The 144,179-nt window shown below is 35.2% G+C and overlaps 5 protein-coding genes, 3 long non-coding RNA genes and 1 pseudogene across 8 annotated transcripts; 3 read left to right on the top strand and 6 right to left on the bottom strand.

Annotated features, from left to right (window-relative positions):
• Window positions 1-31,024: 31,024 nt before the first annotated feature.
• On the bottom strand, window positions 31,025-32,323 carry LOC145794814 (thymidine kinase a-like). Its single transcript, XM_082877171.1, has 3 exons — window positions 32,196-32,323; window positions 31,770-31,914; window positions 31,025-31,317 (listed from the first exon to the last, which is right to left on the bottom strand). The coding sequence occupies exons 1-3, from the start codon at window positions 32,255-32,257 to the stop codon at window positions 31,153-31,155; spliced, it is 372 nt and encodes a 123-aa protein (XP_082733297.1). The 5' UTR covers window positions 32,258-32,323; the 3' UTR covers window positions 31,025-31,152.
• Window positions 32,324-32,431: 108 nt separating this feature from the next.
• LOC145794813 (homeobox-leucine zipper protein ATHB-13-like) lies at window positions 32,432-41,629 on the bottom strand. The gene is made up of 7 exons (XM_082877170.1): window positions 41,545-41,629; window positions 41,379-41,456; window positions 41,178-41,234; window positions 40,868-40,926; window positions 40,272-40,659; window positions 38,277-38,293; window positions 32,432-32,862 (listed from the first exon to the last, which is right to left on the bottom strand). Exons 1-7 carry the CDS (start codon window positions 41,559-41,561, stop codon window positions 32,480-32,482), a joined length of 999 nt encoding a protein of 332 aa, XP_082733296.1. The 5' UTR covers window positions 41,562-41,629; the 3' UTR covers window positions 32,432-32,479.
• A 12,193-nt stretch (window positions 41,630-53,822) lies between these two features.
• LOC145794812 (uncharacterized) lies at window positions 53,823-54,576 on the bottom strand. The gene is made up of 2 exons (XR_014334751.1): window positions 54,404-54,576; window positions 53,823-54,308 (listed from the first exon to the last, which is right to left on the bottom strand). It is a non-coding gene; the product is annotated as an uncharacterized LOC145794812 (long non-coding RNA).
• A 3,886-nt stretch (window positions 54,577-58,462) lies between these two features.
• On the bottom strand, window positions 58,463-59,854 carry LOC145794811 (uncharacterized). Its single transcript, XR_014334750.1, has 3 exons — window positions 59,550-59,854; window positions 59,062-59,146; window positions 58,463-58,555 (listed from the first exon to the last, which is right to left on the bottom strand). It is a non-coding gene; the product is annotated as an uncharacterized LOC145794811 (long non-coding RNA).
• Window positions 59,855-65,517: 5,663 nt separating this feature from the next.
• On the top strand, window positions 65,518-66,342 carry LOC145796180 (receptor-like protein 7 pseudogene; annotated as a pseudogene).
• A 133-nt stretch (window positions 66,343-66,475) lies between these two features.
• LOC145796179 (receptor-like protein 7) lies at window positions 66,476-67,942 on the top strand. The gene has a single exon (XM_082881212.1). It carries the CDS (start codon window positions 66,476-66,478, stop codon window positions 67,940-67,942), a length of 1,467 nt encoding a protein of 488 aa, XP_082737338.1.
• A 6,345-nt stretch (window positions 67,943-74,287) lies between these two features.
• Window positions 74,288-77,960, bottom strand: LOC114264909 (uncharacterized). The gene is made up of 3 exons (XR_014336175.1): window positions 77,444-77,960; window positions 75,809-76,196; window positions 74,288-74,591 (listed from the first exon to the last, which is right to left on the bottom strand). It is a non-coding gene; the product is annotated as an uncharacterized LOC114264909 (long non-coding RNA).
• Window positions 77,961-102,262: 24,302 nt separating this feature from the next.
• Window positions 102,263-105,106, top strand: LOC114293242 (receptor-like protein 7). Its single transcript, XM_028237281.2, has one exon. It carries the CDS (start codon window positions 102,263-102,265, stop codon window positions 105,104-105,106), a length of 2,844 nt encoding a protein of 947 aa, XP_028093082.2.
• A 10,449-nt stretch (window positions 105,107-115,555) lies between these two features.
• LOC145796178 (F-box/kelch-repeat protein At3g06240-like) lies at window positions 115,556-119,709 on the bottom strand. Its single transcript, XM_082881211.1, has 4 exons — window positions 119,542-119,709; window positions 119,326-119,430; window positions 116,469-116,486; window positions 115,556-116,383 (listed from the first exon to the last, which is right to left on the bottom strand). Exons 1-4 carry the CDS (start codon window positions 119,707-119,709, stop codon window positions 115,556-115,558), a joined length of 1,119 nt encoding a protein of 372 aa, XP_082737337.1.
• Window positions 119,710-144,179: the final 24,470 nt, after the last annotated feature.

Here is a 144,179-nt window from a genome sequence, read left to right as displayed (position 1 = left end):
AATTTAATTTCTTGTCATCTAAATCAATAAAATAAGGGAGATTTATTTATAAGTCCTTTTTCAGATACTTATGGTAGGCTAAGTCCTGTGTAATTTCTTATAGAGTCTCAAGTCCTATTTAGATAAGAATGTATTCCACAAGATCCTACATAAACGTAACGTGACGTGACACTTACATAAACGTAACGTAACGTGACACCTATATAAACGTAACGTAACGTGACACCTACATAAACGTAACGTGACGCCTACATAAACGTAACGTAACGTGTCACGTTACGCTTCGCAAACTTAATGAGTTTTTATTTTTTTAAATTGAATGTGAAAATATTGTTGGTTTATGTTGGTGTCACGTTACGTTTCATATAAATATGATCTATGGCAACATTCAATGTTGCCATAGATCATAGGTGTCACGTTACGTATATGTAGATATGATCTATGTCAACATTCAATTTCCTATATATAGGAAATTGAATGTTGACATAGATCATAGGTGTCACATTATGTTTATATGGGTGTCACGTTACGTTACGTTACGTTTATGTATATATGAGGAAATTGATGTTACCATAGATCATAGGTGTCATGTTACGTATAGGTATCACGTTACGTTACATTTATATAGTTATGATCTATGGTAACATTCAATTTCCTATATATGGTTTTACTATTATTTATGATATTAACAACTAATATTGAGAATAAATATGTCAACAAACTTCCCACAGGACTTATAGGAACATAAATTTTTTAGTAGGACCATATATAGCATAAGTCTCCCTAATAGGACTTATAATAATTTTCCCATAAAATAATAATAATAATAATAATAATAATAATAATAATAATAATAATAATAATAATTAAGTTTCTCTCCAATCCCCTAAAGTAAAGTGGATCGTACAATTCTAGTTTGTGGGCTCATCGCGGGTCTCACTCTGATGATCCAATCCATTCATCTTTAGGCTTTTATTGCAGATTATTCATAAAAACTCATATTGCTTCAATAATCGTAGACACATGATTTCATTAAATTTGTCTTGAAAAAAAAAAAGAACAAAAAAAAAACATGACGAGTATAAGCTTTTTATATTTCTTAACACAAATATAATTAAATTATGTAATTATAATTATTAGATTTCTTTTTTTAAATGATGTAGTTGCAAATTGAAGAATGATGGTAGAAGTCAGGCACAAATAAGTTGAAAGAAAGGCTGCTATGTATATACTAAAAGGATGTGTACATTAAAAGGTGTATATCATAAAAACACTATAAAAAATTATATATTTTTTTTACTACCAAATGGTATTACTTTTTCCTTACCACGACTATTACAACTGAAAGTGGGGTCAAAATAAAATTTTAGTAAAAATATGTGAATTTTAAGTGAAATAACCCTTTTTAAAAGAGAAATTTGGCTATAAACCTTCTTTACCTACCTTTCATTGTTGAAAGGACTAAGAAAAAAATTATCCTTTCTATACCACTTCACACTTATAAAGTCTTGCATAAATGATAAAATTTATTATTTAAATATTTTATCAGACTATTATATCATCAACTAAATCTTTCCACCTTCTTCACCCACTCTCTCCCCACATTCTCCGTCTCTCTCCCCCCTCTCTAAACACAGCTTCTCTTCATAGCCATGTTAGAGGCCACCCGTCGATCTTGCCCCTTGTCGCCGCCGTCCGTCGGTCTCACTTCCTCCATCTTCACAATCTCCGGCGACGAGATCTGGTCGCGCAGTGAATAGATCTAGTCCCGCCACTGCTCTGCTCTTCCTCCGTCGTTGATGGCGCTGAACAATCGTCACACAAGATAAATACATACATACACATAGACATACAGATCTGGCTCTCTTTCTCTATTCTCTCTTCTTTCTCATTTTCATCTTCTTCTCCGATCTGTCATCGACCACTGCTCAGTTAGTTAACGATCCTAACACCACTGTTACTGTAGATAAAGAGGCCGAAGATCGCGAATGCCATGCTCGTGACCTCAAAGTTGGTCTCGACGGTCAGAGATCTGGTCAAGGTTATGTTCGCCAAGGATCGAGGCTTAAGGTTCAAGGAATTGACATATATATATATATATAGTCACATATCAATCTCTTACCTGATTGATTATGCACATAAATATATAGAAATCTAAATAGATTTTGAACCAGAGGTAGTGGTGTTGTTGAATCGTTGGTCTCTCTCTTTAGAGGCTTTTATTGAAAGTAATAGAAGAAACAAACGTAAAATGCCTCAAATATTCACCATTAAAATTATCTATGTTTTGTGGAGATGTATTTCGAGATTAAATTTTTTTTTTTTTTTTTTTATACTGAGAAATGGGTTGTGAAAATTTAAACATTGAATCATAGTAAAAAATTATTTTTTTTTCAAAGTAAAATTTTACTTAAAATTATAGTAAACTTTACTCTAATTCAAAGTAAAACTGTACTTTCAGAGTAAAATTTTACTCTGAATCAGAGTAAAATTTTACTTCAACTCAAAAAAAAATTGTACTTTCAGAGTAAAGTTTTACTCTGATTTAGAGTAAAATTTTACTTTGGTTAAAAACATGTTGATTTGCTTAACAATGTAAAATATTACTCTGAATTAGAGTAAAGTTTACTATAATTCAAAATAAAATTTTACTTTGAAATATATTGTGAAGATGACTAGAGTTGATAGATATGAGGGTAATATAGTAAAAGAAACAAGTTTTAAAATATTAGGAAATTTTGAAAGTATCAACAATGATAGAGACCACTAATTTTGGAGCTCTAAAAAAACCACTAATGACATGGCACTCAATAAAAAAAGAAAAAAAATACGACACCAAGGCTAAAACATCAAATCATTCTTGGTGGGGTCCACTGTCACATCATTAGTGATAGCACTAATTAGTGCTCTCACTCATTTTCCCTCTTTAAAATGTAGGGGTCTTGAGTGGTACAAAACTAGTAGACAATTAGGGGTGTTTCGGGACCAAATTGGTGATATTTCACGGTAGATTACCAAATGGTATAAAAATAATTGGAATCAAAACCAAATTGTTGAAACTACACAACCAAACTAAAACCAAAATCAAAACCAAAACCAAATAATAATAATCAATTTGTTTCTATGATTTTAGGCTATTTTATTTATTTAAAAAAATTATAATTATTAATCAACAAAGGATCAATTAATTCCAATAGATCATAGCAACAACTTAAATTGTTTCCACTTTTCAAAAAATATTTTTCAGAAAATTCTACTTTCTTATTTTTCGTGTTTTTTTTGTTTTTACTGAATTTTTTTAATATTTTAAGCAATTTTTTACTTTTTAGACACACCTAACATAAACACACCTAAAAAGTAAAAAAATTGTAAAAAAAATCTTTTAAAAATTCACTAAATACCAAAATTACAAAAAAAATACAAGAATTTAGTACATTTTTTTGTATTTTTATGTATTTATATTTTTTCACAAATTTTTTTACTTTTTAGATACATCTAAGTAAGGTGCATCTAAAAAAGTAAAAAAAAAATGTTTAAAATTTAAAAAACATTCACTAAAAACAAAAAAACACAAAAATCAAAAAAGTCAATTTTTAAATAATTTAATCCAGAAAACTCAAACCACTACACAAATATTGGTTATATATATATATATATATATGTAGGATAACATTACTTATTTACATACGTGTATGTGTTTGTACAGAAATATTGATTATATAAATTTATTAGTGTGACAATCTCAATAAATTTGGAACAAATCGATTAACTAATGCATGTGAGGCTAATTGAAAACTCTGAGATTTGATCTCTTCTTTCAAGATCTTAAAAAAATAGGTAACAAATCGGTCCGGTTGAATATATTCTTTAATCAATGGTAAATTTTCATATTATCTGTATTAATTTAGATTCATTTAGTCTTATTAAAAAGAAAGATATATTATATTTTTTTTTAAATATCAAAGTCAGTGTTTATCAAAAAAAAAAAAAAATGACATATAATTGGTACAATAAATTCTATTTTCAATGTACTGTACGTAATGATAACATATAATGTATACTATATATTAAGTTAAAGAGGGTTTTTAACCTCCAAGGCCTGTGGGAGTTTCAATATCTCAATCTGAATTTTCTAAATTTTTTATTAAAAAAAAAAAAACTCAGCATTTATTGATTTGGTCAAAATCTCCTAATCAACATTTATTAATTTTTTTTCAATCCACATGTCTTTTCACATGCCTGCATTTATTAATTTGGTCAAAATTCTCTTATCAACATATAAAATCCCTTTATACAAATAATTATAGATACAATCTGTGTATAGTTAATGCAGTACCATTTTCAACTTCTCTCATACATTATGGTTAGTGATAAGATTGTTAAATTATTTTTATAAAAAATCTTTAAAAACATAATTTATATATTAAAAAAAATTTAAAATAAATATAAATATTTATAATTATCCCGCACGGGTGATAGGCTAGTTTAATATAATTTTAATCGGCCTAACAATTGACTTGTATCTCAAATCACACGCCGAGTTCTTTTCTAATGGTGGAAAGACTGCCTTCTTGCCCAATCAATGGCAATGGGAAAGCTTCTGGAAAGAGTATTGCTATTATGGCTTAAAAATTAGATTTACTTTTTAAATTTAGTAATGATTAAAAAGATAATTTGTTGATAATTATAGAATATTTAATTATCAATTAATTATCTCTAAAATGTATACTTGTAAAAATAAAGTCTATTTAGTTTGATTTTTTAAAAAATATTTTTAGATGAATTTTCGTTTCTTTTTGATGAATTTTTTTAATAAATATTTTAGTCATTTTTATTTTTACTTTTTAGATATACCTAATTTAGATGAATTTTAAAACTAAAATAAATTGACTAAAATATAATATAAAAAAAATTTACTAAACACAATCGAAAATCCAAATTTGTTTTTAGTGAACTTTTCATATTGTAATCTTTTTTATTCTATTTTATTTTTAATCTTTTTAGATACATCTATTCTTGATGTATCTAAAAAACATTACAAATATTAAAATAAAATAAAATAAAAGAATCACTAAAATAAATGAAAACCCATTGAAAAATTGTTTTTTAAAAATCAAACCAAACAAATTCCATTATAAATTTTACAATATTCATCTTTAATGCTATATTTGAATTATAGATTTGGATAAAAATCTAAAAAAGAAAAAAGAAATAAAGAAAAAAATTTAACTTACATTTCATTCACAATCCTCACATTTTCCAATTTCCTTCCCCTTTACGCAACCTAAAAACACAATTGAAATTTCCAATTTCAATTGTTAGATATGAAAAAACTAATATGAATAAACCCACCACAATAAATCATAATCAACATTGCTTTGAAAATAACCAAACATCATAATAAAACATAACCAAGTTATATATGAGAATTTACTGTCTCACTACCCCAATAATCTATAATAATTAAATGATTTTGTTAGCTATATATTTTGTAAAAGCCAGTTACAATCCGACACGTGGCAGAATAAGGGTATTATTGGAAAATAATTTAAGTCTTCAATCCTGATCGTACACGTGGTGATGATAATTGGTTCTCACATGGTCTGAGCAACATTGGATCAGTAAAGAAACGCAAGGTGACGTGGCTTCAACGGTTACTCATATTCAAATTCAAATACAGGAGGGAAGCCTAACTGCAAATGGTGGCATAATGGAGCTACTTCTAAGGCAACATGATCAGAGATCATGGAGAAGCAGTTCGACGGTTCGAAGTGCAGTTCGAAGGTCATCCTTGACAAGTATAAATAGCAGAGAGACCCCCAGGAAGAGGGGACTCAGATCATACATACCAGTCTTTACTTCATATTTTACTTTCCAGTTTTACATTCCTGTACTTTCAATACCTGCACTTTACATATCTGCACTGCACTTCAATTCATAGGAGTAGTCTCAAGTAGATTCAAGTAGACTGTTGCTGTAAACCTCTTCGAGGCTGAGTTTGGACTATTGTAAGTTTTTCATTTTTATGAAATACTTCCATTATTCTTCATATTAATTGTTATTTCTCTTAATTTCTCCTAAGTCAAGCCACCAATAAAAGTCCTCTTCATTGAGGCTGAAAGAACTAAAACACAATCGCCTGGTAATTGGTTGGCAATCATAATTTCTGTAAGGACTGATTGATCCTTGCTGGCACGCTCACATTTACAAAAATACCCTTCGAAAAGCCAAAAAGCCAACATATATTTTTGGCACGCCCGGTGAGACTATTAAAATATGGCTAGACGAAGACGACAAGGAGAAAATGAACGCTTGGAGGAAGGCGTAGAAGGAGAGGTAGAAATACCTAATCCAGAGGATAATGTGGTAGCACATCCTGTGGAAACTCCCTTGTTATCAGAACCTTTGGTCGAACAGACCAGTATTTCTGAACAAGAACCATATGCTCGTAGTATTGGACGAAACCAAGGAATTGGACCATCCACCATTCCATCTACTCGGCCAACAAATCCATGGGATGGCTTAGTAGATGCTATGGGACAACAACTAATGAACACAATGGAAAAATGGGCAACATCCTTCTTGGATCGAATGAATAATCACCAACCAACAAACACAAGACACACGGAGGAGGTTTTAAATGTCCCTCAGCAAAGAGTGGCTAGAGATAAACAGCCTATGCAAGTTAATGGACATTCTAATGGTCAAACTAGTACCCAAAACTTTGAAAGACCATCACCTCAGTCTTGGTATGAACCTGTTTCGAGGCCTGCAGCGGGCCAAAATGACTCAGTACTCAACAATGAAGCCACACAAATTGGTGGACCTGGCCAAATACAAGAAACTGGCATAAGAACGGTTACAAATCCCATGTTCGAAGCCATACCTGGTACTAGGGGGTATAATAATCCTTTATTCGAATTCATACCCGGGGGGTTGGAAGGTTTTCCCACAAATGGAAGGGATACAACATCTGTTCCAACACCTTTTGCAGGTCTTTTCACAGGACAGGCTCAAAGGGGTTACCCACACCCCCAACAGCAACCTGCACCACAGGGGCACCCAGTCCCAAATATGCAACCTTATGGACCAAGAGGACAACAGGCACAAGTTTGCCCACCAAACCCTATGTTTGTCCCTCCAGTAGTGGTTCAGCAAGCACAAAATTTGGTTCCTAGAGACCAGATTGCTGATATTGTTAGGGAGATATGTGGACCAATGGCTCGGGGGGTCCAGACTCCTATATACAGAAAACCATACCCAGAATGGGTAGATAGGGTACATGAATACCCAAGAGGATTCAGAATACCAGATTTTACTCTATTTTATGGAACTGGAAATCAGTCAACTGTAGAGCATATTGCTAGATTTGCTGCTCAATGCGGTGAATTCACTAATCATGATTATATGAAACTGAGATTATTTCCAAATTCCCTGACTGGAGGAGCATTCGTATGGTACATCAACCTTACACCTGGGTCCATTCAAAATTGGCAACAGATGGAAGAGGCATTCCATGCCCAATTCTTTCAATCAGAGCCAGAAGTTTCCATGGCAGATTTGGCTAGATTGAGTCAAAGGCCTGATGAAAAGGCTACTCAGTTTATTGCCAGATTTAAAAGGGCTCGGAATAAATGTAGAGTCATTCTCCCAGAGCCAGAGTTTGTAAGATTGGCTCAAAACGGTTTAGAGTTCAGGCTTCGAAAGAAGTTTGATTCAACTGAGTTCAGGGATTTGGTCGAATTAACCTATAAGGTGTCTAGATATGAAGCATTATTAGAAGAAGAACAAGATCGGAATAATGCCTCGTATAAGACATATTATAGAGATCCCAATTATGAAATCGATGCAGCAGAGATTGTGGGCAAAGAACCTGTAATTTGTGAAGCATTGATTCATAAAGACACCACCATCGACCAGCAGTTTAAAAAGAACGATTTCCACAGAAAGTATTCTTTCGATCTGGCAAAAGCAGATGACATTTTTGACCATCTGCTTGCAGCCAGTTTCCTTAAGTTACCAAAGGGAGTAAAACTGCCATCTCCAGATGAACTTAAAGGAAAAATATATTGTAAATGGCATAACTCTTGGTCTCACTCGACTAAAAACTGCATTGTTTTTCGAGACAGGATCCAGGAGCAGATTCGGAAAGGAAGTCTGAAATTCCCAACCAAAACAGAAAAGATCATGGGGATTGACAGTAACCCGTTTCCAGAAGTTGGAGAAGGCACAGCTAATGTGGTTGTACCAAACTTCCAGAATCTATCTCTGCAGGAGTTGAAAGAGGTCAACGTGCAAATGCATACTGCCAACCAGACAACTGCTAAGAAGGAGACTAGAAACCCACCAGCTATTGGACAAGGTTTCTCACATCAGAAGGAGCAATCTGACGAAGAAGCACTAGATGACAATTCCTTGGAAGCAACTGTAATGCAGAGGATGTGTCCCAGGTGCAGACTGAGTCATAAATGGTTGAGGGGACTTCTGATTGATGGAAAGCAATACTACAGAGATGTTCAAAGACATTCTAAGCCAACCAATGCTTACAACAAAAGGCCGTATCCGGGTAGTGATAGGCAGCGACCATCAATGGTTGAACCTGCAGTGGACAGAATGCATGCTAAAGGCAAGAGGTCCTTGTATGAGTCTAGACCACCTAACTACTACAGAGTAGAAAGCAACCATTCTGAAAGAAGATTGAGGAAGAGTTCAGGTTACGGGATTAAAGCCAGGGATTGGCCTCCTAGACTAACCTCACGCAGAACTGAAAGTGACCACTTTCATCAAAGGCCAGAAAAAGACTCGAGACATGAAGTCAGGAACAAGCATCTACCTTCACAGCCAGTTTCGAAGGCGGTTTCGAAGGTAGAAAGAAACAGTTCCACATCTGGATCAATAGGTTCGTGGGTGCCTGGAGTCCCGGACTGGTTTGTAATGCAAAACAAACCTAGGGAAGTGCTTGCTTATGGAGATGTTGTAAACCAAGGCAGGATGATCAAGCCTCCTATGGTGGCTCCGAATAACTGGGTGCTGCTTAAACACCCAAAGACGAGGGAACCAGACATGGTCCCAGTCATCTCAAGATCACAGAGGAGAAAAATTCAGCGCAGGTACACCCAGTACCAGAAAGATCTGAAGGAAAGTGGAGAAAATTCTTCACCAGTCAAAACGGAAGGAAGGAAGAACCCAAAGTCAGACCATGCTCCAAAGCCGGTTCCACAGAGCAAAGTGGTCTGCAGCCGAGAACAATTGGCTAAGGTTCATTCTGAACTAAAGGCCAGAGAGAAGGAAAGTCTAACAGGGTTGGAGAAAGCTTTGATGGAGAGTGGTAGCGAAACGGAAGAAGATGTTGACGTAAGCCAGAAGAAAGAAATGGTGGAAGAAGAAATGTTCGAGGCCTTCATGGCTGAGCAAACATTTCTGGTTGAAAAGCCAGTTGAGGAAAATCATTCGAAGGGACCCGTTAGCAATGAAATACCAGAATGCATCATGCAGGATGTTTCTGAGGAAGTCGACCAAAGTGACCAAGAGGGGAAACAGGTGCAGCCAACCATCCAGTTTGGTTCGTTTCCCCCAGTGTCAGTGAACATGGTACACATACTACCACAGGAATTCCAAGCTGGAGATGAGATTCAGGAGGGGCAGGAAGCTGATCCAATTCAGGTCTCTAGTGAAGATTCACAAGCAAGTATGGTGCAAGATAATTTCGAAATGGTTACCCCGATGGAAGCTGAATATGAAAGAGAGGAAGTGGTAAGCATTAACCTCTCGTATCCATTTGAATATCCCTCGAATTCCATGACACAACATGTTAAGCCTTTGTACATTAAGGCCTTCTTCGATGGAGTTCAGTTAAACCGAGTTTTGGTGGATAATGGAGCGGCGGTGAACTTATTACCGAAATCTTCCTTGAAGAAATTAGGGAAAAGGAATCCCAGGTTGATCCCAACTAGTACAACCATCGCTGGTTTTGCTGGAGACAAGCAGATGGCTCAGGGGATTCTACCCATTAATTTGAGTGTGGGAACCAGGGATTGCATGACAGCATTCTTCGTAATCGACAGTAATGCTAAATATAATGCTTTACTTGGAAGGGATTGGATCCACACTAACAAATGTGTGCCTTCTTCTTTGCATCAGAAAATCATGATGGCTTTAGGCAATGGAGAGACAGAGGAAATCGATGCAGATCCTCAACCCTTCATAGCCTGTGCAGACTTTGCGGAGGCTAAATTGTATATTGAGGGAGTGACACCGCTCAGTATACTGATGAAAGATGACGGTTCAGCCGAAGTGACGGCTGATGAGGAAGTGACACACTTGAAGCACTTAGTCCAAGAAAGTGCTGATGAAGAGGTCGTTCTAAAGGATGACAATGATGCCTGGTTATAGGCAAAGAAGTGAAAAGCAAGAAGCCACATCCTTGGCTCTGATTAAATTCTCAACATTGGATGTAGAAGCTATAGTCCAGAGAGTACAGGAGCAAGAAAGAGAGGCCATGATACTCGGCTGCAAGCAGAAACAGCAACAGGTCAGAATTTTGACCCTTGGGAAATATTGTGCATTGGACATTGAGACAAAAGTCTAGGAGATACAGGAGGAGGATGCCTTATGGACAGATTTTGTCTATGAGGAGGAGGGCAAGGATGTTGAACTAAAGAACCTAGGAGCAGAACAAAGCAAGAAGGCTACTTCGAAGGTTGAAGAAATCAAGGAAGAAGCTTTGGTAAGTCCTCAGGCACAAGACCCTTTAGAAGAAGTAAATCTAGGGGAAGGTTCTGTACAACAGCCCACTTATATAAGTGCTTGTTTGAATGCTCTGGACAGAAACCAGCTATTGGTTGTTCTGAAGAAATACAAAGATTGCTTTGCATGGTCTTATAATGAACTACCAGGATTGGATAGGTCATTAGTGGAACATAGGCTCCCCATGAAGCCTAATTTCAAGCCTTACAAGCAGAAACCAAGGAGGATGAGTCCAGAAGTAATTCAGAAGGTCAATGAAGAGATCCTTAAACTCCTCAAGGCAGGTTTTATTAGAACAGCCAGGTATGCCGAGTGGCTATCTAATATTGTGCCTGTAGTCAAGAAGAATGGCAAAATGAGGGTATGTATCGATTTCAGAAACTTAAATCTGGCAACTCCCAAAGATGAGTACCCTATGCCTATAGTGGACTTGCTGGTAGATAGTTCAGCAGGTCACCAAGTCTTGTCAATGATGGATGGGCATTCCGGCTATAGTCAAATCTGCATTGCAGAGGAAGATATCCACAAGACAGCATTCAGATGTCCTGGGAATATTGGCACCTTTGAATGGGTTAAAATGCCATTTGGTCTAAAGAATGCTGGAGCTACATGTCAAAGAGCCATGAACACTATCTTTCATGACCTCATTGGAGGGTATTTGGAATGTTATATTGATGACATTGTGGTTAAATCCAAATCCATGGAAGAGCACCTGTTTCACTTAGAAGCAGCCTTCGAAAGAATGAGAAGGTTCAAATTAAAGCTCAACCCTCTTAAATGTGCCTTTGGCGTATCATCTGGAAACTTCTTGGGTTATGTGGTACACAAGAAAGGAATACAGATTGACCAGAACAAAGCCAAAGCCATCATTGCAGCCATGCCTCCATCAAGTAAGAAAGAATTGCAGAAGTTCCTTGGGCAGGTTAACTTTCTTCGAAGGTTTATTTCTAACACTGCAGGAAAAACTAAAGTATTTTCTTCCTTGTTAAGGTTGAAAGTTGAAGAAGAATTCGTGTGGTCAGCAGAGCATCAAATTGCTTTCGAAGGTATCAAAGCCTACTTGGCTAACCCTCCAGTGCTGATGCCACCAAAGGGGAACAAGCCCTTGAAGTTGTACATAGCTGCAGCAGAGGATTCATTGGGAGCGTTCTTAGCCCAAGACAACGAAGAAGGCAAGGAGCAAGCTATTTATTACCTTAGTAGGTTTTTAAATTCTTGTGAATGTAAATATTCAGCTGTTGAAAAGCTGTGTCTTGCTTTGTATTTTGCTGGAATAAAATTAAGATATTATCTTTTGCCTACAACTGTCTTGGTAATTGCAACCACAGATTTGGTTAAATATATGTTATCTAGACCAATGTTGAGGGAAAGAATTGGCAAGTGGATACTTGCCTTATCAGAATTTCATCTAGAATATGTCCCTCAAAGGGCAGTAAAAGGGCAGGTTTTAGCCAATTTCTTGGCAGATCATCCATCTCAAACAGAGAGCCAGGAGATAATGGAGCTTGGTATGGCTAATGTTGAGCCATGGAAGATGTGGTTTGATGGGTCAAAAGCCAATGGCTTAATTGGAATTGGTGTTGTAATAAGATCTCCACAAGGGGTAGAAACCACACATGGTTTCAGAGTAGATGAAGCCACTTGTTCTAATAATCAGGCTGAGTATGAAGCTTTAATAGTAGGATTAGAAATCCTTATTGGGCTACAAGTACATGCAGTTGACATATTTGGAGACTCTCAATTGGTGGTTAATCAAGTGAAAGGGATTTTCAAGTGTCAAAGCATAAGTATTTTGCCATATTATGTTGCTGCATTACATTTGCTTTCTCAGTTTCAAATAGCAAATGTGACCCATGTTCCAAGATTCTTGAACATTAGAGCTAATGATGTGGCTCAAAAGGCCTCGAACTTCAAGAGAAAGGATAATTCTCAAAGGGACATAAGTCAGACAACATACCAGAAATTAATACAACCTTTGAATAAAAGGAATATGGTCTTGGAAGCCAACCATAACGACTTACAAGAACAAGATTGGAGGCATCCAATAATGCAATATTTAGCTGGTCCATCTTCGAAGGCCAGCAGGAAGGTCAAATTGCAGTCCATGCAATATATGATATATGGTAATGCTCTTTACAAAAGAGGGGGAGATGGCTTATTGCTGGAGTGTTTGGGCCCAAAAGAAGCATTAACAGCCATGGCTGAGGTTCATGAAGGCATCTGTGGCGCTCATCAGCCTGGTGTAAAGATGAGATGGTTGCTTCGAAGGCATTCCTATTATTGGCCAACCATTCTTAAGGACTGCATCGAATATGCAAAAGGTTGCCAGGCATGCCAAAGACATGGCGCAATAAGGCATGTGCCCATAACTGACTTACATGCAGTAGTGAAGCCTTGGCCATTCAGAGGATGGGCCATGGATATGATTGGTAAAATACACCCACCTTCTTCGAAACATCATTGTTTCATTCTGGTGGCCACTGATTACTTCACTAAGTGGGTTGAAGCCAAGCCATATAAGGTTGTAGATCAAGCAGAGGTCATTGGGTTCATTAAAGACTTGATCCATAGATTTGGCATCCCACAAACCATAACTATAGACAATGGGACTGTGTTTGATGGGAGGATGGTGAGATCTTTTGTGGCAGAATTTGGAATTAGTCTTGTTAATTCCACACCTTATTATGCACAAGCCAATGGTCAAGCTGAATCATCTAATAAATCCTTGAAAAAAGGTATACAAAAGGTTGTGGAAGATAATCCTAGGGATTGGCACAACCTTCTGTTGGATGTTTTGTGGGCTTACAGAACTTCCCCAAGATCAAGCACAGGAATTACTCCTTATGCCTTAGTATATGGGCATGATGCAGTGTTACCTATGGAAATTAATATTAAATCTTTGAGGGTAAAATGCCAAGATCAGTTAGATCTCGAGCAATACCATCAAAGCATGTGCCTGGAGTTAGAAGGCATAGATGAAGCCAGAATCCTGGCTTTGAATAGCATTATTTTACAGAAGAAGAAAGCAGCCAAGAATTACAACAAGAAAGTTAAACACATTGGCTTTGATGAAGGTGATTTAGTATGGAAAACAATACTCCCAATAGGAATTAAAAGCCATAAGTTTGGCAAATGGTCACCTAACTGGGAAGGGCCATATCAAATTCATAGAGTTTTGCCTTTTGGAGCATATCATTTAAGAAATTTAAATGGTTATGTACATCCTAAAAAGATTAATGGCAGGTATCTGAAACCTTATTTTCCAACCATTTGGGAAACACAAGGAATAGGATAATACAAAAACACAAGGCTATTCGAATGATGCACAAGATTTGTTCTTTTATAAAGAATTAAATACGTTGTGCCACAGATTGGCCCAGAAATCATTACAATGTCTTAATTGTTTTTGTACAGTAGACTTTCTATTGCTAAGTAACGGAAATAATTGGATAGCTGCAGCCATGTCTCCTTTTCGATCAGTCAACTCTTGATTGGTGATGTGCAATTTGGTATCGGTTCGAACCAAGGCCCGGTTTACTGCAGCTAGCTCCTCTTCGAGTTGGGCTTTCTTCTCCAGCAGCTAAATTCGAAATTGAGAAGCAGAAGAGTGCTGTTCCTTGAGATCTGATACTTCAGTATGCACTCGAGAAACAAAACTCTGATCCTTAGCCAGTTTCTCGTCTGCAGCCTTAGCAGCATGACAAATGTTGAGATAGAAGTCAACAGTAGCTGCTGCCTGAGATAGATAACTTGAAACTTTCATGCCGGACTGCTCAGCGATTTTGCAACATTGAAGGAACCCATCTCTGATTATTGGCCTTTGCAGAGCCTCGAAGGGAATTCTTGAGAAAGAAATTAGCAGTTCTAGGCATGTGCCCATATCTATCAAAGGTGCAAAAAGCTTGTTGCTAGAGGAAGAACTCTCAAAAATTTCCAGCAAGGAGTCAGCCAAGACTAATGGCTCAGCTTCGGCATTAAATGATGGAGAGGTAGAGGGTGTGTCGAAGAAACTAGCCAGTTTGGCTTCGAAAATGTCTACCTCATCCATAGACATGAGGGGTGCAGAAAGTGTTGTGGTGAAAAGCTCAGAGGACTGCATAGGAACAGGAGAAATAGGTGAAGCATTTCTGGCAGCCTCTATGGTCTTAACCACCAATGAATAAAGTGAAGAGGGACTGGAAGTGGGTAAAAATGATGAACCAGGAGTTGGGGAACTATCAGCACCCCCTGAAGGAGAATCAACTGCCATGTGAGATGAAGTAGCAGTAGGAGGAAGAGCGAGGATCGAAGAAGCAAACTGAGGCAGATCAAGAGTCAAGAAAGGGAGGTATGGCTCTAAACCAAGGAAAATAGATGCAGGGATACATGGGCTCGGAAAAGATGTATTGAATATAGGCTTAGGAAGTGGGAGCATGATCTGAATGGTTTTCACGTGTTGCATCTGGTCAACTTCAACTGAAATTGGGGAAGGTCTCGCTGGAAAGATGAATGCAGTGGTCGTTGTTGCAAAAAGAAGAAAATGTGAGGTAATGTCAAGTCTCAGTCTTGAAGATTCGACAAGAAAAGAATAAAGGCATGAAGAAAATTACTTGTTCCAGGATATAGTTCAATAGTCTGTTGTTCTATTGCCATTTCCTTTGGTAATGCATCAACGGCAACGACCTTCTCTCTTAGAAATTGTTGCTGCTGCCTCCCCTCAGCCCTTTCAAGGACAACTATGGCTTTGGAATATTCTTGTTCTACAGCCTTATGGATGGGGTCTTCAAACGAGCCGGTAGCTAAAGCATTAACCTTCCTCCTCTTTTCTATTACTTGAGCAATCGTCTCGGAATCAGAATCTTCAGTAAAATCGGAAGGAGAAACAGTAATTTTTCTTCTCTTTTTCCTTTGAATTGGTATCATTCGCTCCTCCATTGTCTTCTCGACCTCTTTAGGTTGGGGTCCAGACTCTTCAAAAATGAGCTCCTCCTCTGCCTTCCTAGCGGCCGTCTCCTCTTGAGCCAATTGAGGTACTCTTTTGTTTCTTTTCAAGGGAGACTCCTGTTCTTGATCTCCTTCTTCTTCTTCTGTCTCTGGAAGCTCAGTTTTTTCCTTTTCTAGCTCAAGGAGTCTCTTCTTCTTTTGTTGTTGACCACCTTCATAGAAGAAGGATTAGAGATAAGATAGCAAGCATTATGTGGAGAGGTTAGATAAAAGGAAAAAAGAGGTACATACTTCGGGTGACTCTGGGAGGAATTGAAGCAGCAGAAGTAAACTGAGTTGTAGCAGGTATTGTAATTGAAACAGTGGAAGAAATGACAGTCTCAGCTCCCTTGGGCTTGGGCACATCCAGCACCTCCAATAGGTTCTGAGGGGGGATAGCCAAATAAACCTCCATGTTGCTCACCCACCAATTTTGATATCTCTTCAATTCAGTACCTTGAGGAGAGAAAGGGGTGAACTCAAAACTGGCCAAATCATCCATAAACTTGAAGGTTGCCTCTTCTAATCTTGATTTTCGAACCTTCAAATCCCTCTTAGTAAGGCTCAGATTGGTGTTGCTACAGAGAGGGATTGGGACCCCTTGTGTGAGACCAAATTGTCTAGCAAATTGGGCAGGACAATAGGGCTCAGCTATACATTTATAAGCTCTAGGATTGGTGGTCCCGATGAATAGCTCTCGAGGAATTAGAAGAGAAGCCCATATCTCCTTATGAACAGGTAAGGTGCAGAGCTTGTCACTTAGGAAATTATTCAACCAAGTTGGGCCAATATTGGATTCGAAGGGACGGAAGTAATGAGGAGGAGGGGTGGCTGGTAGCTGATGAAAGAAAGAAAAATAAAAGGAAAAAGTAGAGGGATAGAGTGAAGCATTGGCCAATCTTATGCCATGGGTAAGAGAAAACGGCCCAGAAAATTTGAGGCATTTGGATTGCAAGTCAGTGAAGTAGGCGAAAAGCCAAAGCTGAAGGATCCAGAATGGCCCCCCTTGGTTAGCATCTAAGGGTTTTTCACAAAAGAGAGAGCAAGCTCTATATATATGGCCTAAGATATATGGGGCCAAGGCTACTCATTTCCGCAAGATGAAGGCTTTGGCAAGAGGAGCAAATTCTGACATTATTCTTTGGGAAGAAGTACAGAAGAGAAATTTGCAAAGCCAGTATAACAAGAAGGAAAAGAGTTCCCTATCAGTTACCGGGCCCTCTTTTTTATTCTCAGCTCTAACAAAATCACTATAAGAGGAAGTAAAAGAAGGGAGAAGGAAAGGGACCGTTAAATCAGGGAAATCTGGGGTAATGGGAGTACCAATAGGGGATACTCTTAAAAGATGGCAAATGTCAAGGACAGTGGGAGCCATCATCCCACACCTAAAATGAAAGAAATTGAAAATAGGGTTCCAAAAACATAAAGCAGCAGGAATTAGAAAAGGGTCTTCTGAGATAGTTACCCTAGATAGTCGAAGAGCATAGAGAAGGCGGAGTTCTTGAAGGTCCAGTGTCCTAGCAGGGACAACCCGGTCGTACCATTCTTGCCACTCTGGTCTCATCGTGGGCCAGCATCGGTGAGGACGATTGACTTTCCAACCTTTCCAGTCGAGACCACCCTCATACAGAAGACATTGATTCTCCAAACGAGGATATAGGGCGGTAAGCTCAGAAGAGATCTCCTTGAAAATGGGCCTAAGCACGTACTCTCGCTGCACATGGCGACAAGGGATAAAGATACGCCCATCGATGACACTTTTCTCATCACCCTTGTATTTCTCACATTCAGCATCAATAAGCCGTTTCAAAGCCACAGATGAGCTTACGCGCTCTATGGTCGGAACTTTTGACGAGGAAGAAGCCATTGATAGTGAGTTTTTTCGGAAAATATAGAAGGGAGTAGAGAGAAATGGAAATCTAAAGGGGGTTTGAATGCGTAAGCAATTCCGGGGCACAGAGTAAAAAGGTTTTAAATAACTTTTGTGTTCGGGAATATATGTCGTAAGTCGTTAAGTACTAAAACGTGCGAATACAAGGAATCTCTTTCAACATCGATAATTTCTGGAGGGAAAAGCACATTGATGCCAGCTTCGAAGCCAAATTTTGGCGCTAAAATTTCAAACAACAACGGCTTCGAAATGCAGAAGCCGACTCCGAAGCATACTACATGCTTAAAAAAATGCTTGAATGCTCAAAGTATTGGTCTACTTTAAAAAGTCCAAAGACCTGTTTGACGGTTATCAGTCAAGGTGACAACATTCGAAGCAAACCCTAGGACTCTTTAAGGAAGAGGGGCACTGTTCGAAACATCCAAAACCAATCATTGGTTTCTATATGTGCAAGAAGGAATTGCCATAGGTTGCCCTTCGAAGCCAAAGAGATCAGTTTAAAATTGATTGGCTATATCAACCATGACCATATATTGGTTACAGTTAGTGTTGAAGAGTAAAGTTGTTGGAATCGAAGCACTAAGATAATATCTGCCAGAATTGTCAATTTTACTCCATGAATTGGAAAAAGACATGATTGGTTTCTTCTAGTGTTTCATTATTATCATTAAAAGAATGATTGAATATATAATTCGAAGGATGAAGTTGTCCAATTCGAAGCTCTAAATTAGTTTTAAAATATAAAAGGAAGCAGAGTCGAACAATGGCGAGTGTAAAAGAACTTTGTTTGTATTAAAGATAAAGAGATTACATTGAATAACTCCATTTGGGTACAAACTCAAGTTCATAAAAATAAGGAATAGAATAGATAACAAGATCATGAAATTTAGTCCAACAATGGTCAATGAATTTCTGTTCTTTCTTTATTATATCTTCTATTTCTTCAAGAGTTGGCTGCATGAGTTGATATGCTCTCACTTCATAATAGAGCTCTTCAGCCTTTATTTCAAAAGCCTCCTCCCTCACTCTTTGTTCCAATTCATCTACGATCAAATCATCCCAATATGCAGAATCTTTATTCTTGAAGTCGTCGAATTCTTCGGTGAAGTTTTCTGCTTCATACTGGGCCTGAATTCGCAGAGACGAAAGTTGGTCTAAAGATTGCATAGTGACCATGGAATTTCGATGCCAATAAAGGAGCACTGGAAGTTGGTCCAAAAACAAATGAAGCTCTGCTTGGGCAAGAGGGTTGAGGACATAACCCCTAGTCAGGACATCACAAGCCCATCGAAAGTTCTTAAGAGGAATGTCATCCTCAAGAACATTAAAGGGCAGGTGGGAGAAAGCCGCGAGCAAAAGTTGAGCTTGCTTTCGATCGGCTGGAGAAGGGGGTGACGGAGGTCGGTAAGGTGGAAAAACTTTGTCCATTGGAAGGGCAAGCCTCAGTTTCTCCGTCCAGGGCAAAGTAGGAGGAGGAGACGGAGTGGATGGTTCTGCTTCAAACAGTGAAGAAGAAGATGTAGATGCTTTAGCTTCAAAGGATGGAAAAGAAGGTGTGGATGCTTCCATTATAGGAGATGGCGCGGGAGCGGAAGGAACAAAGGCATTAATATAAGCAAGCCAGTCAGAAGAGCAGATCTTCGCCTTCTTGGCTAAGAATGATGGGTTGTACCCTTGTGCTTCTTCTGAGCGCCGGATAGCAGGCATTATCTTCGTAGGTATAGAAGATGTATACCAAGCCGCAAGCAAGTTCTCCTCCAAGCTACGTCGTTGGTCAATGGGCACATAAGGATAGACCACTGTACTTCGAGCGTAGGAAGGAAATTCCAAAGGGTCAGTGAATTCAACGAAATGGTGATTGATTCGCTCCCTCAAATCATAAGTCTCAGGTGTTGACCAGTTGGTCCAGCCAGAGGCCCCAGGAGATGAAGAAGTTGTAGCCTCATCCCATGCAGAATTTTTTCCTAAATCCATGGCTGCAAATTGCTGAATCGAGGGATCGAAAGCAGTTTGTTCGAAATACAAGGAAGAATCAGAGGAAGAACTTCTTGTATCTATGGCTGTAGTTTGTCGAATCGAAGTCTTAAGGGCAATATATTCGTGGTCCAAAGGATGATAATTTGCAAAGGCATCCATAACCTGGATATAGAAAGGTGGATAAAGGTGGCTAATGAATGCGTGGAGGTTCTTTCGAGGGGGATCGGCATTACCCAATGACTCTTCGTATGCTTGATCAGTAGAAAGGGGAGTTGGTTTAGCCATGGTCTGGTCTGTTCGAATACTAAGGTGTTGAGATATCCAACAGAATCAAAAGGGAGTTAATGCAAATAATCATCAAATAGGTGACGGTTATGTTTCCTGGAGATGAATTCCATACACGATCCAAAAGCACGGGAAAAGCTTCTTGGTCCACTAATATCACCAAGTATTGGGTATATTAGTGCGGGGGGTAATGTTAGCTATATATTTTGTAAAAGCCAGTTACAATCCGACACGTGGCAGAATAAGGGTATTATTGGAAAATAATTTAAGTCTTCAATCCTGATCGTACACGTGGTGATGATAATTGGTTCTCACATGGTCTGAGCAACATTGGATCAGTAAAGAAACGCAAGGTGACGTGGCTTCAACGGTTACTCATATTCAAATTCAAATACAGGAGGGAAGCCTAACTGCAAATGGTGGCATAATGGAGCTACTTCTAAGGCAACATGATCAGAGATCATGGAGAAGCAGTTCGACGGTTCGAAGTGCAGTTCGAAGGTCATCCTTGACAAGTATAAATAGCAGAGAGACCCCCAGGAAGAGGGGACTCAGATCATACATACCAGTCTTTACTTCATATTTTACTTTCCAGTTTTACATTCCTGTACTTTCAATACCTGCACTTTACATATCTGCACTGCACTTCAATTCATAGGAGTAGTCTCAAGTAGATTCAAGTAAACTGTTGCTGTAAACCTCTTCGAGGCTGAGTTTGGACTATTGTAAGTTTTTCATTTTTATGAAATACTTCCATTATTCTTCATATTAATTGTTATTTCTCTTAATTTCTCCTAAGTCAAGCCACCAGTAAAAGTCCTCTTCATTGAGGCTGAAAGAACTAAAACACAATCGCCTGGTAATTGGTTGGCAATCATAATTTCTGTAAGGGCTGATTGATCCTTGCTGGTACGCTCACATTTACAAAAATACCCTTCGAAAAGCCAAAAAGCCAACAGATTTATAATTATATGTAGCATATAGTCTATTTTAAAAAGATGGTTAAAAATTATTTTGACTTTTTTTAAAAAATATATGTAAAAATTATAAAAAAAATAATATAACTCAAAATAAATTAAAAACAAAAAAAATAATTTTTAATCACTTTTCCAAAATACGCTATGCGTCATGAATATTAAGGGATTGTTTGGGATGACCTAAATAAGTGCACTTTTTGTCATTTTACAAAAAAATATACAGAAAAGTAGAGAGGTGATGTGATGGAAAAAAGATAAAAAGATGAATTATTTGGAACTTCCCTAACTTGGCCTAAATGACCTATTGCATTCCACTAGCCATGTTTCTCCACCCACCCCACCCAGCACTAGTGAGTGAAGTCAAGCTGGTAAAAAGTAAAATCACTCCACTTCCATCCATCCAATTTTTTAAACCAAGACCACTCGCTCTATGTTTTAATTATGAATTTGAATAAAAATTTTAAAGGAAAAAAAGGGTAAGAGAATGAAAAAAAAAAAAAAATTATATTTCATTCATCTTTTCCTTGTCTTTTTTTTTTCCCCTTTCTTTTCTTTCTAAATTTCTATTCAAATTCATAATCCAAATACACTCTTAACTAACTTGGTATGAATATAGATAATTGAAAAAGCAAATCTAGATTGCACTTGACTCATTCAAAGCTCTACAAATCCCATATCCCATATGATAAGATTAGCCAGGACCCAAATCCCATTTCCAAAGTTAAAAGAATAGCCAAGACCCAAAACAGTTAAGTCTAATACTAGCACAACCAGAACCAAGCAAGTATGAAACCCCACCACCACCCCAGCCAAGACCCTAAACATTTAAGCTAAAACCAGCATAACCACAACCCATGTAATCAGGAGAAATTATTCAGTTCTAGGAACAAATCTATCTGGTGCTCCAATTTCCACAATAATTACTTTACATAATAAGGTCCATCACTTTTGTGTGAATATTTTAAAAGACAACATAAGATACGTTAATTAATAAATAGTATGGAGCATTGTTTCAGGAGTACCAAATAAAAATTTTTTTTGTAGCCAGTAGTGGTGAGCCTTGACGCACAGCATTTTGTGGAGAACATGCAACATCATTCTATGATTATAGCACATCCAACACTCAAATCATGTCTATAAAAACTCCTGATTAAGCATTGTCTAGCTCATCCAAAACTGCTTAGAGAAATCTAGTGAACAAAATATGGGTTCCTCTTTGCATCTCTTTCTGTTTATGAATTTACTCTTCTTATCACTCTCTTGCTTTCATCTTATAATAATAATGGCTAACTCTTTGTCTGCTGAGCAGCCACTATGCCATGCAGATGAGAACTCCACCCTGTTGCAATTCAAACAAAGCTTTTCAATTGACAAATCCACTTCTAGTGATCCTTTTGCTTATCCGAAGGTTGCATCATGGAAGCTCGAAGGAGATAGTGGTGATTGCTGCTCATGGGATGGCGTCGAATGCGGTCAGGAGAAGGGGCATGTGATTGGCCTTGACCTCAGCAGCAGTTTCCTCCACGGTTCTATCAATTCAAGCAGCAGCCTCTTCAGCCTAGTTCACCTTCGGCGACTTAACCTTGCTTATAATGACTTCGATTACTCTTGCATTCCATCAGAAATTGGCCATCTCTCAGGGCTAACAAGTCTCAACTTTTCCTCCTCCGCATTTTCCGGTCAAATCCCTTCGGAAATCTCAAAATTGTCCAAATTGGTTTCCATTGATCTTTCTTTCAATGTTGACTCATCATTTTCAGGACTACTGAAACTTGAAAAGCTTGGTCTGAGAAGCCTACTTCAAAACTTGACTAACCTCAAAACTTGAAAAGCCTGGTCTGGAGTACCGGATACCTTGGCCAACTTAACTTCCTTGACAACTCTCGGGGAAGCTACCGGATTCGATTGAAAATCTTAATTTCTTGACTCAATTAGATTTCTCTGGCTGCTATTTCTCAGGGTCCCTTCCAGCTTCACTCGGTAATTTGACCCAACTCAATTACATGTCGCTTTCATCCAACAAATTTAATGTAGGGACCCTACAATTGCCTGATAAGCTAACTGAACTCACTGACTTGGACCTTAGTGACCTCAATCTATGCGGTTCGATCCCATCAGTTCTTTCAAACCTAACTCAACTTACTCATTTAGACCTGAACTCCAATCACTTAAGTGGTGAAATAACATCCCATATAACGAACCTAACCCATCTAATTTCGCTAGATCTTTCAATTAATCAATAGCAAAGCCCAATCCCAAGGTCATTCTTTGAGATAAAGAATCTTGAATTTCTATATCTTTCCTTCAATAACCTCGGCGTCTTGGAACTTGAAATTTTTCTGATGCTCAAAAATCTTGCTTATCTCGATTTGTCTGGTAACAAATTAATAGTTCTAACCAAAAAAACCTCAAATAACACTCTTAACAAATTAAAGTTGTTAGAGTTGAATTCGTGCAACTTAAGGGAATTCCCAAATTTCTTGCGCTTCCAAGACAAACTGTGTGTTCTATCCCTTGCTAAAAACAAAATTCATGGCGAAATTCTGGCATGGACGTTGAACACAAGTGTAGAAACGCTAGCGTGGTTAAGTCTTCGGAATAACTTTCTAACAGGCTTTGAGCAACATCCAGATATCCTTCCGTGGGATAATTTAGGCGAATTAGACCTCTCTTATAACAGGCTACAAGGACCACTGCCAATTCCACCATTATCCACCCGCTCTTGTAGTGTCTCATACAATGGATTGACAGGAGAACTTCCACCATTGATCTGTCGATTGAGTTCTCTTTATGTTCTTGATTTGTCTAATAACAACTTGACTGGAACTATTCTTCCATATTTGAGTAACTTCGGTGATTCTTTGAAAGTTCCAAATCTCGAAGGCAACAACTTTCAGGGTCCCATTCCTCACTCACACAATAGAGGAAACAAATTGAAGATGATTGACTTCAGCGGTAATAAATTACAGGGGAAGGTGCCAAGATCATTGGCACACTGTACTGAGCTTGAGATTCTTGATCTCTCAAATGATCTGATTGACGATACATTCCCCTTATGGTTAGGAGATCTTACAAAGTTACAGATTCTCATCTTGCGATCCAACAAATTCTATGGTGCAATAGGGAATCCCAAAAATTAAGTTACCAAATTTGCACATCATTGACCTCTCTCATAATGGTTTTACAGGTGATTTGCCATCAAAATACTTTCAAATTGGAATGCAATGAAATTTTTTGATGTCAACAAGATGAAATATATGAACAAAATCATTGAAGTTCGCAGGAACAATGACAGTTGGGGTGATGGCTATTGGTACACAACGAACATTACAAACAAAGGTGTAAATACAGAATATCAGGAGATCCCGAATATCTTCACTGCCATTGATCTCTCAAGCAACAAATTTGAAGGGGAGATTCCAGAATTTATTGGAAACCTTAAGGGGCTTCAGTTGCTCAACCTTTCCAACAATGACCTTAATGGTGGAATCCCATCATGCTTGGGGAACCTAACAAACCTTGAATCTTTGGACCTTTCTCAAAACAAGCTCTCGGGAGAAATCCCTCAGCAACTAGCACTTCTCACTTTCCTTGAATTTTTAAATGTCTCAAATAACCGTCTCACTAGACCCATTCCACATGGGAAGCAATTCAACACATTCAAGAACAATTCCTACGAGGGGAATTCAGGATTGTGAGGAGACCCTTTATCAAGGAAATGTGGAAAGTTAGAGGCACCACCACCATTGAACTCGGAACAAGATAATGATTCAGCATTCCCAAGTAAATATACACGGGATATGTGAGTGGCATAGTAGTTGGGATGGTTATTGGGCACACAATAACCACAAGGTATCACGATTGGTTCATCGAGAATTTTGGAAGGAAACAGCACAAGTTGAGAAGGGAGAAAAGGAAGGGACACGGAAATCGAAGTTGATTAGGCATTGCTTCACAAGCTGTTTCCTTTGGGGTACGTTTCTAAATTTATTGAATTATTTATGTATAATGCTTTCATGATATATTTTTAGACGAATTGTGTACTCTAGCTTCTCCTTATAGAATCGCATAGATCATCTTACCCAAAATTTCCATTCCCATGTATTAAAAGCAGTCGCAATCACATAATGGTGTCTTGAGTTTTCTATATTTTGAGATTCTTGACGCATCATATGATTGATTGTTCATTAAGTATAGGGATCATGAGATTTTGAATATAGAGAATCTCTAACTTTATGGCAATACTACTATATGTATTTCGTTTCACAAAGACAACGAACAATGTTGGATGGGTTGATGGTATGCACCAAACCACCCCCCTCCCCTCCAAAAAAAAAAAGAAAAAGAAAGTATGCCATCGTTTAAAACATTACATGAATCATGTGAAGAAAATTCTAACAAGCATTATGTACTTTTTTAGGATGAATTATACTAATAGTTCCTGTAATTTGGGGTAATTTGAGACTTGTGTTGCTTTGGTCCCTCATCTTTCAATTATGATATATTGACTCTTAGTTTTGAATCTCATTTCAAATAAGGGCAATTGAAGATATTGTTTCCTTTGCAAACAAAAAATGCTTAATTTCAAGGGTAAATTCATCAATTTGATAAAATATAAATTAATTTGACAAAAATAAATGTCAAAAAGTTATTTTTGAATTTTTAAAAATTATTTCCACGCACAAAAGATAAAATTATATAAAATAATAAAATCTTTTACATTTTTATATTTTTATTTTTTTACCAAATTAATTTTTAGTATGTATTTGGATGATGATCATGCAATGGATGATTGTTTTTGTTGATGTTTTTGGATAATTATCATGTAATAAATGGTTGTTTTTGTTGTTAACAAATATTTTTGGATAGTCATAATGTAATGGATGGTTATTAGCCTTTTAATGTATAATCGATGTTTAATATATGAAAGGCTTTTAGTTTTGGATTTTTTGATTTAATGGATTGATTTAATAATGACATCTAAGTTGTTGTCATGTTTGACTTTTGAAAAAATAGAAACTAATTGAACAAAAATAAATATAAAAAAATTAAATTTAAAAAATTATTTCTACTCTCCCAAAAGATAAAATTATACAATAATGATGTGCTTTTAATTTTTTTCACCAATTTAATTTTTAGTTATTAGAAAAATTTTCTTAAAATAGATTTTGAAAACTAAACTAAACAGAATTTTATAACCAAGAAAGGGCCAACATTATTCATTAAAAAAATGCCATTACATTTCAAACAACATACAAGTTAATCATCACAAATATGCCGACTTTATCCTCAAAATAGATCGTTTGCAAAGAAACATATTTGATTATCCTTATTTGTAATAAGATTCAAAATTTAAGATCAAATATATCACAATTGAAAAGTTAGGAACTAAAGCGACATAAATTCCATACTACAAGAATTGTTAGTATAAATCTTCTATTTTTTTAAAAAAAAACATTGTTCTTTCTTTTTCTTTTTCATATTCGGAGAGAGACAAAACATATGACTTGGAGGCTTTTTTGGGACTGACTTAAGCCCTTACAAATCCCCATGCCTATGTTCAAGGGGTGGACACTGACCTGGACAAAATTTAATAAGACCTTTTCCTTTTATTTTATTTGTATTTCCCCTATGTTTTTTTTTTATGTTACTTGTGTTGTATGAGTGAGGATTGAGTGGTGAGCCCCTTTACCCTTTCTCCTTTTAGTGATTTTTTTTTTTTGTAAAGAAATATTCTTTAATTTTTTTATTCTCTATCATGTTCGTGAATTTCTTTGTATGTTTTCTATAGGTGTTATTGTGAGACTGTCGAAGAAAGACAACTTTTGTGCATGTCGGAATTTCATAGAGTTGGAATGTTCTTTGTACTGTGATTAGTTTTCTTATTGTTTCAAGGTTGTGAAAGTAGAACTTTTTGGACAATATGATGCTTTTGTAATTTGGATTTGAACTTTTAGATAATGTGATGTCTTAAGTAGTAATCAGCTTATATGGTTTGATTTTTCAGATACACTTCTTAGAAAATTAATTTTTTATTATTTTTTGTGTTTTTTTTATTTTATTTTCACTGAATTTTTTTAATATTCTAAGCAATTTTTTTTAATTTTTAGATACACCTAACATAATTACATTTAAAAAGTATAATATTTGTAAAAAAATCTGTAGAAAATTCACTAAATACCAAAAATATAAAATTAATTTTTTTTTTGAGAATTCAGTTTATTTTTCATATTTTTGTGTATTTATTGATTTTTTAAAATATTTTTTTTTACAAATATTTTACTTTTTAGATACATCTAAATAAGATGCATCTAAAAAAGTAAAAAAAAATCGTTTAAAATTTTAAAATATTGGGCAAATTACAAACACCAGCTCGAGGTTTGGTAAAAATATAGATTTTCCCCTGATGTTTGAGAAATTACAAATTGCCCCCTGAAGGTCAAATTTGCACAACAAATTATGAAGAAATCTGTATGAAAATAAAAACCTCAGGGAACAATTTGTTATGAAAATATAAACCTCAAGAGGCGGGATGTAATTTTTCAAACCTCAAGGGAGAATCTGTATTTTTACCAAATCTCGAGGGGGTGTTTGTAATTTATCCTAAAATATTCACTAAAAATAAAAAAAAAATATAAAAAATAAAAAACTCGATTTTCAAAAAATTAAAACCAAACACGGTGAATAGTATTTTGAACTTCCAACCCTTAATAATTTGAATATTTGTTTTTTAATTTGTTTTTGGAATACTATACGCTAGTCATTTGAGTTGTGCAATTTTTTTTTTCCCCTAATCAATATTATATGTTGTGTAATTAAAACAAAACTTTGAAGAATGTGACTCCAATAAGGCTTGTCATATTACAAATAATTCGACTGTAGCAAGATTTGTTCAAAGGTACAAATTACAGCCCATACATATTAGTACAGTGGGCTGGTCTGGGATTTTAGGGTTAGATTTGGGATAATCAAATTAATGCAGGGCCACGTTTTACTAACCGACTCTTTCGAATAGGCACCACAAATTTCCTCAAATCAACAAATTGGGAAGAAAATTAGGAAGTTGGGCCACCAGTTGGGCCACCAAGTTTTTAACAAACTTCTATCCTTGGAAAGTCTCCAACTCCAAATTAAGAATAGGGCAAATTACAAACACCCCCTTCAGGTTTGGTAAAAATACAGATTCTCCCCCCTGAGGTTTGAGAAATTACATCCCGCCTCCTGAGGTTTATATTTTCATAATAAATTGTCCCTTGAGGTTTTTATTTTCATACAGATTCCCCCCTAATTTCTCCTAATTTGTTATAAAAATTTGACCCTCAGGGGGCAATTTGTAACTTCTCAAACCTCAGGGGGGAATTTGTATTTTCACTAAATCTCGAGGGGGTATTTGTAATTTGCCCTTAAGAATATCAAAATCCATACGGGGAAGAAAAGAAAAGAAACTGCTAAGAATCTTCTTAAGGGTGTAATTCGAGTGGGTTGAGAGGTTGTTCGAGTTGTACTGAGAGCTGGTTAGACTCGCCTAAACCCAAATTGTAACAAGAGATTATCTATCCAAGCCCGACTCGAATCAAACCCAAATTACCCGAGTTATCCAAATTATGCATAAATTCCTTTTTTTTTCTTTTTCTTTTTGTGTAGCTAAGTTAATTAATTTGTTCAAATTAGACTTTATTCACATTTTTCTTATAAAATCATTAATAATATCAAAATAAATAATTTACATAATATAAAAGAGATGCCATTATGGTAGTTTTTTATAATTTATGAGTGAGAAAAAAAAAAGATTTTGTGTTGTGTTATTTGTATATATAATATTTATTCAATACGACCTAACAATCAAAATTACTTTAATATCATTCAATGGCTATAATTCATATGGATATTCATATATATATATATATATAATTTGAGTTTCGGGTTGCTGGGATTGTTTGATGTATTTCTCTAAGTCCGTTCAAATTTAATTCGGGCTAATAAATTTTTGCCCAAACTCATACAAAATTTCAAAATATTTGCCCAAGTCCTAAAAAAAATTAAACCAAACTCGGATTGCTCAAGTTGAGTCCACCCAATTTGCACCCCTAGATCCACTCACAACATAAGAAGACCAGGTAGAGGTCTAACTTAGAGTTAAAAGAATTCAGGTAAGGCTTTGGTCAATAAACGGGTTGGGGTCTACCATGAGAATTCAACTATTGAAGTACTTGCGCATCCAATTTAGACTATACGTAGTTTGTCTTCTTGAAACAAAAGCTAGGGAAAATAAAGTTGAAGAAACTAGAGGAGTGTAGAACCATGATCAACAGTTCTTGGTTATTTTAAAATCGGAAACAACCCATCTTCTAAAAAAACCAAACCAAATCCTATCATTCGAACCAGTCCAGACCAATTTACCATTTCCTACAAAAAAAAAAATTGGTGCCAACAAGTTCCAAACTTTCGCAGGTAAGTTTTTCGACAAAGTTGATTTTAATGAGTTGACATATGTATCTTAATTCAAGATAATAAATTCATGCCAAATACTCCCTAATTAAGTGTCATTGGTTTATTAAAAAATAAAATCCCACAAATTGTGACCAAAAAAAAAAAGTTGTTGCACCTTCACTCCCACATCCCATCTTAGTAATGCAGTAATGACTAAAATTTTATTTAAATAAATTGTGTAGTGGTATAATGTATGTTATCTACGCCACATGCTCGAAATTATAGTAAGATAAGGACAAACTTGTACACTTTGCACTCTAAGAATTTAATATGTTTTTAGTCAAGAGAATTTTTTTAACAATTAAACATCAAATAAAATATAAGTTTTTTTCCAAATTAATCATATGGCAACACATTTTAACTCATTTTTTACGTTTTGTTATGTTAAAATTACACTCACCTTAGATTTTATCTTATTATTTTTTTTTTACTCCTAAAAAACCCTTAAGGGAATATATTATAACAAACTTTTGAGATACGTTGGATTGTCAAATTTATTGTTTTGAAACAAAAATATACTAAGCTTCGGAACATGTATTCCAAGACGTAATTGGCTACGGTAACAACATTTTCTAGTAATACTAGACATAATAAATGTCATTGTGATTTAGAATGTAATTTTTAATGTAAAATTTGGTCATCTTGTCATTACTATTCAACACAAATCACACGTTACCTTCCTTACTTCCTAATGGTATAAAGATTTCCTCCTTACCCAAGAGAGACCAATGAAAGCTTCCACACACCATTGTGCAAGTGATTCTCACTAGCGTATGCCCGTGCCTACAGGCACAGTGCAAATAATGTTGTGATCAAAATACAATTATAATTCATACGTATCATATTAAAATTTATAGAGTCTGTAATATGTTTTGACAAAAATATTGAAAAAATATGAAGAAATACTATTCTTTTTAAAAAACTTAAAACAATTTTATTTATACCACACGTTTTACAAAACTTGAATAAAATAACAATGAAATTACCCAGAACTCTAGTGATGCAGCCCACGAAAAAGCACCGAAATACTTCCACTGCCAGTAAACAAATAATTATTTTGTTGTTTAAAAATTTCAATAAAAACTAACAATTATTCCAGTTGATATATATAATACTATCAAATAAATAATTATTATGTTGTTTAAGAATTTCAATTTAATAGTTTGTCCAACAAACAATAAAAGCTAAATAAATTAAGATTCTAAAAATAAAAATAATAATAAATACAGTATTGTGATTTTCCAGAAGTTGTGAAATTTTCGGACCCCCTTCCCGGGTTGGTGGTGGGTCACCCAAAGCTTCCTCTTTTTTTTAATAATAAATACAGTATCGCTTTTCTTGCTTGCTTTTTCCATCTAGCCAATCACATTCCGCCCGCATATCCTTGGCAACAATTATAATTTATCTAGCAATAGATTTTAACACCTTAAAACTACTGATTTATGGGCTGATAAATAGTACAAATCTAATTTATGGTGAGTTTGATAAGTATAAAATTTTGATTTATCGTAAAGTATGGGTTTCTAATCAGGTAAGTCCCCAGGGTTGGTTTGGAGGTTTAAAAATGTATCACCCATAAAAATTAAAAAATGTATCACCCATGAAAGTAATGTGTCACCCTAGTGTATACCCGTGTCTAAAAGAAATAATATAATTAATTATAAGATTAAAATATAATTTAATTTAAAAGTATTGATTTAAAATGTAATTTATCAAATTTATTGACTTTAACATGAATTTTGTGTATGCCTAGGCACGGGCATACGAAAAATATTTATATTATCAAGCAAAAACACCACAACAAAGGCCCGTCACAAATTTGCATCAAGGAAAAGAAAAAAAAAATGAATTAATCTGTAAGAAAAACCTCAAGTAGTCCCCATCTAGCCCAGCAACTATTACAGTTTTCCCATCATGGTCAGCAACCTTGCAGCAAAAATCATAAAGGTCGCCAAAAAATTGAGCTTCATCAATGCCAATCACATCCAGCTGCCAACATGTAACCAGCATTTAGAAGATAATAGAAAAAGCATTATTAAAAATAAAAAAAAAAAAAAAAAACTCCAAACTTAAATATAGGACTGCAATGGTGTTACTCATGAATAGCATTTGGTTTCACATTTTAAAAAATAAATAAAAAAGAGAGCCTAAACAGTTAAGATTACTTGTCTACCAGTTAAATTAGCTCACATATGGTTTACCAACACCAATAATTAGAAAAGTAACTTGTACAATGTCAAGCCACAAGAAACAATCAAATTCTTCTTACATAAAACCATGAAGATGATAGTAACATCACTTCAATATCACTTACAATATAAACACATCCAACTTATGAAGCTACCAAGCCCATAGAACAACTGGGACACCATAGACTGAACCAAAAAAAAAAATTTATAAAACAAAAAAAACACAAATCAAATGGTTCAAGTTTGAAATACCTTGGCATTAGCCTCATCTCCAAATTTTTGCCTAAATGACAACAGATCCGGCAACGCCCAACAGGGAAACTTTGTCCCATCATGTGTCACCACCGAGTCAACCGCATATCTCGTATCCTTGCTTGACTTTATTATTGCAACATTTCTACATTTACATGGTTGGCCCCAAAATAATAGTTAAAATAAAATAAAATTCTTTATGCATCCAACATAAACTTAACACATTGTTATCATCTACAATTAATTAACATTCCGAATTTCTTAACTACATAACACCATAAAAGTGTTGAGAATAAATTGCACAAATTAAATTACAAATCAGAACCCCCAACTTTACAAATCTGGGTAAAGCTTATATCTGTAGCTACTTCTCAGAATATCCGAATTAAACTCAAATTCAGGAAATTAACAAAGTCAACAAAGTACCTGCCATTGTTGCCCTCAAATTTGACTCGACGAAGGAGAGCTGTTGTTTTTCCAGCGAACATTGGCCCAACAATGACGTGAATCTCGCAAAAATTCAAAACCTTCTTCTCATATTATATAGATTTCTTATCGTATTTTCTCATCTCTAAACACAGTAATTGGGTCTCAAGTGAGAATCAAGTGAGAAAATAAGATAACAAATGAGATTACACGTAACATTACTTTTTTTTTCTGAATATATAGCATTGCTGATTCTAATACAGCCAAGGGGGGGGGGTTTCAATTCAATTGAAGTGTTGTTGTTCCAACCATGGCCAAAACCCAGATTGATCATCAATGGCACAAAACATGTTGGAAAAGCTTTCTTCTTTGACAGCATTTTGATGATCAATGATCTTGTGGTCAGGTTGTCTTGATGAAGAAGAAGAGTTTGGGAAGAGGTGGGCCACGGCAGCAGAAGTGGGCCTGGTGATGATGGAGGGTGGAAAGAGGGGTCTGCTGCTGCTTGTTGGAATAATTGGATGGCCATGATGATGGTTTGATAAAGGGCTGTCCATGGCTGGTGGGGTCCTTGTTGAGACGTCTAACTTGATCTCTGAGCTGTTTTCACTTCTGTTGCTGCTTGAACCCTCTGTCTCTTGGTTTAGGTTTATTGATTCTGTTGGCTCTGTTTTTAAGTGTTATTATCTGCATTCATTCGATTCAAAATCAGGAAGTTCGTTTTTTAGATAGGAAAAATCAAGAAGTTTTGAATACATAAAAACTGATTATAGCATCGGACATAAAATATATATGGAATAAAATGCAATGGTTCATGAAAATTTATCTTGAATATTATTCTAAAAGTGAGAGTGTGATGTGTTAGGTTTTATTCTTGGCAACCCCGTTTGACAAAACTCCTTTCAGTTGTATTTATTTTCGCACTTTTATTTCAGTGAGGCTATGAGTGTTTAGATGCGAATCCAACCCGAATTGTGCTTTTCAGAGAAGGTACTACCTATGTTGTCAAATCCGGAGACAAAACAGTGTGTTGATTCAAATGTAATTTTTTGTGTTTTTGTTCTGTCCGCTCGAGCAGAGCCTTGTGAGCTCGAGCGTAGATTAGTAGGTCTCAGTATTTTGTCAGGGCAAGCAAAAATTATAGCGACCCCGGTCTTTTTCCCATTTGATTATTGTATTCGGACTTAGGTTCCGTAGATTCTGTCATTGTATAATTGTTGTTGTTGTCCCTTATTTTCTCATTTGGAGTTACAGGGTGTGTTGGGCAGGTTTGTTTCAGGTTGGTTGGGTTTAGAAACCAAGTGTTGCTGTCCAGAATTTTGGATCTTCGCTCGAGCGAGTAGTTGGTCGCTCGAGCGAGCTGTTGTTTTTGGTTCTTCGCTCGATCCAGGGTTTGATCGCTCGAGCGAGAGTTTGCGTCTGGTATGGACCTGTAGCTTTGCATTCTTGGCTCGAGCGAGCTTTTCTTTGCTCGAGCGAGTATTTCTTGTGTCTGGTCGCTCGAGCGACCAATTCTTCGCTCGAGCGAGCCTGTCCAGTTTAATTAGACAGCAGCGGGATTTGATCAGTTTTTCATCCTCTTTTTAGATTCCAAACCCTAAGGTCCGACTTCTCTCTCACCCTACTCACCTTCTCTCTTAGATTTGATCCACTTAGGGTGTGTTTCTACCCTAGATCCTTCATTAAAAAGAGTGTGTGAGTCAAGGGCTTCGTTTTAATCTGAATTGTTGGTAGTTTGGAGCATTTTGAAGTTTGGGTCTTCATCTCCATCTTCTCTTTTGGGGTTATTTCTTCGAGGTAGGGATTTCCTACTCCATTCTATAAGTTTTGTTCTAAGTTTTGGTATTTTGATATGTTGGGGATACTTTGGTAATTTTGGGAAAAACCCTAGTGGTATTAATAAGTTAATTTGTATAATTAATTAAAGGAAATTGGGGAAATATGGTTAAATTCATGGAATTGAGGAATTCATTGATTAAGAGGTGTAGTTGGATAATTTAAATCACTCACCCATTGAATTGTTGATATATTTATTTTCAGTCTAGAAATAACTGTTTTGGGCTATCGGTGGAGGATAGCTGTGATTGTTGTAGACACTGCATGTGGATTAGGGATAACTGAAACTAATCATTGATTAAGTCATCAATTTTGACTGTTGAATTAATACAGACATTATGTGTATTGATTGTGTGTTGTATGTGTTATGTGTTTACATACATTGTTTGTGTGGGAGGAGATAGGGGATGTACTCCACGGTTTAGGGGAAGATAGGGGATGGACTCCATTAGCATCACGATTATGTGTGCTTATTTATATAGAAGTGTTTTTATTGATACAGCACTAAAATGTGTATCAATCTGGAAGTATGAAGTGTTTTGATTTGAGCTTGAGTCTCATTTGTTTGTTGACATTGGAAGAATGTGAATGTGATATATATAATTCACTGTTGTAAGTTTGGCCAGGTTCTGAGTCATATTGATAAAGTTGGAAAGTAAAACGTGTCTTAGACAATAGTGTCATGAGATTGTAAAAGGAAGTAATTGATTATCTTGGTTAACCATCTGTTGAATGCTAGTGCTTTATTCATTGCTTATATGTGGTTTAGTATATTTCTATTGGGCTGTGGCTCACCCTTTATGGGAACATCATTTTCAGGTTCAGGTGATAAGCTACCTCCAAGGACTTAGCTTGGAAGGACTTGGATTCTGAAGACTATTTTCAGTTGTTTGCTTTTATTTGTTAGTACATGTAAACACTCAAGCCTAGGGCTTTATTTGTAATTGAGTTAGAACTCATACTTTTGTGTCCAAGTGTTGGCTTGGAAAGATGTATGCCTGTAGGGCATTTAATTTGATGTTACATGTAATGCTTTTATTTAGTAAGACTCTGATGAATATTATAATGAATTATTAAAGTGTTTTCTTTAAATAATGCATGTCAATGTTATATATAATGGGTTAATTTCTAGGGCGTTACAAAAATACGGGTGGGTGTGATTTTACGCTCGAGCGGATTATCCTACGCTTGAGTGCATCTCAGTTTGTTCGCACGCAGTTTTTGGTCAGTCCGCTCGAGCGGGCTGTGTTGAGCTCGAGCGGACCGCGCGATCCCAGATTTCCAGATTTGATTAAAGAGCTGGTTTTCTTCTGAAATTAGGATTGCTTTGGTTCTCTATAAATACTTGGTTTTCTCCCAAAACTAAGTGATGATTATTGGACTTCTCCAGATCTTATTTTTGGATCTTAAGGTTTATATCTGGAGAGATTTTGCTAGTTTTCTTTGATGTTTTTATTGAGTTTTCAACTCATGATTTAAAAAGAGTACATCAAAGGTTTGTTTGTTATACACAAAAGAGAGAGTTGTTCTTCAGTTGTGGATTCTGAAGAATTCGAGCCTGAAGCTTTGGTAGAATCCGGAGTGGCTCATCAGAAAGACAATTTCGTGGTGAAGATGGGGTTGGAAGAGACACATAGAGGTTGGTTCAATTAGGCGTTGTGGATTCGCTAGGTAATTGAGAGTATACCTGTGTAATTCCTTTTATTCTTCTTAGTGGATTGTCTTGTGGCTATTGCCCGTGGTTTTTTTATCACAGTTGGAGGTGTCCAATTGTGGTTTTTTCCACGTAAAATCGTTGTGTCTCTTTTTCTTGATTGTTTGATTGGGATTGTTTTATTCTGCTTAAATTTGATACATAATCACAAATCAACATCTAGGGGATTTCTAGTGATTTTTCATTTGGTATCAGAGCAGGTCGTTCTATTTTTTTTTTTTTTTTAAAAAAAATTCCTTCAAAACGAGATCTTGTTTGATTTATGATAATGGATTCAAAGAGGTCTGTTGAGAATACCACTAATGATCAATCCTCGGAGAGTGATAATGAAGAGCTTGAGCAAGCTTATGAAAAGTTATATAAGGAGTCTCTTAAGTTATTCAAATTGAATGACAAACTCACAAAGAAACTCAAAGCATGTGAATGTGAGAATGTCAAACTTAAGGAGGAGATTTCCGAGGCCAGAATTAATGCCATCAAGGTAGCTGATGATCGACAAGTTCTTTGTGCAAAACTGTTGACTTGTGAGACAGAGAGGAATGAGCTACTGCAAACCCATGCCATGTATGAAGAAAAGATTGAATCTCTCGAGATGTCACAAGTTGCTTTGGAAGAACTAATGATCAAGAAAGAGGAAGAGCTCAAGTGTGCTATGGCTACCATTGGTCTTTGGAACAAAGGATCAAAGACCTTGGAGGATATCATTGGGTCTCAACAAACGAGTTGTGACAAGAGTGGCATTGGCTTTGGTGGTAAGAAAGAGCAAAAACAGAGTGCTTCAACATCTCATGATACAAGAACTCAAGGAAAGGGGGGACAAAAGATTCAACAAGAGGAAAGACTTCTCAAACTCCCTAGAGTTGGTAAGGTAAAAGAAAAGAAGGTACACTCTGGACACCCTGTTTTTGTTTGTCATCATTGTGGTATGCATGGTCATATTCGCCCTTATTGTTATAAGTTGCATGGGAAAGTGTCTCAAAAGGGTAGAAATTCGAATACTTTTTGGGTTAGGAGACAGCCTTACATGTCTAAGCGGAATACCAAGATTCATGAGGGTGTTCACAACACCGCGACATTTACCAAGACCACTAGACTTAATTTTGTTAAGATCAAAAAGATTTGGGTGAGAAAACTTGACTTGTGTTAATTTGTTTATTTGTTTTAGCTTTTGGGTTTTTTGTGTGTTGTTTTTAATTAAAAAAAAAAATGTGTGCTTGTTCATTTTTTTTTTGTCTTGCTTTATTTTTTAAAAAAAAAAAAAAAATATCCCAAAAAGATTTTCTTAGTATGGTTTTGCAAGCTTAAAATTTTTGAGTGGTCCTTGGTGCATATTGGATTTAATGAGAATATCCATTACATGTTAATATGTGTGTGCTTTCTGTGGTCATTACTCATTTTGGAATGTGTGTTTTTTGATTAGTATGTCTCATTCTGTACACACTCTTGGATTAGCAAATTTTGGAGTCTTCCGCCTTAGTGATTATTTTTTTATGGACTTCTGTCATTGATCTTTTGCGTTTCTAGAGGAATTGACCTATACTAGCATATCATGGGTGATGTTGAGTCTCTTAACCACCTACCATCCTTTTGCATCTCCATGGCTTTCCCCTTAATTCTTTGCAGTCTAGCCATGAGGAAAAGGCTACCTCAGAGTCACCAACCAGGCCATCCTTATTTTATCCATGCTTCTCTGGTTCGGCTTCCATACTCTTGAGCGTGTCAGCCACCAATGATTGTGCAAAGGAAAAAAAAAAAAAAAAAAGAAAGAGAAGAAGAAAAAAATGAAAAATCACTAGAAATCCCCTAGATGTTGATTTGTGATTATGTATCAAATTTAAGCAGAATAAAACAATCCCAATCAAACAATCAAGAAAAAGAGACACAACGATTTTACGTAGAAAAAACCACAATTGGACACCTCCAACTGTGATAAAAAAAACCACGGGCAATAGCCACAAGACAATGCACTAAGAAGAATAAAAGGAATTACACAGGTATACTCTCAATTACCTAGCGAATCCACAACGCCTAATTGAACCAACCTCTATGTGTCTCTTCCAACCCCATCTTCACCACGGAATTGTCTTTCTGATGAGCCACTCCGGATTCCACCAAAGCTTCAGGCTCGAATTCTTCAGAATCCACAACTGAAGAACAACTCTCTCTTTTGTGTATAACAAACAAACCTTTGATGTACTCTTTTTAAATCATGAGTTGAAAACTCAATAAAAACATCAAAGAAAACTAGCAAAATCTCTCCAGATATAAACCTTAAGATCCAAAAATAAGATTTGGAGAAGTTCAATAATCATCACTTAGTTTTGGGAGAAAACCAAGTATTTATAGAGAACCAAAGCAATCCTAATTTCAGAAGAAAACCAACTCTTTAATCAAATCTGGAAATCTGGGATCGCGCGGTCCGCTCGAGCTCAACACAGCCCGCTCGAGCGGACTGACCAAAAACTGCGTGCGAACAAACTGAGATGCGCTCGAGCGTAGGATAATCCGCTCGAGCGTAAAATCACACCCACCAGTATTTTTGCTTGCCCTGACAAAATACTGAGACCTACTAATCTACGCTCGAGCTCACAAGGCTCCGCTCGAGCGGACAGAACAAAAACACAAAAAATTACATTTGAATCAACACACTGTTTTGTCTCCGGATTTGACAACATAGGTAGTACCTTCTCTGAAAAGCACAATTCGGGTTGGATTCGCATCTAAACACTCATAGCCTCACTGAAATAAAAGTGCGAAAATAAATACAACTGAAAGGAGTTTTGTCAAACGGGGTTGCCAAGAATAAAACCTAACAATCTCCCCCTTTGGCAATGCCGTGACAAAACACACCTAACAAATAAAATCCTAAACACCCCAACCCATTACAGCCAACTAAAGCCAACTTCTTTCTCAAAGTCATGATCTGCAAAACAGTTATTAGTGCCACAATCTCCAAAACAACTATTAGTCCCACAAAAAAAACAATAGACATATGACACGATTATCTTGAAACATGAGATGGAAAATATGAATAGATGAAAAACTAAGACTCATGAAAAACACCTCTCAAACAACAAAAGCAAGATCATAGACCACACAAGCAATGATATGACGATGTAAGTACTAGGAACATACAAGAAGGGCAAACAGTGCATAGCAACATGCAAAACATACAGCCAAATCCCCTTACCAAACATATCAATGTGTCCATGCTAAACAACTCTTGCAATGAGAAACCAAACTCCCCCTCACTAAAAGCAACCACAGACACTGAAACAGTGAACAAGAAGAAAACGATAAAAATAATATGGTGGAGCAAGCAAGGAATTTCAGATTAGTACCTTAAAACACACAAGACTATCCAAGAAGCACCATTACGAGAAAACACAATGTGCATGGTCTGTAGAAAATTCCTCATGAAGAAAGTGATGCATTATGTGAAAAGCATAGATCCCATGAGAAAAGTGTGTGTGTGACTCTTGGAGTTCGACAAAGACTAGATTCAATCCTAGTAGTGATACGAAAGCCGGACCTCCGACAAGAGAATCTTAAGCACGCCAAAAGGAAAGTCAAACCACTAGGAATCAAGGGGTATTTGGTGAGTAAATGTAAATTTAAAGTTGATGGAATGTAGATCACACACACTCAAAATAGATGTAGACTATTGATTTTTTTTTTTTTTCTATGTGATTTTCTAAAGTAAATCTTCTGGATTTGTAGCATTACTATATATGAAAGACATTTTTTTTTTAAAGTGGGCCTCATCAGCGAATTTTATAAAATTTTATTTCATTAATGCATGTTTTATGCTCTTTTCTGTGTTTGCAACAGAATGGAATGAAAATCAACAACTATATGGGTGAGTTTAGTATAGTCTTTTACTTTGGAAAACAAAAAATAGAAGTTGACTCAGAAAATTTGCTTGCCAACTGTTTTTGAAAATTGAAGTTTTTTGAAAAAAGCTTATTTGAATTGTTTTTTAAAAAGTTACTTCCACAAAAAAATGAAAGCAATTGGTGTTTTTGAACTACTCATTGTTTTTGTTTCTGAAAACTTGAAAAATAGAAACAACACCCAAAATGACGACCATAATTATGGCTATCTAAAGTGATTCAAATTGATTTTTTTTTTCTTCTTCTTAATCAATCCACCCAAAAAAAAAAAAACAAAAACAAAAACAAAAACAAAAACAAAAACAAAAGAAAACAAAAGTTGCTTACTCAATTGGCAATAAAGAGGGGAATTTTGTCCAAACTAAAATCTAACAGTTATCAACACATGCATCTTCCCAAAGCATCAAAATAATTTTGGAATTAATTCCCTTTGGTTTTGTTTTCAAATTTTGTTTTAAAAAAAATGATCTGAAAACTTTGTTTGGCAATTTCTAAAAACACCTGTCTTTTAGAAAAACACTTTCAAAAACTTTTCCAAATTTTCAACAACTGTTTTCAAACAAAAACGAAAACGATGAGTGTTTCTGAACTCCTCATTATTTTTGTTTTTGAAAAAACAAAATTTTCGAAAACCATACCTCAGCTTGAAGTTTCTGGTTCTGAGATTGGAGAGCATCATTATCAGCCTTGATATCATTAAATTGTCTCTTAAGAACATCATAGTCATTCTCTAATTGCTTTGTCTTCCACCTAGCCCTCCTGTTCTGAAACCATATAGCTATTTGTCTTGGTTGCAGCCCAAGAGCCCTTGCCAACTGTATTTTCCTCTCAGTTTCAAGCTTGTTTCCCAACTCAAAGTTCTTCTCAAGTGTTTTCACTTGCTCCAAGTTCAGTCTTCTCTTCTTCTCGCCAGCTTGTGACCCATCATCTGATAAGTCATCTTCAACCCCATTGGTTTCATGATCACACACTTCAATGGCTGAAAATGACATAGATCTCTTCCTCAGAAGTGATGCAACACCTGCAAATTGCCACCACCATTCAAAAATTCAAATCCTATATATATCAACTGTATTGGGATACATATCAGTATTTATCAGCTCATATGTATCAACTAATATATCGATGAGTAACATTTTTGGAAGTTCAAAATCTCAAATATTCATTCCTCCCCCAGTTGGTTGAGTGTTTTTATTCCCCTTGGCCTTATTGGAAAGTTGAGGGTTCACCTCCTAACATCCTTGTGAATACGGCAGGCATGCCGGAGAACAGCTTTTCCAGATCCACCCTGCCATGAAGAAATCATTCTACATGAATAAATTTTGCCCATGGTTCTTACTGGAAAATAAATTCAGGCGATCATCATGGCCCAATTTGTGTATCATTGGATGTAAGAAAAAATATAAAAATAAATAATTCATTTCGTTAGACAGCGGTTTGTGGTTTTTAATACAAAGAATCATTTTATACTATATTCTATAGAGATTGTTCCGGCAATGTTGACAAAACTAAACAGCCAATAAGTCCTTAGAGAAATACCTGTATGGTCCATCTCCAATAAAAGCAATTCGTGCCTCCGGTATCTGGTCCATGACACTGTTCAATCACACATCCCAAATGTCAATGGTTACAACTTATAATAATTATGAAAAAAGCATTATTCCGTCAATATTTTGCAAGTAATATTTCCTAAATTGCAAAAGCAGAAAATACTTATCATTTGAAATAAAAGAGCAGTACCTTTTGAGTAAATCCAAACTCTTCTCAACTCCTAGTCGTCCAACATGGACTATCAATGGTCTCTCGGGCTCCCCATTACTGATTAAAAAAAGAACAATATATTAACATTTGGAGGAAACTCATATTACATGGCAATGAAATTTTAAGGATTGAAAGAAAGCCATACCTTAGTCTTATTCGCATTTCTTGAGCGTGATGTTTGGGATGGAAGCTTTCGGAATCAACACCCTTATTCCAGAGACGAATCTTGTTACCTGAAAATAAACAAAGAATTAATATGGATATGAGCTGCTATTTTCAGAGAAACATTTGAAAAAAATAAAATAAAAATTCAAGCAGAAGCATAAATGCCAAATTCTGTTACGTGATCAATGTGAAATTTCAGAGAGTTATCTATTGGGCGATGTTCATTTACCTGTTGTTACCCTAGCTGCTTCAAGCTCCTTTGCAAGGGAAGCTGACGGAACCAGTGTAAGATCAGCAGCCCTATGAAGAAACTCTATTAAGAAAAGAACAAAACTTTCATTTATCAGTTCACAAACACGAAAAGTCAGAATCCATGTGAAATTGATAAAAGTTCACATACTTATGACCCACCACATAGGTTTGACCAGCCAACTAAAGGTGTATCTTGGTATGTATCTGCAAGTCAAAACAGGAATTGGGCTCAACCCTTGTGGGGTGGCAAGCACACTGTGCAATTCCCAAAGATGATATGAAAAAAATTTATTGATACAAAGAAACTTTGTTTGATAAAATTTGATATGTATCAGCAGATTTTATTTTATAACAAATCAAATATTGATCAGAAATAAAAACTACATAGAGATTAAAAAGTGAACTTCGAAAGATGACTAATTTTACAAACATAGTGTACATGAATTTACAGAGATACTGTGTTACTTCGCATCACAATCAAGATCAATATTCCCATAGAGAAAGCTCAAGCAATTCATTAGAAACCGTCAAAACCACAAACAATTAACTAAATTTTCAACAATTAAAGCAACAATAGGATGATCCACTTGACTGACTTTAATTGGATTCAATTATAAATGCACACATGCCTCACATGCAATGGAGAATTCAAAAATGTTGAGTCCCATAAATAACCACCTAGATTTTTCAGAACGGGCAACGTTTATCTTCATTCTAACAACACGGATGCAAAAGAAAATGCATGCATAGATATATACACACACACAGGGGAATTTATCTGAGCGAGGAAAGAAGCGAATTGGGGTGTGGGGATAAGAGAAAAGCAAATCTGTGTAACTTGTTCTGGATCTCTCCCAACTTTGTCTCAAACTCTCTCTCTCTCTCTCTCCCTCTCCCTCCCTTCTTAGAATGGCAATGGGTCTGTCCTTCACTCCAAACCTCAACTCAACAGACAACAACGGTGGAGGAAAAATGCGTGTTTCGTTGTATTATTTAAGTTGTTCAAGTTCTTACCTAACTTTTTTATTTCATCAAATTGAGCTTCTACAGTTACTGATTTGTGTAATCATTTTCAATTGGACCACATCAACTGAAATCAAAACCTTCAGGAACTAAATACATGAAAATGATAGTTTAGGGATGAAAAAAATAAATAAATAAACAAAAATTGGTGATAAAAGTTTGAAATTAGCCCTTTGGGAAAAGTAAAGAACTGTAGTAGGTTTTTCAGAAATCAAAATAGTGCATTGTTCATAGCCAGTGAGCTGTGTGCATTATATAATAGTATAAAAGTATAGATATATAATATATGTATATGTATCAACAAACTGAAAGCTGACCTAGGGTTTTCACAGCTGTAATTCCATTAAACGCCTACAATGAACCAAAAAAAAATTCAGAAAAAACTCCAAATTCAGAAAAATCGTACCTTGCCAAGTGATTCAATACGCATACACCAACACCAAGTGATAAAATCGTACCTCGCATTTTTCGTACAACAAAAAATTTATTAGTGACCCTCTTTGCCTCCAAATTTAGAAAAATCGAAATCAGAAAAATTCAGAAAAATCGAAATCAGAAAAATTCGAAATCGAAATCGAAATTTAACGTTTATAAAATCGTACCTCACAATTTAGTAGTAACCCTCTTTACCTCCAAATTCAGAAAAATCGAAATCAAAACAAACAAAAATCGTACCTTGCCAAGCATCGGTAGCAAAGAGGCAAAGAGGGTTTTGGCGAGATCTGTTGCGAGGAGGAGAGGACTGAAGTGGTCAAGATGAGGAAGAGGCTGTTGTGATGGTGGTGGTCAAGGGATCTGTTGAAGAAGGAGAAACAGATAGGGTCCTACGAGGGAGAAGAGAGGTGGTCGCGATGGCGGTGATCGAGAGGGTTCTGTCGAAGAATAAACAGAGAGGGAGAGAGGGAGAGAGAGATAAAGAAGGAAAGAAGAGACGTGGGTGAGAGCAGAGAGGGGGAGAGAGACGTGGGTAGGTGAGAAGGTTAAGGAAGAGAAGTGTTTGGGCGGGAAATAAATAATTCAGAGCCGTTGATATATACTGAAGATTGATCTCAGCCGTCCAAATTAAATATATCTCCCTAAACACCTCAATTTGATGGTTTGGCAAAGATATCTCCCTAAACACCTCGTCAACTATATCAAATGCCAAAATACAAACACAATCCTTTCTTAGATTAAATGCAACCCAATGAGCAGCCCCATTCACAAATGCGGGCAAGGAATCAAAACCAAGAAGTTCATAACATAAATCACCAATACAAACGGATCTCCAAGAACATGTGCTAAGCGCAAAAAGCTCCACCCTATGCACAACATAGAAGCGATGATCATCAAAGGCACATGCAATTTCACGTTATAGTCATTACTCATGCGGTTGAATCCAAATCCAAAATCAAACCAAAGCAAGCAACAATCCTCGATTACAGAAGAACCAAATGCAGGAAGTGTCATGAATCTCCTAATTGAAGGGTTCCATAGAACAGCATAGTCTAAGCCATAATAATCCGATAAGCACAACAACCCGTCACATGCACCAACAATCTTGAAAAATTCATTGTAGTTTTGAAATGGGTATTCAAAATTCACAAACTCATCACCAAATGTCTTGTCATCGGTAAATGACAAGCAGTGATCTCGATTCTCAGATTTGAACTTGATGAGTAGTTTGTTAGTGTGGTTTGATTTAGTTCGATTGAGGTATGTGGTGATGAAACTTGGGTTGGTGATTAAGGAGTACCAAGATTTGCAGATTGACCTGAATTGAAGTAAAGACTTCACAGGTAGTCTTGCAAGGATTTCGATCAAGACTTCCTCAAGTATGCAAGCGTTCAAAATTGATTTCTTCGTCATTGTCGACATATTTCTTTTGTTGCTTCTAAACTTCTTTGGCATTTGGGGAAAAAGACGATTGAGACTAGAGAAAGACCTATGAATGGATGTAAATTTCAACCACAAACTAGAACATAAAACCCAAAACCTATAAAGAATATAAAACCAAAACCCTAAAACTACACAATATCTCTTGGGTTAAAACCCAAATCCTCGATCTTAACTTCTTGTACCAACATAACAGATCAAAATCGAAACCCTAGATCCAACTTTCGTACAGATTAGAACACAAAGGATCGATTACCAGCAATGAGACAGAGAGATATAAAGATTGAGAGAGAAACAGAGAGAGAGAGAGAGAGAGAGAGATACCAAGCATTGTATCAAAGCCTAAATTGCGAATCTTGTTGAAATTAAAGGAGGGCAATTTCTATCCCGATAAAGAAAAGATAAACGAGTGAAATAGCTATTCCATAATTTTTGAAACAGAATACTCATTCAGTCCTATTAGTGGATGGTTATTCCATTTGGAATGCCTATTCCATATTTTTTAAGGTAACCAAACAACGGAATGGTTATTCCAATGGAATGATCATATTCCATTCCAACCTTCATTACCATGAACTAAATATAGCCTAAGAGGAAACAACTTTTATTTTCCCATTCCTCACTCATACAATAAAGAAAACAAATTTAAGATGATTGACTTTAGTAGTAGTCAATTTCAAGGGAAAGTGCCAAGATTAAAATTCTTGATATCTCAAATAATTTTATTGAAGATACATTCCCCTTTTGGTTGGGAACTCTTACAGAGGGTCCGTTTGGTTTGGTTTTCAGAATCAATTTTGAAAGATAATTTTGTGAAAAGAGTTTTCAAATTTTGAAAATTTGTTTAGTTTTACATTCTGAATATATTTTTAGAAAATTGAAAATCCAAAACTCATTTGGTTTAGTGATTCTGAAATAATTGTTAAAACTCTATTTGGTTATAGAGTTTTCAAAAATAACTTTTAAATTTCAATCTGTCTTCCATTGTTTATGTGAACTTTTTAAATATTTTAATCAATGATTTTGAATTTTTAGATCTACTCAATCTAAACACACTTAAAATGAAAAGAATCTTTAAAAAAATCATTAAATGCTAACAAACATACCAAAACAAATATACAATTTTTTTTTTTTTTCAGTTTTTAGATCTGCTCAATCTAAATACACTTAAAACGTAGAAATAAAGTTGATCAACTTGAAAATATGCTGTACCGCATACTTCAACATATATATCGATTCAATTAATGTAGCTTTGGTAATAGAAATAAATTTGATTTCAAATAGTCTTGGGAATAGAGATAAATTTGGAATAGATTTGAAATAATTTTGGTAATAGAGATAAATTTGATTTGAAATAGTCTTGGGAATAATGATAATTTTGGAATAGATTTGAAATAGTTTTGGGAATAGAGATAAATTTAAAATAGTTTGGGAAATAGAGATAAACAAATGAGCTTTCAATTTTGGGCTCTCAAAAACCCATTTGGAAATCCAAACCAAACGGGGTCGTAGATTCTCATCCTGCGATCCAATAAATTCTATGGTGCAGTAGAGAGTCCTAAAACTAAGTTAGTGTTACTAAATTTGCGCATCATTGACCTCTCTCATAATGGTTTTATAGGGGAATTGCCAACAAAATATTTTAAAATTGGAATGCAATGAAATTTTTTGATGAGGACCAGATGATATATATGAAGGCCACCATAAGGGAAGATCATGTGTTAGCAGAAAGCTATTTCTACTAAATGACCATTACAAACAAAGGTGTAAATACAATGTACAATGAGATCCTGGATATCTTCACTACCATTGATCTGTCAAGCAACAAATTTAAAGGGGAGATTCCAGAATCTATTAAAAACCTTAAGGGGCTCCAGCTATTCAACCTTTCGAACAATGATATAAGTGGTCAAATCCCAACATGCTTGGGGAACCTAACAAACCTTGAATCTTTGGACCTTTCTCAAAACAAGCTCTCAGTAGAAATCCCTTAACGACTAGCACTTCTTACTTTCCTTACTTTCTTAAATGTTTCAAATGACCATCTCACTGGACTTATTCCACAACGGAAGCAATTAACATTTGCAAACCATTCCTTTGAGTGGAATCCAGGATTGTGCGGAGATCCTTTGTCAAGGAAATGTGAAATGTCAGAGGCGCTACCATCATCACCACCATTGAACGCAAAACAAGATAATGATTCAGCGTTCAAAAGTATAGTTGATTGGATTGTCATATGCATGGGATATGTGAGTGGAATAGTGATCTGTTAGGGAAAATCGATGTGATTCCCCACAAGTAAATCAATCAATGGGAATAAAATCTAATGCGGAAAAATTAAATCAAAGGCAACACAAGAATTTTTACGTGGTTCCCTCAATGTGAGGTACGTCCACGGGATTGAAATCCGATTCCACTATCAACCAAATAAGTTCCAAACGATTACAAACGAGACACTAATGGTCTCACAAAACCACCCTTAGGTGAATTCCAAATAATCACAAATAAACAAAGAGGAAAGACCTCACCAAATAGATGAACCAAAATCTTCTGAACCAGAGTTGAAGAAGACCCAAAATAACGAACCAAATCAACTTCCACACAAAGAAAACCAAAGCTTGAACAAATCAAGCACTCTTGATTTGCCTTTCCCAATTGTCAAATTCCCAGGCACTATTACCGAGGCAATATGTTTCAGGTAGCAGCCGCCGTTCACTTTTGTGTGTTAAAAACAAAATAATATATATATTGGATATATATATTATTAAATCTTGGGTTTTGGAATCAAACCCTAATTGTATCCAAATTGAATTGGGTCTCCTCAAATATAATATATAAAAATATATTATACTAAACCAAGCCAAATTAAAACTCTTTTAATAAACCAATTGGGTCCCACACTCCAATAAGGAGGTATACCCAACAATTCTCCCCCTACCGACTTAGGTGGAGACATCAACCATACCCGCCAAAGTTCGACACTTTAAATGTTTGTCCCTAGACAGAGTCTTCGTCAACATATCTGAAATATTATCATCTGTGTGAACCTTTTCGAGTTGTAACAATTTCGAATCTAACATATCACGAATCCAATGGTATCTCACATCAATGTGTTTCAATCTCGAATGAAAAGTAGAATTTTTACTCAAGTGAATAGCACTTTGACTATCACAATAAAGCACATACTTTTCTTGCTTCAAACCTAACTCTTGCAAAAATTTCTTCAACCATAACTCTTCTTTGCAAGCTTCTGTAATAGCAATAAATTCAGCTTCGGTAGTTGAGAGAGCAACACATTTTTGTAATTTAGATTGCCATGCCACAGCTCCCCCTGCAAAAGTCATCAAATACCCCGAAGTAGATTTCCTAGAATCAACATCACCAGCCATGTCAGAATCTGTGAACCCATCAAGCATCGGTTTACCATTCCCAAAACACAAACATACCTTCGAAGTCCCTCGAAGATACCTTAGAATCCATTTAACCGCTGCCCAATGTTCTTTACCTGGATTAGAGAGAAAACGACTCACCACACCAACGGCGTGAGCAATATCCGGCCTTGTACAAACCATGGCATACATCAAAGAACCAACTGCTGAAGCATAAGGAACTTTTAGCATATCTTCCTTATCTTTCTCACTTGTAGGACATTGATTCGAACTAAGTTTGAAGTGACCCGCAAGTGGACAACCAACCGGCTTTGCTTTATCCATGTTGAACCTCTCAAGAACTTTCTCAATGTAGCTTTCTTGAGACAACCAAATCAGCCCCTCTTTGCGATCACGAACAATTTTCATACCAAGAATTTGCTTTGCCGGTCCCAAATCTTTCATAGCAAAAGACTTGCTCAACTCCAATTTCAACCTGTTTATCATGGTAGAATCTTGACCCACAATTAACATGTCATCAACATAAAGTAAAAGAATAATAAATTTACCATCCGAAAATTTTTTCACAAACACACAATGGTCCGAAGTGGTTTTAGAAAAACCATTATTTATCATGAAAGAGTCAAATTTTTTGTACCATTGCCGCGGGGCTTGCTTGAGACCATATAAACTTTTCTTCAATTTGCAAACAAATTTCTCTTTCCCTTTCTCCACAAAACCTTCCGGTTGCTCCATGTAAATTTCTTCTTCAAGATCACCATGCAGAAATGCGGTCTTCACATCAAGTTGCTCAACTTCAAGGTTCATACTTGCAGCCATGCCAAGTACAACCCGAATAGAAGACATCTTTACAACAGGTGAGAAAATCTCGTCAAAGTCAATGCCTTTCTTTTGCCCAAAGCCTTTCACAACAAGACGTGCCTTGTACCTCAGATTTTTGCCATCATTCTTCAATTTGAAGACCCACTTATTTTTCAGAATTTTCCTCCCTTTAGGCAATTTCACTAAATCATAAGTCTGGTTTTCAAGCAAGGAATTCATCTCCTCTTCCATGGCCTTTTTCCAATCACCTTTCTTTGCATGCTCAATTGCTTCTTGGTAGCTCTCAGGCTCCCCTTGATCAGAAATCAACACAAATTCATTGGGAGGATACTTTCTTGAAGGTTGTCGGTCCCTTGTAGATTTTCTTAACTCAAGTTGTGGTGGCGGTTCGTGAGTTGGATGCTCTTCCTCAATTTCTGGCTCAACTTCATTAGAATTAGCATCATCCTCTATATCTTCAATATGTGGCTGCACATCTCCCCCATTTTCATCATCAACTGAAGATGAAGGAGATGGATCCATGTCAATGAGATCACTAGTTTTTGGTTCCGGTTGATCACCTTTGTCAAAGTCTTCAATTGTTTGGTCTTCAAGAAACACAACATCACGGCTTCGAATAACTTTCTTGTCGACCGGATCCCACAATCTATACCCAAATTCATCACGCCCATAGCCAAGAAAAATACATTGTCTTGACTTGCTATCAAGCTTGGACCTCTCATCTTTTGGAATGTGAACAAAAGCTCGGCAACCAAACACTCTCAAGTGCGCATAAGATACATCTTTACCAGTCCAAACTCTTTCTGGAACATCACCATTCAAAGGATAGGAAGGAGACAAATTGATCACGTCAACCGCTGTCTTCAATGCCTCACCCCAAAAGGATCTTGGCAATTTAGCTTGTGAAAGCAAACACCTTGTTCTTTCCACAATGGTGCGGTTCATCCTCTCGGCAACTCCATTTTGTTGAGGAGTCTTCTTAACTGTCTTTTGGTGCCGAATACCTTGGCTGCGACAATACTCATCAAATGGCCCAATGTATTCACCACCATTGTCTGATCGGATGCACTTCAATTTCTGCCCTGTTTCTCTTTCAACCATGGCCTGAAAATGCTTACATACTTCTAGAACTTGATCTTTAGCTTTTAGTAGAAAAGCCCAAACTTTCCTTGAATAATCATCAATGAAAGTAACAAAATAAAGTGCACCACTATGTGTTCTAACTTTTAAAGGACCACAAACATCAGAATGAATCAACTCCAAAACATTTTCTTTTCTAGAAACAACATTTTTATGAAAAGAAACTCTATGTTGTTTACCCGCCAAACAATGAACACAAGTTTTAAGATGTGTACCTTTCAAACCGGGTAGAAGCTCTTTCTTGAACAATACTTGCAGCCCCTTTTCACTCATATGGCCAAGCCGCTTGTGCCATAATTCAGTAGAAGTATCTTCTTCAAGTGCATTGACAACACCTTTACAAATTTTTCCTTGCATCGAATAAAGTGTATGAGTCTTCTTGCACTTAGCCACCACCAAAGAACCCTTCGTGAGCTTCCATATTCCATCACCAAATTTGTTGTTGAAGCCTTCATCATCTAGCTTCCCAGTAGAGATCAAATTGAGGCGAATGTCGGGAACATGCCTCACATCTTTAAGCAACAACTTGCAGCCCAAATTTGTTTCCAAGCAAACATCACCCATACCAATAATCTTGGACAAACCTTCATTACCCATTCGAACAGAACCATAATCTCCTTCGGTGTAGGTAGTGAAAAAATCAACTCGAGAAGTCACATGAAAAGAAGCACCAGAATCAATCACCCAATTGCTCTCTTGGCCCACAAAATTGATACAATCATCTTCACAAACAACCATGAGATCAGCATTGGTAGTAACTGCCGTTGTGTCTTCTTACTTCTTGTCCACACTTTTGTCACGCCTTTTCTCCTTATTCTTGAGCTTTCGGCATTCCCGCTTCATGTGCCCTTTCTCATGGCAATAATAGCACTCAACGTCTTTCTTTGAAAAAGAGCCATCTCTTGACTTGTCACGGCTTTGATCACGACCATGAGGAGTCTTACTCCTCCCCCTTGTTTTGCTTCGGCCTCTCACAACGAATGCTTCCGAATGAGAGGAACCCGCTGATTTTCTTCTAGTTTCTTCATTCAACAGGCTACTAGTGACTTGGCCCATTGTGACAACTCCATCGGGCGCTGAATTACTAACTGTCACAACCAAAGTCTCCCAACTTTCGGGCAAAGAACTAAGTAGCATCAAAGCCTGCAACTCATCATCAAAAATAATTTTCATAGAAGCAAGTTGGTTAACAATACTCTTTATTTCATTCAGATGTTCCGGAATAGGGCTGCCCTCTTTATATTTTAAATTAACCAACTTACGAAACAGAAAAGCTTTATTTGTGGCTGATTTCCTATCATAAAGGCCCTCTAATTTTTTCCATAAATCATGTGCTGAAGTTTCAGTAGCAACATGATGAAACACACTGTCATCAATCCATTGACGGATAACACCAACGGCTTTTCGATTAAGCCTATTCCATTCATCATCTTTCATACCCTCGGGTTTGCCAGAATCACCCTCAATGGGTCCATATAAATCTTTACAAAATAATAGGTCCTCCATTTTAGTTTTCCAAGTTACCCAATTACTTCCATTGAAGCTAGACATACGACCCACATTCCCCTCCATTGATTTACACAAATAACTAAACCCAAATAAATCGTAAGCTCTGATACCAGTTGTTAGGGAAAATCGATGTGATTCCCCACAAGTAAATCAATCAATGGGAATAAAATCTAATGCGGAAAAATTAAATCAAAGGCAACACAAGAATTTTTACGTGGTTCCCTCAATGTGAGGTACGTCCACGGGATTGAAATCCGATTCCACTATCAACCAAATAAGTTCCAAACGATTACAAACGAGACACTAATGGTCTCACAAAACCACCCTTAGGTGAATTCCAAATAATCACAAATAAACAAAGAGGAAAGACCTCACCAAATAGATGAACCAAAATCTTCTGAACCAGAGTTGAAGAAGACCCAAAATAACGAACCAAATCAACTTCCACACAAAGAAAACCAAAGCTTGAACAAATCAAGCACTCTTGATTTGTCTTTCCCAATTGTCAAATTCCCAGGCACTATTACCGAGGCAATATGTTTCAGGTAGCAGCCGCCGTTCACTTTTGTGTGTTAAAAACAAAATAATATATATATTGGATATATATATTATTAAATCTTGGGTTTTGGAATCAAACCCTAATTGTATCCAAATTGAATTGGGTCTCCTCAAATATAATATATAAAAATATATTATACTAAACCAAGCCAAATTAAAACTCTTTTAATAAACCAATTGGGTCCCACACTCCAATAAGGAGGTATACCCAACATGATCGGGATGGTTATGTATTGGGCACACATTGACCACAAGGTAATATGAATGGTTCATAAAGACTTTTGCAAAGAAACTACAGAAATAGAGAATGAAGAAAAGGAGGGGACGAGGAAACTGAAGTCGATTAGGCAATATATCACAATAAGGTTTGTATTGTTAGGTAAGTTTTTAGCATTATTGAACTGTATATACAATGCTTTTGTGATCTATTTTAGATTAAGTAATGTAACTAGCTTGTATTTATGGAAAAGACAAACAAAACATTACCCGAATAATGCACGTCAAGGTAGTTTTGCAAACAAAAAAGAAAAAAAAAAATCCAACAAGTCATGTAACTTGCAAAGACATTGTTATTAATTTTTCTTCATCGAATGACTGTAGGTATTCTTTGGACTAACTTAAACCCTAACAAGACCCTAAGTATGTCTCCATCATCCCTAACAAAATCTATCAAAAAACGTCCACTTTATTTTCTTTGTGTTTATTTTATTGTCATTGCATTCCCCTATCTCCCTTACCTTTGTTGTATCAATGAGGAAAGAGGAGTTGATGCGTGTAAGAAAGGAGTTGGATGAGGAAGGAATCAAATTTATTTTGGAACCTAGGATTTTTAGGAATTAATATGGTATTAGGTTATGATGCTTTCCTAATAAAGTTGCTTTTATTTATTCCAAAACAAAAAAAGTATTAAGTTATTATTAAAGATTTTATTAATATTTGGTTTCCTATCTATCAATATATATTATATATTTTCCTATATTTGATTACGTCTCTGTCTTATAAATCAAGAGTGAGGCCACTTTCTCCTTATCCTTTCCGTGTAGTTAAATGAATAGATCTGTTAGTTTGTTTCTTGACTAACTTTTTTTTTTTTTTTTTTTTATTGGCACCGGGGTGTTCGGATCAAAGACCGACTAATCCCCAAGGATGCATAAGCCCTCGGCAATAAGTTCCCCGCAAGTGCACCACAGTTAATTCAAGAATTTTCCCCAGTCCGATGACCCCAAGGAATTATTAGCGCCTAAGAGGTTTTGATCCCTAAACTTTGGAGGGAGCACACTCCCAACACACATGGCCTTGCCACCAGGCCAACCCTTGGGGTTTAGTTTGTTTCTGAACTACTTGTTAAGACAATATTTCCTTGTATGTTTTCTATAGGGGTTATTATGAAATTGAAAGGTTGTTGAACGAAGACGAGTTTTGTGCATGTTAGCATGTCATGCAGTTTCTTTGAGCAATGATTAGTTTTCATATGGCTTCAAGGTTGTGTAGTTTGAACATTTTGGGTATATATTTGTAGAAACATGTTTTGAAATTATGATTGTACGCTTCGTAATCTTTGACCTTCATCAAATTTACTGAGTCACTATAAATCACCCAAGTTATTTTCCAAACAGTAGAATTATCCAGGATTACAAAACACACTTTAGTAGAAAATAATGGCACAGCAGTAGAGAATGACAAACATATATGCATATAATTTAATCCTTCATCCTGTTTTCCAATCAACATATACTATCCTTATACACGCATACATCAGAAGAAAGCGGTACAACGTTCAATCCAATAGCAGTACATTCAATCCAACAGTAGAAAATGGAGTCAGAGAAAGTGTGAAGATTTGCCTAATTGATGTGTTCCATAGAACCAAATTGACTTGGCATACAAATAAAATAAAAAAAAGATTCCATTAAGCACAACAAGCCATTACATGAACCCACAATGTCCAATGATTTTAGAAAGTCGTGAAATGGGGATTGAAGAAGCTCCATATACTTATCATCGCCAAAGGTTTCGTCATCAAAACATGAAATGTAGTGCTCTTGATTCTGAGATTCGTACTTGATGACCAAATGGCGAAGATTGTGGTGATGAAACTTGGGTTGGTAATTAAGTAATACCAACAATCTTGAACGAACAACCCATCACATGAACCAACAATCTTGAACAATTCGTCCTAGTTTGTGAGTGTGGTTTAATTTAGTCCGATTGAGGTGTGTGGTGCTGAAGCTTGGGTTGGTAATTAAGTAATACCAAGATTTGGAGACTGACCTGAATCGAAGCAGAGACTTCACTGGTAGTGTTGCAAGCAAGGATCTCCATCAAGACTTCATCAGGTATGTAATCCGACACTGTTTTCTTCTTTTTCTCTCCTCAGCTTCTTGCACACTTCAGAGAAGATTTCTCCTTTTCTTTTTTTTTTGTTTTCCCTTTTTCTAACAGACAGTTGAGAGAAGATTCAGACCTAAATGTTTTGTTTAAAATTTTCAGAAATTGTTTTCAGAATTAATTTTTGGGATAACTAAAAAAAATTTGAAGGTTTTAGTTTTGAAACAAAATAAATTTTTAATTTTATCATAAATCATCTCTTGATTTGTTTTTAATTTAAATTATTAGTTTATTTTTGTTAAGTAAAATTAATGAAAAAATAATAATTTGGTTATTAAACTCAATATAATTATACATAAAATGTTTAAATATTCTTCTTGTTGAGTTTAATAACAAAAACAGCAGTGCTACGTCGCTTGAATTTCTGCCTCCCCGAATCTCCCGAACCAAAAATGACGTCGTTTCGTCGTTTTTGGATTTTTTTTTTTTTTTTTTTGTTCAATCAGAGAAGCAGATGAAGACGAAGAAAGAAGGGGGGAAGAAAGAAGGGAAAAAGAAGGGAAGAAGAAGCAGAGGCAGACGACGGCGGCGGCGGAGCCAGATAGCGGAGGAGCTGCGACGATCGGCGATCTGCGACGATAGGCCGAGCTGCGACGATCGGCGGAGCTGCGACGATCGGACGATCGGCCGGAATGCAAGGGGCTCTGTGTGTGTGTCTCCCTCTCTTTCCCTCTCTCCTCTCCTCTCTCCCTCTCCCTCTTCCCCCTGTGTGTTGTTTGAGCTCGAAAATGGTCGAAAATGGAAGAAAAAAAAGAAAAAAAAAAGCCTAATGCCCAAAACGACGTCGTTTTGGGCATTAGGGGGATTAGGGAGGGCAAATTTTCGAGCTCTTAAACATTATTCTAACAAAAATACTCGTTTTTTCATCAATTTTAGGTACATAATATAGGTAAATGTTTAGATTAAAAACAAATCAAATATTTAGGAATTAAATTGTTAAAATTAAAAATTAAAATTTATTTTGTTATATGGCTCAAATTTTAGATTTTTTTTAATAATTTTTTATATTTTCCATACCTTTATAGTATTGATGACATATATCATTTAGGTTTCGTTTGGGGATTACATATTTTAGTTAAGAAGTTAAAAAGTCACTATAAGTTATCGCATCACTCTCTTTAATTTTCTGCACATATTTTCGAAAAAAATTAAAAAGTTACTAAGGGTTCGTTTGGGAAGTGGGTTGGCTTTTTAGCTTTTTAACTTTTTTAGCCTGGGGCTAAAAAGTCTCTTTTGAGATAAATTTTTTAACTTTTTTAACTTTTTATAAGAGAAAGAATATACTGATTATGGATTGAATGTGAAGTAATGTTTTATTTTATTAAATTAAAAAACCTATTTTATATTTTTATGATTAATATAACCGCTAACCTAACCCAACCTTTCTTCCCAAATGTGTTCCAAATAACGTGTTTCCAAGGTCTTGGTAGGCAACTTTTCTTTTTCTTTTTCTTTTTTTTTTTCTTTTTTTTCCCTCTCTCGGTGGCTTGGCAACCACCTAAATAAACAACTTATTTGCTTACTATAAATAGTCACATGACCTTTTATTTTTCTATATATATATTTTTTTTTATAAAAGGTCAAAAAATCAACAAATCCCAAATCACTATGGTTATTTACATGAACATCTCTTAAACTATTGAAAAATATTATTTTAACCCTTTAAAGTATAAAAATGTACAAATTAACTTGTCAAATTATTAAGAAATATCACTTTATCCCATAAAATATAAAATCGTACAGATTAGACCCCTAACAAAAAGAGTCAAAGTGAAACGCGCTAATAATTTAAGGAATCTATTTCTACGCTTTTATAATTTAAGAATAAAATAATATTTTTCAATAATTTTAAGAAGTCAATTTGTACATTTTTATAATTTAAAAAGTTAAAAGTAATATTTTTTAATAATTTAAGAGGTATTTATATAAATAATACTAATATTAATTTGATCGTCTTAGCATTATTCTCCAACACAAGTCACATGCCAGGTTCTTTTCTTTCCAGTGGTATGAAGAGTTTATTACCTTATCCATGTGGCTATGGGAAACTGGGAAATCACCTGGAGAGGACAACAATGAAAACTTGCACTTGCAGACACCACCCCGCACTAACGCTAAACAAATCCCGGGTCGGACTGGATTGAAGCCGAATTTACATTTAAGAGAATATGTCATTTGATTTGATTTATATTGGGTCTAATCTATTCATCTCAAGTTTGATTTAAAAAAAAAAAAAAACAATTAAATCTTTTGTCCGGCCACTAAACCAAATAAATATAAGCTATTACTTTTTAAATTTTTTTTCCCATTTTGAATGGATATTGAATTATTTATATTCTTTTGTTTATTATTTGGATTAAAATGTTAACAAAATTCAATGGTAAAATAAATATAATTTTTTACAAATATTTCAATTTAAACCCTATAATGAAAAAGTATATACATATATTTTGCCTATATTTTTTCTACTTTATTTTATAAATGGGTGAGCCAGGTTGGGTTGGGCTAAAAATTTTAGTCCAATCCAACCCTATGGGTAAAATAATTTTTTCAAACTCTAAGGGTGTGTTTGTTTGGACGGACTGGATAAAAGGGAATTGGAATCCACCGGACTGTTAGTTTTGAGATACATTGTTCCCGGACTGTTTGGTTAGACTGGATTTATATCTCATATTTGTTTAGTTATGGGATTAAATGTTAGGAAAAGTCTATTTAGTTGGATAGGATATGAATTCTATGTTTGTTTGGGATATTATGGAGAATGATAAATGTTCAAGTGACTATTTTACCATTTTCAATTATTTACTAAGTAATAGTAATATTAAACATATCTTTAATATTTTAATTATTTTTAGCTAGATTAAATAAAAATTTATTTTATTTTATTTTTTACACAATTAAATAAATTTATTTTTTTAAAATTAAATAAATAAAATATCAATAAAAATATATGTTATTTTTTAATTAAAATTTTAAATAAATTTATTTAAAAAAAATAATAATAATAAAATAATAAAATTAAATAAAAAATCTATTAAAATTTAAATAATGAAATTAAATAAATTATAAACAAAATTTTAAAACAAAATAACAATAAAATATCTATAAAAAATTATTTTAAAAAATTAAATAAATAAAACATCAATAAAAATTAATAAAAATATTTTATTTTTAAATTAAGACATTTAAATTTTATTGAATTTTACTAAATATAATACATAATTACATAGTAGAGGGTCAAAATGATCATTTCATCACCTAATCTCATATCCACCCTTATTCCCCCATTTGTGTCACACCCCCCCATGGGACACAATAGTCCAATAGTTATGGGACTAATAGTGCGATGTAAAAATTTTAAACTAAATAACGGATTATTAATCTGGAAAGACTAAGTCCAATCTCATTTCTTGATCCCTCGAAACAAACACTACCTAAGAATATTGGACTGAGCTAGACAAGTTAGGTGCACTAACCGGTCAATGGTCACCCCTAGGGGTGAGCATGGACCGGATTGGTCCGGATTGGGAGAAAACCAGAACCAATCCGCTATCTACGGTTTTTGAAAAATTGGAACCAATCCAATCCGTTTAAATTGTGGAACCAATCCGAACCAATCCGTTGAAACACGGATTGGATCAGTTTAGGACCACGGATTTAAATAATTAAATAACAAAAAAAATATAGACATTACATTTTCATTCTAATTGCTATAGCTATCGAATGTTATCATTTCCAACACAGTGATAACATTTCCAACAGCTATAGGTGTCTCAAATGTTATCACTGTGTTTTGTACTTTACTTGACATGAAAAGATCAATTTAATTATTTTTACCTCTCAATTTCACCAATACTGATTAATTTGTTTGAAATACAAAATAAAATAATAATGCAGGTATTTCAAATAAAAGATCGTATATTATTCCAAAGTTACAGCCATACCTTCATTCCAGGCATTTGGACCCACTCTACAGCGGTTCCAGTGACGTTTGAAAGAAACTTTGTTAAAGTCTCTTCTGCAATGGACAAAAGCCTGGAATAAAAACACACAAGCATACAAATTAATAAAAACACACAAGCATACAAATTAATAAAAACAACAAGAAGTTCACATGAAACAATGAGTCAAGAACATATGAACTTGGCCAATGCTAACCATCTATTCATTAGTCCAGATTTCTGAACAAAGAGCCAAGTTTATTGGGTTGAAACAGATATTATCCAAATTGAATTACATTCTAACAAAAATACACAAACTGGGATGCAATAAAGGTAATCAATACTCGTATCATTAATCTCTAAATGTAAAGAGAGTATAAAATCAAATCCTATCAATTAAACACTAAATAAGTCTTAGAATTAGCAATAATATATAATTAAAAAAAAGAGTAAATTTTAAATAGAATTTATACAATGAATAAAAGTAGGTATAACATTATTATAAAAGGATATGAAAAAATAATAATAATAAACTAAATAAAGAACCCAATTGACCTTGTTTCATACAGATCTTTCGAAAAGAAGTGGCTTAGAACTTACATTTCATTCTGCTGTTGAAGCTTCCAAAATATAATAGAATTATGTATTCTAAAATTTGAAAATACTTCAAAACCTTGACCTTTAACTGCAAAATATATAACAAAAGCAACAGGGAATCAGAGAACTAAAGAAATGAAATTTAGAAGATCCAAATGACAGTCTTAAGAATTCATTCAAGCAAACAATATCTAAGTAACAAAAGAACAAAAAGAAGAACCAACAAAACCCAGATCCAAACTACACAATTTAACCTACTCTAAAGCCCCAACTTTAATACAGATCCAATAATGCAAATCAAGAACATGAAAAACTCAGTAATACATCCAGATCCAATAATCTCTCACTGAGCACCATCATAAAAGCTCAAAGTTATTTTTATTTTTTATTTTTTAAATCCCACATGCAGATATACACAATTGAATAAAACAAAACCACATCAGATTCATAAAAATAAAAAAATAAAATAAAAACAAGAACAAGAAATGTACCTGAGCAGCAACAATACCACTGATATGAGCCATATCACAAAGCAACAAATTAATAAAAACACACAAGCATACAAATGAACAAAAATAGTCATCGATCCGAGAGAGAGTGAGAGAGAGATGAGAGATGAGAACACCGAGAGAGAGAGAGAGAGAGAGAGAGAGAGAGGCGAGCAGTAGCACACCGATCTGAACTGAGATGGATGAGAGTGTGAGAGTCTGAGAGAGAACTCAGTCTGAGATGGGAAAGAGAAGAGAAAGAGACACCATCGATATAGAGACCTGAGATGAGAGTGAGAGGTATGAATGAGAATGAGTGAGGCCCCTGGATTAGGTTTAGGTCACATTTTAGTTTTTATATCATATAAGAAATTATATGGTGTGGGAAGGCATATAGTATAAAAATATAGGTTATTTCTAGATGGTCCGGATCGGTTCCAATCCGGAACCGTGAGGTTCAATCCGGAACCGATCCGTGGTCTACGGATTTTGAAATTTTCAATCCGGAACCGAACCACGGATTCAAAAAATCAATCCAAACCTATCGGATTGGACTGGACCGGATCGGATTACGGATTTTACGGATTCCTTGCTCAGCCCTAGTCACCCCTACCGCACAACACACTCTCAAAATATATTAATATATATATATATATATATATATATATCATATGCACTTTCATCGGGCCAACTATGACATTTTGAGACTCAAAATGAACTCTCAATAAGAAACCTTTCATACATTTAAAAAAAAAAAATTAGGTATTCAATTTTTTATTTTATTTTATTTTTTTTACAATGCTTACAAAAAGGTTACTTTCATATACATAATTATTAGATTTTGCTTAAATATATATATATCAAAATTAAGAAAAATGATCAAAATAATCTGAACTCAATAAAAGGTGAACAAACAAAATATCACTTAAAAATCACTATTCTTACATTTTTAATTGCAAAATTACTAATCAAACTTACATGGTCCAACTTATCAACAAAATCATTTTTAAAGGATAAAATTGCTAATTTAGTTAATCTTTCTTATGACATAGTTGATTGAATGTTATATCCATCAACTTTAAATTCGAAAATAATTTTTTTAGAAACAACTATAACTAGTATAATTGATCGTAATCTATTCATAGTTCATGTATTTGAAAAACAATCCACTATTAATTTTAAATAATTCATCATATTGATTGGCTTTTTATTTTTTTAGGTAAGAAAAATTATTCATTAGTTTTAAATAATTTATCACATCAACTATATATTAATTTTGAATATTCACCAAATTTTGCCAGGGCCTTTCAAATTTAGGTATTTTCTCTATGAACTAATATAATAATTATTAAAAAAAATTGGATCCCTTTTTTTTTTGATAATTTTTTGGTGGCCAAAGAAGGCCTGACTTTCATTAATAAATCTGAATTATTAATTAATAATATTTGGTGATAATCAAAGTCATTACAATGGATTATAATCAATTCTATTTTAGAACACAACCCAACACCCACAGTTCATTAATCAACAACAATTTAAACTATAATTTGCATATTATAAAGATTGTGTATTGCATGTAACATGACCATATAATTGACATGGAATTCCACTAGTCATGTTTCTCACAAAATAAAGCTTCTGTTGCAGAAAATTGACCCAGAATTGTATAGTGTGATTGGAATTTAATAGATGTTTTGTAGGATTCATGTAAAAAATAAATTTGAATCATATTAAATAAAAATTCAAATAGAAATTTCATTTGCATAGTATTATTGTATTTCTTACCCACCTACCCCAACGTATGTTACCCGTGTGTGTGAAGTCAATATGAAGTCAATGTGAAGTCAAGCTCATGAAAAATGAAATCAACAAAGCAGCCCTGGGCGTTTTTTAAGAGCTTTTGAAAATTAATTCTACTCTTATATTTGAATGCTATGTTTGGTTTGATTTTTTAAATCATGATTTCAAATCAATTTTAAAATATATTTTTGAAAACATATTTGGTAAAGCAGACAATTTTTGAATTTATGATCTATCTGGTCGTCTGCCCAGACATCCTCCTGGTCATCCGGTCAGTTGACCGGAACAGTACATTTTTTTTTTTATTATTTATTATTATTATTATTATTATTTTTTGCAATTGCCAATTGCACTGTTATTTGGGGGGGGAAAATTTATATTTGTTTTTAATATTTTTCAAATATATAAATTATTTTTTAGGAGCAAAATGACAAATTATTTTTTTGAATAAAATTTTAAAAAGAGTTTGGTTATGAGTTTTGAATAGAATTTTTAATAGAGTTTTGAGTTTTGAGTTGTGTGTTTTGTTATGAGTTATAAGTTTTTTAATTAAGTTTTGAAAACGCTTTTCAAAACGCATGACCAAACAATTTTTCTTATTTCATATGTCCCATCAAAAATTCAAAACTCTTTTCAAAATTCATAACCAAACAAATTTATTCTCAAATCATAATTCTAAAACTCTACCAAACAATATAGCAACATTTGGTAGAGTTTTAGAAATATGATTTGAGAATAGAATTGTATTTTGAGTTTGTGAATTTTGAAATTATTATTTGAGTGTAGAAAATTTGTTTGGTTACGAGTTTTGAATTGAGTTTTGAGTTGAGTGTTGAATTGGGTTTTGAATGTTTGATGTGACATGTGAAATAAGAAAATGGAGTTTTCTTAAGTGTGCAAGTGCACACCATGTGCCACTTACACAAAAAGTGTAAGTGTAAGGTGTAAGTATAAGTATAAGGTGTAAGTGTAAGGTGTAAGGTGTAAGTGGGTTGCACATGGTGTGCAACCTCAAAAAAGGTGTAAGTGTAAGGTTTAATTTTTTACAAAAGGTGTAAGTGTAAGGTGTAAGTATAAGGTATAAGGTGTAAGGTGTAAGTTGCACACCATAACCAAACCCTAAGAAAATTTATTTGGTTATGAGTTTTGTTATCAGAATCTTACGATTCGCAATTTGATTCGCAAATTTTGCAGAATCATAATCGATTCACGATTCGATTCACTTTTTGCGATTCATGCAATTTTTAAAATTAGTGTATCCGACATATTTTTGACTAATTTTTTCTCAATCTTTTTAGTAAAAATGACATTATACAATTTTTAATAGTGTTTAATACCAAAATAACCAACATATAAACATGATTTATTATTATTTTAGTGATCATGAAATTTTTAATATGATTCAATCAGATTCAGTCAGACTCAACATATTTTTAACTTTTCTTGTTGTTTTTTTTTTCCCTTTAAAAAATCATAGTATATCTTCTAAAGATGTTTAAGATTAAAGTTATCCTATGAATTATCTATTGATATTTTATTAAATTGAATATAATTGAATATTACATGTGTGAGGTCAATTATACCTTTTAAAATATTTTAAGTTTTAAAATAAAAGATTCTAAATAATTCTTTCTTATTATTTACTCACTATTACTTAGAAAAGTACGTATGCTTATTGTCCAAATATCAATATCATTATTAATTATTGTTACTTTGAAAATTGATAATTTGTCTATTTGATTATTATTTTTATTAAGAATGATTGATTAAGAAATAGCTATAAAAGAAAAAAAAGGTAAGATGGTGATCTTACATAGAAACCTTTGTTAACTTCTTACCTATTAAACTATGTGATTATCCTTCAAAATAAGATTTTCATTAATTTAAGTCTAAATATTTCATATTCATTAGATATATTTAACATCTAAATGTGTAGATACATGTTTTTATAATTCATAAAAAGTATCCAAATTTTTACGATTCACGATTCGCGATTCGGTACGAGACTATTTCAATTCACGATACAAATCACGATTTGACAACTATGGTTATGAGTTTTGAAAATTTGAAAAAAAAATTCAAAACTTAATTTAAAAAGTTTTAACTCATAACCAAACACACAACTCAAAATTCTATTAAAAATTCTATTCAACACTCATAACCAAACTCTTTTTAACATTCAAATTAAAAAAATGTCATGTTGGCGTAAAAAAAAATTTATATTTAAAAAATATCAAAAACAAATATAATTTTTTTTTCCCAAATAACAAGTGGCGATTGGCGATTGGCAATTGGCAAAAAAAAAAAATGCACGGTTTCCGTCAACCGGTCAGACGTTCGGGAGGATGACTGGGTAGACTCAAAATTCAAAAATCTTATGTTTTTCAGAATGCTTTTTAGAATGGAGAACACAAAAGAGAGAGAGAGTAGCCAAACGTGAAGGAGAATTACATTTTGAAATGTGTGGTGGAATTACATTGTGAAAACTCCAATCAAACATAAAATGCAAATGGAGGGATGGAATTATATTTACAGAACATAACCAAACAAAGCCTATAATTTTTTCTTCTTCCAAATAACAGGTGGCGATTCGCAATTGCAAATAAATAAATAAGTAAATAAAAAATAAAAATTGCACTACTACGGTCAACCAGCTGGACATCCGAGAGGATGTTCGAGTATACCAAAAATTCAAAAATTGTTTACCTCACCAAACATGTTTTCAAAATGTATTTTGAAATTAATTTGAAGTCATAATTTAAAAACTCAAACCAAATATAGCATTCAAATATAAGGGTGAATTTAATTTTCGAAAGCTCTATCAAACACAGTTTTTGCTAAACAAGTCAAAAATAATAAATTATTTATTATCAGCTATAAAAGTCAAATGACACATTAATTTTTTTTATTTATAATTTTTTAATTTTTTAAATATTTTAATTTGAAAATATTACGATTTTAATTTTTTAAATTTTAAAATATTTTATAAAAATCAATTCAAACTCTATTTTATAAAAATATTTTTAAATATTTTAATTTTTTTTGTTATGTATTTGGTTATGATTTGAATGTAGAGTTATGAAAGTAGTATGGAGTTTCGAGTTATGTGTTTGGTTATGAGTTTTAAAAATAATTTCTTAATTGATTTTTGTTTTATGTGTTTGGTTACGATTTGAGTGTAGAGTCATTTTTAAATTTAAAATATTAACATTTTAAATTTTTTAAATTTTTTAAATATTTAAATTAATTAAGTTTTTACGATTTAAATTTTTTTAATATTTATTTTAATTTTTTACTTATTAAATTTTTTAGATTATTTAAATTATTTAAATATTTATGATTTAAATTTTTTGAATATTTATTTTGAAAAAAAATTATTTCCTTTGTAGTATTTTCAATTAAAAAATTGATTAATGTTATTTTCTGTTAATAATAAATTTTTTTAATTGAATTTTAAAAAGGGTTTGGTTATGAGTGTTGATCAGAATTTTCAATAGTGTGAAAGTAGTGTGTTTTGTTATGAGTTACAACAATTTGAATGAAGTTTTGAAAACTCTTTTCAAAACTCATAACCAAACAAATTTTCATACTTCACATGTCAAATCAAACTTTCAAAACTCAATTCTACACTCAATTCAAAACTCAATTCAGCACTCTATTCAAAAACCATAACCAAACAAATTTTCTACACTCAAATCATAATTCCACAACTCATAAACTTAAAATACAACTCATACTCTCAAATCATATTTACAAAACTCTACCAAACGTAATCATAATTTTTTTAGTAACTTTTCAAACACATTAAATTTTTTTTTTTAAAACTTTTAAAAATACTAAAAAAACCACAAAAAATCAAGTAATCTAAAACATGCACAACAAGGAGGAAGTATGAATTGCCTCACATCATTATTTTTTTTTTAACCCCCTAGTTTACGTTGTAGAACAGAATAGGAATTGTCTAATCTCTTTTATAGACAAAGATCTCTGGCATATCCAATCCAACACTCAAAATCTTGTCTATAAAAAGCTCCATGTTAGCATTGTCTTTCTTTCATCCAAGAGGTGCTTAGAGAAATCAAGTTAACTAAATATGGATTCCTCTTTGCATCTCTTTCTGTTCATGCATTTACTCTTCTTATCACTCTCTTGCTGTCATCTTAAAATAATAATGGCTAACTCTTTGTCTGCTGAGCAGCCACTATGCCATGCGGACGAGAGCTCCACCCTGTTGCAATTCAAGCAAACCTTTTCAATTGACAAATCTGCTTCTAGTGATCCTTCTTCTTATCCGAAGGTTGCATCATGGAAGCTCCAAGGAGATAGTGGTGATTGCTGCTCATGGGATGGCGTCGATTGCGATGAGGATACGGGTCATGTGATTGGCCTTGACCTCAGCAGCAGTTTCCTCCACGGTTCTATCAATTCAAGCAGCAGCCTCTTCAGCGTAGTTCACCTTCAGCGACTTAACCTTGCTTATAATGATTTCGATTACTCTCACCTTCCATCAGAAATTAGCCATCTCTCGGAACTAATAAGTCTCAACCTTTCCTCCTCTGTATTTTCCGGTCAAATCCCTTTGGAAATCTCAAAATTATCCAAATTGGTTTCCATTGATCTTTCTTACAATGTTGACTCATCAATTTCAGGACTACTGAAAGTTGAAAAGTTTGGTCTCAGAAGCCCACTTCAAAACTTGACTAACCTCAAAGTGCTTATTCTCAATTACGTGAGCATATCTTCTGAAGTACTTGATACATTGGCCAACTTAACTTCCTTGACAACTCTCGTTCTTGAAAATTGTGGGTTGCGTGGTGAGTTTCCAATAAGCATATTTTATCTGCCAAACCTTCAAGTTCTTGATGTAAGTTCCAATAGATATCTCACTGGCCATTTGCCCGAATTTCACCCAAGTAGCCCCCTTCAGCAGTTGATGCTTTCTGCTACCAGCTTTTCGGGAAGATACTGGATTCGATTGGAAATCTTAATCTCTTGAATCATTTAGATTTCTCTGGCTGCTATTTCTCAGGGTCCCTTCCAGCTTCACTTGGTAATTTGACCCAACTAAATTACGTGTCGCTTTCATCCAACAAATTACCCTACAATTGCTTGGTAAGCTAACTGAACTCATGGACTTGGACCTTAGTGACCTCAATCTATACGGTTCGATCCCATCAGTTCTTTCAAACCTGACTCAACTTACTTATTTAGGCCTGTCCTCCAATCACCTGAGTGGTGAAATACCATCTCATATAACCAACCTAACCCATCTAATTTGGCTAGATCTTTCAATTAATCAATTGCGAAGCCCAACCCCAAGGTCATTCTCTGAGCTAAAGAATCTTGAAATTCTAGATCGTTCTTCCAATAACCTCGGTGGCTTGGAACTTGAAATTTTTCTGATGCTCAAAAATCTTACCGATCTCTATTTGTCTGGTAACAAATTAACAGTTCTAACCAAAAAAACTTCAAAGAACAGTCTTTACAAATTAAAGGTGTTAGAGTTAAATTCATGCAACTTGAGGGAATTCCCAAATTTCTTGCGCTTCCAAGACAAACTAGAAGTTTTATCTCTTGCTGAAAACAAAATTCATGGCGAAATTCCAGCATGGATGTTGAATATAAGTGTAGAAACTCTATCGTTGATACGTCTTCAGAATAACTATCTAACAGGCTTTGAGCAACATCCAGATATCCTTCCATGGTATAATTTACTCGACTTAGACCTTTCTTATAACATGCTACAAGGACCACTGCCAATTCCACCATTATCCACTGGCTCTTATGGAGTCGCATATAACGGATTGACCGGAGAACTTCCACCATTGATCTGTCGATTGAGTTCTCTTCATTTTCTTGATTTGTCTAACAACAACTTGACTGGAACGATTCTTCCATGTTTGAGTAACTTCAGTGATTCTTTGAAAGTTCTAAATCTCAAAGGCAACAACTTTCAGGGTCCCATTCCTCACTCATACAATAAAAGAAACAAATTGAAGATGATTGACTTCAGTGGTAATAAATTACAGGGGAAGGTGCCAAGATCATTGGCAAGTTGTACCGAGCTTGAGATTCTTGATCTCTCAAATAATCTGATTGACGATACATTCCCCTTATGGTTAGGAGATCTTACAAAGTTACACGTTCTCATCTTGCGATCCAACAAATTCTATGGTGCAATAGGGAATCCCAAAATTAAGTTAGAGTTACCAAATTTGCACATCATTGACCTCTCTCATAATGGTTTTACCGGTGATTTGCCATCAAAATACTTTCAAAATTGGAATGCAATGAAATTTTTTGATGTCTACAAGATGAAATATATGTTCACATTCATTGAAGTTTGCAGGAACAATGACGTCGATTGGGCTAATAGTTATTTGTACACACTGAACATTACAAATAAAGGTGTAAATACAGAATATCAGAAGATCCTGAATATCTTCACTGCCATTGATCTCTCAAGCAACAAATTTGAAGGGAAGATTCCAAAATTTATTGGAAACCTTAAGGGGCTTCAATTGCTCAACCTTTCCAACAATGACCTTAATTGTGATACCCTTGTTCCGTGGTATGCTAATTGGTCATTAATTTGAGTATGATTATGTGATTAATATGATTTTGTGTGCCATTATATAAATATATGCGGTTTTGAATTTCTATCTGTTCACCGTAGGAATATCTGTTTGATTATCTGCTTTGGAAATTTAATTGAAGGCCTTATCGGCCATAGAATCCGAAATTGATTGCGTCATTGTGATCGGCATAATTTTAGAGCCTACGGTGAAATTTAATTGAAAAATTAATTCGGACCAGATTAAATTGATTAAACTAATGAATTAGAGCCAATTATTTATTATTATTAAATAAATGTTAGTGGGGCTTGTTGTATGAAGGCACTACACTCTCCTTTAACTCTTTTGAACTCAAAAATCTGAGTTATAGAATTGTGAGAGAGAGAGGGCCGGCCATAGTGAGAGAAAGGGAGAGAGATTGTGCAATTTTGGCTCAAAGCTTGGAAACCTTGAAGATTTTCCAAGAATTTGTTATAGATTGTGAGAATCAAGACTCCTAGGTGAGTATCTCATGGATTTTGTTTGGAATTTGTAGATTCAAGTTTGATTAATGGCCAAAAACATGAATTAGTTTGATTATAAGGAAATTGAGTTGAATTTGTTGAATTTGAAGTCATAGAACACATGCATGTAAAGAGTTGCTATGGATTTCCATGTTTGAGCCTAATTTGTGTAATCAATGTTGAAATTTGATTGAAATCCATGTGTATGACCATTTCTTCACCAAATAAGTTGTGAATAATGTGTATTTCTCACATGCAAGAATAGATCATGAAAGTGTAAGCTTTGCATGTTTGAATTTGATGTGTTGGTGATGAATTTGGATTAATTTGAGACATGCATGTAGGTAATATAAGAAATTGAGCTCCATGATGATGTGTTTTGGTGTTTATATCATGTTAGTACAAGTATATATGAAATTGGAGCCATAAAATGCGAGAAATGTTGGTTTGAATGTTGGGAGGGAGCTCAAGAACGTATTCTGGATTTTCCAAAATTTTGAGGTCCGCTCGAGCGGGAGAACCTCCGCTCGAGCGTAAATTACGTGCTTCCAGTACTTTTGCAGACTTGGTGTCCGCTCGAGCGGGGTATTTCACGCTCGAGCGGGGAGCTTTGTAGACAGGACTTCCGCTCGAGCGCCCTATTTCACGCTCGAGCTTATTTTTCATGCAACCAGTACTTTTGCAGGCCTTAAGGGTCCGCTCGAGCAAGGACCCTGTTTTCTGAAATTTTGTTTTCGCATTCTGTATTTCGTTTTCCGTTCTCTTTCACTTGCAAGCACTCTTAGGCATGTGTTAAATATTATAAATGAGTTAAAGAGATAAGAATAAAGCCTAAAGAGGAAAATGTGAATTTAGAACGGATTGAATTGTTAATGACTCTTTTGTGTTCATGGAATGTGTAGGGTCGAGCTCCAGGGCAAATCCACAAGCCGATCACTGTGAGTAATATTGATGTTTGAAACTTATCAGTTGTCCAATTGCTTATTTCCTTATCAGCCTTGTGAGTTTGCCAGTTTGAATTATGGACAAATGTTTGATACGAATGAACAAATGGGCCGAAGGCCGTTTTGACGAGAATGAATGGGCCAAAAGCCGTTTTGACATGAACGAATGGGCTGAAGGCCGTTTTGACATGAATGAATGGGCCAAAGACCGTTTTGATATGAATGAATGGGCCAAAGGCCGTTTTGACATGAATAAATGGGCCCAAGGCCGTTCTGACATGAATGACTGGGCTGAAGGCCGTTTTGACATAAATGTATGGGCCGAAGGCCGTTTTGACATGGATGGATGGGCCAGAGGCCGTTTTGACATAAATGAGTGGGCCAGAGGCCGTTTTGATAGGAACGAAGAATAAATGTTAAATAACAATGTGAATTGGGCCCAAGGCCGTTCAGAGTATGTTGTTCTACATATCGTTTGTGTCTTCTTATTTGATATTATTCACTGGGCTATCGCTCATGCTCATTTATGTGTTTGTAGGTGAGCCAAGAGAGGTCCAGACCTAGCCCCAATGAACTCCGTGTGGAACAACCGAGTTTTGGAGAGTCAGCCCATGTGTCTCACGCATGAGACTCGCCTTCGCCTTTTGTCATTTTGTTTTATGTTGTCATATTGGCGAAGTCTTTGTAAATGTTGTATATAGTTTTCATGGGTTGACTTAGTTTTTGAATGATCCTGTTTGTGCAGAACCTATGCTACTGCATTTCTATTGTGAGTTATTAATGTATATGTGTTTGGTTGTATGGATGTGTCACGTAAGCACAGCTCTATGGACAAAGTTTTGAACTGCTTCCATTTGGGCCCCAATATCTCTGTTTAAAAATACATTTGTGTTGTTTTGAGGCTGTAGGTAATCTCATGATTACTGGCCGGTTATGTCCTTAACCCACGGGGGTGGGTTCGGGTCATGACATTAATGGTGGAATCCCATCATGCTTAGGGAACCTAACAAACCTTGAATCTTTGGACCTTTCTCAAAACAAGCTCTCGGGAGAAATCCCTCAGCAACTAGCACTTCTTACTTTCCTTGAATTTTTAATGTCTCAAATAACCATCTCACTGGACCCATTCCACATGGACAGCAATTCAACACATTCGAGAACAATTCCTATGAGGGGAATTCAGAATTGTGCGGAGACCCTTTATCAAGGAAATGTGAAAAGTTAGAGGTACCACCACCATCGAACTCGGAACAAGATAATGATTTAGCTTTCCCAAGTAAATTTGATTGGATTTTCATATGCATGGGATATGTGAGTGGGATAGTAGTCGGGATGGTTATTGGGCACATAATAACCACAAGGTATCACGAATGGTTCATCGAGAATTTTGGAAGGAAACAGCACAAGCTAAGAATGGAGAAAAGGAAGGGACACAGAAATCGAAGTTGATTAGGCATTGCTTCACAAGTTATTTCTTTTGGGGTACGTTTCTAAATTTATTGAATTATTTATGTATAATGCTTTCATGACATATTTTTAGATGAGTTGTGTACTCTAGCTTCTACTTATAGAATGGCATAGATCTCTTACCCAAAATTTCCATTCCCATGTATTAAAAGCACTCTCAATTGCATAATTGTGTCTCGACTTTTTTTATATTTTGAGATTTTTGACTTATCATATGATTGATTGTTCATTAAGTATAGGGATCATGAGATTTTGGGTATAGAGAATCTCTAACTTTATGGCAATACTACTATATATATGTATTTTGTTTCACAAAAAGACCACAAACAATGTTTTCTAGCAAGCATTATGTATTTTTTAGGGTGAATTATACTAATGGTTCCTGTAATTTGGGATTTGTGTTACTTTGGTCCCTAATCTTTCAAATATAATATATTTGATTCTTAGTTTTAAATCTTGTTCCAAATAAGAACAATTGAAGACACCGTTTCCTTTGCAAACAAAAAATGTATCATTTCAAGGGCAAATTCATCAATTTGATAAAATATAAACTTTTGACAACAATAAATGTCAAAAAGTTATTTTTGATTTTTTAAAAATTATTTCTATGTACCAAAGATAAAATTATATAAAAATAATAATTCTTTTACATTTTTATATTTTCATTTTTTTACCAAATTAATTTTTAGTATGCATTTGAATGATGATTATGTAATGAGTGATTGATTTTGTTGATATTTTTAGATAGTTATCATGTAATAGATGGTTGTTTTTGTTGTTAACAACTATTTTTGGATGGTCATAATGTAATCGATGTGTTTAATATATGAAAAGTTTTTAGTTTTGGATTTTTTTGATTTAATGGATTGGTTTAATAATGACATCTAAGTTGTTGCCATGTTTGACTTTTAAAAAAAATAGAAACTTATTTAACGAAAATATATATATAAAAAAATTTAAATCTAAAAAATTATTTCTACCCTTCAAAAAAAAAAAAAAGTTATATAAAAATGATGTGCTTTTAATTTTTTTTTACCAATATAATTTTTAGTTCTTAGAAAAATTTTCTTAAAATAGATTCTGAAAACTAAACTGGACAGAACTTTATAACTAAGAAAGTGGCAACATTATTCATTAAAAAAAGGCCATTACATTTCAAACAATATACAAGTTAACCAACACAAAATAAGTTGTATGTCGACTTTATCCTTAAAATAGACCGTTTGCAAATAAACATCTTTGGTTATTCTTATTTGGAACAAGATTCAAAATTTAAGATAAAATATATCATAATTGAAAAGTTCGGAATTAAAGTGGCATATGTTCCAAACTACAAGAATTGTTAGTATAATTCTTCTATTTTTTTTAAAACATTGTTATTGCTTTTTCTTTTTCGTATTCGGAGAGAGATAAAACATATGACTTGTTAGTATAATTCTTCTATTTTTTTTTAAAAACACGTGTGTTTGGTTTCAGTTTTCTAAATTTAGTTTTTTGAAAATTGAATTTTTTGTTTTTCGTGTTTTTTTTGTTTTTAGTGAATATTTTTAAAATTTTAAGCATTTTTTTTTTACTTTTTTAGATACACCTTACTTAGATGTATCTGAAAAGTAAAATATTTGTGAAAAAATATTTAAAAAATTAATAAATACACAAAAATACCAAAAATATAATGAATTTTCAGATATATACATATATATATTTGTATTTTTGGTATTTAGTCAATTTTTTAAAGATTTTTTTCACGAAAATTATACTTTTTAAGTATATTTATGTTAGGTGTGCCTAAAAATTAAAAAAAAAAAATTGCTTAAAATATTAAAAGAAATTAGTAAAAGTAAAAAATACGGAAAATAATAAAGTAGAATTTTCTAAAAAGTGTTTTCAAAAAACTGGAAACAAACATGGTTGTAATTTATAGTTTTCAAAAGGAAAGATAAAAAAAAAATTCATATCTTTCCAACCTAATCCTCTTCCATTGATTTTTATTTTCTTAAAAAAAAAAATTAAAACTTGTTTCAGACTATATTACTATATTATTCATACCATATATAACTATTCTAAAATCTTTCAAATTCATGATAAAAATTAAGAATCTTCAAAATATTTTGATTTAATTATGCACATTTACTTTCTTTGGTACACTTTTTCTTTTTCTTTTTTCTTTTTCTTTTTTGATTTGTTTTGTACACTCATATATTCTAATATTTATGCCTAAATTATAAATTTTTAATACATGTGATAGTTGTGAAAAGAAATTGAGTGTATATGATTATAAGCACCCTTCCTATTAGCCTCTTTAATTGATTTTGTTTTTAAAAAACAAAAAAATTCTACAACTCATCAATTTAATTCTTTAGTTAATGGATTTTCACACTACTAATGTAACGACCCTGATTAAGGCCCGATCTTATATACTTTTGCTAACGGGTTTGTGTCTATTTTAGGATTTGTATTGCCTTATTCCTTGGATTTGTTGTCTCCGGGAACTCTGTTTTGTACGTAGCATGTTGGCAGACTTTTCCTTCTTGCTTGCAGGTTGTGCCCACGCCAGGCCGCGATGAAAACACACCTTCAAGTCCTGGTATTGAAAAATTGCGTGGGTCACGAGGGGCCACGAATATAGGCCGCGATGTGAGAGATCGCACCCGCGGTATGCCCAGTCACGCCCGCGACTATGTCATGCGCGGCCGCGATGCGTTGTTCACGCCCGCGATGAGCCTTTCTATATATACCTCCAAGAGTGGAAAATATATATTTTTCTTGTGCTCATCTTCTCCTATTCTCTCCAGATTGCCATTTCCAAACTTTTTGAGCTTTTAGCCTTGGTTTTCATCTACACTACAAAAAAATTGATTTTTTGCGACGGTAAAATACCGTCGCTAATACTCCTCATGCCGTCGCTAATACTTTTTGCGACGGCAAAATGACTTTTTGCGACGGCAAGAGGGGGGTCGCAACTGCAGGGGTTGCAAAAAGTTTTTGCGACGGTAAGTGCCGTCGCTAATGTTTTGCGACGGCATTTTTTGTCTGTTTGCGACGGTACCATACAGTCGCTAATAACTTTGAAATTTCTTGACTTTTTTGCGACGGCCCTATTTTACCGTCGCTAAAAATGTTATTTGAGACGGCAAAAAACACCGTCGCCAATAGTCTTTTTTTTAAAAAAAACACTATTTTTTGCGACAGTGTGGTGCCGTCGCAGAAAGTATAAAAATATAAAATTTTCTATTTTTGGCGACAGTGTAACGCCGTCGCAAAAAATATTAAAAAATAATAAAATTTCTCTTTTAAATAATAAAATTTCTATTTTTTGCGACAGTATATTGTCGTCGCAAAAAGTAAAACCTGTAACAAAATTAATAAAAATATTAAAATTTTCTATTTTTTCCGACGGTGGTGCCGTCTCTCTCTAAGAGCTGATTATTTACATTCCATTCACAAAAACATCATAACAGAAAATAAAAATAAAAATTGATCAAACCATCAAATTCAATATTTTACAAAAAACAATTAAACTGTACATGTTCATAAAAACATATTTAAATTATAAAATTCACCCAAATCCTAAAAAAAATAATAATAATAAAATAAAATCTAAAATTCACCAATCAACACATTGGATATTTAAATGCTCTTACAAAAATTAAAAAATTTCCAACAAGATCTCAATTTTGAGCCTATTTCAAAAATCAAGCTGCAAATTCCTTACTTCTAGAATCAGATCTTCCCCTCGGCAAAATTTATCCTTTTGACCTACAAATAAATAGATAACAGTTGCAAATTATAATCTTTTGGAGAAACCAACTATTTAAACACCAGTAAAAAATTGTGAGAAGAATACTAATATGTGATTACAATTAACTCTATATATGGTAGTTAATTAGGTGTAACGAAAAAAATTTTACGAAAAAATAAAAAAAACAGGGTGTCCACTAAAAATTAATTTTTTTTGTATTTTTTGTATTTTTTGTGCAATAATTTATGATCTATGGTTGTTAGGAAAGATGAGAGGGAGACGATATAAATGCTTTAGAGCTCTAATATTGGAGTTCTAATAGCTCTAATGGAAAGTGGGTTCTACTCTGATATAATATTTTAGTCTTATTTTTTTTATCAATAATATTTGAGAGCTCTAATACAACTCTAATGATGTGGAGAGTACTCATGTGAAGGTGGGGCTCACACTCCTCTCTTTATTTCTCTCTACTCTATTTTTTCCACCTCACTAGAGCTCCATTTAGAAATTGAAGTTTATTACACTATTTTGGACTACATTGAATTCATAAATGGATGCTTGAAAAATGACTTACATTAAATCATAATAAATTTAGGAAAAATTTCATTTAAGTGGATGCTTGAAAAAATATTTTTAAATTAATGATAAATTTTACAAAAATTAAAAATTAAAATTATAAATTTTTTCAAGATTTGGTAATTAATTTTTCAAAAATTCACTGATATGTGATTTTTCCATAAATTTATTTAAAAACTTAGAGGGAAATAAATTTATAGTCATTATACAAAAACAAAAATAAAATTTATTATACATATATGTAAATTGCATATAATAATTAAGAATCGTGAAATGAAATTTTATGACAAATTTCTCATACTTAAAATGAACCAATTGAGTCCATTTTTTAGCTTATTCTATGAAAATATTCATTACAAAAATGAGTAAACTATAGAGAAAATGTTAAGTTATGAATTTAAAGTCTAACCAATTAACACCAAATTTTCATAGTTTCAGCTTAGCCAACTCAACTTGTTTTGAAATTGTTAACTTAATACAATATTCTGTCATCTATTATAAGGAAAAATTAAATTGACATATTAAGGCTAAATATTAATCTTAAAAAGCTTCATTTTGCAAGACCTAACTTAAAATGAAAATATTCTACTTAATCAAAGAAAGCAAAATGGTGCATTTTGCACAATATAAACATAGATGTGTGCCAATTAAACTTTACCTAGTGCAAATCCAATCACCGGATTTCCATCCAGAGCGATTGTTGCCACTGCCGCCACTGCCACCTCCGCCAAACCCATAACCTCTTGCACGGGACAAATCACCATCGAAGCCACCTGACGATTCCTCCTTAAACATGCCGCATTTGAAGCAGCTCGAGCGACTGGCAAAGTTATGGGCACCACAGTTGCCAACAGCACAATACCAATCACCCGGCCTCACATCAGGGCCAGTAAATCCAAATGGTGAACCACCTCTCCCACCAAAACTTCCATAGTCACCTCTCTCTCCATGTTTCGGCTCCCCACATCGGTGACATGAATCTCTCCTCTGGAAGTTTAGGTGATGGCATGACCTACAGTTCCAATCTCCTGGCCTGCTCATCTTTCCTGTCTCAAGAATACCACACACACAAAGAGAAATCACAAAGAAGCACTTCTATTTGCAAAACCTAGTATTCTACATTGGTAAGAGATAATAGAACTTATGTATCTCTTGTTAGTCAACTAATACTAGTGAATGAACCAGCAAGTAAACATACCAAACTAGCTAGTGGTGTTAATATACCAAACCTATAACATGTAAGAAAAATGCTACTATAATGTTAAAAATATATGAACTTGTTTTGGAGAGAGAATGGCCAAACATGAGCTGTAGAACCAAGAGTAATTTAATAAAAACAATGACATGGACTCACCTTGAGAAAACAAAGAGAGGGTATGCACCGAATGCTAGAAGTTGAAGAAGAAGAATAGATTACAAAGAAGGTTGGGTGGTGATTTTGGTTGAGGGATGGTGTGGTTTATATACTTGCTTAGGCCTCGAGAGTCGAGCAGATTGAGGCAGCCAGTGGAGGGCTATGGGGTGTTCCTTTTTATATTCTTGTTCTTCACTCTTCTTTTTTTTTTCTTTTTTTGCTTTGTTCTTCACTTAGCATCCTTGAACAATGGAATCACATAATTAAACTAAAATATAAAAATGAAAAAGATCAGAGGAAAAAAAAATTTATGTAGGATACTAAAGAGAGAAAATATTGTAAAATTTGATAAAGCTTTTTCTACTGGTTTCAAGGCTTGTGGAGGTGGGAAGTGTACAAGTCATAGGGAGCTTTTAGGGGAGCTTCTAAATACATCCATTGTATTTCTCATTACACCAACATTCTCTCTATATTGGTACATGAATTTCTCCACTAGATATACAAGGGCTACATTGCTTGAGGTGGATGTAAAAAGAAATTTAGTTTTTTTAATTGGCACACATCCACTATTTTAATTTTTTAATTGTAAATAATTTTGTTCAAATGTTTCTATAATTTAAAATATATATATATATATATATATATCTTTATATAAAATAATTTAATCAGGATAGGCCATAGAGTTACTATTTTTGCTTACTTTCTAATTTGTACTTCAAAATCAAACTATTTTATTAGTCAATTATTAATTTATGAATAAAAACCCTGATCTAGAATTGATTTTTTTTCGGACCATTCATGTTCATACAAACATAATCTTCAAACCCAGTCTGACATCCATTCATGTTCATACAAACCCAGTCTGACATCCATCACCATTCATGTTCATACAAACATAATCTTCACTAAGGAGAGATCAAAAGAAGCAGGGTTACATACCTGAGAAGAGTTCAGATCATTCTTCTTGCACATAAAACTCAAAGCACGACCGATGCTGCTCCGACGACGACACTGCTCCTCCTCCGCTGCTCCGACGCTACTCCTCCGCCGCTCACCGTGGGGTAGGGATTGAGATTGGGGATTTGTGGGTTTGTGGGTTTGACATTGGGGATTTTGGGGGGGAGGGGGGTAGTGATTTTTGGGTTTGAGATTGGGAATTTGTGGGTTTGAGATTAGGGATTTGGGGGGGCGGAGGCGGGATTTTTGGGTTTGGGGTTTGAGATTGGAGATTTTGGGGGGGGGCGGGAATGGAAACAAAAGGGGCGGTAAGGGAGGAGGATCGACCGGAGGGAGGATCGGCGGTGACGGATGATCGGCGCCGTCGTTGTGTGAAAGAGAGAGAGGAAGGCGAAACCCTAGATGGAGAGAGAGAGAGAGAGCGAGCAGGAGGAGAGGGACGGCCTGTTGTGTTTGGGTTGTGTTTGTGTTTGTGTTTGTGTTGTGTGTGTTCTCAAACAAAACCCTACACACACCCACACACCCACAAATGTTATAGTTAATGAATTTTTTATTAAAATAAAAAATTATTAAAATAATTTTTATAGTTGATAATTTTTTTTTTCATTTGATAAAGTTAAAAATTTATTTGTTTTATATTTATTTTATATTTATTTTAATGAATAAAAAATAATTATTTTTTTTTATTTGGTAAAAATAGGAATAATATTTTCCATTAAAATAAAGTTAATTTTTGTGGTCAATGAAAAAGAGAGAAGATAGATGAGAGAAGAGATAACTGAATGAGAGACACAGAGAGAGAGAGAGTCAAATAGACAGAGAGAGAGAGAAGAGTGATGAATAAGAGAGAGCAAGAAAAGAGAGAGAAGAAGATGAAAAAATGGGTGAAAAGATATAGACAAAGAGAGAGACAGAGAGAGAGAAAAAAAAAAAAGAGCGAAAATAGATAAATAAGAGAGAGAGAGAGACAGACAGAAAGAGATGAGCGAGAGAGCGAGAGAGAAAAAAATAAGAGAGAGAGAAGGGAGACAGAGAGAGAAGATATATGAAAGAGATAGAGAGAAGAGAGATAGACGAGAAACATAGAGAAAAAGAGAGAGATAGACAGACAGATAGAGAAGAGTGATGAGTCAGAGTGAGAAAAAGAAGAGAGACAGAAACAGAGAGAAAAAGAGAGATGGACAGAAAGAGAAGAGTGATGAGAGAGAGAGAGAGAAAAGAGACAGAGACACATAGAGAAAGGGAGAGAGAGACAAACAGAGAATAGTGATGAATAAGAGAGAGAAAGAGAAGAGAGACAGAGAGATAGGAAGATGAAAAAATTGGTGAAAAGAGAAATGTTCAAAAGAGTAAGACGACATCGTTAGTAGTAGATCGATAAATCGAGAAGGAGCTCGATAAATAGAGAAGATGAGAGTAATAAAGTGAGTAAGGCGAACATAGTGAGGGAGAGATAGACAAACAGACAAGTAGACAGAGAGAGAGAGAAAGAGAAGAGTGATGAGTGAGAGAGAGACAGTGAAAGAGAGAGATAGACAGAAAAAGAGATAGGGAGAGAGATGGAGAGAGGGAGAGATAGAAAAAAAGAGAGAAACAAGAGATGAACGAGAGATAGACAAAAAAAAGAGAGAAATAGAGCGAAAAGAGATGAGCGAGAGAGAGACACACAGAAAAAGAAAGAGACAGAGAGAGAAGAGAAATGAGCGACAGAGAGAGAAGATTTTTTTTTTTTTTTTTTGCAACGGAAGAATTGTTAAAAAAATAATTTTTTATTAAAATAATTTTTTTTTTATAGTTGATGAATTTTATTTTTTTTTTTACATTTAGTAAGGTTGAGACGGTAAGAGAAAGAGAAGAGAGAAAGGAAGATGAAAAAATGGATGAAAAGATATAGACAAAGAGAGAAAGAGCGAAAAGAGATAAATGAGAAAGAGACAGAGAGAGATGAGCGAGAGAGATAAAGAGAAGAGAGATGAGTGAGAGAGACAGAGACAGACAGACAGACAAACAAAGAAGAGTGATGAGTTAGAGAGAGAGAGAGACAAAGAGAGAAAAAGATAGAGAGTGAGAGACAGAAAAAGAGACAGAGAGAGAAGATATATGAAAGAGATAGAGAGAAGAGAGATAGACGAGAAACATAGAGAAAAAGAGAGAGATAGACAGACAGATAGAGAAGAGTGATGAGTCAGAGTGAGAAAAAGAAGAGAGACAGAAACAGAGAGAAAAAGAGAGATGGACAGAAAGAGAAGAGTGATGAGAGAGAGAGAGAGAAAAGAGACAGAGACACATAGAGAAAGGGAGAGAGAGACAAACAGAGAATAGTGATGAATAAAAGAGAGAAAGAGAAGAGAGACAGAGAGATAGGAAGATGAAAACATGGGTGAAAAGAGAAATGTTCAAAAGAGTAAGACGACATCGTTAGTAGTATATCGATAAATCGAGAAGGAGCTCGATAAATAGAGAAGATGAGAGTAATAAAGTGAGTAAGGCGAACATAGTGAGGGAGAGATAGACAAACAGACAAGTAGACAGAGAGAGAGAGAAAGAGAAGAGTGATGAGTGAGAGAGAGACAGTGAAAGAGAGAGATAGACAGAAAAAGAGATAGGGAGAGAGATGGAGAGAGGGAGAGATAGAAAAAAAGAGAGAAACAAGAGATGAACGAGAGATAGACAAAAAAAAGAGAGAAATAGAGCGAAAAGAGATGAGCGAGAGAGAGAGACACAGAAAAAGAGAGAGACAGATAGAGAAGAGAAATGAGCGACAGAGAGAGAAGATTTTTTTTTTTTTTGCAACGGAAGAATTGTTAAAAAAATAATTTTTTATTAAAATAAATTTTTTTTTATAGTTGATGAATTTTATTTTTTTTTTACATTTAGTAAGGTTGAGACGGTAAGAGAAAGAGAAGAGAGAAAGGAAGATGAAAAAATGGATGAAAAGATATAGACAAAGAGAGAAAGAGCGAAAAGAGATAAATGAGAAAGAGACAGAGAGAGATGAGCGAGAGAGATAAAGAGAAGAGAGATGAGTGAGAGAGACAGAGACAGACAGACAGACAAACAGAGAAGAGTGATGAGTTAGAGAGAGAGAGAGACAAAGAGAGAAAAAGATAGAGAGTGAGAGACAGAAAAAGAGACAGAGAGAGAAAACAGATGAACGAGAGAGATAGAGAGAAGAGAGATGAACGAAAGAGACAGAGAGAGAAAAGAGATGAGACAAAAGATAGATAAATCGAAGAGAAGCTCGATAAATAGAGAATATGAGATGGAGAGAGTGAGCAAGACGAATATAATGAGGGAGAAATACACAAATGGACAAGCATACGGAGAGAGAGATGAGTGATGAGTGAGAGAGAGTGAGAGTGAGAGAGAGACAGAGAGAGAGAGATAAACAGAAAAAGAGACAGAGAGAGAGAGAGAGAATGAGAGATAGAAAAGGAGAGAGAAACAAGAGATGAGCGAAAGATAGACAAAAAGAGAGAAATAGAGCGAAAAGAGATGAGCGAGAGAGAGACACAGAAAAAAAGAGATGGGCGAGAGAGATAGAGAGAGATATAAATAAGAGAGAGAGAGAAAAAAATAAATAAATGAGAGAGATAGAGAGAAGAAAGATGAGCGAGAGAGATAAAGAGAGAAGACATAAGAGATAGAGAGAAGAAAGATATGCGAGAGACACAGAGAGAAAATGAGAGAGATACACAGACAGACAGAGAAAGAAGAGTGATGAGTGAAAGAGATAAAGAGAATAGAGAGAGATAAATACAGAGAGACAGGAAGATGAAAAAATGAATGAAAAGAAATGTTATATTAAAAGAGTAAGACGACATCGTTTTTTTTATTTTTTTTGTGACAGAAAAATACCATTGAATTTATTCAAACTATTTTGTGACTGTATATATATGAAGCTGTCTCAAAACCACAATCACTATGTTAGGTTAGAGTTTTCCAAAAACTCTTTTGAGAAAATTATACTTTCTTGTTTTCCGTGTTATATTATTTTTACTGAATTTTTTTAATATTTAATTTTTTTAATTTTTAGACACACCTAACATAAATACACCTAAAAAGTAAAAAAATCTTTTAAAAATTCACTATATACCAAAAATACAAAAGAAATACAATAATTCAATACATTTTTTTTTATATATTTGTATGTATTTATTAATTTTTAAAAATATTTTTTCATAATTTTTTTTTTTAGATACATTTAAGTAAAGTGCATCTAAAAAAAATATTTAAAAATTTAAAAATATTCACTTAAAAAAAAAAACCACAAAAGTGACTTTTTGCGACGGTAAAAAATACCGTCTCAAAAAACAGAGTATTTGCGACGGTAAAAAATACCGTCTCAAAAAACAGAAATACTCTCCTTTTTTGCGACGGTATTTTTCTACCGTCGCAAATACTCTGTTTTTTGAGACGGTATTTTTTACCGTCGCAAATACTCTGTTTTTTGAGACGGTATTTTTTACCGTCGCAAAAAGTCACCTTTTGCGACGGCAAGTGTACCGTCGCAAATAGTTCCGTCTTTTAAGCCCCATTTTCTTGTAGTGCTAGTTCCTCATACTTCCTACCCCCTAGTGCTTGAAGCTTTAAGATAGAGCAAGTTAGGGACGTTTTAATATGAAAATTTCAAGTTTTCGGCATCGTTGGTTTTCAGGGGTTGTTCATCTTTTCCTTGGGCTTTGAGGTAGGAATTTCTTTAATGACCTGCATGTTATTTAACTTTGTTATGTGCTAGTTGGGTGAGTTAGCACTTTGGGAGCTTTGATTTTGATTAAAGTATCTTTTAAGGCATAAAAGAGAGGGTTTTCTTAACGTTTTCATCAAAGCTCTATTGAGTATTTATAAAGGTTTATGTTAGGGAGGAATTGTTGTGTTATGGAGCATATTTGACTAATAATGGAAAAAGGGTGAAAATATCACATTGTGATGATGCGCTTGAACTGGTGAGTTATGCTCTTGTTATGTATATTGTCCATTTTGGAATATATTAAATAAAGATAACTATTTTGGTTATTGATTGACGATAGTATTAGTTGTTGTAGAATTTGCATAAGATCCAAGTTGATTGAAACCAATTAACTCATGCATTGCATTTATTCAAATGATTTATACTCATATATTGAAAAGGTTTATTTTGAGAAAAATGAGTGAATACCGTGGTGAATATGGTTAATGGGTGTGTGTAGACACCCCATTTTTGACCGACCTTGAGACTCAGACGTCACCAGTTGAGCACTTGGTGATATTGCATAATGTGCTCGTTCAGAAGTTTCAGAGTCGCGGCCGTAAGCCCTGCCTCCGGACTTCCGAACCCTTTTCTGTGCCTTGTCTCGGTTTGCGAACCAGACTCGGTTTTCTCTGTTTCTTTTCTTGAGGGGAAGGAGAGGTCCCGTAGACCATCTCTCAATGTCCGTAGGCTACATTTGGTGGCCGTAGGCCATTTTGCCCATTTCGGAGTCCGGTTCCCGGTTCTCAGAGCCGTCAGGCCGTGTGCCTCGATTCGGGACCGCTTAACCATCTCCTATTGTTCTGATTTTTGGCATACATCTTATTTCATCCATTTTGAGGGACACTGGGAGCTGAGAAACCCACTTCGAGGTCGAATACAATTTTCGGTGCTTAACAGCCCATTTCCGGGACCCCGAACTGCGTGTTTTGGCTCCGGAACATTCGTTTTGCAACGGTTTTCGCTCATTTTTGGCAGGTACCTCTGTTTTATCCCAAAGAAGGTCACTGAAGGGTGGGAGGCCAACAATTGTTGCAGCAACCAGTTATCTCTCCTCCCGAGCCTCCCGGCGCCCGTTTTTCGCACTTCCGGGCTAATGTTGAATACCTTAGAGCTAGCGTTGCCAACTTTCAACCACATATCTGTGATGTACACATCTGGGAGGCCCCTAAAAGTTCATGGCCGGCCATTAAGGTCACCTGACCCTTTTGACCCCTTTCTTCCGGGCTAATGTTGAACCTCTTGGACCTTTTTTCTTGAACTTTGAACCACATATCTGTGATGTACACACCTGAGAGGCCCCTAAAAGTTCATGGCCGGCCAGTAAGTCAACTTGACCCTTTTGACCCCCTCTTTCCGAGCCATTGTTGAACCCCTTGGGCCCACTTTCTTGGAATTTCAATTACATGGTTGTGTTGTACACACATAGGGCTACCTCCCCAATACCTGGCCGGCCAGAAAATCTGGTTGACCCTTTTGACCCCTAGCCGGCCGGCTAGGGGGTGTGGCCGGCCGGCCACCTCCAGCCAAAGTGAGCGGCCGGCCGTGCTCTCCTCACTGTACCCTTTCCAGCTGTGGGGCAATATCCCCCAGATATTTTCTGTATCCGGGGGATATTTTGGGAGAGAGTTTTCCTCTCCATTTGACCCCCCTTTTACACCCCTTTCTTGACCATATAACCAGCTGAGGGTCTTCTTCATGAGGGTTAGAAAAACTCTCCTTCAAAGCTCCATAGCCAACTCCATCTTCTTCCATCTCAATTCTTCAAAAAACCCTAACTCCCTAACCATCATTCCTTCTACACCACCAAGCTCTACCACCACCATCTCATTTCCAGCAACAAGGAAGGATTCTTGAAGGTTAAAGAAGCTGCAAATCCATCCAAGAAGCAACAAAAGCTTGAATCTTCAAGGGTAAGTAACACTTTTACCCTTTTGACCCTTTTTCTTGATCTATTTCTAAGCCCCACTTCTTTTGGGTTTCAAGCTCCGGCCCTAACTGAAAAGGGCCATATTTTGAGCTCATCTTCACTTCTCATTAAGGGCTCAACCCTGTTTGAGCCCTCCATAATACACTTGCTTCATTGATCATCTTGTATGTCATGATTTTGCATGCTATTTTTGGCCCATGAGAAATTTATTTTCGAGCATGTTGTAAACTGATATAAGGCTTATTTTGAGCCCCTCTTCAACATTGGAGAAGGGCTCAACATTGTTTGGTGTCTCTATGTGTCACTTGTAGTTATATCCCTTATTTGGCCCCATTTTTGCATAAATTAGTAGCCCTCTTTGCTTCTGTTTTTGGACCTTGGTCCGAACTGAAAGTGGCCTTGTTTTGGCCTATACTTCATGTTTCATTCACACTTTTTTTATGTTTGGTGATTATTTTGTATACTTCATGTTTTAGCACCTTTTGAGCCTCATTTTGCATCATATTTTTAGCATGTTTGTATACTGATTTTGAGGCTGCCATATACTGTAAATGTTCATATTTTTGGTCCATCTTCAGTGTTGTAGAAGGAAATTTTTCAGTTTGGGTTTTTCTTATACCACTTGCTTCATTACCCCTCTTTTGGCCCCTATTCTTGCATGCTATTTTTCCCCTACCTATGCTTGCTGTTTGGCCATGTTTATAACTGTAAAAGTGCGTCTTTTGGGACTGTCTAGCTTCTGTATTTGCATTGCATATCCATATTGTGCATGTTTGGCATAGCTATAGGTCATTTCGGGTGCCTAATGTTGCATTTCGGGACATTTCCTTGCATTTCATGTCATTTCGCCTCATTTCGGGACTGTTTTCCCCCATATTCTAGTGCTGAGATTCCATTGGCATGCTTGCATATCATTTTTGCCACATTTCATCACATTTCATCATTGCCTCGGTTTGCGTGCCCGTGTGCACGTATTTCGAGGCACCTCATTTTTTGCCATCGGCATCTCATGTGAGTGCGGCTGAGGCTCTCTCATGTTGGTATAAGCCCATTTGTCATTTTCCATGTCATTTGCATTGCGTATGCATTGCCTCGGTTTGCGTGCCCGTGTGCACGCATTTCGAGGCACCTCATTTTTTGCCACCGGCATCTTATGTGAGTGTGGCCGAGGCTCTCTCATGTTAGTATAAGTCCATGTTGCATTTTCCATGTCATTCGCATCGCTTTTGCATCGCCTCGGTTTGCGTGCCCGTGTGCACGCATTTCGAGGCACTTCATTTTCTGCCATCGGCATCTTATGTGAGTGTGGCTGAGGCTCTCTCATGTTAGTATAAGTCCATGTTGCATTTTCCATGTCATTCGCATCGCTTTTGCATCGCCTCGGTTTGCGTGCCCGCGTGCACGCATTTCGAGGCACTTCATTTTTATCCGATCGGCATCCCATGTGAGTGTGGCTGAGGCTCACTCATGTTGGTATAAGCCCATTTGTCATTTCCATATCATTTCATCATATTCTGTCATTGTCTCGGTTTGCGTGCTCGTGTGCACGTATTTCGAGACACATAGCATTGTCTCGGTTTGCGTGCCCGCGTGCACGTATTTCGAGACACATAGCATTGTCTCGGTTTGCGTGCCCGCGTGCACGTATTTCGAGACACATATCATTGCCTCGGTTTGCGTGCTCGCGTGTACGTATTTCGAGACACATAGCATTGCCTCGGTTTGCGTGCCCGTGTGCACGCATTTTGAGACACTTCATTTACACAGCATTTTACCATTGCCTCGTTTTGCGTGCCCGCGTGCATGCATTTCGAGGCACCTCATTTTCATTGCATTCTGTCATTTTCTCGATTTGCGTGCCCGGGTACACGCATTTCGAGGCATTTCACTTTCATAGCATTGTGTATGTTAGGATTGTATATTAGTTGCATTTCATGCATATCATGCATATTGCATCGTGTCCGAAATAGGAGTTAGCCCGGGCACGGGAAACGAGGTACATTTCGTACTCCGAGTGACGGAATGTGTCTCAATTCCCCAGTCACCGACACTCCGGATTATCCATGATGGAGTTAGGTTTTAGCTGTAGTTTCATGTGCATTCATCCTATATTGAGTTGTGCATTTCGACTCCTCGGCCATCATGCCTCGGTATGCGTGATTGGTGGCACGAGGATCGAGACATGCATATATTTGTGCAAATACATTGCTATGCCCCTTTCCTGCTCTCTGTTGCAGCAAAACCAGGAATCAGCAACTTTCCGGGACTTGGCACGCTTTTCAAGAACAGGTGTAAACAGAGGCTAATTGGGGCATTCCGGTGGATTTCCGCGCAAGACGACCCGGACATGCATCATCCATCAGAAGCAAGGCAGTCCCTGGCTTGCATGCCAGTTTTATTTGCTTTCTAGTTAATTCATTAATTAATTAGAATTCTGTAATATTTTGGACTGTAATATTCTTTTATTTTGGGGACTGTAATATTTGGACTGTATTATTTATTTGGACCCTCCGAGTGAGGGCACAACTGTAATAAGTGTGGGTGAGTGTGATGTATGTCTTCCAACCCCACGTCTTTCTCCCTTTTATTTATCCGCTTTTGATGGTTAGATTAAGGTATATTTCAATTAGCATACAGTATGACAGCATGTTTTCATCATTCATCTGTATTGCATGCATCGGGCTCGGCGCATCATACTAACTGCATTGTACTTTCAATTCCAAGTTGAATACATGATAGTTGTAGCATTTCATATGCCATCTTAGAATAGCCGAGCCTGCTATAGTTGCATTTTGCATGTGTTGCATTAGACATTTCTGTATACTTAGGATTCATGCATGATTTCTAATAAGTGTCTATTTTGGCTTGGAGTACTCGGTGAGCTTTATGCTTTAGCATCCTTGCATGCGTGTGAGTGAATGCCATGATAGCATGTTTACCATGAGGCTATGTGCTTATCTGATATAACTGCCTGAATGCCTGTGGGTGAAGGTTGGGTTATCTGAATTGGAATAAAACATCAAAATGTTTCAAGCCTACCTGCGGGTAGCAAACCATTTTCAAAAACAAACATGAAATGTTTCGTTCCAAATCAGGCGACCCGGTCTATATTTGTATGCTGTGAGCACCACATAGTAACCTAGGCCAATAACCGGAATAAGAACTCACAATGTTTTCAAAAATTGATATCATGGTTAGTAGAGGCCGGTCTATGACCGGGCGAGCGGGGGTGCTCACGAAGTGACCTTCCCCAATCGTACCCAAGTCCCCGAGCCGAGGCAACTTTGGTGATGACGGACACGTGGCCTTTTTGGCACCGAGTCAGGGTTTCCTAAATTTCCCAAAATAAAATATTTAGGTGGCGACTCTGTATCTGGCAAAGCAGTCCATGTTTGGCACTACTTTTTCAAAAAAATCTGTTTCTCAAAACAATTTGCCGGATTTGGACTCTTTGGTTCAGATTTAGAACCGTGACTGCGAAAGTCGAGTCCGAGCTGTAGCGAGGTCCCCCGCGGGCTTGTTACAGTGTGGGTTGTGGTATTTATGTTGGCTTTTGTGTCCTTGGTGAAAGTCTAGAGACTTGCGCGGTTAGATGCCGATCCTTCCGGATAGTACCTATAAAATGACTATTGGTAGAGTCTGTATAGCCTACTTGTAGACACGTTCTTAGAAATTCCTAGTGTGTACATTTGTCACCCTGCTTTCTGTTTTGAAGGAATGATTTATATACATACAACTTGTTATAATAAACATTGACATTGCATTACTTTGAAAAGGGAAAACACATGGTTTTGGTAATGGCATTTCATATGCATTCACCATATGGCTTGGTTAAGTATCATGTATATTGTTAAAATTATTTTTACTGGGCATTTGCTCATCCTCTGTGGCAAAAATATTTCAGGTGACGATGGTATACCTCCGCCAAGTGCATAGCTTAGGAGGAAATTGAAGCTGAACACTCATCTAATGTATTTCGTTCTTGTACAAGCCTAGGACTTTTATGTTTTAGGCTTAAATCCCACTTTTGTTGTACTTAAGGATGAGCTTAGAAACCTGTAGCCATTAAGACATGAATGTGTAATAGTTTGGTATTGGTGCTTAACGGTCTCATGTTATGAACTCATCTATTAAGTTCTATGAATGTATTGTGTATGTGAGTCGGTTTTTGTGAAACTATAAGACATCAAGGGTTTCAATGTATGAGATCTTGGTTTATTTCCGTTTGTTGTGTCATAAATATTTGAATTATAAATAGTCCAATATTCTCTAAATTTTTGGGGCATAACAACTGATGGTTCTGCTAGCCACAGATGGAGCTGGTCAAGTTGGTCCACGCTTCCCAAGCCGTTATCCGATTGTTGAGTCCACCGAGAAACCTACAAAAGAGTTCAACGGGGAACGGGGAGTCCCCCAGCGAACCCTCTGACGAGCAAGTTAGAGAGGTGAGAATGGTGAGGATGTAGAGAGAGGATGGAGATAGATACCCTAACCTTTTCTTTCTCTTAGAACCCTACTTATATCCTTTGCTCATCATTTCCTTGTCCACTCCGAGCTGTCATGTTGGCTGAAAGTCTATGTTCTAGCTTGCCTTGTTCATGGTGAGGCTGTTTTGTTCCGTCGTGAAGGGTTATCGTAATAAATGCTGCAAGAAAACTCATTAATGGCTGATGTGTGGTGCAATAACTCTGCAGGATCTTTGTCTGCTGATATGGTTGGTTCTTCACTTGCCAAGTGTTTAGATGTCATTGGTGCTTGGTGTAACGTTGGGTTTCAGTATTTGAATTATATATTGGGCCTTAAGTGGTGGGCCATATCCCTTATGGGTTTACCCATGTCAACAACTAAAAGACAACTTTTTTAGTGTTTTTTTATAATGGTAACTTCATTTCACAAATAAATAATTATTTTTAAAATATTTAAATATTTTATGTGAAAATAAATAAAAATTTAATAAAATTTAAATTGAAAATTGTGATTTGTTTTGAGACTTCACTTCTTTGATCAAGTTCTATATTAAAAATAAAATTTATGAGCTAACTTAATATGATCTTAAATAATTCTTTCAGATATAAATATAATTTAATATTAGACATATTTTAAGAGTAAATATATAATTTCTTAATTGAAGTTTTAGAATATTAATAAATGTGCCTAATATATATTCATATATTTTTTTTATTTTGGTTATTAAAATTTTAACAATGTTTTTACCATTTTAAAAAATAAATAACTGTGCAATGTGATGGTTGGGCATGAACCAGAAGGATTATCTAAAAATTGGATTGATATATAACATAAAAATCAACCAAATCTAATTTCTACACTACTTTTAGTATTGATCCAGTACTAGCTCATACCCATTATAACTTAACAAATTACTAAACAAAAGCATAAATTGATTATTATTAACTGTTTTCACTAATTGACCAATCAATTTTTAAATCGAGTCCAAGGTAAGACTAGAGCAAACTCATATTTTAGGTCGACCCAGTATTATATAATTTTTGGATTAATTACTTAAAAGTCCTCTTTCCATGATCCTTGGTTGCATAAGTGCTACTTTAAGATATTTACCCTAAAAAGCCCTAAATTATATTTCCTAGACCGTATTACCCTTACATTAACGTACAACTAGGGCTATAATCTTGATATCGAAGTGCCGTTGGCAATAATGTGTTATTCACGTTTGACTTTTGTATTTCAAATTAAAAATATTATATCTGTTAAAAAAAAATGAAATAAAAATATTATATATATATATATATATATATTTGCATATATTTTTTTATTAGCACCAAACATTATGTTTTATGTCTTAACACAAAATTATAGGTCTGACCCACTCTACCAATCACAAATCTCCTAGTAGTCAAGTGATCATGTTCCAAAAGTACTAGATAATTTCTCATAATTCAAGTGGGCACTATTGATGGGACATTTACTTTTATTTTGTTGTTTCAAAACTTAAAAATAATATAACTTTTATTATATATATATATATACTAGTGTACACCCATGCCTAAAGGCACGTTATAAATAATATTTTGTTTGAATAATTTTCATATGTCATTCTCTCTTAAGCTAGGAACACTGAGAATCAAGCATACCTAATCTGTTTTCCCATGACATACAAAAAATGAATAGATAACATACATTTGAGCAAGGGGATCCCCTTTATTATAAACACAACTTCAAATAAAAGGAACAACAAAATGGTGTTCTCCCTTTGGAGCACACCATGTCAATACGAAAATAGTATTCTTGATCAAAATCTAAATAACAAACACCTTCAAATGTTTACCTCTCAAACCAAACCAAATCTATATAAGTTTCTACAACGTCAATCTGCCATAATCTTTAACTTTATACAACGTCAATCATTTTCAAAGTTTGTCAACGATAAAACCAAAAATAGTGTAAATTCTGCCCTCGAGATTGTTGCTCACTCGAGATTGCCCCTCTTTCAACACTCATCAATCAAAGAAGTGCACGTTTAGTTTATACAACAATAAATACAAAATCATTAGAGAGATAAGAAAAACTTAAGCCTAAAGAAATGTAGACTTGTAAAAAGGGAGTCAATATTACCATTCGCTTGTAGTCTTCATCCACCTGTAAAATAGAAAAAAAGCCAATATGATAATTAAAAGAGACTACCCAATTCAAAACAAACACACATTGTCACACTAATGAAATGTTTTTTTATAGACCACCCAATTCAAACCAAACACATACATTGTTGCAAAATAATAATTGGTTACCCAATGCAAACACTACGAACAAATACAACACATTATCAACACAAATACAAATTAATGATTGATAAAAATATTAAGAAAGAAAGACGTGTTGATCACATAAGGTTAGACGTGTTCAACTCTTTCTTTTTGGAACTTCCTTTAATTGATCACATAAGGTTAGAGGGAAAATTTAAGAAAGACATGTTCTTAAGAAAGAATTTAATAAAATAAAATTCACAAAGCAAACTCTAACTAACTTAATTCTCCTATCATTTACAAATCAATACAACTTAAAAAACCCCATTTATTTTCTTCCAAAAACCCAAAGCCATTTATTATATCAGTTTAGTCCCATCAATTTTGTGTATGTAACCCTCCATCATCTTTTTCAATCTTCACCTACACCCATTCAGATTCGTTTTGCTTCCAACCTTAAATAAATTTTGAATATTTGTTAAGCAATACATGATCATAAGCAAAATATCAAACCAGCCTCTTTGGATCTATTTGGTTAGCTCATGGGCAGCAGCCAACAAAATTGAGATTGAAATTAAATAAACTATAAGACTAAACTGATATAATAAAATTCAATGGATAAAACAACAAATCAACAGCATACAGTAAGGGGACAATTGTTTATAGGGTCTTAAAAAAGTAATAGGCAATGCTGAAACTATATATATATATATATATATATTTATCACAGCTTACCAATCCCCACTCCCAAATAAAGGGGAAAAAAATAGAAAAACACAAAAAGCCCAATAAATATAGGAAAATCCATATCAACATTTAAAGAGTATTTAGCAAACTCAGAAGTATTTATAGATTCGTATATATTTATGAGTTTTAGCAAACAATAGAAAAACTCATAATATAGAAAAACCCATTTCATGAATTAAAAAATTAACACCCATTTCTCATTAAAGAATCAAACATTTCATTAACTCTGTATGTGTTGTGTCAGTACCTTTGAGACCAAAAATAGCAGGAACGGTCTGGTTCATCCTCCTCAGTCACAATATTTAAAAAAGGAAAAAGAAAAAAAAAAGTGTCAATAAGATTACTTGCCTACAATTCTTAACTAATGGCCAATTCTTTGCCTTTTCATGAACTCTCTCAATAAGTCATCCTCTCTCTCCGATGCCAAAACTATTCTTCTCTCATTGAACCAGTTTCTGCTCATCATCTCCCAAAACAGGCTGGCATACAGAACTGGAATTAGAGGTCAGCGATATTTAGATGATTGTTTAAACACCTATTGGCATAATGTTGTTTTAAATTGGGGTTCTGTTCCTAACAGAAAATTGACTATATGGTCAGGAATTATGTGATATAATATTGAATTTGGTTTATAAACATGTATATCCTAAGCAAAAGGAGCTTATTCTAGCTTGAATGAAACGGAACTTTGATATTTGTTCATACTATGTGATCTCAAAAGTAATGTACACATACCTTATTTGTTTGTCAAAAATCAAAATTATATTATGGGAATGGCTGTGAAATGATAAGTTTATTTATTTTTGAGTTGAACAGAAAGGTCTGGAACCATTATTCTGATATTGCTTTCATGGTTGGAGAATAATGTGGCCAAAATTGCCCCCATTGATGTTACAGGGGTCTGGGTTATTATTAGACCAAAATGGGGGCAATCGATTTGGATGCCTTTTTATTCTTTATTTTTTATTGCAACACTCTAGGCTTTTCTGGATTCTGATTTCATTCTTGTTTTGAGAGGGAATTAGAGTTTATTATTCTAGGTATCAATGCTTTTCTGGCTCTCAAGGCACTTGTGTCCCTCTCAAATGTAACAAATCCCATGCTACCAAGTATTTGTAAGTGCATTCCTATTATAGAAAGTGGTTGTTCTTTGCTGGCAAAAAAAAAAAAACAAGCAAACAAACTGACTGAATCTGTACAATTTAGTGCTTAAAAGGAATGCATACCTTTCACTTCCATGTATTATTTTTCATTTATGGAACAGATATTGCAAGGAGAACTGAAAATAATTGGTGTGAAAACAGTTTATAGTCAACAATAAAGCAAAAAGTTTTGCGAGCAGGTAAAGAACAAATTTTTCCAACTCCGTCAAGATGCTCATGTCTCGTAATTTCCTAAAATTCCAAACCAATATGAAGGACTCACAGACATTCGGTCAAAACCAATGGTAAAAAGGGTGTGAGCCTACATTTTCTAAGGCTTAATTTAGTTGGTAGTTTAGCAGAAAAACTTGGTAAAATTTCTGAGTCATGAAATTAGTTTGTCTTTTTTATAAAAAGACAAAAAAAAAAAAAAAAAAACTTATTCCAATTAATTGTGAGCTGAAAGACTCAAGTAATAAACTATTATCAATCCAATGGAAAAAGGGTTTGCCCAGTTTCTATATTAAAAAGAAACACCATTTATATCAAATTAGATCTAATTTGTCTCAGAACCTTGAAGCCATTGAAACAAAAAAACTAATGCCCATTAACAAAATTCAGAGAAAATGTAAAGAAACTGAAATTGAATCAAATAATTCAAAGAAAATGCAAAGAACTTGTCAAATGTCCACAATCAACACAATTCGAAGTGGTGGGAAAAGGGAATTAATACCTTGGAAGAAGGCGCAAAGATAGACCCAAAAAATTCAGAAGATGATGAAGGTTACCTTGCAAGCAAAGTTCGAGATACAAAAATCGAGGACTGGAGAACTAAAGAGCAGCATCGGACAAAAACAGATCAATTATCAGAACCTTGAAGCCACTGAAACAAAAAGAAAATTCACAAAACCCAATAACAGAAAAACTGAAATTGAATCAAATAATTTTAATTTTAATTTTAGAATTCTAATCAAATAATTCTAATTCTAATCAAAGAAAATTCTAATTTTGATCAAAACCCAATAACCCAATTCTAATTTTAACAGGAGCATCACCCCAGGTTTGTGGCTGCTATGATAACAACAGGAGGATCACCCGTGTACAACAAAATAAAAAACTAACCAGTGGTAATAAAAAAACAGTCAATGGTGTTCTACAGAACATTGGAAAAACTAACCAGTGTACAAAAAAATAAAACTAACCAGTGTACACTAAATGGTGTTCTACGCTCAATGGTCACCACAACCAGTTCAAAAACTAATGTAGTTCTTGGTGCTTGGATAAAATGTATTAGATTGAGATGAGTTGAGTTCAATTAATAAAATTGTGGGTTTGGGAGAATGGAATTCTAATAATAACAGTATGGAGCCCAATGTAAATGACCCATAAATAACGTAAAATAACATTGAAGCCTCTGGATTGTAACAATAAAATGGCAGCAAAAGGAACACTGAGAATGAGAATCTAACCCTAACAATTGAAACCCAACTCAATGATAAATAAAAGAGAAAACCCAGATCACCTAATCTATCAAATTCAAATACCAAGATGACAGATCTCATCAAAGATTCAGAAATAATTAGAACTTAATCATTACACATGTTTTGCCACTTCTATAATTTCATATCTACCAAACAAAAAGGGTACAAATACATAGATAAGGATATTATATATGTCAGGAATCATACCTGCTGAAGGAGATTGGAGAGGAGGCCGAAAAGCTGGGCATCTGCTGCTGCTGCTGCTTTTCCTTCAGTGCAGAAGAAAAACAAAAACCCATCTCACAATTAGTTTAAGGTTTAAGGTTTAGAAACACCAGTCCAAATAAATTATAGGTGATCCAAAGAAAAACAAAACCCATTGCTAACTGATGTATATTTGAGAATCAAACCTATTGCTAACAAAATCCATTTAAGGAAAAGCAAACCCATTGCTAAATAAATTATAGGAGGCCGAAGAAAAACAAATACATATTAAGGTTTAGAAACACCAATCCAAATAAATTGAAAGCTACATAAATAAAAAATGAAAAAGAAACATAACAAAGAGAAGATTGTGAAGATCATCAAACCTGCAAGAGCTGTGATGCAAAATTCAAAAACTCATAACTAAACCCATTGCTAACTGAAAAAAGTCAGTAATTCCCTCAATTACTCAACTACTCTCCAGAATGTTTAACCAAATATAAAAACCCATCTCACAATTTGAACACACACGTACTCTATACTAACTATTAATAATTAAAAAAAAATTAGCTTATACAAAATATGTTATTAATCAATCAATAAAAACAAATAATCAAATTGGACAGGAGAAGATTGTATAGGAGAAGATTAATCCCAAGATTATTTCTCCTTTAGCAATGAGAGGAAAGAAAAAGTTATATAATATCTTAAAACAGGTAAAAGAATTCACACCTTAATTAAAGAAAATAGAAAATAAATAAACCTCTATCATTAAAACAGGTAAAACAATCAAAAAATAGCTCATTGAAAAAGAAAACTCTTTTATCATTAAAACAAACATTGCAAAATAAATAAAACATTGTGAAGAGGAAAGAAAAATTTATAGAATATCTCCTCTATGACATGAAAATATTACTTCAAACCCCAATGACAACATTTTGAGATTAATGTTGGGATGACAGTTGCTATAAAATTGATGTTGGGATTAATCCTGAGATTAATCCCAATATCTCCAAACATTTTGTCCCAAGATTAATCCCAAGATTAATGTTGGGATGACAGTGTATACCCGTAATAAAATTGGACAGGAGAAGATTAGACAGGAGAAGATTAATCCCAAGATTATTTCTCCTTTATTTTGTACTTTTGTAATTTTTATTTACACCGTGCCTTTATTTTAAAAATAAATTTTCAGTTCTTTATTTTTATTTTATCCCAAGATTAATCCCAATATCTCCAAACATTTTGAGATGATAGTTACTATAAAATTGAAGATGCAATATTTTTGTCCAAGCATTATAATGCTATACACAATGGATGTCATCAAAATTTGATCACTTCTTCCATGTGGTTTTGGTAGAGGCAAAAGTAAAAACAACGGATGAAGGCAAGAGCAGAGAAAAGGGAAAAAAAAATGTGAACACAATTTACACAGTTTAGACATTCAAAAATCAAAACACATTTAAAAATGAAACCCATTTCACATTTCAGAATTAATTTTTCCAACACAAACCCAAATACAGTTTCAATTTAGAACTTTGTATATATTACTCTTCATTAAGTTAATAATATGTTACCTGTAGATCAATGAGGGAAAAAACATCTAAAATGCAGATATCAAAATATAAAACCAAAGTTGGAATTCGAAAATAACTTCATAATTGAAACAATAAACGATGGGGGAAAAAATTAAAAATTAAAAATCATACTAACGGAGAATTCTAAGAAAATAAAAAGACCTTCGCTAATGAGATTAATTAAAGCTTGAACAGCATGATGGTACACTTGATATACTCGATATACTCAAAGGAGTCAACATGAGAAGAAGCAGCAGCATAAAAAGAAATTGACAATGTCAAAAAACAATAAATTTATGTTTCTGTACTGAACACAAAACTAATTAGGTAAATAGAAATCAAGTCAATTACTCGGTTCCATGTGCAGTATTGCTGATGTGTCCAGAAGATTGAGGTCTTCAGTTATGCAACCACCCTCCAATCCAAATTACCTGCTTCAAATAATTAAAAAGAGTTTCAAATTTAATGTTATCCCGTTACCTTTCTAATACAGATTTCACTTAGGTATACACCTGGTTGGCGTTAAACAAATGCAAATCAAATGGTGGAATCTTAAAACTAATTCTAGGGTCAAAATGATTTAGATGTCAGCCAAAACTCTACTGTTTATTTGCATGTGCATCATTTCCTGTGGAGTACACATTGATAAATCAAACAAATATTTTACTCAGATAAATTGACAGCAGAGTTGATTAGTCTTGTTAGGCTTACATATCATGAAATGATGAATGTGAAGTATATGCCTAAAAAAGAACCAAATTTCAATTTCAGCTACTCAGCTCTTCCTACCCGTGCTTTCAATTGAGGCGTGGAAAATAAATGGTTTTCATTGATATGTTCTACTAACGGGAAAAAATAATTTCACTGATGGCCATGTAAAACTTACCATAATCTCCTAACGTTCTCCATTCTTAATATAAGGCAAATAAGAGCATCTCCAATTGTATGCACAACCTCATACCAAAGCCAAAATTTGGGATTTAAGCATAGAAGAACCGCTCCAATGGTGTGCCAAAATTTGGCATTGTAATATATTTGGGCACCAAGTGTAGCAAAATGCCAAATTTTAGCACATTTGATTAGTTGACATTTTGTCTAAAATTTACAAAGTTGTTATTTTTCCAATTTCAGAATTTACATTTACACACAGATAAACACGTTGTACAGTGTAGATTGAATCATATGGTGGTTAAAAAAAAAAAAAAAAAAAGACATTTGTACCATGTGGCAATAACCATTGGAGATGCCACACTTGTGTGTAGATATCATATATTTGTGTGTGTGTCACTTCATCAAGATATTATGATTTGGGAATTAGGTGGAAAAAACTGAAATTCATTCAGAAGCTAGAAAATAGGCTAAATTCATGTTCAAAGCCAATAAAAATCTTAACAAATCACAAAAGAGAAAAAATTTACATTTAGAAATTGGCAATATGAGAAGAAGTCAACATGAGAAGAAGCAGCAGCACAAAAAGAAATTGACAATTTCAAAAAACAGTACATTTATGTTTCTATACTGAACACAAAACTAATTAGGTAAATAGAAATCAAGTCAATTACTCGGTTCCATGTGCAGTATTGCTGATGTGTCCAGAAGATTGAGGTCTTCAGTTATGCAACCACCCTCCAATCCAAATTACCTGCTTCAAATAATTAAAAAGAGTTTCAAATTTAATGTTATCCCGTTACCTTTCTAATACAGATTTCACTTAGGTATGCTACACTTGGTTGGCGTTGAACAAAAGAATAGTACGCGAAGGGAAAATTTTGAGAAAACGAATAAGCATAGAGTTTTACCTGGGTTTAAGTCTCATCCACCTGTAAATTATAGGAAAAGCTTTTTATTAAGAGGAAATTAGATATAATTAATAAATAAAAGCCTTAACCTATAAGAAAGATGTAGTAGAAAGCAAAAAAGAAACTATATTACATGGTACTCCTAGAGTATCTAATAATTTTCTATTTAGAAACGAAATAACCAAGTGTACCTTTCTATAGTTCCTACAATTACAAACCTTCCTCCCTAAAGACTGGTGACATCATTAATATAAACAAATTAAATTGATTAACTCTAAGTTCCTGATTTCAATTAAAACAGAAGTGATATTGTTGGGTGTAAGGGGATACATGGAGCCATGTGAAACAGAGGTAAATATAGAATGGCATTAAATAAAATAAATGGACAAAGTTTCGATCCTAATTGCAATGAAAAGAAGGGATAAAGAAGTGGGGTTGGAAATAGCTAGGGAGGGTTGTTGTTTTCTATATCAAATCAGTGATTGTTACATTACAGCTTTTGAAAGTTGGAGTAATCATTTTGTTTTCTTTGGTGCTGAAGTTGAAATTAGAGGAAGTTTCAAAGGACCTTGTTCAAAGCCAAGAACAAAGTCAATAAATTCAAGCTCCTTGAGATATCCATATCTAAGACTAAGAGACACCCCTCCTAAATGGATGATTGGGGTTAATGTGTTACACTTAAAAAAGAAGCTGGTATTTCTTTCTTCATAAATATGATTTATTTAGAAAAATATTCAGAATTTAAATAGAGTTGAATTTGTCTCCGGTCCACTGTAACAATTAAGAACATCAACACTTGTTCTTGAGTACAAAACCTTTCAGTCAAACCCAGAAATGACAGTAACGAAAATTTCATTTTCTCTACTTCTGCTGCCATTTTCTCGACAACCAAACAAGAAGAAAGAAAAAATAAATAAAACCCAAATAGAAGAGGGGCAAGGGGGAAGGGGGAAGCAAGAGAAAAACTTCTGGAACTTTAGTTATGAATGAAATATCAAATCTTTACATTCTTTACATTCAGTCTTTATATTCTTTCTTTCTTTTTCCCCCTCTTCAAATGGAAGACATAATAGACTCCTCAAAACTTCTGGAACTTTAGTTATGAATTAAATCATTAAATCATAAAAACTGGGGCAAAATGTGCTTCTTTTGCAAATCAATCACTAACCATAAACAAAACCTAGCATTTACATACAACTTTAAACCAATTTTATGTATACAAAAGAAATTCATAATACCCAATTCGAGAACAACATATTGATTATGGATTTCATTAGGGTTAATCACTAAAACAACATATTGGGTTTTCTAGATTTCATTAGGGTTAATCGCTACAACTTCCACCCATATTTTCAAAACCCAAATAGAATGGGGAGAAATAAAAGAAGATATTGAGGCAGATGGAGCAATATTCTGGAAATAGAAGAGGGGGGAAATCCTAGATTCTTACACCACCTAAAAAAAACAACAAAAAACGTGGAGGATAGCTTTTTACCTTGGAGCTGTGTAGGGAGAGAGGAGACAGAGATTGAGGCAGATGGAGCTATATTCCGGATATCACCACTAGGGCTATATTCCGTCGGAGCTAATCACCACCGGAGAGAGAAAGCTTGGTGGAAAGAGGAAGATATGTGGTGGGAAGAGGAAGAGGTGTGACAGAGCCGAGCTTCAAATTTTGAAATCAAAATGAGAATGAGAGTGAGAGAGTGAGAGAGAGAGAAAGAGAAGATATCTGTGTAAATATGTGAAAATCTAAAAGCTAAATGGAAAACTGATCTCAACCATTGATATTCACCCAAAAAATCTTAACCATTGAAATGTCCAAGTGAGGGAAACATTTTCAACCATGGGATTGAACCAATCTAACGGTTCATACTTTGACAAATAAACAAAAGTCCCATCAAATATTCAAAAATCTTCTTCCCTTATTATATAGATTTAATAAAAATTATATTTTTGGAATCTACACAATGAAATCTATCAAACAAGGCTAATAATATAAAGTTTATAAAAATAAAATATTAGTTTTTTTTAGCTATACAAAACTATCTAGTTTATAAAGTTTATAAAGTTTACAAAAAATAAAAAAGAGTAATTATTTTTTGTTTTACAATCATCATTAATGTAAAAAAATAAGGAGAAGGTTTTTTTTTTTTAAGATAAGAAGGCAGACGGTTTGTTTATATTTATATAGGACTCTTGAAAATAGATATATAACTTTTGAGTGTTCAATTTCAAAAATAAAGAAATAATTGGTTTATATAGAACTCTTCATAATTTAGAAAATATAGTATATTTGAGAGGGTAAAATTGAGATTTAAAAAATAGTAGAAAACATGTAAGTTCTTCACACTTTTATAATAGTAGTAGATTGTCATTAATTATTTTTGTTTTTTGTTTTCAGATATTTCCCGAATAAGAGTTTGCTTATTGTGGAATGCATGCCTATGAAGAATGTGACTAACTTTTGTTTCTGTTATCCACGGAGAATGATGAGGAAAACTTTTTATTTTTGGTTTATGTTATTTTGAATTGTGAACAAGATTATGTATTTAAACATTATATAGTGGGGTAATTTTGCTAATGTGTAGTTATGAATGCAAAAATATTTTTATTATGAAAAAATTGTTATTTCTACATAGGATTTGTTTTTATTATTATGCAATTATTTTTTTTTTCAATTTTTTTCGTTTAATACAGGTAATTTGAATATTTTTAATAATTTTATTGCATTTTTTTTTGCGACGGCACCACACCGTCGCAAAAAACAATAGAGTTAAATTATTATTTTTTTAGCGACACAGGCAATGCCGCCGCAAAAGAATTTTAGCAACGGAGGTCATGCCGTCGCAAAACAAACATATCGCGACAGCATTGTGATGCCGTCTCAAATAAAAATTTTAGCGACGTACAACATTGCTGTCACAAAAGGTCTTATTTTTTTTACATATTATAGGCAATAGTAAAACGCCGTTGCAAAAGACCACATTTGCCGTCGCCAAAGAAAGGTGACGACATCATGTCGTCGCTAAAACGTTTTAGCAACACTCTCTATTGTGCCCCCCTTTGCTGTCGCTAAAAGTTTTTTGAGACGGCTTTAGGGGTATTCGCGACGGTATTTTGCCGTCGCAAAAAACGGAAATTTTTGTAGTGCTTGCTTAATATAAGTTGTTGCATGACATTTTATTTTTCTGTATATTTTTTATAAAAAGTCAAAAAAAATCATTAAATCAGCAAATCCTAAACCACCAGGGTTATTTACATGAACATCCCCAAACTATTGAGAAATATCATTTTATAATTTAAGAATAAAGTAATATTTTTTAATAATTTTAGAGAGTCAATTTGAATATTTTTATAATTTAAAAAATTAAAGTAATATTTCTCAATAATTTGAAAAGTATTTATATAAATAATACTAAAATTAATTTGATCGTCTTAGCATTATTCTCCGACACAAGTCACATGCCAGGTTCTTTTCTTTCCGATGGTACGAAGAGTTCCTCCTTATTACCTTATCCACGTGGCTATGGGAAACTGGGAAAGCACCTGGAAAAATTACGTATTCATTTTTTTTAATTTTTATTTTTACAATGCTTACAAAAAGGTTACTTTCATAGATAACTATTAGATTTTGCTTAAATATATATATATATATATATGTATATAACAAAGTTAAAAACAAAATTATCAAAATAATCTGAACTCAAAACAAAAAATGAACAAACAAAATATCAATTAAAAATCACTATTCTTACATTTTTAATCGTAATTACATGGTCCATATCAACTATATATTAATTTTGAACATTCACCAAATTTTGTCAGGGCCTTTCAAATTTAGGTATTTTTTTATGAACTAATATAATAACTATTAAAAAAAATTGGAACCCTTTTTTTTGATAATTTTTTGGTGGCCAAAGCGGGCCTGACTTTCATTAATAAATCTGAATTATAAATTAATAATCATATTTGGTGATAATCAAAGTCATTACAGTGGATTATAATCAATTTCATTTAGAATATAACCAAACACCACAGTTCATAAATCAACAATAATTTAAACATGACCATATAATTGACATGGAATTCCACTAGTCATGTTTCTCACAAAATAAAGCTTTTGTTGCAGAAAATTGACCCAGAATTGTATAGTGTGATTGGAATTCAATAGATGTTTTGTAGAGTTCATGTACAAAATAAATTCAAATCATATATTGATAATTCTGAATAAAAATTCAAATAAAAAATTTGGCTTCTTTTAGGTAGAGGGTTAAGAGCTATTTTAATCTGTTTTGATTCATATCAGCTCTCTACTTTTTTACACATTTTTTTTAAAAATAAAAAATAAAAAAAAAAAGCCCAAAAAAAATTTAGCTTTGAACCAACGAGGCCTAACTTCCCATAGTATTATTGTATTTGTTCATGCATTTACTCTTCTTATCACTCTCTTGCTTTCATCTTATAATAATAATGGCTAACTCTTTGTCTGCTGAGCAGCCACTATGCCATGCAGACGAGAGCTCCGCCCTGTTGCAATTCAAGCAAACCTTTTCAATTGACAAATCCGCTGCTAGTGATCCTTCTTCTCATTCGGAGGTTGCATCATGGAAGCTCCAAGGAGATAGTGGCAATTGCTGCTCATGGGATGGCGTCGAATGCGATGAGGATACGGGTCATGTGATTGGCCTTGACCTCAGCAGCAGTTTCCTCCACGGTTCTATCAATTCAAGCAGCAGCCTCTTCAGCCTAGTTCACCTTCAGCGACTTAACCTTGCTCATAATGACTTTGATTACTCTCGCATTCCATCAGAAATTAGCCATCTCTCAGAGCTAATAAGTCTCAACCTTTCCTCCTCTGTATTTTTCGGTCAAATCCCTTTGGAAATCTCAAAATTATCCAAATTGGTTTCCATTGATCTTTCTTACAATGATGACTCATCATTTTCAGGACTACTGAAACTTGAAAAGCTTGGTCTCAGAAGCCCACTTCAAAACTTGACTAACCTCAAAGTGCTTCGTCTCAATGACGTGAGCATATCTTCTGAAGTACTTTATACATTGGCCAACTTAACTTCCTTGACAACTCTCGTTCTAGAAAATTGTGGGTTGCGTGGTGAGTTTCCAATAAACATATTTTATCTACCAAACCTTCAAGTTCTTGATGTAAGTTTCAATGGATATCTCACTGGCCATTTGCCCGAATTTCATCCAAGTAGCCCCCTTCTGCATTTGATGCTTTCTTACACCGGCTTTTCGGGGAAGCTACCGGATTCGATTGGAAATCTTAATTTCTTGAATCAATTAGATTTCTCTCGCTGCTATTTCTCAGGGTCCCTTCCAGCTTCACTCGGTAATTTGACCCAACTCAATTACGTGTCGCTTTCATTCAACAAATTTAATGTAGGGACCCTACAATTGCTTGGTAAGCTAACTGAACTCACTGACTTGGACCTTAGTGGCCTCAATCTATACAGTTCGATCCCATCAGTTCTTTCAAACCTAACTCAACTTACTCATTTATACCTGTCCTCCAATCACCTAAGTCGTGAAATAACTTCTCATATAACCAACCTAACCCATCTAATTTCGCTAGATCTTTCAACTAATCAATTGCGAAGCCCAATCCCAAGGTCATTCTCTGAGCTAAAGAATCTTGAAATTCTAGATCTTTCTTTCAATAACCTCGGCAGCTTGGAACTTGAAATTTTTCTGATGCTCAAAAATCTTACTTCTCTCGATTTGTCTGGTAACAATTTAACAATTCTAACCAAAAAAACTTCAAATAACACTCTTAACAAATTAAAGATGTTATGGTTTGATTCGTGCAACTTGACGGAATTCCCAAATTTCTTGCGCTTCCAAGACAAACTTGATGTTCTATCTCTTGGTGAAAACAAAATTCATGGGGAAATTCCGGCATGGATGTTGAATATAAGTGTAAATATATATCTTCGGAATAACTCTCTAACAGGCTTTGAGCAACATCCAGATATCCTTCCATGGGATAATTCACTCGAGTTAGACCTTTCTTATAACAAGCTACAAGGACCACTGCCAATTCCACCATTATCCACCCGTTTTTATAGTGTCTCACACAATGGATTGACAGGAGAACTTCCACCATTGATCTGTCGATTGAGTTCTCTTTATGTTCTTGATTTGTCTAATAACAACTTGACTGGAACTATTCCTCCATGTTTGACTAACTTCAGTGATTCTTTGACGGTTCTAAATCTCAAAGGCAACAACTTTCAGGGTCCCATTCCTCACTCATACAATAGAGGAAACAAATTGAAGATGATTGACTTGAGTGATAATAAATTACAGGGGAAGGTGCCAGGATCATTGGCAAATTGTACCGAGCTTGAGTTTCTTGATCTCTCAAATAATCTGATTGACGATGCATTCCCCTTGTGGTTAGGAGATCTTACAAAGTTACAGGTTCTCATCTTGCGATCCAACAAATTCTATGGTGCAATAGAGAATCCCAAAATTAAGTTGGAGCTACCAAATTTGCACATCATTGACCTCTCTCATAATGGCTTTACAGGTAATTTGCCATCAAAATACTTTCAAAATTGGAATGCAATGAAATTTTTTGATGTCGACAAGATGAATTATATGAACACAATCATTGAAGGACGCGGGATCAATGCCAGTTGGATTTATTTCTATTTGTACACAATGAACATTACAAACAAAGGTGTAAATACAGAATATCAGAAGATCCAGAATGTCTTCACTGCCATTGATCTCTCAAGCAACAAATTTGAAGGGGAGATTCCAAAATTTATTGGAAACCTTAAGGGGCTTCAGTTGCTCAACCTTTCCAACAATGACCTTAATGGTGGAATCCCATCATGCTTGGGGAACCTAACAAACCTTGAATCTTTGGACTTTTCTCAAAACAAGCTCTCGGGAGAAATCCCGCAGCAACTAGCACTTCTCACTTTCCTTGAATTTTTAAATGTCTCAAATAACCATCTCACTGGACCCATTCCACATGGGCAGCAATTCAACACATTTGAGAACAATTCCTACGAGGGGAATTCAGGATTGTGCGGAGACCCTTTATCAAGGAAATGTGGAAAGTTAGAGGCACCACCACCATTGAACTCGGAACAAGATAATGATTCAGCGTTCCCAAGTAAAGTTGATTGGATTTTCATATGCACGGGATATGTGAGTGGGATAGTAGTCGGGATGGTTATTGGGCACACAATAACCACAAGGTATCACGAATGGTTCATCGAGAATTTTGGGAGGAAACAGCGCAAGCTGAGAAGGGAGAAAAGGAGGGGACATGGAAATTGAAGTTGATTAGGCATTTGCTTCACCAGTTATTTCTTTTGGGGTACGTTTCTAAACTTATTGAATTATCTATGTATAATGCTTTCATGATATATTTTTGGATGAATTGTGTACTCTAGCTTCTACTTATAGAATCACATAGATCATCTTACCCAAAATTTCCATTCCCATGTATTAAAAGCACTCTCAATCGCATAATCGTGTCTTGAATTTTCTATATTTTGAGATTCTTGACATATCATATGATTGATTGTTCATGAAGTATAGGGATCATGAGATTTTTGGATATAAAGAATCTCTAACTTCATGGCAATATACTACTATATGTATTTCGTTTCACATAAACAACAAACAATGTTGGACGGGTTGATGTTATGCGCCCTCCTCCCCAAAAAAAAAAAAAAACACTAAAAGTATGCCATCATTTAAAATATTACATGAATCATGTGAATATAAGGTAGGATTAGAAAAATTCTAGCAAGCATCATGTATTTTTTGGGTTGAATTATACTAATGGTTTCTGTAATTTAGGATTTGTGTTGCTTTGGTTTATGATTTTTTAATTGTGATACATTTGATTCTTAGTTTTGAATCTCGTTTCAAACAAGAACAATTGAAGATACCGTTTTCTTTGCAAACAAAAAATATTTCATTTCAAAGGCAAATTTGTCAATTTGATAAAATATAAATTAATTTGACAAAAATAAATGTCAAAAAGTCAATTTTGAATTTTTTTAAAAAAAATTTACGCACCAAAGATAAAAATTATATAAAAATAATAAATCTTTTACATTTTTATATTTTTGTTTTTTTACCAAATTAATTTTTAGTATGCATTCGAATGATGATCATGTAATGGGTAATTGTTTTTGTTGATGTTTTTGGATAGTTATCATGTAATAGATGGTTATTTTTGTTGTCAACAAATATTTTTGGATGGTCATAATGTAAGGGAAGGTTATTAGGGTTTTAATGTGTAAATCGATATATTTAATATATGAAAGGTTTTTAGTTTTGAATTTTTTTGATTTAATGGATTGGTTTAATAATGACATCTAAGTTGTTGCCATGTTTGACTTTTAAAAAAATAAAAACTTATTTAACGAAAATAAATAAATAAAAATTTAAATCTAAAAAATTATTTCTTCCCTTCCAAAAGATAAAATTATATAAAAATGATGTGCTTTTAATTTTTTTTAGCAATTTAATTTTTAGTTCTTAGAAAAATTTTCTGAAAATAGATTCTGAAAATTAAACTAAACAGAATTTTATAACCAAGAAAGTGCCAACATTATTCATTTAAAAAAGGCCATTATATTTCAAACAACATACAAGGTAACCAACACAAAATAAATTGTATGCTGACTTTATCCTTAAAATGGACCATTTGCAAATGAAATATTTTTTATTGTTCTTATTTGGAACAAGATTCAAAATTTAAGGTAAAATATATCACAATTGAAAAGTTAAGAACTAAAGTGGCATAAGTTCCAAACTACAAGAACTGTTACTATAATTCTTCTATTTTTTTAAAAACATTCAGTGTGTTTGGTTTAAGTTTTTTGGATTAAGTTTTCTGAAAACTGAATTTTTTGGCTTTCGTTTTTTTTTTATTTTTAGTGAATATTTTTAAAATTTTAAACATTTTTTTTTTTACTTTTTTAGATGCACCTTACTTAGATGTATCTAAAAAGTAAAAAATTTGTGAAAAAATATTTTAAAAAATTAATAAATACATAAAAATACAAAAAAAAAATGTACTAAATTCTCCTTCTTCTTTTTTTTTTTTTTTGTATTTTTGGTAATTAGTGAATTTTTAAAAGGTTTTTTTCACAAGTTTTTTACTTTTTAGGTATATTTATGTTATGTATGTCTAAAATGTAAAAAAAATTGCTTAAAATATTAAAAAAAATCAATAAAAACAAAAAAATACGAAAAACAAGAAAGTAGAATTTTTTAAAAAGTATTTTTTAAAAAATAGAACTAAGCAAAGTGATTGTTATTTCTTTTTCTTTTTCATATTCGGAGAGAGATAAAACATATGACTTGGAGGCTTTTTTGGGACTGAGTTAAGCCCTTACAATCCCCATGCCTGTGTTCAAGGGGTGGACACTGGCCTGGACAAAATTTAACAAAACCTTTTCCTTTTATTTTATTTGTATTTCCCCTATGTTTTTTTTATGTTACTTGTGTTGTATGAGTGAGGATTGAGGGGTGAGCCCTTCTACCCTTTCTCCTTTAGTGAATTTTTTTTTAAAACAAAAAAAAATATCCCTTAATTTGTTTATTCTCTACCATGTTCATGAATTTCTTCGTATGTTTTCTATAAGTGTTATTGTGAGACTGTCGAAGAAAGACAACTTCTGTGCATGTCAGAATTTTATGGAGTTGGAATGTTCTTTGTGCTATGATTAGTTTTTTTTATTGTTTTAAGGTTGTGAAATTAGAACTATTTGGACAATATGATGCTTTTGTAATTTGGATTTGAACTTTTAGACAATGTGATGTTTTTTAAGTAGTAATCACCTTTTTTGGTTTGCGTTGTTAGGATTCACTTTTTAGAAAATTAAATTTTTTAATTTTTCGTGTTTTTTTAATTTTCACTAATTTTTTTTTAATATTCCAAGCATTTTTTTTTAATTTTTAGAAACATCTAACATAAATACATTGAAAAATTATAATATTTGTGAAAAAAAATCATCAAAAAATTCACTAAATTAAAAAAATACGAAAATTCAATATATTTTTCATATTCTTATATATTTATTGATTTTTAAAAATATTTTTTTGTAGTATTTTACTTTTTAGATACATCTAAGTAAGATGCATCTAAAAAAATAATAAATAAAAATTGCTTAAAATTTTAAAAATATTCATTAAAAACAAAAAAAAATACAAAAAATAAAAAATTCAATTTTCAAAAAATTAAATTCAGAAAATTGAAATCAAACATAGTGAAATTTGACTATAGCAAGATTTGTTCAAAGGTCCAAATTACAGCCCATAACACATTAATACAGTGGGCTGGCCTTACTAACCGACTCCGATATGAAGGTCCAAATTACAGCCCATTTGACTATAGCAAAAAACGATATAGCCCATTCGATATGAAGGTCCAAATTACAGCCCATTCGACTCCGATACAAAGGTCCAAGATTTGTTCAAAGGTCCAAATTACAGCCCATTCGACTACAGCAAGATTTGTTCAAGCTTTGAAGAATGTGATTCCGATATGAAGTTTGTTTAGGGTTGGATTTGGGATAACCAAATTTGGCTCAACATGGGGCTACGTTTTACTAACCGACTCCTTCAAGTATGCAGCACAAATTTTCTCAAATCAACAAATTTGGGAAGAAAATTAGGAAGTTGGGCTACCAAGTTTTCAACACACTTCTATCCTTGAAAAGTCTCAAACTCCAAATTAAGAATATCAAAATCCATAAGGGAAAAAATGAAAAAAAAATTGCTAAGGATCTACTTAAGAGTACAATTCGAGCAGGTCGAGAGGTTGTCTAAGTTGTACTGAGAGTTGGCCAGACCTGTCCAAGCCCAAATTGTAACATGAGGTTCTTTGTCAAAGTCCGGCCTGAATTAAACCCATATTGTTAGTCACCCAAATTGTGCATAAATTTTTTTTTTTTTTTTTTTTTGTATGTGCAGCTAAGTTAATTAAATTGTTCAAATTAGAATTTATTCACATTTTTCTTATAAAATTATTAATAATATCAAAATAAATAATTTATATAATATAAAGAAATCCTGTTATGGTAGTTTTTATAATTTATGAGTGCGAAAAAAAAAAAAAGATTTTGTGTTATGTTACTTTTGTATATAATATTTATTCAATATGACCTAACGATCAAAATTACTTTAATATCATTTAATGGTTATAATTCATATGTATATTTAATATTTTTATATATTTATATATATAATTTGGGTTTCGGATTGTTGGGTTGTTTGATGTATTTCCCTAAATTAATTCGGGCTTATAAATTTTTGTCTAAATCCGTACCAAATTTCAAAATATTTTGCCCAAGGCCCAAAAAGAATTAAACTAAGCTCGGATTGCTCAGGTTGAGTCCGTCCAATTTGCACCCCGAAATCCACCCACAACATAATAAGACCGGGTAAAGGTCTAACTTAGAGTTAACAGAATTCAGGTAAGGCTTTGGCCAATAAACGGGCTGGGGTCTACCATGAGAATTCAACTATTAAAGTACTTGCACATCCAGTTTAGACTATACGTAGGTCCTGTTTGGTACAGCTTAATTTCAGCTTATTTCAGCTTTCAGCTTAATTTAAGTTATTTTGATGTGTTTGGTTTAGCTTAACAATACAGCTTATAACTTTTTGTAAGTCAGAAATCAACTTATTCTTTGAGTGGGCAAGAGAAACTTAATTTATAAATCAGAAATCAGCTTATGTTTATAGTTATAAGTTATAAGCTGTTAAGATATAAGGTATAAGTACTTTCCCACAGCTCTACCAAACAGGACTGTAGTTTGTCTTCTTGAAACAAAAGCTAAGGAAAATAAAGTCGAAGAAACTAGAGGAGTGTTGAACCATGATCAATAGTTCTTGATTATTTTAAGATCAGAAACAACCCATCTTAAAAAACCAAACCAAATCCTATCATTCGAACCGGTCCGGACCAATTTACCATTTCCTACAAAAAAAAAAATTGGTGCCAACAAGTTCCAAACTCTCGCAGGTAAGTTTTGCAACAACGTTGATTTTAATGAGTTAACATATGTATCTTAATTCAAGATAATAAATTCATGCCAAACACTCCCTAATAAAGTGTCATTGGTTCATTAAAAAATAAAATCTCACAAATTGTGACCAAAAAAAAAAAAGAGTTGTTGCACCTTCACTCCCACATCCCATCTTAGTAAATGCAGTAATGACTAAAATTTTATGTAAATAAATTATGTGTCATCACTTTAAGGGCATATATGATTGGGTGGATTAGAGCATGAGATTGAAATTATTAATTCGTGGACCTAATTATTCAATATTTGTTTTAACATTTTGGTTTAGGATTATTAATCCAATAGATAATTAATCCAACAAATTTGTAGGATTATTAGTAATAGGGTAGGGGTGGGATTATCAATCCAATGGATATTAATCCAATTAGGTAGTGAATACCACACAAATTTAATAGGATTATTAATACTTCACTATTAATCTTGTGAATCAAACATGACCTAATGATATAGTGTATGTTATCCACGCCACATGCTCGAAATTGTAATAAGATAAGGATACACTTGTACACTTTACACTCTAAGAATTTAATATATTTTTTACACTCTAAGAATTTAATATATTTTCAGTCGAGAGAATTTTTTTTTAACAATTAAACATCAAATAAAATCTAAGTTTTTTTTCCCCAAATTAATCATATGACAACACATTTTAACTCATTTTTTATGTTTTGTCATGTTAAAATTACATTCGCCTTAGATTTTATCTTATTATTATTTTTCTACTCCTAAAAAGCCCTTAAGGAAATATATTATAACAATCTTTTGAGATACCTTAGATCGCCAAATTTATTGTTTTGAAACGAAAATACACTACGCTTTGGAACATGCATTCCAAAACGTAATTGGCTATGGTAACAACGTTTTCTAGTAATACTGAATATAATAAATATCATTTGTGATTGCATTTCATATATCGGTGATATATCATTGAGTATGTAATTTTCAATATAAAATTTGGTCATCTTCTCATTGCTATTCAACACAAATCACACCTCACCTTCTTTACTTTCTAAATGGTATAAAGATTTCCCCCTTACCCAAGTGAGATCAATGAAAGCTTCCACACACCATTGTGCAAGTGATTCTCACTAGTCTATCATCGTATTAATATTAATATATATATATATATATAGAGAGAGAGAGAGAGAGAGAGAGAGAGAGAAATTCTACTATACACCCTAAAATAAAAAATATACCTACTATATGCATCTTTACCTTCAACTATTAAATTAAAAAATATATATAATAAATTTCAGTCATTGATCAAAGTACTAAAACTAATATGCATTATAATCGAAAATCACTTTAGTCATAATCAAAGAACAGATAATATACAACACTACTTTGGGACAAAATCAAACATCATAGCAGAACATTTATTAGCTCCACCACCACAATAGCTCAAAATTAAACACTGCAATAACTTATAATCACAAGACATGTGTACCTGACATTGCATTCATACTAGCCATGTTTATCAACCCACACAGTACAATTGAGTGAAGTCAAGCTAGTGAAGCACAAGTGAGCGGAAGTCAAGCTAGTGAAAAATGAAATCAATAAAGATGGCATACTACATCTACTTCCATTCATAGGGATAATATGCACCTCACATCACCATTTTTTCCACCCCCTAGTTTACATTGTAGAATAGGATTGGTATTTGAACTGATACTACTACATATCAGTGGAAAGTATACAAAATATTAACATATCAGTCCAAATTCACTTTAAAGCCATATATAATGGCGTAATGGGCGGGTCTGGGGTTTGAATGTTTTTAGGATTGGATTTGGGATGGCCAAATTAGTCCCCATACCCAGACCAGGCCAAACCTAGAGTGGCACATATTTCCTAGTTTCCCTCAATCATCATTACATAAATCACACATTTTGTTCTTCTACTTCCTTTTATCATGAATCCCAACCCTCCATTAACTAGCCCAGATCACTTCCTATACCTCTGCTTCTGCTAACTCGGATATCCCCAGACTATATGCAAAAGACTGAACTACTACTTACTAATCGTCGCCTGCTTCCAGAGCATCTCTCTTTTATGTGCATTGTTGCTCCAATTCTGCTACCATATTATCTTTTCCTTATTCAGATCCATGGCTAACAAACACCACACACCTCCCTCCTTATCTTTAGATGATTTAAGTTCCACGCCTCCTACTAGAGAAAAAAATCTCATCTTATTGGAAAGATTATTGTAGACAAGAATCTTCGCAGATTTGGAGTTCAAGATGGTTTATCAAGAGGACTCTGGAGTACAGAAGCTGAATTCTGTATTGCGACTTGGGGGTGAAAATATGTATGCATGCTCTTTCAATAAAGAGGAGGATAGTCAGAGAATTATGGAACAAGTGCCTTGATCAGTTACGGGTGTTATCTCAGGGTGCTTCAAAAGTGGAAGGACTGGACAATGCTCAATAACCCCCTTTTTTGGCATAAATAAGTGGTTTGCCCATAGGTAATCTGACAACTACAAATAGTGTGAAGATTGGACAACTCATTGGAGAGGTTGCACAAGTGGAAATATGATTCTCATGAGAGTTTTATTGATAGAAACTCTTTTTTTTTTCTTTGAGCTTCAACAAAGAATTTTAATAAAAAAGCAAGAAGGAAAGAGGACAAGCAGTATTCAGACAAACAAAAAGATAAAAGTCAAAACAAATAGCACGAAATTCCTAGCACTAGGGATGTTATTGATAGAAACTCTCTCTCTCTCTCTCTCTCTCTCTGAGTCATACGGATAATAAATTTAAATGAACCTACCTAAAGGACTCTCACTCACCAGAAAAACCATTGACAACCTATGGCAAGGCTATCAGATTTGTGCTATCTGTGCAGCAAAATTGGCCATGAGTAGTGATAGTTCACAGGGATACTGACCCTAACTACGAGTAAATCCTGGTTGATTTTATGGCTCCCAAAAGAAAAAAAAATATCAATCCAACAAACAAGGAAGCCCTTACCTGGGTCAGGTTTCGCAGGCAAGGCAGGTAATGCAGGAGGAAATTGCAGCAAAATGTGTCAAAATAGTGCACCAAATTAAGCAACAAGTAGTTGACTTGTACCAGATGCTCACATCACACAATCCAAGGTGGTGCAATTTCTCATCAAGAAAAGTTGTGATAGCTATATGTGTGACATAGCAATGCAATGTGGTGCATTGGTTTTCTCTCAGATTAGAAAATTGGAAAAGCTTCCAAGCAAGGGCCCAAAATTAGGAAGTTGGGTTGGCAAGCTTTTAACGGACTTCTATTGCTGAAGAGTATGTTGTGGTTGACGACGGTTCAGCCCCCTCCAAATTAAGACTATTCAAATTGATACAAGGAAGACGACTTCCCTATTTTTTCATGCTAAGAACAACTCTCAGTAATAGGAAGAAAACACTGCTCTGGTAGTTATAGATACAAACCTCAAAACAAATTGCAAGCATGTTCGCATCAAAGAGAGAAATCAAATTACTAAGGATGAACCCAAGATATAAGGACACGACCTGGTAGAGGTCTATCTTTGAGTTAGCTCAGATTGGCAACTTATAGAACAAAGGCTCTGGTCAATAAACGGGTTTCGACAATTGCCCCTCAACAGCCCCAAGGGGCCACATCAGTATATTGTATAAGAATTGTCAAGGGCTGGGGCTACCTTGACAATTCAACCATTAAAGATCCTGGGTGTCCAGTTTAGACCCTCACTAATTTGCCTGCTTGAAACACAAGCTAGAGAAAATAATTTTGAAGAAATCAGAGTATTTAATTTGTGTTTTTCACTTTTGGAGAATATCGGTCTTGTTAGAGGGGTGGTAGTTTTTCCAAGCAAAAAGGTGGATTTGCACTTTACTGAATTCCCATCTTTTCTTTTCTTTTTCTTTTTGCGATAGGCAATGCTCTTTTCATAACCTTTTTGGAAAGTGGAGGCTCTCATTTATTGATGTTTGCCAATAATTAGTGAAAGAAGAAATCTTTGCTCTCTTATAGCTAATGGCTCTCGAAATTTGAACAAACCATGGCTATGCATGGGGGGTGATTTCAATGACATCTCCTTTGCAACAAAGAAAGAAGGTGGCAGAGATAGACAAAGGCTCAAAACCACAACTTTTAATGAATTCCTCTATCAATGCAAGTTTATAGACTAGGAAGCACGGGTGCGAGTACCGATATGGGTGCGGGTACGATACGGGGTACGCCAGTACGTCAAATTCTTAAAAAATTAGGGTTAGGGTTAGGGTTAGGGTACGTCAATTTTTTTTTATTATTATTTAAATATATAGCTAAACATCCAACATACAAATCAAAGTTTCAATATCAAAACTAAAATGAGAACATCTTGTCCAAAATGCTATGTAAGTCTTTTTTTTTTTCTTTTTTGATTGCCTAAAATAGGATGCAAAAGAGAGCATAACCATGTTCATGGGTAAAGGGTGTTGAAAACAAATTACTTGATGATTTTCGAAGTTGAAAGAAGAATAATAAAGGCTGCAACAAATTCTCGCAGTTGCAAAAAAAAAAAAAAAAAAAAAAAAATCACCCTTCCATACCCAAAACATATCCATGACATACCCAAACGTATTTGCTGTACCTAGCATGTATTCGGCGTATCCGGTACGCATACCGCCGTACCAGTACGCGTACCCACACCCGGTAAGTACCCGATACTCATACACCATTTTTGGAGTACCCGTGCTTCATAGTTTATAGATATGAGGAATAAAGGCTACAGTTTCACTTCGTCAAAAAACATAATATGAAACATCAAGGAAAATTAAAAAATATAAAATAAAAAACATTTGTTGCTAAGTAACTAGCAGATCATAGTTAGGAATGCATTAGATTTTACATAGCAAAATTCAAAGTAAACTATATGATCTTCTCAAAGTACCCAAGTCACAAATCCACCCAAGTTATATATACTCATCACAATGCCAAAGGAAAATTTACTGAGAAATAATAGCATAAAAAAGAATTAGAGACTCTCCACAATAGTACAATATTCAACAAGTTAGTATATCTAACCAATCAACATATATACATGAGAAGAAAGCAATACATTTCAACACTAAGAGGTATTGACAATATGTGAAAAGGCAATCCATCTATATTAATTTAACCATTATTCTACTTTTAAGTTCTTCCTCATTTCTTTTAGTTGATCCCCTAATCCTGCAACAACCCTATAAAAGGAGTCAACCTATGTGAGATATTGAAAATGTCAACGTGCTAGGATCTAAATATGAATTCCCCTCTTGACGTTATTACACACACAAAAATACTTTTGACAACAATATGACCCAATATTTTAAATTGATATCCTGACTTGAATATGAGAACAACAGTGCATTCAAGAAAAAGAATATTGATGCAAAGTTGCTGTTTATATGCAGCACAAAAATCCAACACAAAGTATCTAAGAACAACAAAATGACAAACTATAACCATTAAGTGCGGCAAACTATAACGATTAAAGTACTACAAGGGGGGATAATCATCTTGCCTTTCTCTTCTCTCACCCCAATGCTTCCTTGTTGGCAACCCCTTCAAGAGAAATTGGGACGCACATGTGATTTCTAGACTCCGTCAGCTACATCTAGTGCAACTAAGCTCTCCATATAAGTGTTAACATAAAATGACTCACCATGGAGTCCCAGATGCTTGATTTGGCGGCTTTTTGTATCACATGAAACCAACTCCCTCGGGACCCGGTAATCCATCTTGAACCATTAAGACATTGCCATTCTTCCTAGAACCCAATACCGTCAACCATTTTTGCTTCCCAATCATTCTGCATCCTTTAGTCCATGACTCTATGACACCATATTCTTCCATTACCCATACATGGTTAGTCCCAATTGTTTTCACAAAAGTAAAAACAGCTTCATAGAGGATTACAGAAAGTGACTTGCCCAATACTGTAATAGACCCGTCTGTTCGGAGAATCACATCAATTTGATGGTTTGGCAAAGCTATCTCCCTAAACACCTCATCGACTATGTCAAATGCCAGAATGCAAATACAATCCTTTCTTAGATTAAATACAACCCAATGAGCAGCCCCATTCACAAACGCAGGCAAGGAATCAAAACCATAAGGTTCATAACATAAATCACCAATACAAACGGATCTCCAAGAACCCGTGCTAAGCGCAAAAAGGTCCACCCTATGCACAACATAGCGGCGATGGTTATCCTTTGCACCCACAATTTTCACCACTTTGTAGTCATTACTCATGTGGTCGAACCGAAATCCAAAATCAAACCGAAGCAAGCGACAAGCCTTGGTTACAGAAAAACTAGACTTGGGAAGTTTCATGAATCTCCTAATTGATGGGTTCCATAGAACAGCACAGTCTGAGCCATAATAATCCGATAAGCACAACAACCCATCACATGAATCAACAATCTTGTCGTAGTTTTGAAATGGGTATTCAAGTTTCACAAACTCATCGCCAAATGCCTCGTCATCAGTAAATGACAAGCAGCGATCTCGATTCTCATAGTTGAGCTTGATGAGTAGTTTGTGATTATGGTTTGATTTAGTTCAATTGAGGTGTGCAGTGATGAAACTTGGGTTGGTGATTAAGGAGTACCAAGATTTTCACACTGACCTGAATCGAAGCAGAGATTTCATGGGTAGTCTAGCAAGGATTTCGATCAAGACATCCTCAGGTATGCAAGCGTTCGACATTGATTTCTTCGTCGTCGTTGTCATTTTTCTTCTCTTTCTTCTGAACTTGTTCGCCGTCGTTGTCGTAGTCTTGTGTTTGATTTTGGTGAAAAGGGGAAAGAAAAATAGAAGTGAAGACATGTTTAAAATTGGAGGATTTAACAAAAAAAAAAAAAAAAAAAAAAAAAAAAAACCCGTATTTAACCCTAATACCAAAAAAAAATAATAATAATAAAATTAAGTTTATCAATTTAAACTTTATTTTTTTTTTTCAACTTAAACTATCTACTTATTTTTTCTTAAGTAAAACTGATAAAAAAAATTTGATATTTTAACCATTAAACTAATATGATATGTCTAAAATATTTTTTTTTTCCAGTTTAATAGTTAAGATATTATTTTTTATCGATTTTATTTAGCAAAAATAGATAAATAATTTACATTAAAAATGATTTAAAATATTAAAATTTAAATTAACAAAATTAAAAAATGATTTATATAAATCAAGAAATGATTTGTTAAAATATATTTCGCTTTAAAAGTCAAACTCTAATTATTTATTTCTTTTAATTTCCCAAAATAAACGTTAGTAGGATGTTTTTAAAATCAAATGTCGATTTAATTCTTATCCAAATAAATCATAGAAACAGTTTTGAACCCAAGTAAAAAAATAAATTAACAAGTAATATTTTTAAGGAGAAATTACTCGTGCTCAAAAACCAATTCGAAAATCCAAACCAAACTGGGCGCAGATTCTCATCCTGCGATCCAATAAATTCTACAGTGCAATAGGGAGTCCTAAAACTAAAGCCACATTTGGTAAAACTATAAAAAAGTGATTATAGATTATAACTTAATAGATTATGACTAAAATGTTAATCTGTTTGGTGCAGCTGTGAAATTATAGATTTAAGCAGGTGAGTAGTGTTTGGTTAATAAGCTGTAAAATAACTTTTTATTATGTAATTGCCCTTTTTGCCCTTTGATATACAAATGATTATTTTGTCATTTTTTTCAATTTTAATTTAAAAAAATTATTTCATTAATAAAAATTAATATAATTAGTATTACAAAAATTATCATTTCATTAATAGTATCAATTAGTATAAAATTATTTCATTTTTTCATTGTAAATTAATTAGTATCAATTAATGGCTTAATTAGCATCAATTAATACTAAAATTATTAATAGTATCAATTTAGTATAATTTTTTTCATTTTTTCCATTATAGATTAATTAGTGTCAATTAATGGCTTAATAAGCATCAATTAATACTAAAATTATTAATAGTACCAATCAGTATACATTTTTTTTCATTTTTTCATTATAAATTAATTAGTGTCAATTAATGGCCTAATTAGCACCAATTAATACTAAAATTATTAATAGTATCAATTAGTATAATTTTTTTTTCATTTTTTCATTATAAATTAATTGGTGTCAATTAATGGCTTAATTAGCATCAATTATTATTTTTTATTCATTAATTATTATTTTTTTATTAAAAAAACACTGAAAACCTCCACACACACACTAAAAAAAAAAAAAAAGGAAAAACCCTAGCTTCGACGGGATAGCAGCGACAAACTGGCGCTAGGGTTTCAGATTGATCCAGAAAGAGAGAGCCGTTGTCACGCCGGCAACCCCTTCTTTTCCTCCTCCTTCTTCTCATCTCACCGCCAGCGTCAATCACGAAGAGGGAGAGAGAGCTAGGGTTCACGCTGTCGATCACGATGGTTCAGATCGCGATGGTTCAAACCGTGATGGTTCAAATTGCGATAGTTCAGATCGCGATGGTTCAAATCGCGATGGAGAGCGATTGGAGAACACCGGAGAGAGAGAGAGAGAGAGAAGAGACAGAGCTTTGGTTGCTAGAAATCGACCTGTTCGCCAGAAATCACCCTGGTTTGCCGGAAATTGCCTCTCCCGTTTGTGTGAGAGAGAAAGAAATGAGTGTTCTTGGTTTATATACATGGCACACTTGTAATTAGCATCAATTGGGAAGGGCATTTAAGTCATTATACGCCCCCAATTCAGCTTGCCACATCAGCTCAAATTCTTAAGCACCCCCGGAACTGTTTACAAATTTAAGCTGAAAATAGCTTAATCAAAGCTATAATCTATCCCTTTAAGTTTTACCAAACACACTAAAATAACTTAATTTAGGAGTGGTTTGGAATGTTCTAAATAAGTGTACTTTTTGACTTTTTATGAAATATGAGTTGGGTTTGAAGTGATGTGGTAGAAAGATGATGTGACTTAAATACGATAGTGACTTTTTGGCTTTTTTAGTACATGATAAACAAGGCCTTAAGCTAAAAGTTTATTTAAGTTGCTTTAAGGCCTCGTTTGGCAACAGGCCGGTTTAGCCAAAAAACCAAAAAGTTACTAAAAAAGCCAAAAAGCCAACAATCCATACCAAAAAGTCAAAAAAAAAAATTTCTCTACTTTTTGCACATATTTTCGTAAAAACTCAAAAAGTCATCCCAAACATATTAATTTTTTTAGCTCATATTTTAGCCAAATAGCCAAAAAGTTACCAAATTAGTCTGTTCCCAAACGAAGACAGGCACTAAGTTAGTGTTACCAAATTTGTGCATCATTGACCTCTCTCATAATGGTTTTATAGAGGAATTACCAATCAAAATTGGAATGCAATGAAATTTTTTGACGAGAACCAGATGAAATATATGAAGGCTACTATAAGGGAAGACCATGTGTTGGCAGAAAGCTATTTCTACTCAATGACAATACAAACAAAGGTGTAAGTACAGTGTACAATGAGATCCTGAATATCTTCAATGCCATTGATCTGTAAAGCAACAGATTTAAAGGGGAGATTCCAGAATCTATTAAAAACCTTAAGGGGCTCCAGCTGCCCAACCTTTCCAACAATGATATAAGTGATCAAATCCCAACATGCTTGGGGAAGCTAACAAACCTTGAATTGTTGGACCTTTCTCAAAACAAGTTGTTGACAACTAGCGCTTCTTACTTTCCTTGCTTTCTTAAATGTTTCAAATAACCATCTCACTGGACGCAATCCACAAGGGAAGCAATTTAACATTTGAGAACCATTCCTCAGAGTGGAATCCAGGATTGTGCAAAGATCCTTTGTCAAGGAAATGTGGAATGTCAGAGGCACCACAATCATCACCACCATTGAACTCAAAACAAGATAATGATTCGGTATTCAAAAGTACAGTTGATTGGATTGTCATATGCATGGGATATGTGAGTGGAATAGTGATCAGGACGGTTATTTATTGGGCACACATTGACCACAAGGTATTATGAATGGTTCATAAAGACCTTTGGAAGGAAACAACAGAAGCGGAGAAAGGAGAAAAGAAGGCGACAAGGAAACTAAAGTCGATTAGGCAATATATCGTGATAAGTTTTATATTGTTAGGTAAGTTTTCAGCAATATTGAACTGTATATACAATGCTTTTGTGATCTATTTTAGATTAATTAATGTGACTAGCTTATATTTATAGCAAAGGCAACCAAAACATTACCTGAATAATGCACGTAAAAGTAGTTTTGCAAAAAAATTCCAGTAAGTCGAGTAACTTGTACAGGCATTGTTATTAATTTTTCTTCTTCATCGAATGATTGTAGGTATTTTTTGGACTAACTTGAACCCTAAAAAACCCCTAAGCTTGTTTCTATCATCTCTAACAAAATTTTATCAAAAATCGGCCATTTTATTTTCTTTATGTTTATTTTATTGTCTTTGTATTCCCCTATCTCCCTTACCTTTGTCGTATCAACAAGGACAGAGGAGTTGATGCGCGCAAGAAAGGAGTTGCATGAGGAAGGAATCAAATATATTTGGGAACTTAGGATTTTTAGAAATTAATATGGTATTAGGTTATGATGCTTTCCTAATAAAGTAGCTTTTTTTATCCCTTAAAAAATAAAAAAAATAAAAATCATATTAGGTTATTATTAAAGATTTTATTAATATTTGGCTTCCTATCTATCAATATTTATTTTCCTATTTGATAACGCGCCTCTTTGTCTTATAAATCAAGAGTGAGGCCACTTTTCTCCGTATCCTTTCTGTATAGTTAAATGAATAGCTATGTTAGTTTGTTTCTTGACTACTTAGAAAGACAATATTTCTTTGTATGTTTTCTATAGGGATTATTATGAAATTGAGAGATTGTTGAACGATGACAAGTTTTCTGCATGTTAGCATGTCATGAAGTAGGCATGTTCTTTGAGCTATGATTAGTTTCCATATGGCTTCAAGGTTGTGTTTGAACATTTTGGGTATATAATTGTAGAAACATTTTTCGAAATTATGATTGCCTGCTTCATAATCTTTCACAAGTTATTTTCCAAACAGTAGAATTATCCATGATTACAAAACACGCTTTAGCAGGAAATAATGGCACAACAGTAGAGAATAACAAACATATATGAATATGATTTAATCCTTTTATCCTGTTTTCCAATCAACGAACAGATACTATACATCAGAAGAAGGCAGTACATGACAACCTATAATTATGGACAATATGTGTAAAGGCAATCATCTACACATGAACCTACCATTTATTCTGTTTGTAAGCTGTTCCTCCTTTCTTGTAGTTGATCCCATGATCCAGCAACAACTCTGTAAAAGTAGTCAACCCAAATGAGATATAAAAAATGTAAGGTGTTATGAGCAGAATATCAGTACCCCTGACCTTATCTTTACATACACAAAGGTACTTTAAAATGAATAAGAAATTTTATGTAAGCGTTCATGCATATAACCACTCAATTATGATAACAATATTGCAATCAGCAGAGAGAAAAAAAATTAAAAATATGCAAGGTTGATGTTGATATTATCGGTAGTTCATGCCATTACCATGAATCTAAGAAGAACATACTATAACAATTAAGTTGTCAAATTCTGAAGTACAAGTGAAGGATAATTAACTTGCCTCTTTCTCCTTGGCCTTGATGCTTCCATGTAATCAACTGTGTCAGGAGAATTGGGATTAGCTTTCCTGAGTCCATTAGCTCCTTCTAATGCAACTAAGCTCTCTATGTAAGTAACAACATAAACCTAGTGATAACAGCCATGGACTCCGCGATGCTTGATCTGTTGGTTTTGGGAATCATATGAAACCAACTCATTCTCTTCATCTCCAATCAATAGCACAATCACCATTTATTCTTCCTAAAACCCACTACTCTCGAAAATTCTTCCTCTAGAATTATTGTGAATTATGTAGTCCATGACTCCACGACACCATATTCTTCCACTACCCATATGTGGAAAGTCTTACAGTAAGTATTAAACGCCACAACCATCAAAATCGCTAAATTACGAACAAACGCAAACCAATGAACAGCCCCACTCACAAACACAAAGGGTGCACGATAAAATCTATCATAACAAAAATCAGCAACACAAATGGATCTCCAAGAGTGAGTGCTAACATAACATAAAGCTCCACTGTCCCTAGAACAAATTGATGGGTTCCATAGAAGCAAATTGAATTGAATTGAATGGGCATAAAAAAGATTCCATTAAGCACAACAAGCCCATTATATGAACCCACAATGTCTAATGATTTCTCGGAGTTGTGAAATGGGGATTGAAGAAGCTCCACATACTCATCATCGTTAAAGGAGTACCAGGATTTGGAGACTGACCAGAATCGAAGCAGAGACTTCGCGGGCTGTCTTGCAGTCCGACATTCCCTTGTTTTCTTCCTTCTCTCTTCTAAGCTTCTTGCACAGTCGTTGAGAGAAGATTGATACCTAAAAATGTTTGGTTTAATTTTGAGAATTTTTTTTCTGAATTAATTTTTTTTAAAATTAATTTGATAAAAATATATTTTAAAACTTTTGAAAATTATTTCTATGCTAAAAAAAAATTAAAATTATAGTATTTTTTATTTTTTATTTGTTTATCCAAACTAATTGTTAATTTTAAAAAAATTAAAAACATATTTTGAAAACAAACGAAACAGAGTTAAAGAGTTGTTGTCCATGTATTTTTTTTTTTTTTTTTTTTTGTTCTCATCTTAAATTTATTTATTTATTTTTTGTCTCATCTTAAATTTTTACTGAGATTTTATTATCAGCAAATAATAGGGATTTACAATTTTAAACTTACTGGTAAATAGTCACGTGCTGTTATCTATTAGCTTTTTGAATTAAAATTAGATAATAGTACTTTTTTTTTATTATTGAAATTAAGATAATTACATATGAATGATTTTATATTTCTTCCACTTTGTCTCACAATACCGGTTTTTGGGAACCACTTTTCGAAGCTATTTTAGCCTCGGAAAAAAAAAAAAAAAAAAAAACTTTCACCTAACTTGTTTTCACTTTTCAAAAAACACTATTTAAAAAATTTTACTTTCTTATTTTTGGTATTTTTTTATTTTTACTGAATTTTTTTAATATTTTAAGTAATTTTTTTACTTTTTAGACACACGGTAACATAAATACACCTAAAAAGTAAAAATATTGTAAAAAAAATCTTTTAAAAATTCATTAAATACCAAAAATATAAAAAAAAATACAAGAATTCAATACATTTTTATATTTTTTATGTATTTATTAATTTTTTAAAATATTTTTTCACAAATTTTTTACTTTTTAAATACATCTAAGTAAGGTGCATCTAAAAAAGTAAAAAAAAATGTTTAAAATTTAAAAAATATTCACTTTTTGTTGAACGGCAAAGAAAATCTTTATTGATAAATAAAGAGGAGCTTCAGAATACATCAATAAAGAGAAGCTTGGAGCTAAAAAAAAGCTTCAAGCGCCAGTTGGAGAGGAACCAACAAGGAGCAAGAGAAAGACAAACTAATAGAGAACTGAAAGATAAACTAGTCTAAACTGATAGAAAAACTGAAAAATAAACTGATAGATAAACTGAGCTAAGAAGCCAAACTGATAAATAATATGATAGGAGCCAAAACTGATAGTAGCAGCCAAACTGACAGCCAAACTGACAGCCAAACTGTCTTCCCATATCTGATCATAACAGCATTTCAGCCAAATTGTCTAAGCAGCCATTCTGATCCATACCATCAACAATTACTGTAACACAACTTCGTTAACAGTTTAACCAACTGTGGAGGAGCTGATGCATCAGTGATCACAGCAGCAAAATGCAAATTAACAATAGATTCAGACCTAAACAGATCCAAAACAGAGCACCAAGGAAGAACAGACTAATGCAGCAGACAGAAGAGCCAGACTGATAGCCAAACTGCCTTCCAGCAAGGAAGAACAAACTAAAATAGCAGCAACGAAGATCAAACTGAGCCCCCGATCTGCTTCCACTTGAAGACTATATCATCCACTGAGAAGGGGAAATCCTTGACTGATGCTTTGAGCCAGAGGGCAGATCTAAATTTGATGAGATCCAGCAGTCCAGAAAAATTGGGCTGAGCCTTAAAAAAGACACAATCATTCCTATGCTTCCAAAGAGACCACAATATGACTAAGGGGAGGGCTCTCCAAATTATTCTAACATACTTCTGAAATTTCTCACTCATCCACCAATGAAATAAACCAGCAACTGAATTTGAAATGCACCATTGAAGCCCCCATTCTTGAATCACTGAAGACCAAATCAGCCAAGAGAAAGGACAATGAAGCAAGACATTGATATTAGTTTCAGGTTCAGAATTACAAAATGGACAGAGAATCGAAGTACTGCTATCAAGTATGCCAATCTTGTGCAAGAACTCTGAGGATTTCACTTTATTTTTCCAGGCCAGCCAGCAAAAGAAGTAAACTTTTGGGGGCAACAAAGAGCTCCAAACCTGCTTGCAAATTCTTAGATTAGGGCCAAGGAGGGAAGTACTCTAAGCATATAGGTCAGATACAGAGAACTGATTATGGGCTGCAGCATCATTAGACCATATTAGGTAATCTGCATTTTCATTACATAAAGGAGGAGCAGAGGATAAAACTGCAATCAGATTAGCTTCTTCAATCAATTCCCAATCATACAATTCTCTTCTATGCGGAAAGTTCCAGACACATGAGCTGGTTTTCCTGGCAAAGAAGTGATGGAGAGAGTCTTCTTTATCAGTTGAGAGGTTAAAGAGAAGTGGAAATCAGATTTCAGGCAAATATCACCACATTATCTATCAGTCCAAAACTTAATTCTATTCCCATTCCCTACTTTAATTAGACAATTGGCCAAGAAGAAATTAAAGATGGAGTTGCTGGAGGCCCTAATGGATAAGATGTCACTTCATATTCTAGAGTGCTTATAAGAGGGCCTTACAGGAGGATGCCAACAATCCTCGATAATCTTGTATTTGCTACAAATTACTCTCCTCCAAAGAGCATTGATTTGGGTCCCAAATTTCCACCACCATTTAAGTAGTAAACAAGAATTTACATCTCTGATTCTTCTGATGCCCAGACCCCCTTAGTCAATACTTTTTGTAGCCTCCACCCACTTCACCAAATGTACTTTCCTTTTTAGATTATTGCCACCCCACAGGAATGCAGCCTCAATCTTTTCTAGCTCTCTAGCCACACCTTCAGGCATTTTAAACAGGGAAAGGAAGTAGATAGGTAAGCTTGAAAGTGTAGACTAAATCAAGGTTAGTCTGTCTGCAAATGATAATAACTTTCTCTTCCACCCTGACAGTTTAGATTTGATGTTATCAAGAACAGGCTTCCATGTAGATTTCCTACCAGGATTGGCTCCTAATGGTAGTCCCAGGAATTTTAAAGGGAGGCTCTGCACCTTGCAGTTGAGAAGATTAGCAAAGGAAAGCATAAGATCATCAGTTACACCAATACCACATATAACACTCTTATGATAGTTGATTTTGAGACCGGATAGTACTTCAAAACATCTGAGAATTCTTTTGACTAACACCAATTGATCCCAGTGAGCTTCACAAAAGAGAATTGAATCATCAGCAAATTGCAAATGTGAAACACGAACATTATTAGCTCCAACTAGCACACCTTTAAGGATGCCAAGGTTAAGTGCTCTAGTTAGGAGAATGTTAAGCCCTTCAGCCACTATGTTTAAAAAATTGCAAATTTAAAAAATATTCACTAAAAACAAAAAAAAATACAAAAATCAAAAAAGTCAATTTTCAAAAAACTTAATCCAGAAAACTCAAACCAAACACACTGAATCAGTGTGTTTGGTTTGAGTTTTCTAGATTAAGTTGGGGAGTTAGAATTTGTGGTTGATAGTGGGAGTGTTTGTTTCAGCTTTTCAAAGCTAACTTATAGCTTTTAGTTTTGAAAAAGTTATTTTGGACTGTTTGGTTAAACTTATTTCAAACAGCTTCTGATTCTAACAGTTTATTTTAACTCAAAAAAATTGATTATAAGAAGCTGCTCACCCCTTACTTCTGATTATCAGATTCTGTTGTGGACATGTTAATATATGGTTATACTCTTAGATTTTTTTATTTTTTATTTTTTTTAAAATAGAAAAAGACTCAAACGGACTATAGATTATTATTATTTTTTTTATGAGAAATATAGACAAGTAGTAAATAACAAAAAATAAAAATTAATTGAAAAAACTATTTCACAGCTTATTTAACAAACACTACTCAGCAATTTAAATCTATAATCCAACAGTTACACCAAACAGATTAACAATTTCTGATTAAAGTCATAATTTATAATCTGTTAAGTTATAATCTAAAGCTGTTTTAACAGTTACACCAAACGGGGCCAGTGCTAAGCCACATAAGATAAAAAGACAATTTTACCTTTTAAAATATTTGACTAATCTAGTTGTGTGACAGTGTCCTTGGAAGATGTGGACTGCCACGTCAACAAAGGAACTTTTTTTTCTTACAAAAGGACTTGCACACTTGTAGGGGCATTTTGGTCATTTAGTATCCCAATATCATTTTAAACATATTTTTCAATATAACATTCTAACCAACAATCCAACCGATCTTCTTAAACACAAAAATTAAAATAGTTTACTAATATAGTCAAATAGCCAAAAAAACATAAAAAATAGCTACTTCTCAAACGAGGCCAATATAAATGAGAAGATTGTGGATATAACCATAATGATTGATATCATGGTTTTATTATTATTATTTTTTTATAACCGAGTGTCTGAATCAATTTACACGTATTTCGACTAAGTCAAGAGAGCCCCCTCTACATGGATCGGACAAATCTCCGGTAGAGTGCACAGTCGTGACTCCAAAGAATTGATAACACTTAATAAGAGTTAAATCTGAGACCTGAAGAGAGCATAATTCCAATGCTTCTATAATAGTACAAATACAAGTTAAAATTTGAAGATTTAGCCTTGTCTTTTTCTTCACACGTGAACAACTCATTGTAAGTTTTTTTATCAACACCTAAACCTTGAAATTTAGACAATGTAAACCACCTTCAAATTTTTTTTTTTAATTTTTAAATAACCTTTTTAATAAACGAATGTTCCATAACAAATTGAATATTTGTTATCATCCAAATGGTACAAACTCTTTTCATTGCTTTTGAGTCCACTTAAGAATGTTGCATGCATAATAACTTCTCCTTTTCTTTTTCTATATTAAAGAACATAATAGAAGACAAACACTCAAAATTCATTATAAAAAATAAAAAAAAAAATTGCACAAGTGAAATCTTGTTAACAACCGCTTAGTTTTCCTAGTCTCTTCACACATCTGACAATTTTGATTATTTATAATATTTTGATGTACTTTCAATAATATATAATTAGTAATAACTATTATACAAAGAGGTTACAGGCAAAAAAATAAATCATACATGTATTATTTTGACCAAAAGAAAAAATAATTACAGAAATACCTTATACTTGATAGACAATTAAACATATGGATTATGAATAAAAACAAAATTGTATTGAATTGTTAAAATTCATATTTGCTGAGAGGGTAATTTATGTGAAAATTGGGCCGAGCTGGGCAATGGGCCGTTATGAGCCGCAGTACAAAGGGCCGAGTAAAATGGTCATGTAAGTTACTCCGGTCGTGTGGATATTTTGAAGTTAGTCCGGTCCTAAGGCCATGAAGCTAGTCTGGTCCGACGGAAGATCGAAGTTAGATCGGTCTAACAGTACTTTGGAGTTAGACCGGTCTTGGAGTTACACCGGTCATGACATGTTAGTTCGGTCTAACCATGCCATGGGTTGTACATGAGAAGCCGACGTAAGAGCAGTAAAAGGAAGAGCTAGTTCGGCTTATTCTGTGGCTATGCATAGTCATGTTTACTTCGGTCATATTGGAGTTCGGCCATGATAAAACCATCTCACTTGGTTTAAGCAGTGAGGGGGGGTGTTGAAGGATAAGCATTATCTTTCAGGAGTATGAATCCTAGGAGGACTCTACATGGAGAAATAAAAGTCGTACTAGGATTGTGCCACACGGAACCTATAAAAGCTCACAACATCACCTTTGGAGAGGTAACACAACTTTGTTTTCTGAATACACAGAGCTTTTGTCTATTTGTCAAGCTTATTGACTTAGGCATCGGAGAGGTTTCCGGCACACACCCGTCGGCTAGCTCACGTTTGTGTTTTCAGGTGATAAAGCGACGACGTACGGAGGAGCGCAGACTTGATCAACAGGATTATACGAGAAGGTTTATTTCTTTCCCGTACAATTGGCGCCGTCTGTGGGAACAAGCAGAACATACGAAACCTCTTGATCAAGCCTTTCCTCTTTTAAATCAATGGCGCACAACGAAGATTTGCCACAGTCCGTCATTAATGGACAAACCCCAGAAGGAGGTGGGAGGCGCGAAGGTTTGCCTCCTGTCCCTCCCATGGCAGACTTGGAGCCCCAGCAACAGAATCCCAGGAGGGATGCAAGGGGGAGGAGGCGGACTAACAGCCCCCGTCACTTTCGTTCACAAAGTCCGGACAGGCAAAGGCAGAAGATTGATCCTCAAGTTCCGGAGGACCGCGTGAAGGAGCAAGACGAATTGATACGACGGATGGCGGCAGACATGGAGATTATGAAGCGCCAGATAAAGGGAAAAGGAGTGACGACAGGAGTGAGGCGCAAAAGCAAGACGCCCCCTTGTCACTCAGAAGACCATGGCAGGCATTCCACACCATCAAGAGCAGAGAGTAGAAGCCTCAGGAGAGGCGATACTCAATCTAGAACCTCCAGGACTCGTTGCTCCAGGTCTGAGAGAATGAGGACTGAGAGGTCGTATACTGAAGGAAACACCTATCGGCCCTCGCGCACGCACCAGACATCATCCAGGCAGTCGGAGATGCCTAGATCGTCCGACTTACGAACTAGGCTAGAAGAAAGGGCACGATGGAGGGAGGACACCAGGGTGCGCAACCCTCGCAGAGTTTCTGCCCTTCAACGGTTGGCTCCTCGAACGCATGGAAGCGTCAAGGTCGGAATGCCATTACCACGCCCTGCATACGAACCAACGGACAAAGCATTAGCGAGGCTGCAAACCTCACCGTTTGTTCCGGCAATCGAAAATGCACCCCTACCTCCAGGCTTCCTCCAGCCCAAATTCACCACGTACGAGGGAAAGACAGATCCCTATATGCACCTGAGCCACTTCCGCCAGGTTATGGCGGTATATCGGCGAAACGAGGCTTTGATGTGCATCCTCTTCCCATCAAGCCTTGGCGACCTAGGCTTGACTTGGTTCGAAAAACTTCCAGAAGGCAGCATAGCCTCCTAGGCGCAATTGGCGGAGGCGTTCGTAACAAGGTTCAGAACGAACACCAAAACGCCAGTGGAGATCGACTAGCTTCTCTCCATTGACATGGGCGACAAGGAAACGATAAGATCCTACAATAGTCGCTACTGGGAGACCTTCAACCAGATTGGGGATTGCCCCACCAATCTCGCTATCGCGCAATACAAAAGAGGTCTTCCAGTCGGAAACAGGTTAAGGGACTCAATCACCATGACGCCACCCCATACGATGGAAGCCTTGATGGAGAGAGTACACCAACATATTCGCATGGAGGAAGATGGCAACCGCGCTAAAGCAAAATCTGGCACAACCGGAACGTCCAAGCAGAAACGGGCGAGACAGGCGGGACAACGGAGAGGACCAAGACAAAAGAAGGTTAAGAGTCCGCACTGCCATTACCACGGTGTTCAAAAAATCGATCTATCGGATTCTCAGCGAGATTCGCAATGAACCTTTCGTCCGATGGCCTGCTAAACTGGGAGAAGCGCAAAAAGACTACGACGAGAGATCACGGTGCACCTTTCATGATGAACAGGGGCACCGCACTGAAAATTGCACGCCATTGAAGCAGCAATTGGAGGAGTTAGTGGCAGCTGGGCACCTCGACCAATACATAAAAGGAGGAACACGGCCAGCCCCCCAGAACCACAACAACCCAAACGGGGTGCCGGTCGATGCCCCAACTCAAGGCGTAATAAATGTAATACATGGGGTATTCGAACCTGAGCGGGTATGTGAGCTCAGGGGAATGATCAAAAAGGCTGAGCACTTAAGGGAAGTTTTAAGTGCGCAACCTGCTGTCAAAAAGGGGAGAACGGAGGCCAAATATGTCATATCTTTTTCAGACAAAGACTTAGCAAGGACATATTGCCCTCACAATGATGCACTGGTCATCACTCTACGCGTCAAGAATTTCGACATCAAACGGATTTTGATCGACCAAGGAAGCTCGTGCGAGATAATGTACTATGAAACCTTCAAACGATTGAAACTGGAGGACAAAGACTTGGCACCTGCAACATCTCCCCTGATCGGATTCAACTCAATGCCAGAGTGGCCAGTGGGCAAGATAATCCTCCCAGTCAAGGCAGGAACCATGGCAAAACAAGTGGAGTTCTGGGTATTGAAAGTCCCTTCCTCTTACAACATAATATTGGGAAGGACATGGTTGCACGCCATGCGATCGGTAGATTCAACCTACCATCAAGTATTACGGTTCCCCAACGAAGCCGGGGTAATTGAAGAGGTTTTTGGAGACCAAATTATGTTCAAACAATGCTTCGTCACAGCAAATGGCAGCCGCGCTACCAAAGGATATGTACAGCTGGTGGAAGAACTCGAGAGCAAGGAGTTGTTCACAGATGTTGGCAAGGCAGCTGAATAAAAGGCAATTTAAGATCGGAGATTGGGTGTTGTGCAAAGTAATGGGAAACACTTTAGCACCCAGAGATGGCAAGACTAGGGCCCAAATGGGAAGGACCATACGAAGTGGTTGATTAGCAGGAAAAAGGGGCATACCACTTGGAAGATGGAGATAGCAAGGTCATCCCCAAGCCGTGGAACACTGCCAATCTCAAGTTACTTTATTTTTAGCTTTCCCATAGAGTACTTGTAATTTTTCTTTTCCTCAATAAAACAAGTAGTTCCCTTTTCAACATAGATTATTTTCTTTTGCAAAAGTTGTTTTAGTGAGGTAGGGGCATTGAAAGCAGAGTTGGCTGGAAAAACCAACACTTACCTCTCCTAAACCGAAATAAGGATCCAGGCTAAAGGTGGTTGGCAGGTTTGACCAACAAAACGTTTTTACACCCTTTAGCCGAGATCAGGATCTAATCTAAAGGTGGTTGGCAGGTTTGACCAACAAAAACTTTTTTTGCACCCTTTAGCCGAGGTAAGGACCTAGGCTAAAGGTGGTTGGCAGGTTTGACCAACAAAAATTTTTTGCACCCTTTAAGCCGAGGTAAGGACCTAGGCTAAAGGTGGTTGGCAGGTTTGACCAACAAAAACTTTTTTTGCACCCTTTAGCCGAGGTAAGGACCTAGGCTAAAGGTGGTTGGCAGGTTTGACCAACAAAAATTTTTTTGCACCCTTTAAGCCGAGGTAAGGACCTAGGCTAAAGGTGGTTGGCAGGTTTGACCAACAAAAACTTTTTTGCACCCTTTAGCCGAGGTAAGGACCTAGGCTAAAGTGGTTGGCAGGTTTGACCAACAAAAAACTTTTTGTACCCTTTAAGCCGAGGTCAGGACCTAGGCTAAAGGAAGTTGGCAGGTTTGACCAACAAGTCTTTGCCCGACTTGGGGGACAATCAAGAAGTTTGGCAAGAATAACCAAACGCTTAGCTCTATGTTGGCCGGAATAACCAATATTTAGCTCTCCTAAGCCGAGATAAGGATATCTAGGCTGAAGAGGTTGGCTGGAAAAACTAACATTCATTGTTCTTCAACCGAGATAAGGATCTAGGCTGAAGAGGTTGGCTGGAAAAATCAAATTTTAGTCCGCTTCAACCGAGATAAGGATCTAGGCTGAAGAGTGGTTGGCTAGAATAACCAACTTTTGGTACTCTTCAGCCGAGATAAGGATCTAAAGAGTGGTTGGTAGGTATAAGTAGATTGCAAGGTTGAGACCGAGATTGGTATCTCGGAAAGAAAATGTTAGTCTGAATACAAAATGAATGCAGGTATGGAATAGACCGAACAGATGCGAGATTTTCATTCAAAATCCAAATCAGAAGTGCATTACAAAAGGAGGGGCCATAGTTCGGTTACAAAAGCTTCCAAAGTTAGCTTCCAAAGAAAAGAAAGTGCATGGTCATGCAAAGAGGTCTCTACATCGACGTCCAATTCAACCCTAGCTTCACCTAAAGGTAGCTCGGTTATGGCAAGCACACTTTGGTTGAGCTCGGTCAAAGGCACCGTATCAGACACAGCAGGCAAATGTGGGATGGAGACCACTGCAGTTTGAGAGATGGACTGGCGACCGAGCTGGGTGTTGTTATCAGGCTCTTGGGATGCATCCTCTTCCTCCTCAGCTTGAAGAAATTTTTGCTGAATGGCATTTGCATACTCCACCATGAAGCTCGGTATAAAATATGAAGGAGGGTTTAGGAAGACCTCGGTCTCTTGGCTATGACCGAGTTGCACCACAGCTGCTTTCCACTCACACTTGAAGAAGAGGTCTTTGGCAGCCTCACATTGCAGGATATAGGTACTTATCTTTCCATTCGACCAGGGCCTTTTGCTTATCTGCTTCCGCTTATTTGACTAGCTCGGTAAGGCGAGTGATTTCGGTCTGAAGTTCAGTTGTCTTTCGTTGGGCCTCTTCAGTATCACGGTTGAGCGTGCAAAGGTGTGCCTGGCCAACCTAGTCAGTTTGCAAAGTGAAAATGAAAAATATTAAGCACGGATCGTTGGACCGTGCTAAAAGAAACAAAGGTGAAATAAATGGAGTCCTCGCTCGGCTAAGTGGAATGAGGGATTCGTAGCCCGGTTGAAGCTTATGGTGCGGCATTCTTAGTTCGGTTTTGACTAAGTCAGGGAGTTGGTTTCGCCCCAAGTTATTGCTCGGTTGGAAAGGCTGAGAGTTTATAGCTCGGCTGGTTGACAGATAATCCCAATCATGCTAGGCAGATGGAATTAAGGGGCAATTGAGAGGGTAATTTATGTGAAAATTGGGCCAAGCTGGGCAATGGGCCGTTATGAGCCGTAGTACAAAGGGCCGAGTAAAATGGCCATGTAAGTTACTCCGGTCGTGTGGATATTTTGAAGTTAGTCCGGTCCTAAGGCTGTGAAGCTAGTCTGGTCCGACGGAAGATCGAAGTTAGATCGGTCTAACAGTACTTTGGAGTTAGACCGGTCTTGGAGTTACATCGGTCATGACATGTTAGTTCGGTCTAACTGTCACGACCCGAACCCGCCCCCGTGGGTTAAGGACGTAACCGGCCAGTAATCATGAGATTACCTACGGCCTCAAACTGTTCTAAACGTATTTTAACAGAGTTAATGGGGGCCAAACGGAAGCAAAATTAAAAACTTTGTCCATAGAGCCGTGCTTATATGCACATCAAACAAACCATACTCAGATACGTTAATAACTCACGTCAAAAGTACAGCTTCACAAAATTCATTACAGACAGGATCGTCCAAAACGAGTCAACCTATAACAGACTATGTACAGACATGCACTGGGTCCTTGCCAACAAGACAAAACATAGGTACATAGTAAAAGGGCAAGGATGGTCTCATGCGCGAGGCACAAGGCTGACTCTCCCAAAACTCCTGTTGTTCCTAGCAGACTTCACTGGGGCTGGGTTTGGACTTCCCTTGGCTCACCTACAAATACATGAATGAGCGTGAGCGATAGCCCAGTGAATAATATCGAATATAACAGTTACATAACAATATGTAGATCAACATGCTCCAAACGGCCTTGGGCCCAATTCATACTTCTGTTTAACAGCAAAATATATATAACTATACGAAATGCAAGTCAAGTAGCTGTAGTTCCAAACATTCTGGCCTTTGGCCCATCCGGGTTTCCATTCATGGCAAAACGGCCTTCGGCCCATTCATTCATGTCAAACGGCCTTTGGCCCATTCATTCATGTCAAACGGCCTTCGGCCCATTCATTCATGTCAAACGGCCTTTGGCCCATTCATTCATGTCAAACGGCCTTTGGCCCATTCATTCATGTCAAACGGCCTTTGGCCCATTCATTCATGTCAAACGGCCTTTGGCCCATTCATTCATGTCAAACGGCCTTTGGCCCATTCATTCATGTCAAACGGCCTTTGGCCCATTCATTCATGTCAAACGGCCTTTGGCCCATTCATTCATGTCAAACGGCCTTTGGCCCATTCATTCATGTCAAACGGCCTTTGGCCCATTCATTCATGTCAAACGGCCTTTGGCCCATTCATTCATGTCAAACTTTTGTCCACAATCCCAATTAACAACTCATAATATTTATAGGGGAATAACAATTGGACATTGACAAGTTTTCAAATATTGATATTACTCACAGTGATCGGCTTGTGGATTTGCCCTGGAGCTTGACCCTACACGTTTCATGAACACAAAAGGGTCATTAACAGTTCAATCCGTTCTTTAATTCACATATTCCTCTTTAGGCTTTATTATTATCTCATTAACTCATTTACAATGCTTAATATATGCCTAAGAGTGCTTGCAAGTGAAAGAGAACGGAAAACAGAACACAAAATGCAAAAACAGAATTTCAGAAAATAGGGTCCCCGCTCGAGCGTGGACTTACCCGCTCGAGCGGACCCTTAAGTCTGCGAAAGTACTGGTTGCCTTCTATTCCAGCTCGAGCGTGAACTAGGCCGCTCGAGCGGACTGCCTGCCTACACAGCTCCTTGCTCGAGCGTAAACTTCCCCGCTCGAGCGAACACCACATCTGCAGAAAATGCTGGGAGCTCGATTTCTCTGCTCGAGCATAACTTCACCCGCTCGAGCGTACATCGAAAATCTGGGTTTTCCAGATTGAGTTCTTGAGCTTCATCTTGACATTCAAAGGCTCTAAATGCATGATTTCGGCCCAAATTTCACATAATCATATACTAACATGGTACAAACATAGAATTACAACATATTGAAGCTCAATTTCATAATTTATTTACATGCATGGCTCATTTTCCACCAACTCATTACCAATGTAGCCATTTCATGCATTCAAAGCTCATATCTTCTCAATTTGTACATGCATGTGATGGATTAGCCACATTCTCAACTTAGATAACACCAATGGTGATCAAGACATGAGTTTCCTTTAATATTTCACATGGGTTATACACATTTGTGCTCAAACATGCAAATTTCAAAGTATTTCTTACATGCATGCACATAATAAGCTTCAATTCAACAAACACAACTCAACTTCATTACAATCTTGTTCTTGATCACCAAGATAGCTTGGACATGCACAAAATTACAATTATAATCCAAGAATCACTCACCTAGGAGCTTGATCCTCACAATCTATGATCAAATCTTGAATTAGACTTCCAATCTCCAAGTTTCAAGACCAAAGTTGCATAATCCCTCTTTCTCCCTCCTATGGTCGGCTCTCCCTCTCAAATTGAGTTCAAGAATCAGCCAAAATAAGCCAAGGGAGAGAAATAAGGTGTAGTGCTCAAATATATTAAGTCCCACTAAGTCAATATAATAATATAAAATAATGGGGTACTTAATTTATCATTTCAATCAGTTTAAATTGACCAGAATCAATTTTCAATTAAATTTCACCGTAGGCTCTAAAAATTATGCCAACCACAATGGCGTAATCGATTTCGGGTTCTGTGGCCGATAAGGCCCTCAATTAAATTTCCAAAGCTGATTATTCAAACAGATATTCCTACGGTGAACAGATGGAACTTCAAATCACATATTTTCACATAGTGGAACACAATCATATCAAAATACATAATCACATCATGTTAAGGACCAATTAACATATTACGGAACAGGGGTATTACAGTCTTCCCCCCTTTAGGAAGTTTGGTCCTCCAAACTTAATTTACCTGTAGTCGAAAATAATTCGGAATACTTTCTTATTCAACGGTTCCATTTCTTTTAGATAGCCACTTACTTAGCCCCAAAGTCAAACAAAACTCAGTTCTTACTCGGTCAGAGACTTACCTTTTCTTCCATACAAGGCCTGTATGGTGCCATACCGAAACTAAAGTGTAAGCCGTCGTCGTGAGTAAGGTCTGCCAACGATGAATAGATCTTTCCAATTCCTCGAAAATCTAAGGTACACATTTGGAGCATTTCTCCCAGAGTCTAACAAGTTCTTTCTGATCATACATCAATTTGCGGATGGAAAAACGGCGCCGAATCATAATTCAGTTTCGTATCAAATTCGTAATTTGTCCAGATCATATACAGAAATCATAAGTCATGATTAAGTTTACGTGACACATCCATTAGCATTAACAGAACAGAACAGAAGCTGAGCCCCCATTACCTTTTGAAGGCTTTTCCGGATTCAAACACATTTTAGAATTTCTGTCTAAACAATAGGTACTGGGACTCCATGTAAATGAGCGATCTCATCGATGTAAACAGTGGCTAGTCTACAAGCATCATACAAAATTTTATAGGGAGAAATGGGCAACTTCAATAATTTTACCTACAATAGCCCAAATGGGACTTATACCTTGGGTGCTCAAGGTAGCCCCACAACGAAATTCGTAGCCACATATTCCCATTCCCGTTCCAAAATGGAGAGATTGAAGCAGTTCTGCCACCACTGATATTCGACTTCGACCTGTTGGTACCGAAAATATTCAAACACAAATTCACTAATTGCCCCATTCATGGTAGGTCACCAACAAATTTATTTTAGATGTCGGCTAACTTTATCACAGAAGTTCGGTCTATTCTGTGTCACAAAAGTTCAATTCATTCTTCAATAATTTCCCCAATTCACGATCTGATTCGGTATTTAGTCCAGTGACTCATCACAATTATCCAAGGTCAATTAGCAGTCTTCAGGAACATAAGATGGATCCAGATACTGATTCCCGAAACAACAAAGGTAACATCGAAGTAATTACCCACACAATACACATAGTCCAGACATCCCCATAATACTGATTGTAAGGTACAACAACACTGAGGCAATCGACTTCTAATAGAACACACGTATTCTCAGTTCATTCAACAGTTTACAGTTTGCAATTCACAATTCAGTTCAGTATTCAATTCTCTGTTCCATCAAGTCTTTCTACTTTATCTTATAGTCGTTAAAAGCATAAGGCAATTCATATATAAACCTCCATAATGGCAAAGGTAGTATCAAAGGAGTCAATCACATGTTAAGCACAATTTACACATCCTCAGGGCCCCAATTACAGAATATGATGGCGCTGGGCAGGCGTTCACATGGTGCACTGAATTCGCACACTTATGGTTGATCAGGATTTTTCAAAGCTTCTTGGACGTCTATAACATTTACATAATGCCAAAGGATGACATTCCAAACAAAACAAAGGAATAATCGTCTCGGAATCGAAGCACACCCGTTTGCGACCGTCGGCGGCCGATTCCAGATCGATTAGTCAAACCCACCCGTACGAAACCGTCGGTGGCAAAAGGTATCTCAATCAAAGGTGCTACATAGGCTTAACGTCCCCTAGCATAAAAGGACACTCTAAGAATGTCATCAAAGCAACACAACACCATTCACTATAACCTGATTTCTCCAAAATCTGATAATACTGAAACAACCACTCTCCCTTACAAAACATGTTCTGATCAGTCAAAGACAAATGTTCAGTACTGCTCAAAATCAAATCAGTCTACCGTCATCGGTTCCCATAGCGTCAAACAAACAAAATGGAACAACACTCCTTACGACACCCAGTCACGGGGTTTGTACAATTCCGTTCGTTTTTAACACGTATGTTCTCAATAGTTGGGGATTGGTTCTCAACGGTGTTCATAGTCAGATCAATCTGTTGATAGCCCACAAAAGGTCTTTCAAATAAATCAAGTATCCCAAATGAATTCAAGTTTTGGGTCTATCAGTTTTTCTGCCAAGAATAATCTGGCTATTTATTCACAAGCCATTCTTAATCCCCTTTTTACAAAATCAAATTAGATAGAGGGTCTTATCGGTCGATCCAAGCAACGGTTTTGTCAGATTAGATCGAACAAAGGTTCCATCAAATTATATCAAATGAGGGTTCCATCGGAACAATATCAGGCAGAGGTTCTACCGGATCGAATCAGATAAAAATTTTCTCAAATAGGCACATTCGGTTCTGTAAGGCATACTTCGTTTGCTTAGGTACTTGGTTGATAGTTACACAACTGTCCTAAGTCTATCAGTTCCCAAAGTCAAATCAGGGTCATTCATCACAACTGTTTATATCAAAATGACTCAGGTCACGTACAATACGACATTGTTCACATAAGTCCAGGTGTAGATGCATTTGCATGCAGTTGTTCATATAAAAAGGTATGTATCATAATCAAATCAGCAGTTCCCAAATAAGTCTTATATGCAAGTACATAGTGCACAGTAACACGGTAAACAAGGTTCCTCAGTTACACATAACCTAGGATTGTCACGCAAAGGTTCCAAATCGGTCACAAAACAAAGACTTACGAGTCAAGCTCAGTTTAGTCACGCAGTTCAGTCAATTTTCTACCAGTTCCACATACATGATCCATAATTTGCAGAGTTTATTATTTGGGGTGCTCAACTTAGTTATACAATCACAAGGTCACAATTCCAGTGGTTTAGTCATTGACGACGATAACATAATAAATCACCCTGAGCTTAGGTGTAGATAGATATATGTGCATGTGCAGAGTCCATCAATATCCCAAAACGTATTTCACAAATTTCCCAAACGGGGCATATACCTCCAATGAATACAGTCTCGATCATGTGGGTCTAACCAATCTAGATACACATGCAGCAGATATGAAATATATGCCGATCCGAATCAAATAATATCCCAAGCGAAGACATACAAACGTACTAATTCAGAATCAATCAACACATAAGCATTCGTTTTGTAAACAGTATAGATACCTGGGATAATGGTTACAACATTCTGAGTGCTTTCTGGGATGAGTGTGATTACTCCATCCTGAGTAGCAATTCCTACCACTGGTACGGATTTAGCCAAGGCAGAGGATTCATTCACACTTCGTTCAATCCGGGGACAGTTCCTTACCGTATGGTCCATTTTACCATATCTATAACGAGCCCCAGGAGTCTGATAACAAACTCCTCGGTGTTTCTCACACTGGTGGTGGCAAAGGTTCTTGCCGTAGCGGCAACTGACGCTGTTGTCTCAAGATCTCTGCCAATTCTTGTACTACTCTTTCCGAACTATTAAGTCGGGCTGTGGAAGAACCTTCCAACCCGTATGCCCTTAATTTGCCCACACTCTACACAAATTCTTATCAAACTTTACCAAATACTGGGATGCCCAATACGAAATTAAACACAAAATCACATGAGTACATTCGCACATAGACACATTGTTATATTCTCCTTTCACATATCGCACGCAATTAATCACTTACGTAACAGATAATTGCATATTTATCAAATATCGCATGCTGAACATTTACTAAGTAATTATATACTCAAATCATGTTCATATTTCACATAGACACCCGTAGGCAGAATTGGATGCACATAAACAACTTTTCATGGGTGTGCATTTCAACAAAACAAACTTGTTTGACACGTTAGTGTAACAATTCATATCTCATATTCAAGTCATGTGTGGTACTTCCCTTAGCGTAACATATCATATTGGTCAAGCACATCAAGTTCCATAAGGGAATCTTCGATACTGGCAACATGTCTCATACATAGGCCACGGTATTATTTCCCCCGGGCTAGGGCCTCATGACCATAAGCCACAGTATTATGTCCCCTGGGCGAGGGCCTCTGCTAAGGATACCACAATTATGTTCAAGGAAAATTTTGAACAATCATTAATTCATACCAACATAACATTTTAGGGGACTTTGTCATTTCATATCATTAACAAATATTTAAAGTTGAACACAACTTTACGGAGTTCTTATTCACCGTCTGATTAAACTTGCATTATACAATATACAAAAGATTCTACGAATATGCATATACTAGAGAGTATATGTAATCAAACAGTTTGCAATGCAAGTACAACACAACTTATAGCACATAATTGCCCAAATCAAAACACTTAAGCATATTCTCGATGCTTTCGAATTCATACTTATCTCATGAATGCATCCTAGATCTTTTCTAGACGCTTATTGCTCTTTTGGACAAGTGTGTGAGTTATTAACTCGTGCTCTGATACCACTCTGTCACGACCCGAACCCGCCCCCGTGGGTTAAGGACGTAACCGGCCAGTAATCATGAGATTACCTACGGCCTCAAACTGTTCTAAACGTATTTTAACAGAGTTAATGGGGGCCAAACGGAAGCAAAATTAAAAACTTTGTCCATAGAGCCGTGCTTATATGCACATCAAACAAACCATACTCAGATACGTTAATAACTCACGTCAAAAGTACAGCTTCACAAAATTCATTACAGACAGGATCGTCCAAAACGAGTCAACCTATAACAGACTATGTACAGACATGCACTGGGTCCTTGCCAACAAGACAAAACATAGGTACATAGTAAAAGGGCAAGGATGGTCTCATGCGCGAGGCACAAGGCTGACTCTCCCAAAACTCCTGTTGTTCCTAGCAGACTTCACTGGGGCTGGGTTTGGACTTCCCTTGGCTCACCTACAAATACATGAATGAGCGTGAGCGATAGCCCAGTGAATAATATCGAATATAACAGTTACATAACAATATGTAGATCAACATGCTCCAAACGGCCTTGGGCCCAATTCATACTTCTGTTTAACAGCAAAATATATATAACTATACGAAATGCAAGTCAAGTAGCTGTAGTTCCAAACATTCTGGCCTTTGGCCCATCCGGGTTTCCATTCATGGCAAAACGGCCTTCGGCCCATTCATTCATGTCAAACGGCCTTCGGCCCATTCATTCATGTCAAACGGCCTTCGGCCCATTCATTCATGTCAAACGGCCTTTGGCCCATTCATTCATGTCAAACGGCCTTTGGCCCATTCATTCATGTCAAACGGCCTTTGGCCCATTCATTCATGTCAAACGGCCTTTGGCCCATTCATTCATGTCAAACGGCCTTTGGCCCATTCATTCATGTCAAACGGCCTTTGGCCCATTCATTCATGTCAAACGGCCTTTGGCCCATTCATTCATGTCAAACGGCCTTTGGCCCATTCATTCATGTCAAACGGTCTTTGGCCCATTCATTCATGTCAAACGGCCTTTGGCCCATTCATTCATGTCAAACTTTTGTCCACAATCCCAATTAACAACTCATAATATTTATAGGGGAATAACAATTGGACATTGACAAGTTTTCAAATATTGATATTACTCACAGTGATCGGCTTGTGGATTTGCCCTGGAGCTTGACCCTACACGTTTCATGAACACAAAAGGGTCATTAACAGTTCAATCCGTTCTTTAATTCACATATTCCTCTTTAGGCTTTATTATTATCTCATTAACTCATTTACAATGCTTAATATATGCCTAAGAGTGCTTGCAAGTGAAAGAGAACGGAAAACAGAACACAAAATGCAAAAACAGAATTTCAGAAAATAGGGTCCCCGCTCGAGCGTGGACTTACCCGCTCGAGCGGACCCTTAAGTCTGCGAAAGTACTGGTTGCCTTCTATTCCAGCTCGAGCGTGAACTAGGCCGCTCGAGCGGACTGCCTGCCTACACAGCTCCTTGCTCGAGCGTAACCTTCCCCGCTCGAGCGAACACCACATCTGCAGAAAATGCTGGGAGCTCGATTTCTCCGCTCGAGCATAACTTCACCCGCTCGAGCGTACATCGAAAATCTGGGTTTTCCAGATTGAGTTCTTGAGCTTCATCTTGACATTCAAAGGCTCTAAATGCATGATTTCGGCCCAAATTTCACATAATCATATACTAACATGGTACAAACATAGAATTACAACATATTGAAGCTCAATTTCATAATTTATTTACATGCATGGCTCATTTTCCACCAACTCATTACCAATGTAGCCATTTCATGCATTCAAAGCTCATATCTTCTCAATTTGTACATGCATGTGATGGATTAGCCACATTCTCAACTTAGATAACACCAATGGTGATCAAGACATGAGTTTCCTTTAATATTTCACATGGGTTATACACATTTGTGCTCAAACATGCAAATTTCAAAGTATTTCTTACATGCATGCACATAATAAGCTTCAATTCAACAAACACAACTCAACTTCATTACAATCTTGTTCTTGATCACCAAGATAGCTTGGACATGCACAAAATTACAATTATAATCCAAGAATCACTCACCTAGGAGCTTGATCCTCACAATCTATGATCAAATCTTGAATTAGACTTCCAATCTCCAAGTTTCAAGACCAAAGTTGCATAATCCCTCTTTCTCCCTCCTATGGTCGGCTCTCCCTCTCAAATTGAGTTCAAGAATCAGCCAAAATAAGCCAAGGGAGAGAAATAAGGTGTAGTGCTCAAATATATTAAGTCCCACTAAGTCAATATAATAATATAAAATAATGGGGTACTTAATTTATCATTTCAATCAGTTTAAATTGACCAGAATCAATTTTCAATTAAATTTCACCGTAGGCTCTAAAAATTATGCCAACCACAATGGCGTAATCGATTTCGGGTTCTGTGGCCGATAAGGCCCTCAATTAAATTTCCAAAGCTGATTATTCAAACAGATATTCCTACGGTGAACAGATGGAACTTCAAATCACATATTTTCACATAGTGGAACACAATCATATCAAAATACATAATCACATCATGTTAAGGACCAATTAACATATTACGGAACAGGGGTATTACACTAACCATGCCATGGGTTGTACATGAGAAGCCGACGTAAGAGCAGTAAAAGGAAGAGCTAGTTTGGCTTATTCTGTGGCTATGCATAGTCATGTTTACTTCGGTCATATTGGAGTTCGGCCATGATAAAACCATCTCACTTGGTTTAAGCAGTGAGGGGGGGGGGTGTTGAAGGATAAGCATTATCTTTCAGGAGTATGAATCCTAGGAGGACTCTGCATGGAGAAATAAAAGTCCTACTAGGATTGTGCCACACGGAACCTATAAAAGCTCACAACATCACCTTTGGAGAGGTAACACAACTTTGTTTCCTGAATACACAGAGCTTTTGTCTATTTGTCAAGCTTACTGACTTAGGCATCGGAGAGGTTTCCGGCACACACCCGCCGGCTAGCTCACGTTTGTGTTCTTAGGTGATAAAGCGACGACGTACGGAGGAGTGCAGACTTGATCAACAGGATTATACGATAAGGTTTATTTCTTTCCCGTACATTTGCATACAATTTTTCAAATAGATGTACTAATATATTCTTAATTTATGTTCAAAATTATTTGTTCTGAAGTACATGGTTCAAATTAAACCATAGACTAAGATCTGTGCAAATTAATACTTACAAGAGTTGTCTACTTTCAGAGAGGATAGCTGGTTGACAATTTATTGAACTCTTTTTTACTTTAATTTAGTTTTTCCTTTTTTGGTGTATTTGTGTGGATAGAAATAAGATGACTTGTATAATATTCTTTTTTCAATTTGTGGGCTTCAGACCTTCTTTGTACCCATTACTTGTACCCATCACCTGTACCCATTACCTATCCCATTATTTTCCTATTGCCACATGTCCATTGTTTCAATCTAAGGCTTACAAACTATAAGTCTAACTACATAGACAAAAATTAAGAGAGAGAGAGAAATACAAAAACAAACAAACAAATAAAGGCAAGCAGTGTTGCTGTTACATTGGTCAAGTCTGGAAAAGAAAATGTTGCCTTGCCCTTATTGTGAGGGCAATTTATGTATAAATAAGGCCGAGCTAAAGCCATCCATTGCATGGACTGAGCTAGGTTCACTCTTGGCCAATGGGCCGCGCTGCGGGTGAAAATGAGAGTGGTTTAAGTGGACTGGACGGGTGTTCGGCCCAAGGCTTGAACCGAGGTGGTTATATCAAAACAAGACCAGGGTGCGATGGTGCGGGCGTCCAAGGTGGTTATCTCGGTCAAGGATTGCCCTGGTTCTGTCTGGCATGGGGCAAGGCCTTCCTAGCTCGGTTGAGGGACTTGTGCCATCTCACTTGGCTTGCAGTGAGGAGGGTGTTAAAGGTTGGGCATTATCTTTTAGGAATGTGATTCCTAGAATGACTCTACACTTGAATTAGAGTCCAATTAGGATTGTTCCAGGTGGAATCTATAAAAGCTCAAGACAGGACCTATGTATAGGTATCACAATCTCTACTCTCAAATACATAAAGCTTTTTGTCTATTGCCTATTTGCTGACTTAGGCATCGGAGAGGTATCCAGT

The sequence above is a fragment of the Camellia sinensis genome, chromosome 7, assembly GCF_055761805.1.
Source record: "Camellia sinensis isolate YWXY chromosome 7, ASM5576180v1, whole genome shotgun sequence".
Taxonomy (NCBI): domain Eukaryota; kingdom Viridiplantae; phylum Streptophyta; class Magnoliopsida; order Ericales; family Theaceae; genus Camellia; species Camellia sinensis.
Note: the sequence above shows the minus strand (reverse complement) of the source record. Positions and strands in the feature narration are given on the sequence as shown.

What these genes read in the sequence shown, in the direction of transcription:
- LOC145794814 (XM_082877171.1), bottom strand. Translation starts at nt 32,257, where the DNA reads ATGTTCGCTGGAAAAACAACAGCTCTCCTTCGTCGAGTCAAATTTGAG. An exon ending in TTTGAGGGCAACAATGGCAG is followed by an intron (nt 31,915 to 32,195) that starts GTACTTTGTTGA and finishes ATGTAAATGTAG; the next exon opens with AAATGTTGCAATAATAAAGT. An exon ending in GAGATGAGGCTAATGCCAAG is followed by an intron (nt 31,318 to 31,769) that starts GTATTTCAAACT and finishes ACATGTTGGCAG; the next exon opens with CTGGATGTGATTGGCATTGA.
- LOC145794813 (XM_082877170.1), bottom strand. An exon ending in AGTTTGGATTTACTCAAAAG is followed by an intron (nt 41,235 to 41,378) that starts GTACTGCTCTTT and finishes GTGATTGAACAG; the next exon opens with TGTCATGGACCAGATACCGG. An exon ending in ATTGGAGATGGACCATACAG is followed by an intron (nt 40,927 to 41,177) that starts GTATTTCTCTAA and finishes TCTTCATGGCAG; the next exon opens with GGTGGATCTGGAAAAGCTGT.
- LOC145796179 (XM_082881212.1), top strand. Translation starts at nt 66,476, where the DNA reads ATGGACTTGGACCTTAGTGACCTCAATCTATACGGTTCGATCCCATCA.
- LOC114293242 (XM_028237281.2), top strand. Translation starts at nt 102,263, where the DNA reads ATGGCTAACTCTTTGTCTGCTGAGCAGCCACTATGCCATGCAGACGAG.
- LOC145796178 (XM_082881211.1), bottom strand. Translation starts at nt 119,709, where the DNA reads ATGGTGGTGATGATTGTGGTGCCTCTGACATTCCACATTTCCTTGACA. An exon ending in CATTTAAGAAAGCAAGGAAA is followed by an intron (nt 119,431 to 119,541) that starts GTAAGAAGCGCT and finishes ATTGTTGGAAAG; the next exon opens with GTTGGGCAGCTGGAGCCCCT.